At 34.9% G+C, this 140,909-nt stretch overlaps 13 protein-coding genes and 1 long non-coding RNA gene across 36 annotated transcripts; 9 read left to right on the top strand and 5 right to left on the bottom strand.

Moving 5' to 3' along the window:
• The first annotated feature begins 14,848 nt into the window (after window positions 1–14,848).
• On the top strand, window positions 14,849–17,630 carry LOC112295075 (very-long-chain (3R)-3-hydroxyacyl-CoA dehydratase PASTICCINO 2A). Its single transcript, XM_024546230.3, has 10 exons — window positions 14,849–14,983; window positions 15,428–15,539; window positions 15,760–15,778; window positions 15,918–16,006; window positions 16,199–16,252; window positions 16,355–16,425; window positions 16,647–16,728; window positions 16,881–16,977; window positions 17,114–17,188; window positions 17,374–17,630. Exons 1-10 carry the CDS (start codon window positions 14,928–14,930, stop codon window positions 17,379–17,381), a joined length of 663 nt encoding a protein of 220 aa, XP_024401998.1. The 5' UTR covers window positions 14,849–14,927; the 3' UTR covers window positions 17,382–17,630.
• A 2,654-nt stretch (window positions 17,631–20,284) lies between these two features.
• Window positions 20,285–24,128, bottom strand: LOC112293746 (uncharacterized). The gene is made up of 7 exons (XM_024543545.3): window positions 23,950–24,128; window positions 22,468–23,345; window positions 22,179–22,253; window positions 21,815–21,880; window positions 21,608–21,656; window positions 21,155–21,264; window positions 20,285–20,664 (listed from the first exon to the last, which is right to left on the bottom strand). Exons 1-6 carry the CDS (start codon window positions 24,009–24,011, stop codon window positions 21,258–21,260), a joined length of 1,137 nt encoding a protein of 378 aa, XP_024399313.1. The 5' UTR covers window positions 24,012–24,128; the 3' UTR covers window positions 20,285–20,664; window positions 21,155–21,257.
• A 1,073-nt stretch (window positions 24,129–25,201) lies between these two features.
• On the bottom strand, window positions 25,202–30,931 carry LOC112294559 (uncharacterized). The gene is made up of 16 exons (XM_024545152.3): window positions 30,710–30,931; window positions 29,722–30,416; window positions 29,314–29,397; window positions 28,984–29,057; window positions 28,753–28,786; window positions 28,451–28,509; window positions 28,105–28,219; window positions 27,954–27,991; window positions 27,622–27,731; window positions 27,346–27,401; window positions 26,904–27,033; window positions 26,600–26,712; window positions 26,346–26,408; window positions 26,003–26,068; window positions 25,717–25,791; window positions 25,202–25,476 (listed from the first exon to the last, which is right to left on the bottom strand). Exons 2-16 carry the CDS (start codon window positions 29,860–29,862, stop codon window positions 25,429–25,431), a joined length of 1,206 nt encoding a protein of 401 aa, XP_024400920.1. The 5' UTR covers window positions 29,863–30,416; window positions 30,710–30,931; the 3' UTR covers window positions 25,202–25,428.
• A 7,023-nt stretch (window positions 30,932–37,954) lies between these two features.
• LOC112294891 (uncharacterized) lies at window positions 37,955–39,910 on the top strand. Of its 2 annotated transcripts, XM_073540216.2 has the most exons (5): window positions 37,955–38,114; window positions 38,393–38,481; window positions 38,705–38,780; window positions 39,093–39,151; window positions 39,289–39,910. In XM_073540216.2, exons 4-5 carry the CDS (start codon window positions 39,138–39,140, stop codon window positions 39,641–39,643), a joined length of 369 nt encoding a protein of 122 aa, XP_073396317.1. In that variant the 5' UTR covers window positions 37,955–38,114; window positions 38,393–38,481; window positions 38,705–38,780; window positions 39,093–39,137; the 3' UTR covers window positions 39,644–39,910. The 2 variants fall into 2 exon arrangements, with proteins under 2 accessions (XP_073396317.1, XP_024401642.1); XM_024545874.2 differs by lacking the exon at window positions 38,393–38,481.
• Window positions 39,911–59,706: 19,796 nt separating this feature from the next.
• Window positions 59,707–65,635, bottom strand: LOC112276250 (putative cellulose synthase A catalytic subunit 3 [UDP-forming]). The gene is made up of 7 exons (XM_024507389.3): window positions 64,502–65,635; window positions 63,700–63,895; window positions 63,356–63,561; window positions 62,914–63,188; window positions 61,229–62,786; window positions 60,760–61,110; window positions 59,707–60,634 (listed from the first exon to the last, which is right to left on the bottom strand). The coding sequence occupies exons 1-7, from the start codon at window positions 64,577–64,579 to the stop codon at window positions 60,053–60,055; spliced, it is 3,246 nt and encodes a 1,081-aa protein (XP_024363157.1). The 5' UTR covers window positions 64,580–65,635; the 3' UTR covers window positions 59,707–60,052.
• On the top strand, window positions 65,189–67,313 carry LOC112276516 (uncharacterized). The gene is made up of 4 exons (XM_024507910.3): window positions 65,189–65,312; window positions 65,556–66,073; window positions 66,428–66,729; window positions 67,000–67,313. The coding sequence occupies exons 1-4, from the start codon at window positions 65,189–65,191 to the stop codon at window positions 67,064–67,066; spliced, it is 1,011 nt and encodes a 336-aa protein (XP_024363678.1). The 3' UTR covers window positions 67,067–67,313.
• Window positions 67,314–75,611: 8,298 nt separating this feature from the next.
• On the bottom strand, window positions 75,612–77,404 carry LOC112279213 (large ribosomal subunit protein eL6). The gene is made up of 4 exons (XM_024513430.3): window positions 77,046–77,404; window positions 76,448–76,554; window positions 76,022–76,200; window positions 75,612–75,868 (listed from the first exon to the last, which is right to left on the bottom strand). Exons 1-4 carry the CDS (start codon window positions 77,294–77,296, stop codon window positions 75,710–75,712), a joined length of 696 nt encoding a protein of 231 aa, XP_024369198.1. The 5' UTR covers window positions 77,297–77,404; the 3' UTR covers window positions 75,612–75,709.
• Window positions 77,405–79,954: 2,550 nt separating this feature from the next.
• LOC112279067 (DEAD-box ATP-dependent RNA helicase 47, mitochondrial) lies at window positions 79,955–83,265 on the top strand. The gene is made up of 4 exons (XM_024513161.3): window positions 79,955–80,974; window positions 81,325–81,923; window positions 82,112–82,488; window positions 82,697–83,265. The coding sequence occupies exons 1-4, from the start codon at window positions 80,573–80,575 to the stop codon at window positions 83,083–83,085; spliced, it is 1,767 nt and encodes a 588-aa protein (XP_024368929.1). The 5' UTR covers window positions 79,955–80,572; the 3' UTR covers window positions 83,086–83,265.
• A 1,760-nt stretch (window positions 83,266–85,025) lies between these two features.
• Window positions 85,026–87,747, top strand: LOC112292830 (uncharacterized). Its single transcript, XM_024541687.3, has 6 exons — window positions 85,026–85,615; window positions 85,787–85,936; window positions 86,059–86,314; window positions 86,545–86,763; window positions 86,916–87,058; window positions 87,261–87,747. The coding sequence occupies exons 1-6, from the start codon at window positions 85,181–85,183 to the stop codon at window positions 87,561–87,563; spliced, it is 1,506 nt and encodes a 501-aa protein (XP_024397455.1). The 5' UTR covers window positions 85,026–85,180; the 3' UTR covers window positions 87,564–87,747.
• A 3,474-nt stretch (window positions 87,748–91,221) lies between these two features.
• On the bottom strand, window positions 91,222–94,222 carry LOC112274966 (psbP-like protein 1, chloroplastic). Of its 2 annotated transcripts, none has more exons than XM_024504859.3 (9): window positions 94,115–94,222; window positions 93,440–93,526; window positions 93,153–93,249; window positions 92,890–92,982; window positions 92,321–92,394; window positions 92,074–92,196; window positions 91,835–91,906; window positions 91,630–91,726; window positions 91,222–91,418 (listed from the first exon to the last, which is right to left on the bottom strand). In XM_024504859.3, the coding sequence occupies exons 2-9, from the start codon at window positions 93,515–93,517 to the stop codon at window positions 91,318–91,320; spliced, it is 735 nt and encodes a 244-aa protein (XP_024360627.1). In that variant the 5' UTR covers window positions 93,518–93,526; window positions 94,115–94,222; the 3' UTR covers window positions 91,222–91,317. The 2 variants fall into 2 exon arrangements, with proteins under 2 accessions (XP_024360627.1, XP_090101676.1); XM_090245550.1 differs by having other exon boundaries at window positions 93,940–94,172.
• A 296-nt stretch (window positions 94,223–94,518) lies between these two features.
• Window positions 94,519–96,046, top strand: LOC112274960 (dephospho-CoA kinase). The gene is made up of 3 exons (XM_024504850.3): window positions 94,519–94,693; window positions 95,129–95,274; window positions 95,449–96,046. The coding sequence occupies exons 1-3, from the start codon at window positions 94,586–94,588 to the stop codon at window positions 95,873–95,875; spliced, it is 681 nt and encodes a 226-aa protein (XP_024360618.1). The 5' UTR covers window positions 94,519–94,585; the 3' UTR covers window positions 95,876–96,046.
• A 609-nt stretch (window positions 96,047–96,655) lies between these two features.
• LOC112274866 (F-box/kelch-repeat protein At1g55270) lies at window positions 96,656–100,820 on the top strand. 21 transcript variants are annotated; one of them, XM_024504764.2, is made up of 8 exons: window positions 96,863–97,004; window positions 97,675–97,721; window positions 97,856–97,904; window positions 98,149–98,303; window positions 98,725–98,979; window positions 99,196–99,448; window positions 99,642–99,902; window positions 100,079–100,820. In XM_024504764.2, exons 4-8 carry the CDS (start codon window positions 98,271–98,273, stop codon window positions 100,462–100,464), a joined length of 1,188 nt encoding a protein of 395 aa, XP_024360532.1. In that variant the 5' UTR covers window positions 96,863–97,004; window positions 97,675–97,721; window positions 97,856–97,904; window positions 98,149–98,270; the 3' UTR covers window positions 100,465–100,820. The 21 variants fall into 21 exon arrangements, with proteins under 21 accessions (XP_024360546.1, XP_024360598.1, XP_024360532.1 ...); XM_024504700.2 differs by having other exon boundaries at window positions 98,144–98,303; XM_024504786.3 differs by having other exon boundaries at window positions 96,900–97,092.
• Window positions 100,821–105,607: 4,787 nt separating this feature from the next.
• LOC149989727 (uncharacterized) lies at window positions 105,608–107,789 on the top strand. The gene is made up of 2 exons (XR_016499498.1): window positions 105,608–107,192; window positions 107,318–107,789. It is a non-coding gene; the product is annotated as an uncharacterized LOC149989727 (long non-coding RNA).
• Window positions 107,790–115,732: 7,943 nt separating this feature from the next.
• LOC112295875 (lysine-specific demethylase JMJ32) lies at window positions 115,733–118,199 on the top strand. Its single transcript, XM_024547900.3, has 4 exons — window positions 115,733–116,629; window positions 117,222–117,397; window positions 117,577–117,647; window positions 117,808–118,199. The coding sequence occupies exons 1-4, from the start codon at window positions 115,892–115,894 to the stop codon at window positions 117,912–117,914; spliced, it is 1,092 nt and encodes a 363-aa protein (XP_024403668.1). The 5' UTR covers window positions 115,733–115,891; the 3' UTR covers window positions 117,915–118,199.
• Window positions 118,200–140,909: the final 22,710 nt, after the last annotated feature.

Genomic DNA, 140,909 nt, shown 5'->3' with positions numbered 1-140,909 from the left:
CATTGGTTAATGTATCATCTTTTAGTTCATGTCCTTCACATATTGACAAAAGTACACTTACAATATGAGAGCTTTGTCTTATCTTGATTAAGAGTGGATTACCTCTTTCTCATGATAAGAAGTAAGCTTATTAGAAATTACAGATTACCTTCTTCTAAACTGATAATATTCTTAATATTTTCTTTGTTCTAAAGCCCTTTCTTCTATTTATCTTGAGTAGTATTAGATATTTTTTTGAGTGTTATTATGGAAGAACTTCTTGAAATGAAGAGTGCAATGGCACAAATGCAAGAGCAATTGAGAGAATTGATGTTTGCGATGCATCAACTTAGCTTACTACCACAATGATCAAGAAGAATGGTAAGAAGTGAGGATATAGAGTTGATTAGAAGTGCTTCAACATCTGTACCAAATCATATCCTTTAAGTGTTAGAAAACCAAGAGTTGCTTTGGTTGAAAAGTTTGATGGTATAAGATCCAAATTTTGAGGATTTATCAATCAAGTACAACTTGTGATTGAACTTCAATCTTAAAGCTAATCAACTCTACGATCACAAGTTAGATTCATTGATATACTTCTTTCAAGTTCAGCACTATTATAGTTTTCATCTTTTCTTGAATGACGAGATCCAATATTAGATAATCTGGAGGTATTTTTGGCAAAATTTTAGTCCATGTATGGAGAATGATGCAACTTGTGTTACAACCAACAAGCTCCATATTTTGCGACAAAGCAATTGATGTATAACATTATATGCTTCACAATTTTTACAACTTGCAACTGATATCAAGTGGGATGATGCTGTACTTATTAGCCAATTTCTCTATTGATTACAATATGAGGTAAAAAAATTGATGCTCAACCTACCTGATCCTCAAACATTGAGTCAAGCAATTGACTTTTCTGTGAAATGTAATAATCTACTTTTTGAATTTTGATATGAGAGTCGCACAAATAGACCTCAATATTACTACAATTTAATAGCACTACCAACATCCCATCCGCACATATATTAAAAAATAGAAGATATATAAATTGATGCAATACATTTTAAACCTCTTATTGAGCAAAAAAAGACTCATTGTCATCAAGAAGGATTATACTTATATTGTAGAGAACCTAAATACACTACTCAATATTATTCAAAGAAGCAACAAAATCACAAAATGAAGAGCACATCTGTCAAAGAAGATAAGTGTTGGAAAACAAATTTGTCAAACTACAATAAGGACCGTGCGGTTAGAATCTTATACAATTTCTAATGAAGGTCCTATCCTCTCCTCAAAACCCTCTCCTTGTTTTATAATAAATGTTCATTTAGGACCTAATAATTTAAAAGCCTCTGCCTTGATAGATTCAGGAGCTTCAATTTATTTCTTAGACGTAGAATTTGTCAAAAGTCATAAAATATCATCAGTATAGAAAATCAAAGCTATTTATGTAGAAGTCATAGATGGTCATCCGTTGTCTTTTAAAGATGTTACTCATGAAACACTTCCTATATATGTAGCAATAAATAGTCATAGTAGTTGCATAATCTTTAATACAATTAGATCTCCCTCTAATCTAGTCATTTTAGGTTTATCATGGTCAGAAAAGTATAATCCTTACATAGATTGGATTTCTTCTATCTTTAACTTCTCTAAAAGCATAATTAAGAGTGAAATTAATTCAATAGAAAGTTATAAGTCTATTGTAATTAAACCTATATTTGTAGGTGTAAGAGCTTTCTTGCATGTTGCAAAAGAAGGGTCACCTTGTGTCATTTATGCCACACCTGTTTCTAATGATGCAAAGACTTCAAGTGGCATTTCCAACCAATATCAAGAATTTCAAGATGTATTTGAGAAGAAGAATGCGGATACTCTTCCAGAACATCGTCTCTATAACTACTCAATTGATCTTCAAGAAGGAGCACAATCGCCATTTGAACAAATCTATAGTTTATCACAAAATAAATTGATTGAATTCAAAGAATATATTGAAGAGAATTTGGCCAAGAATTTCATATGCCATTCCAAATCACCAACAGGAGCTCCTATCTTATTTGTAAAGAAAAAAGATGGATCATTGCGGATGTGTGTTGATTATTGAGGACTCAATAAGATCACCATCAAGAATAGATATCCTCTATCTTTGATATCTAGACTTCTCAATCAACTAAATCAAGGTAAGATCTATACAAAAATAGATCTATGGGGAGCATATAATCTAGTACGTATTAAAAAAGGAGATGAATGGAAGACTACATTTCGAAGTAGGTATGGATATTTTGAATACAAAGTCATGCCTTTTGGACTTACAAATGCACTGACAGCCTTTCAACATCTAATGAATGATGTTTTTTGAGAGTTTTTAGATGAATTTGTTATTTGTTATCTAGATGATATCTTCATCTATTTTAAGAATATAGATGAATATGAACTTCATATTCATTGTGTGTTACAAAAATTAAGAGATAAAGGATTCTTTGTCAAGATAGAAAAGTGTACTTTCTACACTACTCTAGTTAACTTCTTAGGATACATCATCTCAAATGATAGACTTATGATGGATTCTAAGAAAGTTCAAATGATTATGGATTGGAAGATTTCAAAAATAATAAGAGATGTCCAATATTTTTTGGACTTTGCCAACTATTATCGGATCTTCATCAAAGACTTCTCTTGAATTGCAGCCCCACTTATATATTTGACTTGCAAAGATAAACTTGAGTGGAGCAAAGAAGTTGAATCATCTTTTGAAACTTTGAAGTCGGCCTTTATTTTTATACCAATTTTGTATTGCGTCAACTTTTTTAAGGTATTTTTTATGGAAATAAACTCATCAAATTTTTCTTTGGATGCCGTATTATTACAAATAGAAATAGATGATAAACTTCATCCAATAGCTTTTCATTTCAGAAAATTTTTAGCAATTGAAATTAACTATAAAATCTACGATAAAGAGCTTCTTACAATCTTGGATTAATTTTAAGAATGACATCATTATCTAGAAGGTGCTTTCAATCCAGTCACCATATATATGGACCACAAGAATCTCAAATACTTTATGTCAGCTCATATTTTAAATCTTTGCCAAGCCCGTTCGAGCATATTTTTATCAAGATTTGATTTCAAGATCACATATTAACTTAGAAAATAATAAGGTTTATCAAACGTCTTTTCTATATGCTCTTATCTTGCATCAAAAGAAAGAAATGCATCTTTTGATGAACAAAGAATAATTTTCTTGAAGCCCGAGTATTTTCATCTTCGAGTAATGAAATCAACATTGATTATTGATTTAATCCTTGTGAAATAAATCCAATCAATTATGTCTTCTGATTCTCTTGTTCACAATATCAAGAATCTTTCTTCTAAGCCAAGATACTTCTAAGTTTGAATTCAAAAACAACCTACTCTATTTTGAAGGTCGATTATATGTTCCAAAAGGAGAAGCATGATTACATATTCTTCAAGCACATCATGACTTTCCAGCAGTAGGACTTTTTCAATACAATAAGACTTTGGAACTTATATCCAGAGATTTTTAGTGGCCACAAATGTGGAACGGTGCGAAAAACTTTGTTCAGTTATACGACATTTGTTTAAGATGAAAAACTCCTTGCTATTGACCTTATAGACTTCTACAACCATGGTCTTCTGTTTCTATGGATTTCATCATGGATCTTCTAATTTTAGGTTCTTATGACTCTATATTCGTGATAGTAGATCGTTTTATCAAGATGGCATATTTTATACCATGTACAAAATCTATCATATGTGAAGAAACAACCAAGCTCTTTCTTAACAATATCTATTGCTATCATGGATTATCCAACGATATTATATCAGATAGGAGAACTCAGCTTGTATTAAGATTTTGGTGGACTCTTTTTAAGATTCTAAAAGTGGATATAAAACTATCTTTGGTATTCCATCGTCAAATTTATAGACAACGGAGCGTGTTAATCAAGTTTTGGAATAGTATTTAAGATGTACCATCAACTACCAACAAGATGATTGGATAATTCTTTTACGATTGGCAGAGTTTGCTTATAATAACATGGTACATTCTTCTATAAATCAAACACCTTTCTTTACCAATTATGGTTATCATCCATGACTTGATACTTTTGACTTTTCAAAAGTTGATAATTTTGTAGCAAAAGATTTGGCAAATCACTTGTCAGAGCTATATGCAACAATGAAGGCATAGTTAAAAGAAGCTCAAGAACAACAAAAATTCAATGTGGATGTCTATCAAAAGGAACAACCACCATTCTACATGAATAAAAAGGTATGGTTACTTTGTCACAATATCAAGACCACTCATCCTTAAAAACACGTTGGACTATCAAAGGCTTGAACCATTTTTTATTTCTGCACAAATCAATCTAATTGTAAATTGTTTACACCTACCGAAGTAAATAAAAATCCATCCAGTATTTCACGTGTCTCTTCTTGAACCATACAAGACAATAGATATACTAAGAAGAAGACAAGCTCCACCTCCTCTTATAAAAGTAGATAATAATGAAGAGTTCAAAACAGAAGAAGTCCTAGACCAGAAGGCGGTACCAAAATAAATTGGAATATCTTATCGATTGGAGTAGATATGATATTAGTGAATGTACATGGGAGCCACTAAAGAATCTTGTAAATGCATCAATGGCGGTAGAGGCTTTTCATTGACGACATCTATCAAAATCAAGATGAAAACCTTTCTTATAAAAGAAATAAGATCTAGGCAAGATAACATTTTACTTTCAATCCATGTTTGTAGCTTCTTTGTAGTTGTGACGTTGAGGAGATGGAGAACCAATAACTAGTGGATTCGATTGAAGAGCCTTCATTTCTTGATCTTCCAGATGAAACATTGTGATTGTCACAACCTTTAAGAAGATGCAATTGAAATGAAGATCCTCAAGAATAACATGTATTTCCTTGAATAGATGACAAGATACAACGCGTTTGGTATCACAACCTTGGAAGAGACTTCCAATGTTTGATAACTTTATTAGAGGTAGGAACAACTCTTGACATTGTTCCAAATATTTTATTTGAACGAAGTTATGAAGGCCTAAACAATGATCAGATAACACGGTGGTCTTCCCACCCTGGTATGAAACACTATCAATGATTGAGAGGTCCTATCAACCATCTTCAAAGAGAATAATGATCTAAGTATGTGACGAATATAATTTTTTGCATCGTAGATTTTCTCAACATATGATGACCGCTCCACATGGAACTCATCTTTAGAAGGAGGGATAATGTCACGAACATATACATGTAAGCCAGTAATTATTTATATAAATAAGTAGAAGTAAATAGAAGTCAAAAAAGTAAGTTAATTCTATAATATCTTTTATAGAAGCTTCCTAGTAGCTTCATAGATACTACTTTGACTTTATAGGTATCTTTAATTGACTTTTTGGATTAAAAACGTACTTAATAACTTGGCCATGTGCCACACATGTTGTTAGCTTGAAGACCAAGCTAACTATATGGCCCATATGTAAAAAAAACTTGCCTTGTATGGCAAGGCATGTGTCTTATAAAGTCAATATACATTGGAGGTCCTATAGAACATCACCACGTAGCCCCTAATTAGATAGTATATATAGGGACAAGAATGAAGCCCTCTTCACTCTTGTCAACTCTTTTCATGCTTCTAGTCTAGTTTCAAGAGTCTCAAGTTTTTTTTGTCTTTTGGCAATAAGCCTTTCCAGTTTCTTTTAATATATATACTTCCTTATTTTTATTTTGTCACTCTTTCTTTGACATGGATTTCATTGGTTTATGCATCAACTTTTAGTTCATGTCTTTGATACATGTCATACATATTGGTAGCTTGTATTATAAGCTAATTATATAGTCTACATATAAGAAACTAGTTTTGTAAGTTAGACACATATTTGAGGTCCTATAGAAAGTTGCTACTTAGCTCGTAGTTAGATAGTATATATGGAGACAAGAGTAAAGCCTTCTTCACTCTTATTAAATCCTTTTCAATCCTTAGTCTTGTTTTAAGACATTTTAGTCTTCTTGTCTTCAAAAATAGCTATTACAATTTAATATTATTCTATCTTTAAATGATTTTTTAGTCTTTTTGAGTGGCATAAGAGGATATGAATCTTTTAATTCTTTGAGATTCATGTTCTTAACAATTTGATAAGAATGATAATTTATTATTCTTATTTTGTTTTAAAAGTGACTGAATTATTTTACTTCTATTATTATATTTTAAAGATTGTAGACTATCTATTTTTAAAATAATTTTTAATTTTCTAATAATGATTTTTTTTCTTAAAAAGAAAGAACTATATTTTTTTTAGAAATTTTCATTTAATATTAGAGGTTTCAAATTATTCTCTTCTAATTTGACTTATAGATTTATTTGAGTTGTCTATAGAAAGAAAAATTATAGATTCTACTTTCTACAAAAATAAGAACATATTTGAAACTATTGTAGATTATCATGTATATATATATATATATATATATATATATATATATAATTTAATAATTATCTAAATATTATAATTAAATAAAATAGATAAAAATTAATTAATTTGATATTACATTATAAAAAAGCTTCTTAGAAGCTTCATAGATGCAAGTTTATTTTTATATGTGTCTATAAGTGATTGATAGGTTGAACACTTGGTCAATAAATTAGCCAAGTGTCACACATATTAATAGCTTGTATTACAAGCTAACCATATAGCATACATACAGGAAACTTGTCTTGCAAATTAAGACACATGTCTTGCAAAGTAGACATGTGTTGGAAGTCCTATAGAATGTCACTACATAGCTCTTAGTCAGATAGTATATATGGACGTAAGAATGAAGCCTTCTTCACTCTTGTCAATGCCTTTCTAGTCTTTAGACTTGTTTCAAGACTTTCTAGTCTTTTTATCTTTGACAATAGCTATTTTAGTTTAATATTATATCATCTTTGAATAATTATCTATTATTTTTGAGTGACACAAGATTGTCTTCATCTTTTGGTACTTTGAAATTCATATTCTTAACACAAATCTTCACATGTTTGTCAACTTCTTTAGGATAAAAACCTCACTTATCTTTAAGATCAATTATAGAGGTAGTATTTTGACACATATAGAAAGAATTAATAACCAAGTTTAAATTATACACCAAAAAGTTGTGCAATTCAGATAAGCATGTAGATCAAGTTTATAACTATTTTTAAGAAGTCTTGCTATTACAAGTATGAAAGAAGCAATGATAAGTATATTAAAAAAATATAATAGAACAAAATCAAAATTTTAAAGATTCTTATAATAAATAAAGTTTTATTTAAGATTTCATCTTTTTTAATATCCTCATGGATTTACTCAAGTTAGATTCGTAAGTACACTTTTCTTTGGGAATGTTCTTTCTTAATTTGTACCTTTGATGGAAAAAAAATTTACTTCTTTTTTATAATTTAAATTCATTTTTAGAGATATTTATGGCTACATTATAAAAAAATAATTAAGAAAAGTTAGTAGAGACTAAATTTGTATCTTTACAATAAAGATTATATTTAATTACCATATATATATATTGCTAAATTCTAAAATCTTATCTATAACATAGATTAGATTGACAAAGCCCTTATCAATCAATTTCAATATAGATTGAATGAAAATACCAAAGATTTATTCTTAATAATAGATAGAGCAAATTCATTGGAGCAATTTATTGCTTAAGTCATTATATGTGACAATCAACTCTTTGAAAGTTGTCAATAACAAAGATTTGATTGAAGAGGTATAAGTCAAGCCATGATAATACCTTCTAAAGTTTTGAAAATTTATTCATTTAAATAATAGCCTATGAAAATTAACACAATATATTTTAAATCATTTATTGAATAAGAAAAGACTTGATGTTGTTAAGAAGGTTTATGTCTATATTATATAGAATCCAAGTATACTATTCAACATTGTTTAAAGAAGTAATGTAATCACAAAATGATGAGTATGGTTTCCAAAGAAGACCATGTGTTGGAAAATAAGTTTCTTTAGCTACAATAAAAATCATATGGTTGAAATCTTAAGTAATACTTAATAAAGATCATTTGATCTATGACCTTATTTTACAATAGAAGTTTTTTTAGGACCAAAAAATCACAAAGTACTTGTCTTATTAGATTCAAGAGTCTCAAATTATTTTATAAATAAAGACTTTGTCAAAAAATAAAATAAAATAAAATAAAATATACATATCTCAATCAAAAAAATCAAATCTGTGCATGTAAAAATAATAGATGGTCATTTTTTTTTCTTCTAAAGATTTTATTTATGAAATTATTCCTATAGATGTAACATCTAATATTAATAATAGATTAATAATATTTAATAAGATTAGATCTCTTTTCAATCTAGTTATTTTAGGATTATTGTGACTAGATAAGTATAACTTTCAAATAAATCGGATTTTTCATAGCCTTAATTTTTTCCATAGTTTAATATAAGATTTTGTTAGTCAAATAGAAACCTATAAGTTTAATACAATCAAACTTTTATTGGTAGGTGCAAAAACTTTCATATATGCTGCAAAACAAAGATCAATTTTTGCCATATATGCCACATTCATTTTTGATGGTAGAAGGATTACAAGGTGCATTCTAAGTAAATAATAAACTTATCAAGATTTTTTTAAGAAGGAGAATGGAAATATTCTTTTAGAGCATTTTCTATATAATTGTTCAATTGATCTTTAAGAAGAAACTCAAGCACCATTTGAACCAATTTATAGCTTATTATAAAATAAATTGACTATACTGAAGGAATATATGGATAAGAATTTAGCTAAAAACTTCATATGCCATTTGAAATCTCCTATAGGAGCTCCTATCTTATTTATAAAGAAGAAAGACATATCATTACAAATGAGTGTGGATTATTGAAGGCTCAACAAGATCACCATTAAGAATTGATATCTTTTACCTTTGATTTCAAGATTTTTTCATCAACTCAATTAAGCAAAGATCTATATCAAAATAGATCTACAAGGAGCATACAACCTAGTACACATTAAAAAAAAAAGCCGAATGAAAGATTGTATTTTAAACTAGGTATAAGCATTTAAAATATAATATCATGCTTTTTGGACTTATACATGTATTAATTATTTTTTAACATCTAATAATTTTTTTTAATAGTTTCTTAATGATTTTTTTATTTTTATCTAAATAAAATTCTAATCTACTCATAAAAATAGAAGAACATGAATTTCATGTTTATTGTGTATTATAAAAACTTAGAGATGTAAGTCTATACATCAAGATAAAAAAGTACATATTTTATATTAATTAGATTGACTTTTTATGATATATTGTTTCAAATGATGACCTTATAATAGATCTTAAGAAGGTCCGGACTATCATGAATTAAAAAGTCTCCAAAATAATAAGAGATGTGTAATATTTTTTAAAATTTGCTAATTACTATCAGATTTTTATCAAGAAATTTTCTTAAATTGTGGCTCTTTTTCCATGTCTAATATATAAAAGAAAAACTTGGATAGAATAAAAAAGCTAAAATAGCTTTTGAAGCCTTAATATATATATATATATATATATATATATATATATTTGGACCAATCTTACATTGCATCAACTTTTTTAAAGCATTCTTTATGAAAATAGACACATCGAATTTTACAATCGATGAAGTGTTGTCACAAATAAGAATAGATGATAAGCTCCATCCAATAGCTTTCTATTCTAAGAAATTTTTAGCAATCAAGATCAACTTTAAGATCCACAATAAAAATCTTCTTATAATTATGGATTCATTTGAAGAATGGTGTCAATACCTAAAAGGTACTTCTAATCTAGTCACCATATATATCAATTATATGAATCTTAAATATTTCATAGGAATAGATGTTTTGAATTTTTGCCAAACTTGTTAAATTATATCTTTATTAAGATTTGTTTTTAAGATTATTTATCAACCATAAAAACAAAAAAGTTTATCAATTATTCTTTTTAAATATTCTATTTTAATTAAAAGAAAGAAATATATTTTTTAATCAATAAATAATGATTCTCTTGAAGCTATAGCATTTTCATCTTTGAGTAATGAAATCAATATTAATTATTAATTTAATATTTTTGAAACAAATTCAATTGAATATGTTCTTTGATTTTGTTGTTTATGATATTAAGAATAATTATTTAAACTCAAGCATCAATGAATACTTGATGCTTGAGTTTAAATATTCTTACTATTAAGTCAAGACAATCCTCAAGCCTTTGTTTTAGAAGAAGTACACTTGAGATCTCTAGCCATTGCGGATTTGTAATCATTGTACTAAATATATCTAAATATTAAAAATATCTAACAATGACCATAGAATCTTTAAAAATCTCAAATAGTTTTCTTATACTTCTAATAAGAGAGAATAGAAGAATTATCCTTTGTTCTAAATTTTGCATGTTAACTTCTTAATTTTGCACATTTCCAAAAATATTTGTCACTCCTTGATATTCATTTGTATGTAACATATTCTCATTCATACTAACATATTTTAATTGATTTTTCTTTGCTGTTGTTGAAGCACCTACAATAAATTCTTATAGCAACTTTCCACCTTGTAAGATAGTTAAATATTAATAATACCACAAAAACAATTGATATAAATAAAATTTCATTTGAGTAATACATGGACTCCATATATTTTCACTCCTATCTTTATTGGTATTCATGTTTCTATATGTCGTTTAGTCATATCATCTAAGTTTTTTATATGGAAAAAAAATAATAATATAGTGGAGTTGCAAGTATGTGAGATGTCCTTCATGAATTTGTTGCAATGCACCTTCTTTCTATAAAACGAGTATATTTCTAATTTCTTCTACCTTTATTCCATTACCCAACGCAACTATTGCAATTTCATTAGAAGTTCAAAGATTATAACATCTTCTTTTGACATCATTATTAAAATGAATATATATGTGTATATTATCACCACTCACTCTTCTTTCTCTTGCTTTGGATAAAATTTCATGAGCTTATCAACAAAGTGAAAAAAATATGTGATGTTCTCTTAACTATTCTTGAAGCTCTTGCACTATTTGAAATGATAAATTGCTATTACTTGCCATCCTTGCTTCATATACAATATTAGAGTCATAAATATAAAGTTGCATAAAACTTGCTTCTACACCTTCTTCTAATAAAAAAAATATTTATTTGATATTGAAGCTCTTTAAGTATACAAAAATTATATAGATTAAATCCTTGTAAGATAGTATTATCAATTTTGCACGAAGAAATGTAAATGTCTGTGCAACATTATATTATCAAATAGTCTTTCAAAACTCCTTATTTTATTCATCTTGTCCATCAAGTAGTTATTTTGATTAATGATGGGGGATCTTAAAAAAGTAGAAATTGAACCTTTCCATAAAAACAAGATGTACGAAATTGTGGATTTAATATTGTTGATGGAATGGTTTGTTCATCCATCCAATGGAGTGCCTTGCAATGTGAGCATTAAATGTCCATATTTCCAATGTCATGATGACCTTCCAATCTTTTTCTTTTATTTTGATATTCATGAAAAAGTTGCTCCACTTGTTCAACAATTTCTTTTGTTCTATTATATTTTCTTGCTTCTTCTTCCCGTTTTGTATATAAGATTGTTTCTTTCCATGTCCTTTGCCTAGTTTGCACCCTCTTATAGTTCCAATGATTAATATCATCTCTCACTACTTAATGTCTTTCATGATCTCTTCTACATTGTTCACCAATTTTTTTCCAATTAGGATTAACATTATCATCTACAATGCTTACACCCTCACTCTAAGCTCTCTCCCAATTTCTTTGATATTGAGAAAGTCTTCTAAGATAATCTGTTTTAACTTCTCTTTATGCTCTCTCACATTCTCTATGATATTGTTGAACATTTTCTTTCCAATTACTTTCTATTATTGTCAAAGCTAGACCACTAACAATGGCATAGGTTCAACCAATCAATCAAACTGAATTTATTTTAAAAATTAAAAAAAACAAACTTGCAACCTTCAAAATTGTATGCCAATAGAATTCCAACAAAACTACATTGCTTAAGTACTTAAGTAAGATTACATAATGCATGTAAAATAAAAAATTAAAGCATACAACTTAATTATTCAAATAATAATGCCACTATGTTTTGACAATATGTTATAGCAATACAAAAATAAAGAGCTTACATCTATATATTTCTACTGATCATAAAATATGCACAAAATATCCACCTCAAAATCCTACAGACAATCCAGTTTCACGCACACACACAACCCAACAGTGCACAGATAGATTATGTTAATATAGAACATGTCATAGAAGCGTGGAATTCTTTTACAAATGTAGCTTGAGCACCACGCTTTCTCAATTGGGTTTGATTGTTTGCTTTAGTAAAGCTCAGGAAACGGGCTACAATCACTAAACTACATATCAATTTCACCTGTTATCGTACAGAATGTGCTTACAAAAACCGGGTTTAGTTTTTTTGCTACTCACCGCAGCATTCAGCATTTTAGCATTTCACCACATCATAAAATATTCTTGGGATGTATCCCACGGATATAAAATATCACGCTTAACACAACGCTCTTTCAGTCCATCACGAATCCAAGCGTTAATAACATAAAATATCATAAAATATTCGTTGGTTTGTTGGATGGAATTGGAACTCCAGCCTCCTCGAAGAAATATGCTCGAACACGTCAACGAACAAATCTTATGCTCTGCTATGAGTGTGAGCTTCTTCCTGCCTCAATCAAATGGTAACGATATCCACAAAAAGTTAGAAGAAGTCTACATTGCCAAGTACTCAAAATTTGGTACTAATTCTCAAAAAAATTAAGTACATCGAAGGCAAAACTCAAGTACCTGCGAGACACTCTTGTCTACTGAGGCAGGTAATGGAAATAGCCGCTTCTTCCCAGCCGATAAACCGAGAACTTCCTATGAGAGTTAAATCCACATCTGAGTATGTTCACAAAAACAATGGTCGGTATCAGGTTTTCAGTGTCGAGGAGGTGGCAAGTCGTACTCCAGGACCGTGTGAGCACAATGCGATGAAGCGATGAATTAAAATAATAATTAATTATTCTATAGCACTAAACTATTCCAAAAATATCTTATGTGACAGAAATCTTAATTTTAAAGTATTAAAAAACACTAGTTTAAAAATCTTTAATCTAATTTCAAATTTTTAAATTGTATAATATATATACAAATCATTTTATAACAAAAAATAGAAAAAGTTTCCATGGTATTTTTTGAAAAAGATATTTTATCGGTATCTACATTTTCGAAATTAATTAATGTTTTAATTATAAAGAATATCAATGAAAAAAGAGATATTACAATATAGATTAAAACATTTAGAACTTATTAATATTAGTTGTCATCCAATTGATTCAATAAAAATAGGATACAATTTTTTGAAAAGTTTATTTAAATTCTTGTTTATATATAGAACTTTATATTATTTAAAATAATTTAGCATCTCAAAATAACATTTTGAACGAGTAAAATTAAAGTTTATGCTCTGATTACTAAATATGAAAAACACCAAAGAATAATTTTACGCTTGTGTAAATTCTTAAGACATATTTGATGAAATTTATACATAATCCACATTTACTACTATATTTATACATATTGGAAAACTTATAATCAATGTTAAAATATTTATAATTTATTGAAGTTGGTAATTTTATTTAATTGTCAATTTTTTAGATCAATCCAATATAATTTGAAGCTTTGATTTTATTTAATTTAATAAAAAAAGACTCAATCTACATGTGGTTGATACATCTTCACAACTACAAATTATACTTCAAAACAGGTTTGGACCAAAACTCTTTTATGATTTTTCTACAAAAAAAATGTCTACATTTCTATATGAACTAATTGTCACAAAGTCTTTTTATCCATTATATCTTATTAGCAACCAAGACATATATTATATCAATGTAATAATTAAAAACATGATTGATTTATCTAATTTTTCTTACAGCTTGCAAATCCAATACCATATTACATGCAAGAAGTAGTCAAACAAAAACCTCCAACAAAATTTTGGTAATAATGCTCTAAAAATATACTTTGACCAAACAAACGAACAAAAATAACATTAATGCGCACCATTTTACACAAAGATTGTAAACAAAATGCACTAAACCTCCACTATTCCAATCAGTTCCAAAAACAATGGCACTTAATTCCAACACAACAAGCAAACTCTATACATGTCAAAAATAAACACAAACAAACAATAACACTATCGCTTATTCAACACAAAGTTGCAACAACCAAATTCATAATATATCAACATCACTGCATCTTCCCAAGACCTTGCCAGCCCACGTAACATACAATACACCAAAGTTGAAGTGAATAAATAAATAAATAAATAAATGTATGCATTGATTGACAAAGATGAGTTGAAAAAGAACAGCATAAAACCCACATGGCAAATGTAATGTCACAGGCAAGGCATGGCATGGCAGGGTGGGGAGGGGCTTTGATAGAGAGGAAGCATGATGATGCAGGAGAGGGGAAGAGTGAATGCACTCAGTGAGTGCGTGAGAGGTTCTTACAAACACAACACAACATAAATCAGTAAATCAATCAGAAAATCAATGAAGGAAGGAAGAACGAAAAGGGGAGAAGGAGAGAGGCCACCCACTCGCACACTCACTGCCAGACCCCAGTGCCCCTTTTCACACCGGTTGCCCTCTTCCCTCGTCCCTCTCCCTTGTCGCACTTCCTCTCAGGGAGTAGGGGAGGCCCCTGTTCCCAAAATACCTTGTTCCTCAGTTTATTTGTTTGTTAGTGTGTTAGTTTGTACTGTATTGTAGTGCAGTGCTGGGCTCCTCTGCTTCCTTGCTGGTGAGATAGATAGCTTCGGAGGGGTCCGCCATGGGGCTTGCGCGTGCCTACCTCGCCGTCTACAACTGGGTATTGTTCGCTGGATGGTAATACCTTTGCGCTTTTGTGCTTGCATTGATCGTTTCCTTGGGCGAGATGGGGTTTTTTCGAATGTTGTTGCATCGGTTTTTTGTTCCTTTGGGTGTAGGAGAGAGAGCGAGAGAGAGAGAGTGAGCAGGCGAGGGTGTGCGGTTGTGCAGCTGGGTAGAGCGAGGGGAGTTCTCTTGTGTTCGTTTTTTTTTTTTTTTTTTTTTTTTTTTGATGTTTGTAGTTTATTTCGCCTTCCTCTGAGGGATGGGATGGTCGAGGACGAAATTTTCTGGGTGATGGGTTGTTCTCCTGCATTGTCTTTTTAGAAGCGAATGGTGCTGCCATAGCTGTGAAATCGCCATAGGTTTGATCGATGATGAGAGAATGTTGTTGTGACTGGAGGAGGAAAACACTTCGGCATTTCAGAATAAAATGTTTATTTTCTTTCTCGGACTGTGCAGGTCGCAGATTCTGTACTCTGCAGTCTTTGCGTTGTACACACGAGGCCCTCCTGCCGTGTACGAAGCTGTGGAGAAGCCTCTCCAAATATGGCAGACAGCTGCCCTGCTTGAGGTTCTCTTCCACCTCCCGTAGTATCCTGAATCCGCCATGGTAGTTTATTTTGCATGCAGGATTTGATTTTTTTACCATTTTGAGAATCCATTCAAGGACTAGTTTTCAATTTAGGCTGGTTGGGAATGTAATTGTCTTGAAGAGTTGCCAAGTTTATTATTGATGAGCTGCTTTGCTGTGTGTTAAATGTGGATTTCAATCTGTGAATCTGGGTCTCTAGATATTCAACAGTATTGTAGGTACGCACTTCGCCCCTACCTTCTCTGTCTCATGCGGTGCCCCGAAGTACGTGCATTTGATCTTATGTTCAAAACAACACGACACTTTTACTTGCGGTGCTATTTGAGCATTTCATCAACCTCTACAATTTTGGCTCAGGGATCACAAGCTCTCCGGTCACAGCCACGCTGCCACAGATTTCATCGCGTGTTTTCATCACATGGGGTGTTCTGTTCAGTTTCCCCCAAGTAAGAGACATGTACATGGCCTCTTTATATTTGTGGATCTTAATCCCTCAACAAAGTCTTCACACACACACACACACATACATATATATTGATAATTTGAGGATATTGCATAGGGTGTACAGTTGCCGAGAGCAATCCCTGTTCACCTGTTTTTGAACTTCTAATCGTAAAGAGTTGGAGGATAAATTGCAGGTGAGGGATCACTGGTTGGTGACGTCGTTGATCCTCAGTTGGGCTGTTACAGAGGTGAGAATTTGACAAGGTTAAACAAAACACTAATTCACTCACAATTATGCTTTATGCAAGAGATGTTGCTCACTTTCTTTACTTCATTTTATTTGTTACTAGGTCATCCGATACTCATTCTTCGGTCTGAAAGAGGTGTTCGGATCACCACCCCGCTTTCTTCTCTGGCTAAGGTTTGACACACTCCATTAAATGTGCGCATTGATTTCTTCCACATTATTGTTCTCCGTTTTTAATAATCAATCCCTCCGACAGTTACAGAATGTTAGCTCTTATTTATCATTGTAAATGGCGCATTCATTTGGTTGGATTCTTCACGTTTCACTATTTAGAAAATAATATTCTATCCATGGAATCATTTCCAGATATCCATAGCTAATTACTACTCTTACAGGTACACTACTTTCTACGTCTTATACCCCACTGGCATCTGCAGTGAGGCCGGTCTGATCTTCGTTGCTTTGCCGTTCATGAAGGTAGGCACCATGCTCTCCTATTCCTTCGTTCTTTAACTTGGACTTCTAATAAACTTTCTTTGCAGAATGTGTTCTTGAGATCATGACGATTAACAGGTCTCCTTATTCATACTACAGCGCTAATAATTGCAGCTTGTGCTCCTTGTCGACAGGAAACCGGTCTTTACTCTCTGCGCATGCCAAACAAGATGAACTTTGGCTTCGATTATTATTACGCATCGATCTTGGCTATCCTTGCTTATATCCCAGGTTCACCGTCTAGCTTAAATCTTCATAAGAGAGTTTCTTTTTTGTTTTTTTTTGTTTTATTTTTAATCTCTGGCTACATTACAGCGAAGAGAGCTGTGGTTTTTAACATGATAAGGGTACATGTATGTGCCTGCAGGAAGCCCGGGGATGTACTCGCATATGATTCGTCAACGAAAGAAGGCTTTGGGTGCAAAGCCGAAGTCTGTAAAAGGTAGGCAGCTTAAATGTCGTAATTTACATGCTTTAAATACTATCTATTAAGCAATTTTAGTTTCGATGAGCGTTTTCTTGACTCTCCTTTTTCAGTGATGATCGTTTTATATGCTCTGTTTTTGTTCTTTTCGTGAAAATCTTATGTGTGGTCGTCTGATTGTCAAGTACTTATAATCTGTGCAGAGACATAGGCATGTAGAAAGATTCATGGAATGCTTCTACTACTGGATAGCAATGTTGGTTTATCTAGCACAGAATTCCGTGGTAGTTTTTGGATTACTACCTATACGAGGTGGTTATTTATCAGGATCATAAGCAACGCGACTGTGAGTTGCTTGTGTCAGCTGTGTCAGAATGATTTACTAATTGTCAGAATTTGGTATATTTCAATTGACCACATTATTCGCACCAACTGCAATAAATGATTTCTTGCACCCGCAGTCCCACTCCCTGTACTGCATTAGGTCACTTGTATTGCCTCCAATGACCAAGTTTTCTCGCTACTTTCTGACCAAGTGCTAAATGTACTGCAATTTCCGACAATTATTATACCCAATACACCACTAGAGACCCTGCCTGATCGTTTGGTGAATGGCTGTGTTGCACTGAAGCTCGCTACAACCATAGGACCTTCGGAGCGGCTTCAAGTTTGTCATGACAGTGAATTTCAAACTGGTATCGATGCCTAGCACTTGGAATATGGCTGCTTTGGTTTAACTGTATTCGGAATGGAAGCATGGCCCGCTCATTGTGTTCCTGGAGGACTTTTTGCAGTCGATAGATTAGTGCAGGGTATTGTTAACGCCACCACATTTTTTGTTATTGCCACCACAATCTGCTATCCACTACAGTCCACTAATTTTTAATTTTTTGCGAGTGTCATCATAATCTGTCATCCAGAACACGTTAACTACACCTTTTTTCAATACTAAATAAATAATAGTCTTTTTCAAATTATTTAGTAACGCTTATATGTTTTCAATATTCTGTTAAAAAAATTAAAAATTACTTTTTCTGAAATTTTCAATTATCGAGAAAGTAATAATTTTATTCTGTTTAACCTTGACCTGGAGGTTACTGTGAGGAAGTTGAACGCAAACATTTACCTTTTTGAACAGACATTTTGAAGTCCGGAGAAGTCATTTGCTGAGAATTCGCCACTCAAATGTCAAAATCTATTTGCTGTCACACGAGAACCTGGTTCTGAGAAGAACCACGATTATGGGGCTCATAGATTGTGATCTCGGTTTTTCCACTACGAGAGTTCACAATGGAGCCGATTTGCCGTTGTGTTAGGAGGGATCTTCTAACTGGTTTTGCAAATTGCAGCAGGCATGAATCTCTGTGCACCAACTAGGATGTCATCGAGACCACATACCGCAAACTTTGCCGATGAAAAAGTCAGACACTGGTTTTATCACAAGCTATCGTCAGAAATTTTAGCTTTTTGGAGTTCATGGGTGATTCACCTTCCGATCGAGGTGCTCAACTGAACATTTGAATCTCAAAGCAGAGTTGTCACTAGATGTTCACGGCTTCGCAGTGGTGTGGTTAAAGATTATTGACAGGGAAAGAACCGTGCAGTGATCAAGCTAATAGGACGATAACTGAGAAACCATGTCCGCACAGATGCTCAATAAATAAGTTCTTATCAGAAATAGTCAGAAGATGTTGCGGCGCTCGTCAGGAAAGCCTTAAAGCTTAATGCAGCTGCAACGTCGGATACCCCAAAAAAGCTTGTGATAAGTTGGATCCTTATTCGAACGAGGGATCGTAGCACCCAGCATCAGAGAATGGAAGTGGGTTCCGATCGAGAGTGAACGTGATCTTTCCAAGTGATTTTGTTACTTCATTTCATTAATATTAAGGACCATTTTGGTGTGTCACAAGATGGGGCGGGCTAGTGATTCCATGGCTCGTGAAGTCGGGCGGTGAGGCTGCTGGGTATTGCTGGTCGCAGCGTGCCTGACAAGAAAAGTACTTCAGAATTGACAACTTGAGTCAACTAGAGAGAGCCATATGAGAGATCCATCGACTTCTGAAAGGGGAGGAAACCATATGGTGATCAATCCAGCTGGTACATTATGAACGGAGATTGCGAAGGCGGTTAGATGTTTTGAAAGGCACGGATCCCCAGCATTGAGATTAGCACTGCGCCAACTCTCGTGGTTTCTTGTAAGTGGCGCTTTGTTTATTAGTTCTGAAGAGCGACCTCACCCAACCACAGCCGCATGACAATTCTGCGTCCAGGCTGGTTCCTAGTCAAGCAAGTTTTTGCCATGTAGCTCAATGGCGGAGTCCGAGTAAAATGAACCGCCACTTTCAGTAAGATCTTGCTCCGACTTGCCATTATTCTAGTTCAGCTCAATGATTTTAAAAGATATCCTTCTACATGTGATTAAAATTGTGAAATGCTTCCCATGAATTGGTTTGCCCCGGAATCTCCATTTTCTCGTTTATAGAAAATGGAGTATTTGTGTTTTTGTAGTGCTTTATTATCAGTTGAATTTCTAGATGAATTCCCAAAAGAAATAGTGATGCAAATATCACTCAAGGATAGAAAACCATTAGTTTGTAAAGGGGCATGCGTGTTGGAGTTCTAAAATATGTTGATTGTTGAGGGCCTTAATGTGAAGAGTTTTGCCATGTATTGTTGAAAACGATTACTTCAGACGTGTTTTCTACAGTGTGGTCCATCAATGTGAATGAATGGGGGAATAGGCAATGAGTCTAAATTATTTAGGCTGCAAAGCTTCCAAATGCTGGGCATCGATCGAGTACCAATAGTAGCGCTATGCCAATTTTATATTTCTGGAAAATGTTGGTGAGCCAAATACAAAAAGGTATATACAGACCATTTGATGTAGCTGCGTTCATAATATGTTCACTCCAATCAACTTGAAGGATTGAGCACCAAGAGATATTGGAGAGGACCCTACATTAACTACTCTCATGCGTTACAGTAACATGTACCTATTAATAGAATCAACCTTAGGAGCTCTATTGTGCTACAAGAGCTCCTGTTAAGAGACAAAACTTAGGATTTGAACTCCTCACATTGTAGACTGCTTTCAGATTACTGTGCCATCAACCATAACGAAGTGATGTAAATCTTTATTGTCCATGGTTGCAATAGCGTTTCACAATCTTTATGCTATTGATGCAGCTGATGTACTTAACTATTGTTTTTTGTTACACAAGAAGAGTACACTATAAAACCTTCAGGAAGTTCATGCTTCTCACTGCAGTACTGTATACACCAACTCTACCAAGCAGTATTTTTTATCATGACTAGCTGAAGTAGAAATGTCCAAACCTCAACACAGAAACGTGGCGAAGTTCACCAAGTGAGGTCTTCACAAGGCGGGTTAGACTAACCACTCACGAGCTGATACACTTTGAGGACTGGTGCTGAAATGTGAAATGTGCTCTTCAAGAGATCAGAGAAAAGCCATTATTGAGAGGGTCTTACACCTGAAATATTTGCAGTAAAATCTACATGTTAGTGAACAAAAATTCTCAACCAATGGTATTCTCTAGTGTTAGCTTGTTCATGTACCTTCTTTTGACCATCTGCATTTGATGACTGATATCAAATAACAAGCGACTTTCAATAAATGTTAATAGAATAGGATAACTACACACTTCAAATGACGCAATATTTGTGATGCCGAAGACTAGATTGGTACAAGCATGAGGGAAAATTGGTAATGATGCAACTTACCGAATGCAAAGCCCCAATATGAAATTTGTAACCTATTTGGTGTTTTTGAAATTCTAACAGAGGCAATTTGCATGACTACTTCACCAAAGCAATATAGCTTGTGGGAGCTGTAGTTGATACAACATCCCCTTGGCGAAAATTAGGACTCCACAATTATTAATAATCTTGAATTAATCCTCATTAAGAGTGTACAAATCATCACCATGATACTCAGTAATAAGCTTTAGGAAATCTCATTACCTTGAAGAACTGAATCCAGCATTCAATCTTTGCGAGGTGTCCACTACTCACGACCTCGGTAATGGCGTTGATCATAACTACTGTCGACGCATGCTCAGCTTCACTAACACCTGTGAATGCATTCAGAACTTCAGTTCTTTCATACTTACTCCCTAGAGCCAAAGCTATAGTTGAAATTTTCCAAAATATTGATATTTTGTAATCGAACACCTACTAAACGCTACTAAATTGATCTAAAACATTCGAAGAAAATCTCGACCCTTGTTAGCTCTGTAGCTTGGACAACACCTAACAAAGACAAAATTCCAGAAAATTAGCATTTATATTGAGCGGCATTCTGTGAATTATCATGTAATGTTCTGGAAAAGAGAAGGGAACTGAGCAGATGAAGCCAATTTAACTTGGGATCAATCAACTAGTACTAGAAGTTAAAGTTGTGCAAGTCAGACATACCGAGAGATTAATCTGTAAATGTCTGATTTCATTTCCAGAATGAAATTTACTGCACCAATGGCAGCAGCATCCCCCCAAAAACCTTCACTTCACAAATAGTAGATCGCTAGGCTGCAACTGGGAATACATGACATTGAACCAAAAAACAGCAGTTGTGCAAGGAACTCTCAAAGTTTGTTCAAATTGAAAGTTTCCTTTTAGTCTTACTATTTTTGGCTGTAGGCATGAAAAACTGTAGATCTGGTGTTGCCCGCCTTTTGAGCGAAATCACATCTGCGGGGGACAAAAATGTCCTGTTATAAGTTGATTTATGTGCAAAGAGATTTCAATTACTCAATAGAATGTGACCCGAACACAATACACGGTACAACACATTACGAAAGTTGATACTACCCTTGCAAGAAAAATAAAGAATAAAGAACCAGCAGAAGAAGTAGAAGAAGAAGAGATCCTGTGTGCCAAATCAAATTTCTCAGATACATCCATTTCAGTGATGTCATCAACAAGAATCTTACCATAAAAGAAGCACTCATAAAATATCAACTTAGGCACCTGAAAGAGAAATCCGCACCTGCTATGATTTCCTCAAGTCGGCGCTGAATATCAGTGGCTACTGCAAAATCCATTTGAATAACTCCTGGGGTACCTGCAATATTCAATCATAAGAAGAACAAAAACTAGAACACAGAGCTTCTACTTCTAGAAGATTCTGTAAAAGTTTTAGAAATTGCTGAAATCTTGAACTCATGGAAGAATAAGTTGATGAAAAAAAACCCATCAAATAACCAAATGCCAGACATTTGAACGGGGCAAACCACATAAAGATTGTTCAAAACTACGTAGTTGAACAAAAGACTTACAAGGACTGTGATAGACTGGTTTATACATCCCAGAAAGACGAAAAGAACCTGGAGGGTGAACGGAAGCTCTTTCCACCAGCAACTTCAAGCAATGGCTAACCTCCTCAAAATCACCCACAAAATACTCTAACCTCTCCTCCTCTTTTTTTTCCAGCAGCACAGTCCGAGCCTTGCCCCGCTCTTCAGCGGACAAAGGCAGATCTTGCAAGACTTTCTTAGCCTCTTTCCAGCTTCCTACAAGCCTCCGATTATGATCTTCCTCAGTAACTATATTCTCCCCGGCCGCAATTCGAAACTTATCGGCAGTAAATCTCATATCAATTAGTTCAGGACCGAACAAAACGCCTTGGTGCTTGACATGGTCACCAAACATGCCATCCATTTTATCAAACCACACCCAGCTGCACGTCTCTGCTCCCGTACTTGCCTTTCTGCCCCTCTCCAACTTATGGCGCTTCTTCAAAGAGTCCAACTTATCTCGGCACTGCTTCACCGTCTTCCCACCTTCCCCTTCCATGTTGAAACGCTCCACTAGGTGCTCCCAGTCCTTGAATCGGAAGCTTCCCCTGTCCATTTCGAAGTACTTTTCTTCGTACAGGTCGAGGAAGAGGGCAACCGCGCGAGCTGACCATTCCTCCCTTTTTTCTTCACCATTTCTAACCGTGGGCTTCCTCTCCGTCTCTGCAGGCTGTAACGATGCTGTAGAGAGCATGCTCATGGGAGGTGGAGGTGGAGGTAGAGGCACAGACACAGGTAGAGGTGACTTGCTTCTGTCATCTTCCATCGCAACCCAATCGAGAGCTCCGATCGTCTTATAGCTCAATTGCGACCCAGAACTTCCCAAGAACAGGCCGTGAAAGCTCCCTCCCAACCAACCACTGGTGTGCATATGACACAAGTTTTAGATCACCATCAACACAAGGATGAGACTTAAATCCTAGATTCCTCTTCTGTATAAGAACAATGCATAGAAAAATATAACGCGTGGAGGAGGGCGCCAACGCAAGCACGATACTCACCGAACTTCTATCATCCCACACGAAGTCGTTGACACGAAACTCAGAATTACTACACTTGTTATTCATAGCCAAAACCCACCCCCTACTGCCAACATGCTCATACTAACGATCAAGAGAAACGGATACAAAACACGGTTGTCTGAAAGCTAAAGAGACGTCTCAAATAAGAGACTCTAACATATCAATATCCCTGCCAATTCAGATGAAAATCCCATCTCAGGGACTCGCGTGGAGAAAGAGACTAATCCGGTAAAATGCTCAAACAAGACTTGTGAAGGCAAATATCCATTCCAATGCTTTGCAATTGGCAAAAGAGGAACATCGCCAAACAGCTCCTCATCTGAAAAGAAACCGAGCACATTGAACACAGAAACGTACTATGATTAGTACATTCCATGATATAAGCATGGAGAATCTTTCCTAGCTGCAGTAAAAAGAAAAAAACCTGCGCAATTACACTTACATGGCGACTAAGCGAGGCAGTAAAATTCGATATTTTCTCTCCCAGTGTTCGGTGGCATGCATCCGATTCTCGTGATAGTGAATCGGTTGCCAGACCCAAGTCAGGAGATCCGGCAAACAACAGGAGCAGCGATGGTCGTGGAAGCGGTGAAGGAGAAGGGTTCGGCCGGCTTCGAGAGATTCGGCCGGTAGCTCCCCCCCCCCCCCCCCCCATGGATGAATGAACGTCTGTCTCCTTTTCTTAGGATGGCTGTAGAATCGTATATGGGTACTTGGCTTTTTCATGTGCCTTGCCGCACTCCACCTTTCGCTCACCGACGAAACAATTCCTTTGCCACGTTTAGCTTGTCTTCATCCTCATTTCTTGTCACGCAGCCGTCATCTTGAAACAAGCAGAACATGTGGGTTCTGCATTGGAAGCCACCGACCAAGAATTTTCTGCAATAATCGTTTGCTTAGGATCCTGTGTCGACATGTGCACTGAATTGCTGCATATATATTCTCTGAGTGCGTGCTGAAACAATGCTTGTATTCACTCCATGTAAGTCTCGAGAGTTTGTGCTTCATACCATCCAAAATTTCCTGGAGAACAAGTCCGTCTGGCCTGAAAAAAACTTGACAAATTGGGTAGGACGAAACGCATGCCATTACAGCTTGTGGTGGTTTTTCGGGAAGATGATAAGTCGGCAGAATTTATACTGGGGAAAAGTAGGAGACAGATGGTGAATACGGCCGGGTGGGTAGTGTACATCCTCATCGCGGTTTAAACCAATGCGACAGCACATGTAATAAGGCTTGCTAAAACAGCTTCAACTATTCAACAACTCTGCGGATCATGCAGTTTTTGCGTCTCGAGCATTCGTGTTAGGATGTCATCAGGTGATTCTTCCAAACCTGGAATTTGGGGAGGCGTTATACGCGATTGTAGCACTTCCCCTTTCGCATTGTTCTTGCACAGATTGAGCTGCTCAACAGAGTGTGAATTAGCCCGTCTTGTTAAATTGTGTGGTGTCTACACAGCATCCAGAAAGGCCTACTCTACTTACATTGAATCTTCATCACCGGCGCTGGCCAGAGTACTGGAAGAGATTGGATCTTTCTTTAGTTTGGTATAGTGGTATATGGAATCTATAGCAGAGATGTTGTTGTTGTTGGTAAGTAACTACTCCTGTGATAATCTGATTGCTTAAGGTCTCATAAATAAACCTGCTTCGATGGTTTTCTCTCTCGATAATTACAGTCACACTCCCTGATGGTAGAGCAACAATTAGGTCTATTTCTCATTAAGGAAATCATTACATCTTCTAAGATTTTTGTTTTGCTTTTTATGAGATACAATCGTCTTCTACAGAACCCTACAGAAAATAAACTACAAAGCTCAATCTGGTGGAAAAGAATATCGTGATCTGGTGCACAACAGTTTCTGGTCAAATCTGAACTGACGGAAATAAATAGAGGTATCACAACATCCGCTCCTCAATTAAGACCCAGCAGCTGGGCCAGGTGACGTAGATCCTTGATCGATACACTAACAGAAGAAACAAAAACGTCGGGGATTAGAATGTTTACTTATAATACGAGGTTGATAAAACCAAGAATTCCAAGCGAGGTAATCGAATCCCACAGTAGCAAGCGCACAGCAAGGCAGGTTTCAATACGAGTCTTTTCAACAAAGCAAGATATAATGCAAATATTGGACCTGATCCAAAACCAAACTTGTCATCCATGTATGGTACTTGAAATCACTCAAAGATAGTGATATAAGTACCTTCAAGAGATAGCTGTGCATCCAGTCGAGTGTTTGAGGGAAAGTTGTAGCAGATAGATTCACCACAGTCATACCCTGATGAGTTATAGAAGTACTTATAGCAAAACGTTAGCAAACTCTCAGGCGAAAAACTCGTCCCGATTAATACCATTCCTAGAGCATTGTAAATCCCTTTTCTCATTTTCGAGTTCTTGGAAAACAGTTGAGAAAAGAATTTTGCAACATAATGAAACTAGCTTTCTCCAAGAACACAAACGTATGTATAGCAGGTATCTGATATTTATACCTGCGACTCAAATGAAGTGAGGTAATCCTGAATAATTTGAAGTCTTCTTATTAAAGCATCTTTGTCCTGCACGGAATGGAGAACAAACAGGCAATATTGAGCGCAACTTTTTTCATTAAAAAAAAGAAAGAAACACATTTTGTTTCTCAAGTTATGATTATTACCCCTTCGTAAACTCATGACGAACCAACACTCCCACGAGCAAGTTCACCCCATTCATACGGGAAAATATACGCAGAACCCAAATTTGTACTCATCATAGAAATGAAAAGGAGAAAATTGCGAAACTTGTTATGGTTTTCAGAAGATATAAGGCCCTCCAAGGAAACAGCAAGTAAACTACCTCTTGTGAGACACTTTTCCCGGTCTCTGCTGTGCGGCTGGCTGTCCATTCCTGGAGTAGAGTCTGGATATGACACAAAACACATCTTAATGATGTTTACAAGATGACAGCAACCATCTCCTTCAAAGTCAGAAAATTTCCTGTCCTACAGGATGCACTATGGCCAAGTGCAAAACCCCGGATTGCAGATCACATGATGGATCGAAAAGAGCCCTACAAACAACCACTAAAACGTTTCTTTCACATACACATACCTGGTGATCAACATCAGCCATTTTCAGCACAACTGGTACAATTATGCATTTCGGTGGAGTCCATTTCACTGGTAATTTTTCATCTTTACTCACCACAGATTCTCCAGATGCTCCTGCATTTTCACGAAAAGTGGACTCAAGGCTTATGTGAAGGTAATAACGTCTTCTTTATTTAGTCTTAAACGATACACCTCATTATACCCCAAAAAAAAAGCACATAAAAGATTCGTCAACATATAACAGTTGCATGGATAAAATTGTGTTAACACTCTCTAGATGGATAGGTTGCTGGAAAGAGTTTTACCGTTATTTGTGCCTTCTGCGACTGCTGCACTGTCCGGCCTTGAAGGTGAGGCCTTCATTTGTACTGCACCACTTCCAAACCCTCCACTTTCCTCATTCATAAGATAGATAGCTGGATCCAAGTGAAGACCCTATTTGCAAAGCAATCCCACATCACTTAAATAATCATTCAAAAGACGTAGGCCACATTAGTAAAACTAAAGTATCAGCATGACCTCAATATGATCTAGGACTCAGGGCAGCATTATGAATTAGACATGATTTTCTATGGTATTCAACTGCGTTGCATTTACGCAAAGCAGAAATAGTGCAACGAGTTCCGAGTCACTTCTCACAGTCTAAAATCAGATAAGACAGCTACGAAGAACCTTGAAATTTAATTATCCTCCATGGAATCAGATTGATCCATCAATCAATCTCAATATCAGGTTATGAATACAAACCTCAATAATGACTGGCTTTCCATCTTTCATAGCCTTCTTCAGATCACCATCTAGCCCTAGTATCCAAAAAAAACTAACCTGTCAGGTATAGTCTATAGTAAAGTTGGAAATTGTCTCAGAAACAACGGAATAGGCAGTTTAAATGTTGTTTAATGAACTCCGTCCCCACGTGAACAAGGTAGCGAATGGTGGAAAAATGGAGGGAAGACAACCAGAAACAAAATGCATATGCAGAAGAAACTCCACATAATGCAAGAGGGAATGGTAGCAGCAGACCTTTACGGACAACACGACATTCGCGGCAAAACTCAGTGATCAGCTCCTCAGACGAAGCGAAATCTCGGGCCCACACAGGCGTTGATGCAAGAGGAGCGCTATTCACATGGCTGTAGAGACAAATAGACACAGAATCTTAATAGACATAAACAGATCCTTTTCACACACACACACACACACACACACATATATATATATATATATATGTATATATATATCGAGAGAGAGAGAGAGAGAGAGAGAGAGAGAGAGAGAGAGAGAGAATCATAAAATTCGGAGGAATAATGGAAATACGACTTGCAATGAAAACCTTAAGGGAGGTGTGGGATTACTCTGTAGTGGTGCGAAGTAACTCGTACACCATGTCTGTCTGTGAGCATTGAACCATTTTGCAGAATAAGAAACTATTCACAAATTACAAACAAATAAGCGTCATCCTCACAAAAGACAATGATGGTGCAACTCTCAGTGAGCTATACAAACCTGCAGAACGTTCGGTAGATTGAGGCGCTGAGCGAGTTGAGTGGCGAGTGTAGACTTTCCAACACAAGCGGTGCCACATACGAGAATTATCAAAGGCATTCGTTGGTGATGGAACCTGTTCCACACAAGACAATGATCCTCAGCGACAGCTATCAGCACTAGTCTCCTGCTATGGTGCTGATCATTCATTACTACTTCTACTACTACTCTCGAATTTTTAGAGTGTCGAGCGATTGACACTTATGTTGAGGTGAAGAGTATACCAGAAGATTAAACCAATGTGTACAATCAAGACATTTTGGTATACGCGTTCATGGACACAGCAATATTGAGGCTGAACGGTAACCTGGTCATCATTTTATAGCGCTCAATATATTCCGCACCATAGCCTCGTCGCTCCATCAGCTGCATTTACAAAATCTTTAAAATGAGAATTTGCCATACTGAAAAGTCGGATCTGCAATACGTGAGACCAGAAATGTACGATGGCCGAAAGACAAATCAAGCACTGTTGCATGGTTGCGGTGATACAATTTATACGCTTCATTTATGTAGGAAGTCGTTATAAAAACCACGACAACATTAACTTCGCGTTCTAAGTCTTGGATGAACTGTTACACTGTAACATTATAGACCGGCACATTTTACCTTGAATAAATTCGCCTCCAGATCCGACTGCGAACTGTCAATACACAATATTTATACAAGTTAGGGGAAGATCCACATGAGAGGTCAACATGAGAGGTCCTACAATCAAACGTCATACAAATGAGCCAGAATAGTGGAAGCAAAGAACGAAAATGATAAAGCAGAGATGATTGAAATGATCTTTTGATTGAGAAGTTCTATTAATCTTTGTGATACAAGTAGAGGGCTTACACATCAAGCAAGCTGTTGTCAATGAGAAGTTTCTTGAGCTCCAAGGAGATTTTTATTGCTACATGATTTGGGATCTACCAGACACTCATGGTAATGTCAGCACACGACAAATTCCTTGAACGCCGACACATTATTCTTCAAGCTCAAGCTCATCAAGCAAAATGAGAAAGATGGGATGCATAACACTAGCAACTATGGCGCCCAGATTTTGTTACAAAAGCGGAGTACAGACTCATGAAAAAAATGCTCTTTCTCTCCAAGTTTGGAGTAAAACAATCCCATCTTTCGAATGTTCATCACTTAATTCGTGTTGCGAGGTGCGCGAAGTACCTTGGTGACAAGCAGCATGCGACTGATCAGAAAGCGCGACAAAATGTAATAGTGATCCGAATTGGCCCCCAACCATACCTTCACCTGTATTCAGATCCATTTAGAGGTGAACCTCCACTTTAGTAGCGAGGAATACCAGGAGCACTCAAGATCAATGTCAACCAAAAAAGAACTATCCTTGGATAATTGATCACAACGTCGGTAAAACTAACAAACAAGCAGAATTGCGCTCCAGGGATTCGTCGTCAGTTCAAAGGGCTCTTATTGTGCTACTAAATAAAGAAAAGAGCAACCTCCCGCTTCAGAACTATGTCAACACGCAAGAACTAGACTCCTCTGCCAAAATTCACTTCGACACTCAACTCACGAATTAATCGGAAATGTTGCGGAAGGGAAGAATAAATAAACCTTGACAAAATCGTACTTCGAAGCCGTCCCTCGGGCCGTCTGAGGTCCACTCCCTGGGGTTGTCTGAGGAGCTCCATGGCCACTCCCACCTGCTGCAGTTGCTTCTTCCACCTGCACCGTGCCATTGGAGCCAGACGCCATGGCGGATCGTTGCAAGTGATCCCAAGTCCAGAATAATAAAAAGCAAACAAACAAACAATGCACACGATGTCCCCACCAGCGCAAAACCTTCACTTTTCGGCTCTCTCTCAAGAAGACTGATGAATCGCCAGGTTGCTCTCGACTACCAACTCCTGAGTTGGGCGTGTGCAGCCTTCCAAGACACGCGGAGATGATTTCTGCGCCGCTGAAAGTTACAGAGCTGTTAGGTAGTAGCTACCTAGGAGGGTAGCAGCTGAGCCTATCCCATAGCCCAGGGCACCCCGAGCAGGCGACTCAGAGCGGAGGGATTGACCCTCCTTAGCCGTCGGTTCCGATGCGGGTATCTCAAGGCTCGTGCAGGCGGACGCCTACCTTCTACGAAATTGTTGTTACCGCAAATCCAAGCGTGAGAATCAGCAGAGGTGAAAACCGTACCGAGATTCTAGCAATTCATGCATGAGAGGAAAAGAAATGGATATCTCAGCTCTTTCTCTTCCAAACACCTCCGCCGTGAAAAGCTGAACCTATATTGGTGAGAACGCAAGTCTTGGTATCTGGAAGGAACAGGAAAGGAGTTGATGACTCGGGACCGTATTTCAATGTGATGGAAGTTGTTCACTCGCTGACAGAGAAATGGTCCTGAGAGGAGATAAACAAAAACAAAACGAAAAGAAACAAAAAGCAAAGCAGAGATTAATATGCAAAGGAAATGTTCTTCCAGAACCCCCGGACTTCGAATGCTGAAACAAAAGTAAAGAGGGATAAGTTAACGTGCACCAACTCAAGTCAAAAGAACTCATCCAGGTCATTCCAGGGACACGGCGGAAAAGCCAGCGCTGGTCTGTACCCACAAGACGTTGCTAAACGTGGCAACAAACGTGCGCCCCGTGAAATACTGCATAATGATGTTGTTGCAGCATGCAATTGGCATTACTCCGCCGCTGCTGCTGGTGGTTATAGGCAATGCAATGCTTCAAGGGTGAGCGGGAAGAATCCCACACAGCCCAGCGCTGCGCACAGTTGGTCGAAGATGCAACCCCGCGATCAGTCGAACAACGAAGAAGAACCGGGGCCACACCGCATCCACGACGCCGAGCTCTCAAGATTCAGAGGTGCTGAAACCGGATCCGGGCAGACGGGCAGCAAGGCTTAGGGCAGGTGCGGGCAGGTCAAAGAAGTCATGAGTGCATGAGGGAGGGCAGGAGTGTTCCCGGGGGCGGGGGGGACAACACCGTGTTCCCGGCGCCCCTGTAAAGATGCCGCGGGGGGTGTTGACATGGATGGGTGCCGGAAGCCCCGGACACCGCGTTACTACTTCCACGAATGGAGGGCCGGGGCGGTAGTTGCCGGGCCCGGCTGGGCTGTCCCCGGCACGGGATCTCCATGGAACCTCCCCCCCTCTCCCGCCGTGTGAATACGGAATTCTATGGTAGTTGGTGAAAGAACCTGGTTGTTGGAATTTATTTATTTATTTATTTTAGAATGTGCGTGTATGAGAGAAATGATGAAAGGTTCAATTTTTGTGATTTTTTAGAATTTTGATATAAATTTAGAGTTTTTATTTATGAATAACTCTTCTTATTAAATTTTTATATCCATTAGATTAGTTAAGCAAAAAGAATTCATACAATATGTTGACTATGTAGGTGTTCAATCAATCCTAAACTCTAAACATCTAATAATGCTTATAGATCCACACTATGTCTTAGAAGCTTCTTTGTTCTTTTGCAAGAAAATAAATTTTATTTATTTATACTTGTGTTTAATTAAAGAATATGAATAGTGAAAGTATCAATATATTTAAAAATTTTAAAATACAAAAAATACCTTTTTAAACCTGAATTATATATAATATAAAATACCTTTTTAAACCTGAATTATATATAATTTTATATTTTATTTACAATAAAGGAATTTTATTTCTATATATATATATATATAGAGAGAGAGAGAGAGAGAGAGAGAGAGAGAGAGAGAGAGATTTTATTAAAGTATTGTGATTAGATTTTAAAAAGACTCTAAGATGGGTGATATTTTATTTGTGATTAAACTTATAAATGTATTGCTTATATTGTCACAAAGTCTTATACAAGAAAAAACAAGATATTTTCTTATAGCCAATATTTTATTCTAATAGATTCAGAATAATTGTTTTTAAATTTTATTTCATAAATCATATCAATACAACTTATATTGTTTCTTAATTGTAAAATGTTTAAGTAATATAAATTGTGACTTTATAATACATGTTAAAATGCATAGAAGTAATAAATAAAAACAAAAAAAACAAAAAAACAAAAACAAATACATACATACATTCAACTACAATAATATTGCTAATTGATGCAAATTTAATCTATAAACAAAAGTAGCAAGAAATATACAATATATACATCTTTAGTAAAATCTTAAGAAAAACATCCATAAAAGTGCATAAATAAAAATTAAAAATATGAATCTATATGCATATAATAATCCACACTGTTTTCTTTGATGTTCATATTCAACATGTGTTGTGTTTATGGTTGGAACTATTGTTCTTTTAATAACAATATATTGATTTTTTTAAAAGAATATTCTTTTCAAAATATTTTATAAAATAGGTGTATATTACAGATTAACTTTCTTACAATTATTAAATTTTTGAAACTACCAATTCTAATTTAATTGTAGGAAAAAATTTAAATTTTTTATTAAAAATGAGTGATTTTTGAAGCATTGGTATTTTTATTATTTATTTATTTCATCAACTATATTATTGAGGAAGATTTTTTTGTAACTTCAAAACCAATTTAATAATAAAAATTATAAATATGAAAAAATTTAAATTTCAAGCTAAATAAACACTCTTCTAAAATCATATATTATGTGTTTTGTTTTGTACAAAACAACATACTTTGTCATTATGTTTTTTCTACGTAATTTTTATAATAATTCTCAATTCTATGAATATAAAATACATTTAATCAATCTAAGAAATTTGAGTTAGTGTATAGAAGAAAATTTTGAATTTATTAAAATAGGTATAACTAAAAATTAATTTAATAAAGTATACAACAATTGATACAAGATCAAATTAAGCTTTTATACTTTGTTAGAAACTTTAGAATAATGCATGAAAATTTTATTATCAAAATAAATAAATAAAAAACATAGCAATAGCTATTTTATTTTAAATTTATGATATTCAAACTAATTTGTGAATGGCATAAAAATTAAAATTTATGCAAAGCCATCGGTAAATAGTTTGGTCTTTAGTAGAAAGATTGTGCTTCTTATAAATTAAAAATTCTAAAAGATTGACCATGGATGTAGGTTATAAGAGCTAAATTTTTATGGTATAACTTATTTATATTCTATTATTATTATTATTATTATTATTATTATTATTATTTAATTATATTTTAATTTAAAATACTTAAAATAATATTTTAAAAAAACTTTAAATCAGGTATTTTGACTTTGAATGTTATAAAAGTGGCATCAAAATTTTAAAATTTTAAGGTCAAAAATAATAAACTATTGTTTAAAAGTTTTTATCTTAAAATAAAAATTAAAAACAAATTAGTGAATATGAAGAAGTCAATGTATTATAGATGTGAAGTGGCAATTATTGTAAAATTTATCTTTAGCTAAATTGGTGCATATTTAAGACTATGATCATTACAAATAGTTAATATATTTTTTTTTTTAAATAAAAATAAAAATAAAAATAATTTCAATATATCTTTTAGTCAAAGTAATTCATTATTAGAATAAGAATGTGATTTTTTTATAAATATTAATATGAGATGAAACATGTGTGTTTTTTTCTTATTTTATAGTATAGTTTATGTATTGTTAGCATTAATGCCAAGAAGTGTACCAAGTTGCAAAAAGTATAGATATTTTTAGGAGAATGTTTAGTTCTAATTTGCACACAAAGATTTTATACTAATTGTATAAAGATGAGACTTGATATATTGTCCCAAAGTGCCAAAAATGATATTTGTATATATCTTATAACAATTGAATAGTAATTTGGTATCAAAACAATTCTACACTTATATAATAATGTTGATTTGACAAGTTATTGTAGATAGAAACAAAACTCTTCCTTGATTCTAACTTATTTAATATATAAAGAATTTTTTGATTAAATCTTATCTAAGCACCAATTCAAACCTTCTTGGTAGTCTTCAGATTTTTTTACATTCAACATTAATCATATCTATTTAAAAAAAGAATATAATTTTTTTTAGTAGTAAACATTGTAAGAGAATTAATTACACATCAAATTGTTATAATATATGTTAATTTAATATTTTGGTGTAATTTCACATAATAAGTCTTAAGAATTTAAATTTTATAAGAATAGCAAGTTTTATATCTAAAAGTTTGCACAATGAGATATATTTTGTAAAATTTTATAAAAAATAAATAAATAATATTTTAGCCTTTGTTATTAAATCATAGACAAGCACATATATAATTTTAAATATAAATAAGTATTATAAAAATGAATATTTTTATTAATATGGAATTATTTAGTTGCATTGAAAATTAAAAATGTAAGATGGTACACCATAAATTGTATTTTCTAAAATAAAAGAAAAAATTAAAAGAATATTATACTTCAAGCAATTATACATTGATACTTATATCCTGAAAACCATTGTAGTTAGGTATTAAAAGCATAATAAATACTATTAAATTTAATTTCAAAGTTCTTACACATATTTAGAAAAAAAAAATTATTATAGACTCTAGATAATAAACAAAACCACATCAATAGCTATGAAATCAGCCATTGGTTTGTTGAAAATTTTATATGCATTAGATAATAACTATAAGAATCTTTACAATATAAAATACAAACTTATTCAACCAAATTTTGTTTTATGAATATATATATATATATATATATATATATATACTCAAATAGAAAATTTTTGAGTTTATGACACATTAATAAAGAAGATTTAGTATATTAATTTTAGTATTAATAAAAAATAAAAAATAGATAAAAAAATAGTTAAAATTAAACTAAATAAATAAAAAGAAGTGATGGAATTATAGAAGAAGAAAATAGTATCCACAAGCATAATGATTAAGTCTAAGAAAAATACTAGGATTAATGCAAAATAAGATCTATAAAGGTTAATAAGATAAGAAATTACATCAACAAGTAAATTAATACTATTAATAGAAATAATAATATGATAGAATTTGAAGGCATTAATCTTATTAGTATAGTAATAGGACTCCTTTACTCTCTTTAAGTTTTTTAAATAAACAAAGAAGTAAAAGAAAAGTTGGGTTTTTTTTTTTTTTTTTTTTAAATCACAATAACAATAAAATAATAAATATGTGTGCATAATAATCCAGAAGATAAAGATAGACAACAAAATAAATTAAGAAATAGAAACAAAAAGAAAATTTCTTGGCTCTTGTGTACGGTTAAAGAAAATAATAGAACTTAAATCCAAGAGCTTTTTTGTCAAAATTTTCTTTAAAGATGTGAATCTTATGAAGATTATAACTAGGAAGTAAATGGTCTAATTTTAGATTGAATTTCATATTAGATCTTATTGATATAAAGAAGACAATTATTAATAATAAAAAATCAAAGAAGCAAAATTCAACGTTTTCTTATTAAATTTAAGTAGGAGATTCTTCACAAAGTTTTCCAAGAAGTTATTAGAAAAAATACCAAGAGTCATATTTATTTTTTAAAAAGAATTATGTAAATATAAAGCATATTTTAAAAATTTCAAATCCATTAAATATCTACTTAGAAAATATTTTTATTTTATAAATACCAAAAACATGTTGAATTGATTATTATTAATTATTTAATAATAAATTCTTAAACTCTTTTCTAAATATTTATTTCATAATCTTATTGAATTAGTTCTATTAAAGATTATATTATTCAATAAAAAATATTTAAAGAAAGAAGAAATGAAAAAAGAAAAAAAAAAAGAAAAAAAAGAAAAAAAGAAAACAAAATAACAAACAAACAACAATAAACAATAACAATAATAAATAAATTTGGTCTCTAACAAGTTATTATTGAGGTGTTGAAGACTTTTTAGGATTTTTTTAGGATCATGGTTTAGGATTTGACTTTGCTAGATATAAGGTAGCTGTGATTTATTAGAATGTTCTTTGGATTAGAATTTAGAATTAGATTTTTTAAAAAATAGAAAAATTACACTTTTTTAAGAAAATCTCAAAATTAATATTTGTTATGAATTAAGCTCAGGATTTAGAAATTTCTTAAGTTTGAAATTAGATTTGATCAAGTGTTGGACGTAAAATGGTTTTTAGATTTTTTTAAATACTGGATGTAAATCCTTTATTAAATTTATGGCTGACATTTTAATTTTAAAAATATAGAAAATAATTGTCTTGAGATTTAAAAGACAAAAATATTAAAAATAACTAATAGTAATAATTTATATGCAATTATATTTACAATCCACAAAGTGATACTTGGAAATTTTCTTTTAAAGTCAAATAATACCATAGATATGTGTTAATTCTATTTTGTAGATTTATAAAGACTAACTTATAAAAGATTATAAATAAAATTTTATTTGTATACTTTGATTACTTTAATAAATATATATAAAAATGTGTTTATATATATATATATATATATATATATATTACTTGATCAAAGGTATATTATTAAGAGAACCACCAAGTATACATTCTATTTTTATAGTATAAACACCTCTTTTTTATTGCGTAAATACTTTATAAGCCACATCTATACTACTGCTACAAGTTTTTCATCAAGCTTGGTACTAATGAGTGTGAAAGATATTAAAACATCAACATAAAAACAACAACCTACAAGACAAGAATATCAACAATACAAAAACTAATCAAATTAAACTAAACAAATAGTAAAAAGGAGGAGCCTACCTAGTAGAATTGTTATGTTGGTACTCCTTTTTATTTGTTTGAATTGCTTAGCCTCTATATCACCAATGTTCATGTATTGTATGTTGTTGTTTTTATACTTTTTAGTGCCATTAATGTCCAACATGTAGAGAAACTTTGTAGCAATGGTGTATTGTTGGTGTGATAGGAAAAGTGTCAATACAATAAAAGAGGTGTGTCTACTTAATGGTTTCTATCATTAAATTAAAAAAATAAATTATTTTTTATCAATTAATTAGAAGAATCATAAAAAATTAGTCCTATTTGTTCATTTGATTATATATATATATATATATATATATATATACAAATATATTTGTTTCAATCTATATGGTGGCATAATTAGTGGTGAATAGAATATGATCAAATATAATACATGGAGTACATACAAAATAATCTACAGAGTAAAATTCAATTTCTAGGATGAATTTCTTAGTAACACAAGTATAAATTTGAATACTACCAATTAGATAACAAACTCATACATTAACTAATGTCTTCATTACGAAAAAAAAAAAAAATCAAATGTTCTTAGGCAATAGCACACAAAGAATGATTTTTTAAAGTGCAACATCCAAGAAACAAATTCCACTTGCACTATCTTTTAAATTTTTTTTAATCTTTTTTTTTTAATATTAGGTAGAAATATATTGATCTGAAGATAAGCTACAGCAAGGTGGATCTTACATCGTTGAATGTTAAACAAGCTAACATTTCAAAGGATATCCTAAATTTATTAGTACCCATGTTATCTAACTGAAAGGCACGACATCACATGATAATCAACACACATTGGTACAAAAATTTAAGTGTAGAAGAACAATAATCAACACACATGGGTGGAAAAATTTGGGGTAGAAGAGCAAGAGAACATTGGATAAGGGTTCTAATTAGGGTTTGAATTAGGATTAAGAAACGGAAGGGTGAAGAGTGTGGTCGGGCCCACAAACGGGTTGCGGTGTCGAGGCGTTGGCGACGGCGATGGCCCCGATGACGACGACGACGACGACGATGACGATGATGCGGAAACGGAGTTGACTGGCGGAATTCGGATGAGACCAGACATGTAGACAGTGCTCTGGGTGCGGATTCCCTGCGAAGCTGGGCGGCTACCGTAGATTGCTACCTTCGGTTTTCTGATGCCTTTGTGTCAGTCGCCTTCAGCCTCTGCTGCGCTGCTGCGAGAGCAAGACCGTGCTTGCGCATCCTGGCCCCAAGAATTTTGCAGGTGAAACCCATGCTGTGATTCTGGGGATCGTAACAAATGTGGTGATATTCAATTGGGAAACCATGTCTGGGCGGCCATTTACCATACTCAGGTACGGATTTGCACACCTCCTCAACGGGAACTCGACGAAACCAGCAATAGTTTTTTCTCCCTTGCTGGATGCAATTATTCTACTGGCCGGTGGCATAATGTTGTTGTTGCCATTCGATGCGCGCGTGTTCCTTTCGTGATAGGTTGTCTTGTTACGGCACTTGTGTCACTCTTTGTCTCGTTAGCGAATTCCTGCTGGAGTAGCAATTTCTGCCGAAGCCCCGACTAGGGTTATTCAGCCTCCTGGATTTCCTTCTGACTGGTGATGGCATAATCCAGAATTGTTAGGAGCTTGCCTTTTTTTCAACGAGAAGTTAGTTTGCTGTTACATCGAGTGAATCTGGATTTGTTCATTTCAGTGCTTCAAGGCGAGTAATCCGACTTCACCATAAAGCATGGATTGCTTGCAGTAACTTTTTTTCGATTCGCAGTAGGTCTTCAGTAGCAGGGAAATTCGCGCAAGTTTTCTTTGCACTATGCAGCTGAATTATTCGACTGTTCAAATGAAGAACCAAGTCATTCTCTGCAGCACTATTTCTTTGTAATGGTGACCAGGGTTTGTGGTTTGAGATGTGGGTTTTGTGGATGCAGAATTCCATTTCTAGATGCTAGTCGATGTCGGTGACTGTTTGGGCTGAAGCTTAACTCCGAGCAAGTCTATACTCAGGTGAGACAGTACCTTCGTGATTAATAGCATGTTAAGTATGCGTTCGTGATCGCTAATAACATCAATATGTTGCTTCTTACAAAGTAGATTGAACTGTTTGTCGTGTTTGGTTGTTTTATTATTTTCGCAATCCACGATATAGTTGGAATTCGTTTTTGTAAACACTATGGGGACATGCCAAGCTTTGAACGACTTCTTACACTATTTTTGCGGCGCTCACAGTGTTGTTTCCATATGCGCATCTGATTAAGTTTCAGAATTTTGTTGTCTGCTCTAATCCTCAACTAAAGCGTTCTTTTTATGTATGTCCAGGGCCATATTCAGGTGATCCTTTTTGAGAACGGGCATTATTCAAGAATGGCAATTTATTAGTCAGTATCTCACCTGCTCTTCTTCCACTCTTTTTTTTCTTCTCTTGCTTACAGTTTGACATACCATACCAGAATCTGCAAAGCTGAATACCTCAAAACATGTTCTGACCCCTCTGCTGGCTCTTGTGACTTGGCAGCTGCAGAGGATGCAACCGATGTCTAAACCTTAGCGACGAGTTCCTGTATCCACCGAAGACATACTTCGAAGCCGGCAACAAAGGCACAGTGTCCTTCTCGGCAGTGGATAAGACCGACTTCCGCCAAAAGGAGCAGAACAAATGCTTCCCATTCTTTGAGACTTTGGATTACTGGGGCTTTCGAAGACGGCGCACAAAGCTGACTTGCGGAGCATGTGGGAAGCACTTGGGTTATATCTACTACGACGTGCCTGCTGAGCCTGAAATCGGTCAGGGCGGATTTGGGCACTCTCAAATGGTTCCTCGCCATCCGCGTTACCGCATGAAGCGAGAAGCCATTCGGATTTCTGGTTAATGTGGCTTTGCATGTGTTTTAAGCTCACGTTTTCACCCAGTTAGTTGTAATTATCATAACCATTCTTTCTGAATGCGTGATGTATGCTGTTCTGTTATCTTAAACTAGATTAGTATCAGAAAATTTGCCCCTAGCCTGTATGTACAAGCCAGCTGATAGCTTTGCTTATTCTTGTTAAGCGTGCATATTCGAAACCTTCTTTGAATCTTGTATCCTTGGATATTTTGTAAGTTCAATCTTTTGGGTGCGTTGAGGTTTTTTCACTGATATTAGTGTCGACTCAACTCAAACTGAGAAAAAGGATGGACCAAATAAATATGTTAAGAGACTTAAAACAATAAAGTCTTTCAATAGTAGATCAAATAGAACAAGTGAGTCCTCAGTTTTGAAAAAAATTGAAGGTCAATTTTTATGACTTGAAATTATCACTATATTGTAAATTAAATATCCACATTACATTTTATCTTCATTACATTCATTTAATAAATTTACTATCACAAACAATGCTTACATCACTTCATTGCTGGATATGCTTTGATTTTAACAAAACTATTTGTATTTAAATATATGAAATTACCTCAAAATCATGAATAAACATGACTGGTAATGAAATATGTATATCAAGATTAAACAATAGTAGCAAAAAATAAGTATATTTAAAATCTCAAAACACTTGAATAGCAATGTTGCAATTTAAGAAAATTCCCAAGTTACAACATAAGCAAGTTGAAAATAGATACCAGTATAGACGATTATTTATTTTTATTTTTCTTTTTCTTTTTTATTTATTTTTAATCGAAAACAATCAATTTTTTTTTTTTTTTTTTTTTTTTGTTATATATATATATATATATATATATATATGTGTGTGTGTGTGTGTGTGTGTGTGTGTGTTGATAGTATCATTCAAACACTCACATTTAAAACTCATAAATTATTTTGTTCATGAGTTGAAAGTATACAATAAATCCATAATCAATTTTTTCTATTTTGTATTTTCAAATAATATAAATTTAATTTATTTAATTTTCTAATAAAATTTTCTAAAAGTTTTTTTTTTTTTTTTTTTTTTTTTTTTTCTCTCCATAGGTTAGAACATCAACCAATTGTAGAGTACTCTATAAAAGTAGAAAAGCCAACAAATTATTTTTTTGATGTTTTTGATTGAATTTGGAAGTTACTTTCTCTTATTTATGAAATAATCCATTTTACTTTTATTTTTTTACGAAGAGATTTAATTTTAAATACTACTGATAGAAATATATTAAAATAATAAAATAAACCAATTATAAGATTCTAAAGAATATCAAAATATTTCTCAATCATGTTTCTATCAAAATTTTAATATTTATTACAAGACAAACTATCTATTTCCATGACCTTCTATACAAGGATGTTAGAACTATAGGCATTATTCTAAAATCTCTTTCCATCTAAAATGTTATTTATAAAGAGTTTATAATCCTTATCTTTGCTAAATTAAATAAGTAAATAATATTCTTTGCTATTATAGTAGTTTCAAATGTTTAAAAAAACCAAACAAATAAACTATATATATATATATATATATATATATATATATATATATATATATATATATATATATATATATAATGTAAAATATGCATTAAAAAACTTATTTAAGTCCTTAAGTTTTTAATTTTTAATATTTTCTTGGTATTTATAAAACTTGTAATTACTAGTTTAATCTAAAGATACTTATTAAAATTCTTTTTGATAGTCTATTTTATTTGGTATTTGTCATACTTAGAAACAAAATAATATTATCTACTTGTATAGCTTTAATATTAGATTATAAATTATTCCTTAAAATTTTAATAAATAGTCTAAATTATATTCTTAAACTTATATTCTATTATTTTAAAAATACATCTAACTAAAAAAGAATCATATTAAATTATTTATTTAAAATAGCTTTTAATTTTTATAAAACATATATTATTTTCAAATCATAATTTCTATTATTTAGTCTTTTAAATTTAATTTTATACATCTATTCATCTTCTTCTTTTAACTTGGTCCAATTTATATTAGTGCCTTACAACTATTTTATATAAGAATCTAATTTGAATATTTTAAAAATGCATGTTTTATTGTTGATTTTTACAAATCTTAGGTACTTTTGCTTCTACTCTAAGAAGAAGTTGTCTTTGTTATCATTATTATAGTTTTTTCTAAACACTTTATTTTAATAAATTTAGAAAATTTTCTTATATCTATTTTTTCTTAAATAAAAATAAAATTATCTTTGTTTCATAGTATGCTTGATTTTTTGTTACATTTTGCACAACAATATTTTGAATTTTAACTATTTCAATTATAAATATGTTTTAGCAACATATTTTTTTGAAACAAGATTAGAATAAGACTTGATAAGTAATAGATAATTTACAATCTCTTACTACTTAAGTACTTTCAAGGTGATTGGTGTGTAGGTTTATATATTTATATATATATATATATATATATATATATATATATATACACATACACAAATATAAATCCATGTGGTTGGACACAAAAAAGCTATAACTATTTAATTTACTAAATCTAAAATCAAAAACTCTTAAATAAATTGAAAGCTTGTCTTCTTGTCTCTCCACCCTACCCTAAATATGATTTATTTTATTTTTTTTAATTTTTAGAATCTATGCAAATCAAAAAACAACACACTTCTAAATCAAATAAAATAAAATAACAACACATGTTTTTTATCCAAACAAAAATTAAATAAATCTATGTTTATATGTGAAAAAAAAAAGATATGATTTCGTAGAGGATTATGATTTATGTAAACCAAAAAATAATCTTAAAAATACAATGATTTATATTTAAAATTGAATTCAATATTTGTAGACTAAATTATCTTGTATTATTAGATTATTTAATAAATAAGTAACTTTTAAATAAATTACTCAATTTATGTTTGAAATCATTGTATTATTTTGAGAAAAATAATCTCCAATTCCTATATGAACAAAATAAGCAATAATATGATCACTCTCCTATATCAAAAGTAGTCAAAGAAGTGAAGTTATATATTTCATTTGGCAATATTATTAAGCTTGAACACTTGTTTATTTTTAAGGTAGTTAAAGATGAAAGATTGTCTAATTCATTTGGCAATGATGTTAAACTAGAGCATCTTTTTGTATATAAATTATTCAAAGATGTGATGTTGCTAAATTCATTTTGCAATAATACTAAGTTTGAGGACTCACTTATATCAGAGGTAGTCAAAGATATGAGATTGCCCAATTCATTTGGCAATAATATCAAGCTTGAGAACTTCTTTATATCAAAGGTAGTCAAAGATGTAAGGTTGCTTCATTTATTTAGCAATGATGCTAAGTTTACACACTAGCTTATTTTTAACATAATCTAAGGGTGATATTGCCAAATTCATTTAGCGATGATATCAACCTTAAGAACGAACTCTTATTTAATGAAGTCAAAGATACAAGGTTACCTAATTTATTTGGCAATAATGACAAGCTTTTGCATGCACTACTATCAAAGGTAGTCAAATTTGCAAGGTTGTGTAATTTGTTGGGTAATGATATAAAGCTTTTGTATTTAACTTAGATTACAAGTGGTCAAAGATGTGAGGTTGCATAATTTATTTGGCAATGATGTCAAGCTTAAGTATTGAAGCTAATCAAAGATGTAAAGTTTTTTAATAAATAATTCTTGTCATTCTTAAGCTAATCAAAGATGAGAGGTTGTTTAATTTATTTAGTAATATTGTTAAGCTTGAGCACTTACTTCTATTCAAAGTAGTGAAAGATGTGATATTGCCTAAATTATTTAGCATTAATGTAAGCTTTTGTGCTTACTTATATCAAAGGTAATGAAAGATATAAGATTTTAATTTTATAAAAAAAACTAATTTCAAGCTTTTTCTTTGATTTATATCAAAGGTAATTAAAGTTGTAAAATTGTCTAATTTGATTAACAATCATATCAAGCTCTTATATTTATTTACAAAAAATATAGTTAAAGAAGTAAAGTTGTATAATTTATTTGTCAATGATGTTAAGCATCAATACCTTTTATGTTAAAAGAAGTAAAAGACAAGAAATTTTTGAATTCATTTAAAAATGATATCAAGTTATTGCACTATTTATATCAAAGGTAATCAAAGATGTGAGGTTGTTTAATTTATTTGGCAATGTTTTCAAGCTTAAGAATTTGCTTATTTTAAAGTAATCAAAGATGTAAAGTTGACTAATCCATTTGAAAATAATGCCAAATTTGATCATCCTTCCATATTAAAGATAGTCAATTTCAATCTTTGACATACCAAAATCAATCATTTTTAGACTAGAATGTCAAACTATCTTATTCATAATCTTTATTTCTATAATATTAATCAAAATATTATTAAGCTTTGTATCACAATGTATTAAATACATATCATAAAAATAACATATTTATTTTTTAATTTGATGCATAATAATAAAAATAAAAATATTTTTTTTCTTAATATATTATTCTATTTTTTTTTGTTTTTTTTGTATCAATTTTATTTTTATGTATAAATATTGAAGAACAAGCACTTTGAAGTCACAACACTTAGCATCAACAAGGTTGCACACAAAAAGGAGTATGGAGTCAGATAACTCTTACTTCATACACTTGTTACTTATAGGTGGTAGTTGCCAACCAACAAGGCAACTTCTATCAATGTTACATCTATTTCTACTTCTTCCAACTAAACCTTAGGTTCTTTCTTAATCTGGCCACCACCTACAAACCCTAACTGCCACCTACAAATCTTAGAAGCCACCATAGTAACTTCTTTATATTCTTTGCTGCCTTTTGACTACTAGCAACTTATCTAAGGTAATACCTTTTACTAAGTGACTTACTTCAACTTTCCCACTTTGCGATTGGTCAAAGGGCTTTCAATCCTAATGCCTTTGTCAACATGTGGTGTTTATTCTTTACTAATGCCTTTGTCAACAAATTAGCAAGCATGTCTTTCGTTGCATAATACTTCACATCAATCACTCCCATTTCAATCTTCTTTTTTATGAAGTGATGTTGAATGTCAATATGTTTTGTCCTTGAATGATGCTTGGGATTCTTTGCAAATGCAAGACATCCTTGATTGTCACATTTTATTGGAGTTGCTTCCATTTGCACATCTCCAATGTCCTCCAAAAGTTGTCTTAGCCATATTACTTCTATTACACCATGGCTTGCTGCCATGTACTCTGCCTCCATTATTGACCTTGCAATTATTGGTTGTCTCTTGCAGTTCCATGATATAGCTCCTACTCTAACAAAAAATACATATCCCATTGTTGATCTTCTATCATTTGCATTTCCAACCCAATCTGCATCATAATAACCATGCAAAGTAATGTTATAACCTCCAAAATAGAATTTGAAGTTTAAAGTGCCTTTTAAGTACCTCATGATCCTTTTGATGGTTGTCTAATAGATTGGTCCAGCCTTTGACATGTGTTGGCTCACAACATTGCAAGATCCACCCTTGTGCCAACCATTGCATATATTAGTGAATCCACTGCTACTTTGTATGGAATTCCTTGCATTTGACCTTCAACTTTAGCAAATTCTTCATCCGTGAGCTTCATCAACTTCAAATTGGCTTCCAAAGGTGTTCTAATAGGCTTACATTCCTCAATGTTGAATCGTTTCAACACCTCTTCAATGTAGTTGCTTTGGTTCATTGTAATGGTCTTCTTAGTACGATCTCTTAAAAACTCCACTCCTAAACAATAGTGAAGCTCTTCCAAATCACTCATCTTATACTCTCTTTCTAACTTTGTCTTCAACTAATCCATCATCTTCATAGTATTGGTTAAGATAATTAGATCATCAATATATAAGATGACAATCAATATGAACTCATTTGATTGCATCACATACAAGGAATGATCAGCCTCAATCCTTATAAATCCTTCAGTTACAAAGAATGTATCAATGCATTGGTACCATACCCTTGGAGATTGCTTTAGTCCATACAAAGATTTTTTCAACTTACAAATAATATGCTGATTGTCTTCTTGTACAAAACCTTGAGTTTGATCGATATACATGTCTTCTTTCAAACTTCCTTTCAAGAATGCCATCTTTACATCTATTTAATGCATCTCCAAATCCGTTGCTGCCTCAATTGCCACAATGGTTCTAATGGTGGTGAATTTGGCCATAAGGGAAAATGTTTCATTGAAATCAACTCCAGCAACTTGTGAATATCCTTTGGCAACCAATCCAGCCTTGTATCTCACAATATTGCCTATTGCATCTTTTTTGGTTCTAAACACCCACTTATAATCAATTAAAGATTGATTTTATTGAAGTTGAGTCAATTTCCATGTTATATTATCTATGAGTGATTTGTATTCTTCTTCCATAGCATTCTCCTACTTCATAGCATCCGCGGACTTTAATGCATCACAAAAACTCAATGGATCAGCAAGAAGAGCAATATTAACATGTTTTTCACTTACTTGAAGAAAAATATGGTCCTTCTATTATTCACCAAGTGGTTTTCTTTCTCTCAAAGGATATCTTCTTTCATTTGGAGAGGCTTCATCTTCTTGCACTTCATACTCTCTTCCAAGCTTCTTCTTCTTTAAAGCTTGTCTTTTCTCACTTAAAGATTGATATTCCTCATCATCATCATTATTATCGATATCTTTATTGTATTCATTACTAGTTCTAACAATTGAAGGCATATTATGGTCTACTTTCTTTGGTACTTCACCTTGATTTGCATTTTTTTTATCTTCATTGTTACCATCATCTTCTTCTTCTTTCTTTGCTAAAATTGATGATGTGTCCACAAACACACCATTATTTCAACTTGGATACATCTTCAAGTGCTCAAAAGCACTCTTATGTTCCAAAAACTCAACATCATGATTTTTGATGATCTTCTTGGTTTCTAAACACATAAGCCTGTATGCCTTTGTACCTTCACAATATTCAACAAATACATATTTTGTACTCTTTGCATCAAGTTTGGACTTCATGCAATCTGGAATCTTTGCATAAGCAATATATCCAAAGATTCTCATGTATGAAATACAAGATTTCTTGCCAATTCAAGCTTCTTGTGGAGTCATTGATGTGAGTGCACTTACAAGGCATCTATTCTTTGTATACACTGAAATAATTACGGCTTCAGCCCAATACTCATGCCTAAGGTGTTGTGCATGAAGCATAATCCTTGCCATCTCCACAATGGTGCGATTTGTTCTTTCAGCAACTCCATTTTATTGTGGAGTGTAAGGAGTAGAGGTTTGTCTTGCAATACTTTGAATCTTTAAGAATTCATCAAAATGATTTGACATGTATTCACATCCATTGTTTGTGCATAATACTTTGATCTTGCACTCGCATTGTTTCTCTATAAGACCTTTAAACTACTTAAACCTTGAAAAACACTCACTCTTAGCTTTAATGATGTAAATCCACATTTTTCTTGAAAAATCATCAATGAATGTGACAAAATACCTTGCTCCTCCAATTGATGGTGTCTTCATTGGTCTACAAATATCAGAATGGATAATCTCCAATAATTTGGTTGCATGTGTTGCAACTCCATTTGGAAATGAACTCTTTTGTTTTTTGCCTTGTATACAACCTTTACATGCAAGTGTCATGGCATTGTGGCTGAAATGACAAAGATCCAAGCCACTTACCATGGATTGAAGCTCCTTCATGCATTTGGAATTTAAATGACTAAGTCGTTGATGCAAGATTCGAAGCTTGTCTTGGTCTTGTGAAAAATCAGCAAATACAGCCACTTCAACTCCATTCACCTTCTTACAATTGATGAATTAGAGATTTCCATCTCTAAAGCCTTTGGCAACATGTTGTCTATCCATTGTCTTCACAAAGCATCCATTCATGTCAAATTGAACCTTACAACTATATGATATAAGTTTGCTCACCGAAAAGAGCTTCTTTTTCATCTTTGGCACATGTAAGACTTCTTTTAATCTGATCCTCTTGATTAGGTCCTTTACAATGATTTCTACAACAATTGAGCCAATTCCAATGGCTTATACCATGCCATTGTCTCTCAACCAAACTTTGGTTACTAGAATTTCTTCATAAGTGTCAAATGAACACTTATATGATATCATGTGCTTAGTAGCATGTGAATCTATAATCCACTTAGACATCACAATCATAGAGGCTCTTTCACTTGCCATGAAAGCATAGTCATCTTCACCAAAGTTATCACAAGCATTGTTTGCATTCTCTTTATCTCCTTTCTTAGCTTTGTAGCAATTCCTAGCAAAGTGACCTAATTTTCCACAAATATAGTAATTTTTCATGTTGCTCTTTGAACTATCATGTTGGTGAGAATAACTACCTTTGCCTTATCTTGATAATAGAGCCAAATCTTCACTTTGATTTTTTTTTTTTTTTTTTTTTTTTTTTTTTTTTTTCTTGGTTACTTCATTGGCAATTTTTGATGTGACATAGTTCATAGTAAGCTCCTTCATGTTGATGAAATCCAATGCCACAATGAAGTAGTTTTAGGAGTCAGGAAGGTTCATGAGTAATGTCAACACAATTTTTCTATCATCAACTGGTGTGTCAACAACTACTAGTTGATTTGCAAGTGCTTTTTTCTTGTTGACATGAACCATGAGGTCATCTCTTTCTTCCATCTTTATTGTTAAGAACTTCCTTCTTTTTTATAGAATGTTGGCAAGGTTTCTACTCTTATAGATGTTACAAAGAGTCTTTCATGCTTCCATTGGTCGAGTGCAAGCAATTACATGTGAAAAGTTGGCATCATCAAGATTTGTTGCAATCATGCCAAAAGCCTTCCTTTCACGTCATTTGTACTCTTCCTTCACCTTCACATAAGCATCATCACTTGGAGGGTCTTCACTTTCATCAACAATGTCCCAAAGATCAAATGAAGCCAACAAGAGCTCTATTTTTTTCTTCCAATGGTAGAAATTATCATTCCTAAACTTCTCAATTACTCTCAAACCTTCACCTTCATTTACAGCCATGTCTAAAAAAAAGGTGTATCAAAGAAAATCAAGAAAAGAGAAGAATGAACTCTAAAAATCAAGAAGAAGATGTTACTGCCTTAGAAACCTAGAATGCCCTTTTAATGTTTACACTCTTCAATCACTCTCAACTTTACTTATAAGACTTTTCATAAGTCTCACAACCTCTTGAATAAGCTTTGCCTCTCTTTAATCACCTCTCTTCTTTCACAAAACACTTCTAACCTCACAAAGCACCTCTTATCACAATAAGTGGATTTTTTAAGGAGATTAATACATAAAAGCACAAAGTTAGAGCACCAATGATGAAACTTAGAAAGGAAATAGAACATAAGTGCCTTTAAACATCAATCTAAGGTATCTAATAACCTCCAAGATTATAAATATACTTAACAACAAGCAAGAGCATAACTACATCAACAACTAGATGCAAAAGGAGATTTAGAAGATATCAAACCCTAACATCAGCAACAACCATAAGATCTACTCTTAAAACCAACAAAGACTTCAAAGAACTTCAAAACTCAGAACTAAAGGTGTGTGGATCCATAACCTATTGAAGAACAAGCACTTTGAAGTTACAACACTTAGCATCAGCAAGGTTGCACACAAAAGGAGGTATGGAGTAAGATAACTCTTACTTCATACATTTGTTACTTATAGGTAGTGGTTGCCAACCAATAAGGCAACTTCCATCAACATTACATCTATTTCTACTTCTTTCAACTGAATCCTAGGTTCTTTCTTAACCTAGCCGCTACCTACAAACCCTAGTTGCCATCTACAAACCCTAGAAGCCACCATAGTAACTTCCTTATATTCTTTGTTGCCTTTTGACCACTAACAACTTACCTAAGGTAATACCTTTTACTAAATGACTTACTTCAATAATAAATAGATTTTTTTTCTTTTGTTAATTTTTAGATATGAATCAATTCTTTCTAATAGAAGTAATCATTAGATTATTATATATTACTTTAAAATATTTGCTTTTAAATATATTATAAACTTTTTAATAAAATAACTTTATCAATTCTAAAAGAAATGTCATGATGACTTTGTTGTAAGTATCCTAACTTCACCCTATCACCGCACATTCTTCATTACAGGTCAAATTTATGATTTTTATATATTATTTATTTTATATTCTCTTATAAACCTTAATAAATCAAACATAAGCTTTTATATCATTCATATTATATATTTTATCTTAAAAATATACCTTTAATTCTAAATAATCTTAAAAAAAATACTTTATATTTGTATATATTCTAATTATATTATTTTAATTCAAAAAAATAATATAAAAATTATAATTATTATATATTTAAGCTTTTTTCTAATTCATCCAGCCTCAATAATTACAAAGTAATAACCTTATATCCTATCAAACCATGAATAAATCCTAGCACTAATAACCTCAATTATTTCAATATTCAAGCCTCAACAACCTTTATCTTGTGATAAGACTTTTTTAGACAAATTTAGCAAAATATAAATTCACAAGAATACAAAAATGTAGTTCCAAGAACCACTTCTCTAAAGTTATATGATGTACATTACCTAAGTGAATAACCAATCATCACTTGATTTTTTTGATTTTTTTGATTTTTATCTTCATTCCTATTTCAATGAGTATAAGCTTTCTAAGAATATAACATCAATTAATATCTCTCTTTTTAAAAAAATCCCACAATTCATTAATCCAACAAACTATTCAATTTTTTTATAGAATTAATAACTTGCATTATTTTTAGTTTATATTTTACTAATGCTTATTTATATTTTACTAATGCTTATTTATATTTTACTAATGCTTATTTATATTTTATAAATATAATCAAAATATCAACATAATTTTTAGAAATTACTCAATCAAAATTTATCACAGTAATAAATTAAAATTCTAAAATTGATAATACAATTGAGCTTAATAATTATAATTCTTAGTATTTTTCACCAAATTGTCTTTAAATTCTTACTTCACTACAATCCTTTTAATATATTGATGTAGTTATTATTTTTAATTGAAATAAAATAAATATAAAAAATTCAAGAAAATTTAATAAAAGATGAGTAAATAAAACCTTAAATCTAAATCAATTCTTTATATCAACTTAGACTTATGTATAAAATTCATTGATTCTACTTGTTTATGGCAATTTTTTTTAATTTTTCTATATTCTAATATTTAATATTAGTTTATTTTTGTTATTCAATCAACAAAAATAGTATGTCATTTTTCTTCTTCAAGTAAATAAAGAAGAGAATTGTTACCACAAAAATTGGATAAAAATAAAAATAAAAAAAATCATTCATTGAATTGCTCAATGAATATAGGGCTCAATGTCCATTTGATTGAATAGACGTAGAATTGGCACTTTTGTAGTTTTTTTTTTATTTTATTTTTTTTCTTCTTCATTATCATCTTGATTCTTGGAGATTTTATTCTAATGCTAAATTTGATAGTTAATTCAAAATATAAATGACATTCCAAAGCTTTTTTTTTATGATTGTTCAAATATTGATTTCTACTATTTATTTTATATTTTTTTTATGCATTGTACTAACAATTTTGTTCAATTTTAATAATTCTAACATCCTCCTTGAAATTAAATAAATAAAATAGAGTTACAGACATAATATAGAAAGATTTATTTTTTCTTTTGATTCCAATTCATATCTTTGGTTTTTTTTTTTTTTTTTTTTTTTTTATAGTTTTGAAAGAAATGACTTTTGAAAAAATGACAGATCGATTGAGGAGCAATCAAAGGAATTTGTTATAGACAGAACATCTATTGCTTTAAAGTTTCTAAAGAGAAGTTTAGTATTTTGAAGTATAGCCAAGAATGGCTTGTCTTCTCAAAGTAGAAAAACGTATTTTGTGGCAATGGGATCTTGTCTTGGAATATATCATAACGTGCATTGATGCAACTTAATAAGTAGAGGATTATTTGAGGCATATCTATAAGTTGTTTAAAATTTTGGCTAAAAATAAATAAATAAATAAATATTTTAATTAGTTTCAAACAAGGTTATGAAAATGAATGCCAAATTTTATCAAAAAAGTTTCTATTTTTTTTTAAGACATTTGTTCCATTCCAAGTTTGTGTCTTACATAATCTCATTTATCTAATAATTTAATGAGAATGTTGACTATTTAATTGGATGAACTTACATAGAAAATTTTGATATTGTCTTTAATTACTCTTTTTTGAATGTAATGGTGGTGAATCTCTATATGTTTACATCAAGCATAAAATATTTAATTCTTTGCCAACTTAATGGCATTGATATTGTTACATTTCAAATATATATTGAGTTTTGTAGATAATGAAGTATCTTTTGTATTTATCATTTTTTTCTTATTTAAGCAGATTATTAGGATATTTTTTTGTTGTGAGTTGGTTAAATTGTAGCTAATGTAGTATGCATATGATATGAGCAATTTCTTTTGCGCCCTCTACTAATACTCTATATTCAGCTTTTGTTGTTGAAAAAAATACAATGGATTTTTTTTGGCCTATGATATGACTCTACTTGCAAAGAAGAAGCAAAATCTTCTAGTGGTTTCTTAAAAATCTTTACAAAATATTTAATTAATAATAATAAAGCTTTAGAATTTTTAAATAGATTCATTCTTTGAGTATCTATTGAGGTGTCAAATAAAGCCCTTTTTGTAAAGAATGCTAAAGTTTGAAGTAGCTTAAAGATACCAAAGAATGTGTTTAACAACCAACCAATAGGCGTCTTGAAGTTTAGACATAAACCTGCTTACAAAGTTGAATGAATTTGATACATTAGAATGTATATTTATAAGGTAGAAGAATTGATTAATTATATGACAATATATAGATTGATAAAATTTGGGAGTATTAGAATTAATAATAAATAAGAGCCTCTTTGAAAGTAGAGGTTTTTATAGTTTGCAAACTAGCATATGAGCATTAGTTGAAATTTGAGTTACAAAGATGTTTTGGTAGATCATGATCCTTTGTTTCAAGAAGAGAAATTTGAAGCAAAGATATTGTTTGATTGGACTAAGGTCTTTTATTCCATATTGTAGGTAAAAGTAAGAATTGACTTTGTTTAATTTTTAAAAAAACACTCTTGGTAAGCAAAAGGTCATTAATATAGAAGACAATGATAATAATGGTAGTATCTTTTTTTAGAATAAAATTGTGATTATCTGATCTTCAATACCAATAATAAACTAAGAGGCATGAATTTATTTCTTTATACTATGCTAAAGAACCATGTTTTAGCTTGTAAATAACCATTTTAGACAGTACATTAGATGATTTTGTTTAATTATAGAAAAGCCTTGAAGTTAATGCATATAGATTTATTTTTGCAACTTATTGTTCAAAAAAGACTATAGTGACATCCAAATAGATAAAGATTTAGCCAAAACATGCAGCCAATAGAAATAATGGTGAGTAAGAGGAACCATTTGACTACAAAAGTAAAAAATTTAAAGTAATAAATGTTAAAATTCTGTTCATATTATTTTGTAATAATACAAGCTTTGAATTTGTTATAAAGTGAGTAAGTGATAGACTTAATACAAAGTATTTACTTATAATATAATATCTTTTTATCAACAAGAAGTTCTACAAGCTTTTAAGTATAATTTGTTTTATGGTTGTTTACTATGTGGAATATATGAGAATTTCTATGATATCAAAATTTTGTCTAATGTTTTAAGAAAAACTTTGGTGCATTTTAAAGGATCCTAAGAAGTTAGGTAGAGAAATTAGTCTTTATATCTATAAGGACTCAAGGATTTCTTTGAAGTTGTAAAAATAGAATTTGAATAAGTAGAACTAAAATAAAAGGTTTTAATCCTATAAAAGAAGCATGTATTCAAAAGATTTAAGCAAAGATAGTAAAGAAGACTTTGTTGGTGTTATATGTAGCTATGTGTAATAGTTCAAATTAAAGTTTGTTTACCAAAACATCCTATAAAATTAGAATCTTGTTTTGAAGAAGATTTAAATGTCTAAAAGTCTTTAATTAAATATCATAGCCTACCAAGATGCATGGAATAGATTTTTCCTTTAATTTTTGTCAATTTTATTTTGGAATATATATATATATTCTTAAAATCTAAGAACAAATCAACATGATTGTCATATTATAACATGATTAAAAAATAAAAGAAAAAAATGATTATATTATAAAAGAGCTTATTTGAATATATAGTAGTGAGGTATATTAGAAAATATGGATAAAAATTATAGAGGTGGTAAAAGAAATAAATTATATTTATGTTATCATTTTGTGAATCAAATCTTTTTTTAACTTTATAACACTATAACTTATTCAAAATAAATTAGATTAAAAATATATTTTATAAATATCTTTAAATAAAAATTAAAAATAGATTATAGCAAAAATTACCAATAAAAGACCTTAGAATGATACCATGCAAAGATTGGTTGTGAATTAGGGTCAAAACTAGACCTCAAGACACAAAAACATGCATTCACAATAAATATGGTTTTCTTTTGTTAATTGAAGAGTGGAATTAGAGAGTAGACTTGATAGAATTTCTTTGAGCATTGGTTTTAAGAAGATAAATTTATAAAAACTTTACAAAGTCAAGTTTTCTTTGGATGAGTTTGTTTTTTTGGACAAGCAAATGAAATTAGATTTTGGAATTTTTATGAATTTTGAAGAATATCTATGAGTGAAAATTTTCAGATTTGTAAAAATATTTATATTGAATATGTATTATAAATTTAAACTTAAATGAATAATTAAATCAAAGATCAATAAAACTTAAGTAGATTAGGATCTCAAAAATTAGGTATTTTGAGCACTAATGAGGATTTCTATGATTTTGAGTAGTTTGAAAATTAGATTGATATAATTTTTTGTGAGTTGATAGTTTAATTAGTTTTAAATATAAATAAGAATTATTAAAGAAATTAAATTATGCAAAAAAAAGCTATTAATGCTAAAAAAAAATTGACATCAAGGTTGAAGAGAGAAGAAGTCCAATATCCATACAAATTTGGAGTTTTTTTTCAAATCTATAAATAATATTTTTCTTAAGTTTTTTATGTGTATTTTTTAAATTGGTATAATTAATAATTTTAAATTTTAAAATTAATAAAAAATATTAAATTAATAATTAATAAGGTTTTTAATTTACAGTAGATGTTGATTAAGATTATTTAGTATTAGTTAGGTTTTGATTAGATTTCAATCAAAGTTGATTATAGTTTTTTAAGTTTCAACCAAATTTTAATTCAAATTTGATTAGAATTTATTTAAGATATCTTTAGTATTTTATTAATATTTATTTAATATTTAATAATAATTTATTAGTATTTTATTAATCTTTGGTTAGGATTTATTTAAGATTTGAAAAAAAAATTAAAAATTTTATGAATTTTTATTAAAAAAAAATAGATTTAATTGAGGTCTTTTTAAAATTTCTTTAGAATTTACTTAGGATTTTTTATGGTTTTTTATGATTTTTTTAGAGTTTCTTTAGAATGTCTTTAAAGTTTCTTTAAGATATCTTTATAATTAATTTAGATTTTTTAAGAATTTTTCTTGATTTTTATTTTTATAATTATTTTAGAATTAATTAGAATTTTTAAGTATTTTTTAGGTTTATTTCGAAATGATTAGAGTGTAATGAGATATTTCTAAAAAAATTTAAGATTGACAAGGTGTACTTAGCACAATTGGAAGTTTACTTATGTTATTGAAGATTGCTAAAAAGGCATTATTGAATGCCTTATGCATTGTTTCTAGATTGTAAATTCAACTTTAATGTAAGATCAAATCTTTCCACATCCAGATGCTTAATGTATTTTTAGGCTGATTTTATATAATATCACAATATAAGTTTGATTGTCAATGATAAAAATATTCATTAGGTATTAATAAATGAAGGATCTTAGAAACAGTTTAATTTTGTCAGTAATTTGATGCATAGATAATTTCCTTTCAAAGATAGGTAGATAATTATTGTTTGCAGCTATACACCTAGTAGTTTTGACTAAGGTTCTATTTTTTTCTTTTTCACTATGTTGTTTTGGTAGAAACTATAGGTATTAGTTGATTGTTAGTTTATTCGAAATTAAATTTTTTGTAGATAAATATTTACTTCTCCTATCAAAACATATGTATAATACTTTAGCCTTTAATTCAACATCAATGTGTTGCTTGATGTCTTAAAAGTTTTAGAAATTCATCTACATAATAGAATGAGAAAGACACTAAGAACGAAGTTGATAAAACAAAATCTAAGAAGAAGAATTTCAAATTTACAAGAGTAGGATTCTACTTGGAACATTTTCTTTACCAAAAAGAGAAAACCAAATATATCGAAAGTATGAAATGAAAATTTCTATTAGTGGCTCTACCTCCAAAAATCCCTGCAAAGAGTGTTGCCCCTTGATCCTACCCATTGACCACCCAATAGAGTTGCCATAGGAGGGATTTGTGCCCCCTCCCGTCTAATCTCCTTGCATTTGTTGCAAGTATGAATTCGGCTCCACACAATAACATATAGTAGTTGAGCATTTATAACATCTTATTTTAAAATTAAAATAGATAGAGGGATATTAAATAGAATTTTTTATAGAATTTTGGCTTTGAATAGCTTTTCTTTGGCACAAGAGTCATAGAATAAACAATTACTTGTAAAATTAGAAAGATAGGAGTATAAATTATTTTCACTCTAGAAGAAAGACATAGAATGTTAGCATGATCTATTTATCAATACCAAAGTAAGGCAAGATTAATTATTTTTGTTTGTAAAGATGTTAGTTCAAAATTATCTACAGTACATGCAAAAAGGTGGATGATGCATGTAGCATGTTGGGAGTTTAATTTATAGAAAAGATGAGATGGATCTCAGTTGATCCTAAGTATAGGCTTTATCAATGGTCAAACATAAAAACAACAATATTTACTTTATCATTTAATTTGTCTAGATAATAGATTGCTGTTGATAGTTAGAACATAATAAATATTAGAAACTTTTTGGATTGCTATTGTGATTTCATACTATCTATGTCTATTATGCCAAAGCTTATTTCCAAAGCCTACTTTGGAAGATTTTGTGTTGCCAAGTTGCAAACAGCTCTCACAGAGCTTGATGCAAGAAGAATTGATTAAATTTTTGTAATGATCTTGATGTGTGTAGGCCTTGAAATTGAGAAATGAAGGCATATTCATGGATTTGTGGAGCCTGTAGCAATGTAACTGTACAATGAAACTACCTTTAACTCCAACAAAAAAACAATAAAACTACCATTCAAAATCAAATGAATTTACTACAGCAACTACAAAACTCAATAATATGTATTAAATTTTTTTTTATTATGTCCTTTGGGTATAACTTCTGGGTATTGTAGCAATTTTGTGAGTTATATCTTATAATATTAGTATACAAAATACTTATGGATTTAAGATGAAGCAATTTGTAGGCTAAATGAAGAGCTTCAGCACATGTATAGTTTTCTTATAATATTATTGTCAAAAGAAATAGTCCCTACATTCTTAAAAAGATAGTTTTAAAATAGGTTTAAAATCAATAAACACTACATTCATAAGTTAGTGTGAAATATAAAAGCAAGCCTAAATAAGATATATTTTAAATAAAATAGTACAAAAAGGATAGTAATTCAAAAAGATTATATTTAGATTATATCAAAGAAACCTCAAAAAAATTAATTACAAGAAAATTCTTAATTATCTAAGAAGTTCAATTTTTAAAGTTAGTTAAAGATTTTAAATTTAAATTTTATGATTTATAGGTTGGAATTGTATAGGCACTTTTTTTTTTTACATCTTTATTTTTAATTATAACTTAATATACCTTCCTATTTTTAAGGTTTTAATAGTAAAAATACTTTGTTATACAATATCCTAGTTTGGAAGATGTAACTGCTTTGACTTTGATTTCAAGACTTTGACTTTTGGTATAAGAAGACTAAGAGTTTAAGAATTTAGAAGCTTACGATTTAAGGTTATATAGGTGTGCTCAAAAGTTTTGATATCTTTATTTTTTAATTTTAACTTAATCTGTTATGTATCTTATCAATGCATCTAAATTATTGGAATTATTAAAAATAAAGTTTTAATATTGTTTGGATATAAAAATATTAATATTAGAGAGTTTATTTGATGACCTAAGCATTTAATAGGATTTAGAAGGTTTTGTAAGTTAGAAGAGTTTGATTAAACCAAAAGTCATTAAATTAGAATCTTACTAAGTCTTAGATAGAATTACTTTATATGATTAAGTATATTTCTCTTAAATATGATAATTTGTATTTATTTATTAAAAGTAATATTTTATATGGTCTAATATTTATTTATATTACCTATTAAAATCTTATAAATGTTAGCTAATAGATAGAAGAAGCATGAAAAAGAAACTTCATGACTTTTTAGTAATTTATTTAGAAAACAAGATTATTTTAGTTAATTGAAATTAATTTTATTGCTATAAATTAGCACCAAGGTAAGATAAAAGCGACCTTAATTTTATATTAGCATCTTAAAAAATTATGAGACTTTTTAGGATTATTTTAGGATATTTTAAGAGTTTTTAGAGCATATATTTAAGACTTTGGTAAAAGTAATTTTACCACCTTCATGGGCCGTTATAAAGAATTGGAATAAGATTTAAAAGCTCATTAAGGCTCCTCAACTAATTGAGTGATTTTGAATACCATAGTAAAGTGAAAAATGCCAAAAGAAATATGTTTTACTTGTAAAAATAATAATAATTAACAACTAGTGTATTAGTTGTAAAAAGAAAGGTACAATATGTCTTATATGGATTGTAGCATCTTAAATGTAGATAGGAGGATAAGAATAAAGCCTCATGGCCCTTCTAGGACATCCTATACACCATTTGTGAGCCTTAGTGAAGCTCAAACTTATTTATCCTTAAGGTAAGATCTATTTATTTAATTTTTATTTTTTTATTTTCTATAGCAATAAAATTAATTTAAATTAACTAAAATTATAAAAGTTTATAATTTACTAAAAGTAACTTGAAATCACATTTTAAAAAAACCTTTATAAGCAATTGTTTCTTTTCTCTTTTATTTTTTATTAAGTAAAAAGTTTGTGAGCAAACTAAGACATGTTTATGGAGTATAAATTTATTTAACTATACTTCTTTCACTTGTTTTGAGTTTCTTCTTTCCTTATTCTTAACAATTGTACCTCTCACTTCATACCACCAATTGCGAACAATTCTTATGTGACTTCATCTTGTAATTTGAGTAGATGGGTGCATTTTATCTTCACACCTATTCTTGTATTTTTAGAACCTAGGATTCTAATGGTGTAAATAATGTCTAAAAGTTCTTATTTTGGAAGATACAACAACTTTGGCTTTGACTTTAGGATTTAAACTTCAGTCATATACAATATTTTGCAAGTTGTGAACTGACCATTGTCTATTATTTTCTATTCACTTAGTGATAACTAACCCACATGCAGAAAACCACGTTACTAATCCATATGCACAGTTAGTCAAATTTCTACTTCCACATCATTTGTTTTACAATTCTCTTACTTAATCCTTGTGCTTCATAGTCAAACAAGGTCCTCTAAGCTACATCATGCAACTGAAACAGATGTCCAGAAAGCCTATTAAACATGAAGCCCTGAAAAGGTATGCTAAAACTTTCTTTCTAAAGATTTGAAAGCCAGTTGTAGGGCAAGTGATGTGCAGTCTCTCCTTAAGAAGTCACTCCAAATTGCAATTGGAAGGCAAGATGATGCAGAGCTCACGACGGAGCTTGGTTGCGAGAATCTAGGCGTGCAGGAGGAAGGATTATCATGCAACAAATTCGGTGATGAGGGGCGATGATAGGGCTTGTCGGTGAGGACCGCGCCTGAACGGGATTCATGCAGACGCCGCACACGTTGGAAGCAGCTGAAACTGGGACAGTGAAGTTCTTAGTGTAGATGAATAATAAAATGAAGAACAACAACAATAATAATAATAATAATAATAATAATAATAGAAAAGGAAAGAAAAACTATAAATCATGAGAAAAATTTATAAAAATGTGACCTGCTCCTACTACATGACCGTGTCTGTCTACGTCTCTCTCTCGCTCTCTTTCTCTCGCTGGTTATTCTCTCTACATATGTGCGTGTACTCGCAACATCGCCGCATCATGCACTTCGCACAACACTTTGAGAAACGGGAACACTGCCGCCGCCACCCTGCCCGCCTGCCTAACCTGCCTGCCTGCGTAAAATCTTTACAAAGGGGCTTGGCGGTAATGGAAAAGAATTCCAATCCATAGATACCCTTCCGCCAATGGACCTGCTGCTGCTGCTCCTAATCTAGGTTGAATTCTGTGTAAGGACAATGGATCTAACAGCTAAGCCCGCACTCGACCAGGTTGGGTCCATTGGACCGAGACAAAAACGGGTTGATCCGCACCCACAGGAGAGAGAAGATGGAGGCGAGCAGAATGGACCACACGATCACAATGGTAGGCGTTCGGTTCTGCCGACCCATCAGACCTTTCAAAAACGGGTACAAGTGCACGATCACCCAGAAGGCGAAGAACAGCTTCCCGAACAACGGACCCCAGGACTGGTAGCCGTTGTTTATTGCATCGGAGATGCCGGCCACGACGCCCACGAGGTTGAGGATCAGGATCGTGGTCGGGGGGATCAGAAGCGACGTCCACTTCAGCATGTACAGCTCCCCGAAATCTTCGTCGTCTGCTTGTTTGGAAGTGACGGTGAAATTCGTGTCCACTCCGGCGAATACCTTCAGCAGGCCTTGGAAGAGGGCGAAGAGATGCGCGGAGACTCCTCCGATCACCCAGAACTGCTCGTTCCTCCACCATTCGTCGATTCCGACTCCAGACCACCGCATTTCAAGTATGCCGGTCACGAAAATCGAGAGAAAGAGGGAGATGAAGTACAAACTATCCAGGTTGCTAATCTGCACACGAAGAAAAAAGGAGCACACCGATGGTAAGAAAGTGCACAACCAAGTCCACGGAGTTGTTCAAAGGAATTGTACAACGACGAATTCAACTTCCTTAAGGGCATTGGATTCGTGCTTACAGTAGGAATGATGAAATTCCCGGTGAGCAAGCACACAGCCGGAAGCACGCAGTACGCAACAAGAGGCAAAGACGTCAACGGATAGATTGTGGTGTTGATGTACGCCAGTCTCTCCAGGCACTTCAACCGTCCGCCATAACCGTACCACAACGGACAATGCCTGCTGAGAGAAATTTCTACGGAACCCAAAGCCCACCGGAGGACTTGATTCAAGCGGTCGGACAGATTGATGGGAGCTGAGCCCTTAAACGCAGGCCGAGTTGGCATACAGTAGATTGAGCGCCATCCACGGCAATGCATCTTAAATCCCGTCAGAATATCCTCGGTGACAGACCCGTAGATCCACCCAATCTGTACAGAACATCCCGCAAACACAAATTGTTAGCCAACTCCTACATAAAAGAAGAGCAACAGCTCCCATAATGCATTTTTCTTTTCTTTTCGCCATATCCTCCACGGTGTGATATACCTCTTTGCCCCAATCAGTCTTGTCCTCGTAGCCGCAACTGATGACGTGAATTGCCTCCTTGAGAAGAGATCCCGGGCTGGCAGAGTGATGCACGCCGCCGTGTTCCAGAAGCGTGGAGGCAACAAACACCGGCGACTGGCCAAACCGTTTCTCGTAGTTGATCGTGTTCACGAGCGAGGACTTCTCCTCATCACCTTCTTCGATCTCCTCCAAGCTGAAGATAGGGATATTGGAGTCAGAGCGTGTGGGCGCGGTTTTCTTCCGGGAAAACTTCGACTTCTTGTTTTTCTTCTTGTCTTTTTTGCGTTTGCCACAACACAAGGTCGAACAGGCCGCGCCACAGCCCGTGCCCTTGCTCTCCTTCTCCTTCAACACGGGCTCGTATCCATAGAGCGCCTTCCTGTTGAACACAGTTCCCGTGCCTACATATACAGGTCCTTGAATTCCGTCCAGGCCCTTCAAATTGATGTCGAAGAACACAGTGTTGTGGTTGGCGTAACGATCGTTGCGGTCTATGCCGTCGAACCGCTGCGGGAACTGCACGTAGCAAACTTTTTTCCCCACGCTGGGGTCCATGAAGAAACACATGGCCTCTCGCAGCGCCTTGCTGTTGTTGATGTAGTGGTCACAATCGAGATTCAGGAAGTAGGGAGCGTTCGTGAGGACGGCCGACACTCTCACCAGGGCGTTCATAGCACCGGCCTTCTTGTGGTGGTTGAATCCAGGACGCTTCTCTCTCGAGACGTACACTAGCCTGGGGAGCTCGTTGCCATCAGTGTCATGACCGCCGCTGTGGCCCAAAAACACCTGAATCATTCCCGGATGATCTCTGCTGTTGTTCCCTGGCCATGGCGTGCCATCCTGCATTGTCCATCCCTCTTCCGGAACTTTCTGCGCCTTCGCCACCAACGCATTCACCCGCACCTTGAACTCTTCATACTCTCGCTTCATAGCACGGCGCTCCTTCACAAATGTGGGTTGCACCTTGTCCTTCAAGTAGTCGATCTTCTGAGCGAAGTACATCTCAGGAGCGCGCGGCTCAATGCTGAACTTCTTACAGAACGGCACCCATTTACGAGCAAATTCAGAAGTCTCGGAGATGCACTCAAATGTTAGCATGGCAGCTCCATCGTCTGAGAGGTAGCAGGACACTTTATCCACCGGGTAGTCCACAGCCAAAATGGACAGGATCGTGTTTGCCGTCACGAGTGGCGGCTCCTTCATGGGATCCACGGTACTGACGAAGATATCAACGTGCTCTAGCTGTGACGGTTCTCCCTCTTTCTCATATCGTAAGGAGAGCCTGTCCAAGTATGTCTCGCGGTTGATAGGTAACCACTTCGGGAACTGATCCAAAATCCATGAGATAGCGAACCAAATCTCACAAATGACGGATGTAAGCCACATGCCGTAAGCGCCCTCCACGGGGTTGAGAATCCGGTAGCGGAAGAAGAAGGCGAGCACAACGAGACGGATTACGATAAGCATGCGGTAGGGGTTGATTCTCGCAGACGAAATGGGCACCTTCCGTGAGAGGGGCTGTCGTGCTTCATCCATGCTGCTCAACGATGCACACAGAAAAATCGCACAAAATCAATCAAGGTCCAGTTTCAAGCGACGAACAATCTGCTGCTAATAATGACGAGACATGTATATGAAAATTGATGTTAGGAGTGAAGGCGTACATCGGGAGGTCAGGGCCATTATCACCATCCATGTCGCCACCTTTGTGGTGATGACTGCCTTCAGTCATCATCTTCTCTTGCCGCATCTTCCAGCTTTCGACTCTATCTTTCCAAGCGACGCTGCCGTACCCATAAGCGGCCAAATCCTTGGTAGGATCCATGGGGCGCGCTTGCACAGGGAGATTCGATTCTATGTAGGGGAGCGGGTGGACACGCTTGCCACCATTCATGGGGGGCGGCAACACAATTGCGTGAGAGTCATCGTCCAAATCCCCCTGAAACAGTGACATCAACAGTCTGCGTAATTATAACGTAATCGAATGTTACACCGCAGAAACAGTGACATATACTTTTGCAGTACATGTAGTTTTTGCAAGAGCCTGCAACACACATGTCCATGTTTCCCTGAAGGATGAGAGGAATCTGAGGGTCGACAGTGTACCATTTTGCCATCAGTAAGTAAGGGGAACTGCGGCGTCTGATGTAAATTAGGAAGATTGTGGTCGTAATTGCCACCATAGCTCATGTGCCCGTGAAGCATAGCGTCCGTGACATTCTGCTCGTCGAGCTGGCCCATTTCGAGGGCGAACTCGTTCTCCAAGTCATCGGTGTCGTCTTCCTCTTCGTCGCCAGGCACACGAGGACTCCCTGCATCCAAAATTGATGAGTTTTTTGGAAAACAGACAAGAAACTCCAAGTAGCCCTTTTCGAAAGCGGAACACAACACTGCTTCCCGTGAACACAATCGTAATTACTTTTGGAAGGGAGGTCGAGAAAGAGAGTTACCTTTTTGACGATTGTAGCGGGATTTGCATTGAGGACATGACTGATTCCCTTCCTTGCGTTCATACTCGAAACACGGTCGACACACGGGGAATCCACACTCGAAGCAAGCAACAAAGAGCTCCCCGTCAACCGTGACTCCCACATCGTCACCACAGATTTGGCAAAATTGACTATTCACCTGACTCAGAGGCTTCGGCTACACACATCAAACGAAACACAACACAACGCAACACAACACAGAAGCTATAAGTAAAAACCGAAAAAGCCAAAAGGCAAGTTCTTAGTTTTCAGTCAACCAAGGCGAACGGTGGGAGGAGCCTATGCAGAGAAGTGACACTGGAGTTCACAAGCTGGCCTAAGACAAGGGCCCATGACCTTCTTCCCCAAACGTAACACGCTTACGCATGTTCCACGACTCGTCCCTAATGTCTCATAAGTCGAAGCGCTCAAATAGGCTTTTAGTTAAGCTCTTCGCAGAGGAGCAACCGAAGCACTTCTCACATAGCGATCACTCACGTGCTAATGGTCAGAGTGGTTGACAGCGTTTTAGAGACCAGTGAACAATATACACTAAGGATCACATTGCACCGACGCATACATACACATGGTAACTCGCACAACATTCACAGAGCCCGGGCGTGATAGCACAGATGCAGAGGCTGCAGAGACGCATACAAGGGGGAGAGAATACGCAAGTCTCTAGATGGCTCGATCGCAATCTACAGGCAGCAGTCCGCGAGGTGTGGGATCAGCCACCGAAGTCTAAATTTAGCACCGATGGTGATGGAAGTAGGAGTCCTACCCCTTCGTGATCGGGTCGAAGAACGACCAGCTCGTTACGATTGTGTGAGCCTGCAATAAGGCCTGCATTAGCCTCCATCGCTCACCGGCGCTGCAACAACAACCTTCAAGTTTCTCGCCCTACTCCTGCCACTTCCCTAACACCTCGGTCAACAGAGGTTTGACTTGCGGCAGCAGTGCTGCCACTCTGTCGCCATGCACGCCTTCGAAAACTCGCCGCCCCTCGTCCTCCTCCTCCTCCTCTTCCTCGTCGTCGTCTCCTCCACTACCGTCTCCTCAGAACACCACACACACACTCACACTCACACTCACACATACTCTTCCCCACACACGAACTCACTCACAACATCCAAGCTCGCTACGAAGGAAACACCAACCGATCCCTCGAAAGGCTTGAGCTTCAAACCTACACCCCGGAACCCCTTCACGACCTCTGCCACTCTTCTCGCACTCACCACTCATCAAAAAACTCGAGCCCTACAGTGAAATAAAAACTACCCTCCACCAGACACACGACAGTCCGTCGTCTGCACTACTCAAAGAGCAAAACCATACAATCCGAAGCTCTATCTCGGTTCCTTCACACTGACAACAGCTCGACCTCAGCCTCTATCAACTGAGACTCTCTCTCGAACGCTGTCGACTCTACAACCCCTTCCGAGCTGTACAAACGCTGTCAGGCTACACCATGCAGAGACGCGGCATCGGGAGAGGGGGACTGATCGATCTCATCGGAAACAGGACAGCAAGCACACACACTCACACACACCAGAGGCTATTCACTGAGTGCTCATCAAGTTACCCACGCAGGGGTTATTCTTCTATTCTGATGCCAAGTTCCCGCGGCTGCTGATGCAACAAACAGCGTGAGGAAAACCTGAAAGAGTCGGGTTTCTGGTACCCTGTGCTGCTGCTACCAAAGGTGGCGAGGCGTCAGAGAAGCAGTGGCATTGTGCCTCAAAGGAGTGGGAAAGGGGGGAGAGGGTAGGGGCTGGCTGTTTGGCCTTGCCTCGCTCTCTTGCTCTCTTGCCTTGCCTGTGCCTGGCTGGACCCAGCTCTGGCAGCGTCGTCGTCTACCCAGGTCTTCGAATTTCGTGGGCAGATCGTCGACTGCGAGGCAGCACAGAGATGGTGTCAGGCAGTGCAGGCAGGGAGGGCAGTACAGACACATCGACCCCGGCAGTTTACTGTCAAGTGGCGCCAAAGCCCAAAGCCTGTTTCTCGTCGTCGTCGTCCCCGTGCAGCGCATCGTACACACACGTCGTCGACGTCGTCGTCGTCTTCCCCGCACTCCCATTCCTCACCTACTATATCTGTCTGCTCCCCTACTCCAGCTGGATCCCATCCCCTTCCTTCCCCTCCTTCCTTCGTCTTCTTCTTCTTCATCCCCGTCTTCGTCTTCGTCTTCGTCGTCTTCTGTTGCTCTTCTTCTTCTACCGTGATTGTAACTTCTGGTGGGCTGTTGACCCTCTCCGTCGCTAACAATCCCCTTCGCCGAAACTCTCACCCCCTCCCCTTGTGCTCGCTTTTGTTGCCTTCAGGTCCCTGTCGCTCTCGAGAGCATGCATTCCAGGTTATGAGGATACTCTCCCCTCCACTCTCTTTCCAATCATGACATTTCATTTCCTCTCTTGTTTTTCTGTTTTTGTTTTCCTTCTTTTTTCTTATTTTGATTTTATTATGAATATTGTATTGTTGTTGCCTGTTGTTGCCGGTTTTTCCTGTTCATGGCTGCACGGCAGCATCTGTGTTGGCAGCCTGAGTCGCTGCTTCCGATTGTTTCTGCTGCGTGTTGATGAATCAGAGGCACTGGTAGTCAAAAAAAATTATATGAAATTATGAAATTATTTTTCGACCCGCATCTTACTTGAATAAAATTATCTTTAACTCTAACCAAACCCATTGACAAAAACTTGCGAAAGTCCAGTGTGGAAAAATAAAAATAGGAGTGAGCAGTGATGCGCTTCGGAAACCACACCCTTCAACTCAGAACTTCGAGGCAGTCGATAAGACAACGCAGAACACAATCTCAGTTAAAGTGTTAATTTTAATGTGCCCCTATTCGTGGAGGTGGAGGACCATGAGAGCATCTGGCCCGAAAGTTTTGTATGATCCTGATTGGGGAGGATTAGTGGGATCCCAGTATCAGCATCTGCGACGATGTTTTACCGTGCGGTCTTTTCCATGTAGGTCGCCGAAGCCGGTGCCCGAATTTACGGATAAATATGTGTGGGTTTTCTTTTTCTCTATCCTGTTTATTCCGTACTTAATTCACTTTACTGAATCTACCGCACAAAAGCCACCTTTGCGAGGGGAACGGAAGGACCACGTAAGCTGCGACTTAGCGCATGCTCATGTGTAGCCTGCCGTTGGTGAGGCGTGACTTTGCTATATTCCACTCGGATCCACCGTTGCGAGAAGAGAACCTGATGCCGTTTCTTTAGTTATCCGTTAAATGCTGATGCTGTTGTTGTAGTTGTTGTTGTGATTGCGCTGCAGGAATTGGGCCAGCGCGTGTGCCGCCTTGCTGCTGCCACATGGATCATGCTTCCACGCTTCTGCATAAAACCCCGGAGTCTTAATTGCGTGAATTCGTCGGCACCCATTCCTCGCCGAGGCACAATCAACAGTGGGTCATGGTGAAATTTGATGCTGCTGTTGCGAGCCAACCAGTTGCCCCTCTTCGATAGCTGCACCCCGCACAGCCAGAAACGCGACCCCATTGTAGGGTTTCGTTTCAGGATCCATTTCCCATGCATCAAATAACTCATTTTTTTAAATAAAATTAAATAAAACAAGAATCCTCCCCCGTATGAATGAGGTTGTGGGTATTAGTTTGTGAGTGTTGTAAAGGAGGGGCAAAGGGAAAATTCTGAAGCGTGGCAGTCATAAATGAGTTTTTAAGAACTGATATTTTATTCTCTCTTTATTATTACTACTTACTACTTTTATTACGTTAATTTCCTCCTCCTCAAATTGCCTGCAGAGAGGATACAAAAGTCATCCAGGGTAAGGGGGTGTGTGTGTGCATGTCAGCGTTCATGGGCACCACCTGAAATAAATAATAGGGTGAATAAAGCGACATGAATAAACAAAAACAAAAATGATAGTTAACCTATTCAATTCAATGCTGAGAAAATTTTACTGCACCTCCGCCTCCATGTCTGACCGTCTGCCCGTCTGCGTATATGTATATATGTGGGTGCGTATGTGTTTGTTCATTTATTTTAGTTTTAGTGTTTATTTTTTCACTTATATGTTTATGTTTATTTCTACTGGGTTTTTAATTTTGCTTTGTTATTGTTATGAATATTTCACAAGGATTTTTGTCCGGTTTGCACTGTCTAGTCCTGCAGGAGTGAGTGAGCATGACAATGTGGATGTGTGTATCCATTGTGGGTATTTGTATGCTGGGTCAGCACCAGGGTGGCAGTGCCTGAGCAACTCCAGCCCATGTCCAACTAGGACCCATTTCTATATATACATATATAATAAACAAACAAACAAATAAAAGAGTGAAGAATAACATGAAAAAAGAAGAGAAGGGAAGACAAAGTTTTCATTTTTATTTTTATTGATTTAATCAGTAAGAATACAATGCAATGATATGAAGGTTGATAGGGAAGATTGTATTTGAAGGATAAAGGGAATTGATGAGAGAGTATACCATGTGTGTTTTCTTTGTTGATAATATAACATCTTGCAACAGGGATGGTGAAGTTGTCATCCTTTTTGGAAGAATTTGAATGTCAAAAAGTTTATTTGAACCAAGGTAAGCATTTATTTTATTTTATTTTTGCTTCTGTTGCTAGCCATAGTAAATCACATTCTTTTAAGTTCACTAAGATTGGGTTCATTCAAATCAAGTGTTCCATCTTCTTATTTTACCATCCATTCCTCCCACTCTACAGCCCCCTAGAGAAGAGGTTGTTGGTGTAGTTTGTTATGAAACACATGTAACATATGCTTTCCATCAACTTTTGTAATAATATGTTTAATAGTAATGCTTGAGAGATTTTATCAAAAAGGTTGGCAACATGCAATATAATTGGCAATTAGAAACATATATATATGTATGTATATATATATATATATATATGTGTGTGTGTGTGTGTGTGTGTATACAACCTTTTGTATACGAGGATGAAACAATTTAACCTTCATAACATGTAAATGCCATTGTCAATATATTTGTGTTACTCTCATCTGGATTATTAGTGAATAAATGATTGATAATAATAACGAAGCATATGGGATATTTTGTCCTCTACATTCTTTTCATCCCATCCTGTTTTCATTCACAATATCTATTTATTTTTCTTGAAATGAAGCAAAAATAATAATAATAATAATACTGTTTACCATCACTTAGTAACTGTTTTCTTTTTTCTTTTTCTTTTTTTTTTAAATTGTTATTATCTCTTTACTAAGCTTCAGTATTTAAAATTCAGCATTTGATGTGTATGTCTATATGAATCTACATATTAAAACCATCCAGTTAAAAACACTTTGATCAACAACAAAGTTAGGTTGTAAGATCTAAATAATGTTGTTCGAATTGTAGCAAGTATTATGCCATTGGATGCACTTTTTTGACATGTCTTACTTCTAGTCATGTATGATTCTGTATATTTTTGTATTGACTAATAATTTCAACTGCACATTAGTCAATAAAAAATGCAAAACAAGGAGAAGTATTTTTCGTTGTGAACTAATGCTACTTACAGACCATAGTTTGGTGAAATACACATCACACTGCTTCCATATCTTTGAGAATTAATGGATGCATGTTTTTGGACATAATTTTTACTATAGCATATCCTGTCAAGCCCTTTCAGAAGTTTCACTAAATGCTTTGAATACCTTGTGGAAAATGATACTTGTTGGTCAATTTCCAATTATATGCATGCTTGAAGTACAATGATATATTTATTAATTCTAAGAAATTCATGACAACATGATTCTCTGTTTTTTTATGTTCATAATACATTTATTTCTTGTGAAGCATTCTCATAAAAAATAAAATGTTGTATAAAATAATCCTCCTGTTTTGACAATTGAAATCAAATTTATGGGTTTATTATTAAGTACAAAAAAAAAAAAAAAAAAACAAAACAAAAACAAAAACAAAACAAAAACAAAAACAAAACAAAACTAATCATATGTTGACTGGTCGATTGTTTTGTGGTTGTGAAACCCCTGGTATCAAACAAAATTAAAACTTGATTGTTTTTATAGTTCAATAAAAGATATATCGTTACATTTTTAGAGTTTACAAGGTTTATTGTAAATATTGATATAAATGAAGTCGAGGACAAGAGATTAAATAAATAAATTTAATGTCCAAAACCTTATAAACTGCTCTTTCCAACATATTGACTATTTGAAAACACTATATATATGCCCTAGTCTTCAATCACAAAGATTGCACTTTGAAGAAAAGCATCTTATCATTTTCTAAGTATGACAAACACTAAGAATTGTTCACTTCTTGCATAGAATATTTTTTGAGGTTGACCAAGAAAAAACAATTGTTGTAAAATTCCTACTGCAATAATTTAGTCATACCTATTTCAGACTTTGCATTGATTAAATATTTTATTCAATAGAGGGTTATATCTATCACTCACAGCTTATGTTAAAAAATACATAATCTGGAAAATATCAAATTTATGTTTATATATATATATATATATATATATATATATAACATGTGTTATTGTTCTCTTTTTTTTCTGCTAAAATTTCATAATAATTATATATTAATAATTTTATAAAATTGATTCACATTTAAAGTTTGTATGGAGATTATGATGTTCATGTGAAAATATTGACAAAATTTATTTTTTAAACTTTCTTATATACACACTATAAAAATAAATAAAAGGGTTGTGACAAAAGTAGATATAATATCAACTTCATTTTGTACAACTTTAGGTTAGAGGGATATTAAGTGGACCCACCTTACTCTTGTGATTCAATCTTTGTGACTATGTCTTTGATTTGGAGATAGAAAATCTCCAAACATATTCATTTAATTCTACCTTGATTTCTTGACAAATCTAAAGGTGTAACAACCATTTTTGATGGCACAACAGAAGATGGTATCTAGTGAGGTAGTTACAAACATTAATGAATAGAGCAAAGATCAATAATCAATAACAAAATACAAAAAGTGTACATACTAAAACTATAGCATGTATGCAACTTTGTTTCTAAGTGTTTGTGTACATAAATAGTTGTAGTTCACAATGTCTAAATCACACCACCTAATATATTGCACCATATATAACATTTTAAAATCTTGATATCAAAATCGACTATTTCCATTCAAAAAACCTCATTTATGGTGGATGAAGCTATGGCTTTGTCCTTCCCATAGACAAAGACTTTTTGCATGCAAAACATGCCCCCAAGTTGAGACAACCATTGCCAAAAATGCCAACACCTGGTCTCCACAACTTGAGCAATGCTTGGGCATTTTGGAGTTTATATATCCAATTTTTGTAAGGCATGAGCTTCAATCCAACAACATAATCTCAAAACCCTAAAGTAATATTAAAAAAAAACAACACAGACGTTGTCATGCCCTAAAACTGGGATTGTGGGCATTCTAAGCCATAAACCATGACAAACCCGGTTTCCAAGGGCGCTTTTTATCATCTTTGGACAAAAGTTGCCAGCTTGGCTGAGCCCCCTTAAGAAAAGGGATTATGACACTACAGCAAAGCCATGGCTCCCTAATCCCCATTCTCGGTCCTCACCCTAAATAATGCAACCAGAAGGACCTGTTCACACATAGCAAGTTGGGATGGCATCTATCAAGTTTATCAATAAATAAAATAAAATAAAATAAAAAATAAAACACACAAGTGTACCTTGAATGAGCTCTTTTTGTCCCCCTCTGCTGAACCATGTGTTCCACAGCAAGGTATGACTTGAACCAAGTTTTAGGGTTAGGGTTAGGGTTCTCGTGAGTGCTGGTGAACCCACATGGAGAAAGAGGGAGAAACAAATGATGTGACAGTTTTCTTGTACAGTGCGGCTCCCACTCTGCAATTACCAATTTTGTGTATTAGGATCAGGTATGATTTGTGCTATGTTGGGCATGGCATTTTTCTTTAAAAAGCACACCATGTAATATATTTAAGTACTATTTTTTCTTCTACTGTTGATTCTATTACACCAGATGCATATCTGGAAAGTGTCTAGGGAATCGAGGAATTGCAAACAGAACTCTGTGGTTTGATTTCTTTATTAATGAATTGTTGCAGCAGCTCCAGTGATAATAATAATAGTAATGGCATTAACAAGTGTTCCACTTATGAAGATAAATGTTATTTTATACCACAATTTTCTAGTTTTATTGAATAGACAATGAGAAATATTTCAGTTTTTTTTAAGGTTGAGCTTAAACTGTCACTGAATGGCACATAGTAGCATTGAGTATCCTGTAAATAGAATGGGGTTGTTGTTATGTTGGGATTCCCAACAAGTGCCATTTGATTCTGAATAGATGAGTCATTTTACAACATTTTTTTTTCTTCTCTTTTTTCACCTCATAACCAAAAACCCAACATGTGTTGTTGTAGTTAATTTTACAAAATGTTTTGAAAGTGACATTAACTACTCATGTGTGCAATTTCAGAAGTGATCTTTGAAGGTACAATTAACAACTAATACTTTGCATAACAAAATGAATGGTTGATCACATCAAAGAAACAGATATTTGCAAAAAAGCAGAGCCTTGTTTTATTGTCACAAAGAAAACTATCAAGACTCAGAACCTTAATTAAGGTTCATACTAGTGTGAAAAACATGTTTCAAAACAACATGAGTATCTACAAGTCAGCATGAAAGTTGTTTCAGTCCCAGTCCCACACATTGAATGATGTTTTTTTTTTCCGGTTTTGTTACAAAAAAAATAATCATTCAAATAAAAAAACGAGAAACATGCCACGTTGGACACTTCCCATTAGGACCACAGCAATTGGAAATTGCTGAGCTGGAATAGAATATTCCACATCAGCTACAAAAATGTCCCTCAAAATCGAGGTCCATTTCGTGCATCAGCAAATAAAAAGCTACAGCCCCTTGTTTATTGCACTTCTACTCTATTCCCAGTTGCTGCCATTGTAAGTCATCCATTTTCCCCCACCATTATTATGCACAAATATGGCATCTAATTGTTGCCCCACAAACGAGTTATCTTAAGAGCCTACTGTTTTGGAAATGGAAGCCTCTGGAATGGACACAGTTTCCTAATTTTTGATGTCCCAGAACCAATTTTAACATGTGGCTGATGTGCTTTGTTTGTTTGTTTTTTTTTTTTTTTGAAAAGAATGATGGTCTCTTTGTGCATGTGAGAGGATATTGTTCATTATTGTGCTGGTAGCAAGGTTCTACAAAAATCAAAGGATGACGAGTGACACCATTAACGTTTGCAAATTTGTAAATTTAAAAAGAAAGAAGACCCAATGTTAAACTTCTCAGTTTTTCATATTGAAACTGGTAGAAAGCCACCTTTATGATTTTGAACAAAAACATGTACAGCATATAATCAATGCGTGCCATATATATATATATATATATATATGTATGTATGTATTTTAAAGCACATTAGAATGTATTTTAAAAGGGAAACTTATTGGGGCTTGATTAATTTACTTCCTCAAAAGAGCAACAATATGTGAATGGAGGTTGGAAAATATGTAACCATGCCTCGAAATATCAAATAGAAGTTGAAGATCAGCTGGACGAGATAGAAAAAAGAAAACTGGATAAAGAAAGAGACAAAGAGAGAGAGAGAGAGAGAGAGAAAAAGAAAATACGATTTCATAAAAGCACGTGGGGGAGGGATGGCAAGGTTTGTGAATAAAGGTTTGTTTTGCATTTTTAGAATAGAAGCACACTATTCCAAACTTTATTCCAAAAATGTAACAAAACAAAAAGGATGAATAATTAAAGTGAATAAATGATAAAATATGCACAATTATTTTTCCTTTTGATTTTTGACTGCAGTGCAATTTAAAGATAAACCCACAAAAGAAGAATGTTTTTAGAAAATATGTTTGTCATAAAAGTGATGATTTATAATAATAATAATAATAATCGTAATAATATATAGACACACACACAATCACATGTATAATGTCTTTAAAAACTTGATGACCTCAAGTTCAGAAGTAACATTTTTTATTTTTTTATTTTTTTATTTTATTTTAATACTTGATGAAATGGATACCTATGATTGGTCATACATATTTACAATATTTGCTTTAAATCTTAATTTTTGGAATGAAAAGGAAGTGTTTGAACAAGAATAAATGTTGAAATATGTTTTTAGCTGATAGTTTCATTTTTTCATTAAAGTATAACAGTTGGATATAGCCTAATGTCACTTTTATACATTTTATATACGTGAATTATAATTAAAGCCAGATTTTTGTATTTCAAATGCATATCTATATTGAAAAATATTGAGCACATCAAATCTAATGTCGTATAAATATCTTTGCTAGTAATAATATTTACAATAACAACAACAAGAATAAACTTGAAATTCAAAAAGAAAAAGAAACTTAAGCATTGATATGAATGTTTCAAAGTTGTTATGTAAAATTCTGCATGACTAAGTGAAAGTTTCCAAATACTGTTGAATTGATTTTTTTTTTATCACTTGCGGAAGTTAATAATTTTGATAGTGTGGAATCCAACATGAAAGCATCACTTTCTCATTACTAACACCATTTTAGGGCATCACTAGGAAAGATGAAACAACAAGGACACATATTTTCACTATGTAGTGAATGTATATTTAGGATATTGTTAATGCCACCATAATTTTTGTTCTTACCACCACAATCTGCCTTTCATTTGACATATTTATTTGTTTTTTCCAATTCCAATAAAAAATAAATTAAAATAAAATCTATACATTTTATTGAGTTTGTTAGATCTGTCAATTTGAATAAAAAATGACAATTTAAAAAGAGTATATTTTTGTTAAAAAATTATTTGTTTTTATTTAAATTAAATTTAATATATATATGTATATATATAACCCTTGATTTCAATTTGTCATACTGCATGTTTCACTCACGCTTTGAGAGGAAGAGTTCTTATTACTGAAATTATTTACTGATAAATACCTCACAGTTTCAAAGCTCCCACTCCTGTTGGAATCCTACACAGTTTCCTACATGCACATAGGAGTCAAATTAGCAAATTCTTGCATGGGTTAACTACATTTGAAGATTAATCCCCAGAAGCTCCCAATCTCTTGAAATGTAGCAAAAAGAACCCCCCGTGGCCACAAAGGGAATCAACTGTCAAATAGCAGGACTCACTATGATAGCGTAGTAAACATGATACAAATTCTGAATAACAATTCAACTAATAATAAATTAAGGTATGATATGTCGATTGATACAAACATAGGTATATCGTTCGTTTCATGTAATATTGTTTATTTTTCTTCCTTACAATTTGTCAGTTTTGAGTTGCATGTGCTGAAATGGTTTGGTCTTGTACTATTTGCTCCATTACTTTGAAGGCCTGAAAAGATTTATCAAGTTAGTTGTGTCTTCTTGTTTGCAGGTAATATTCACGCATGCTAATAATTATGCCTCTAATAAACGGCATTCACTGCACCTATCGACACAATCACACTCACCGTTTCCAGTGCGGAACCACGGTTATCGATAGAGCTACACATTTAGAAAATCCATGGTACATACCTTCGCACACATCTGATACATTGGAGCATAAAATTCGGACGTTCAATGAGGTGCACCGGTATCATTACACTAGCTCTTCGCCTTCATTTGCTTAGTCGGTTAATCTGTGTGCATATCTTATTCATGAGTGTTATATTCTGCAACAGTACTGTCATTTGTGTTGATAGGTGCCTGAAAGGCCAGCTATACTTATGTCCCGGTAAAACCTTAAACCCTTAATGTCTGGTTCTGGATGAAAAAGATATCAGGGAACTACTGCAGATTTTCAACTACTCCCGATGAATCATGGTCATACATAGATCAGATCGAACGCAATCACCATTCACCCAGACGGAAAGTCACTGCGATCCACAGACGGTTGACTACAATTGGTAGACATCAAACCACACAGGAGTGGTAATATAACAAACTTATATGGATTATGAGACATCAGCCATTTGTCGCTGCACTAAACCGAGAATTGTGGTTTCTTAAAACACAAGCTCATGTGGCTTGACACCAGACTTCAAGCTAAACCTGGCAGCTAAGTAAGCTTTCAATTCTGGGACTGCTTCAATAATAGGGATGAGCTTGGCATCAATTGCCTTCTGATCCTCCTTCTTTTCCTCTGGTAAGGTGTTTCCTTCATTCTACATTCAAATAGATCAACATATGGATTTAATATTCAACATAATACACAATAAACAGCTGCACATACATTCATCTTCAACCGCAACACCAAATTAAGCCACTCAAATCAAAGGTTTTAACAATCGAGATTAGACAAGCAGATGGGTACGCACCTCTTTTTCAGCTTCAAAAAATTCAGTCTCTCCCTTCTTCTTCTTGGTGACTTCCCTTTTGAAGTAAGCGTCGGAAAACTTGGTAACATCAACAGATGACACATCCAACTTAGTTGAGGTGGCAATAACGTAGGCCTGGTTCACTCTTCTCAACGGGACACCGTTCACCTTAAATGGTCCTGAATAACACAAAACAATTTATCATACCGCAAAAAATATTTACGATAAATGACCTTAAAACTCGATTCTAGGATTGGTTGAAATGAATCGGAACACAATAGAGGTTGCTCGTGTCCACTACTCTTCTTCCGTTGTGCTGCGATTTAGTTTTTTCATGGATGAGAAAGGGGTGCGTCACCATCACTTAATGGCCTGAAACCAAGGATACAACCAGAATGTTAACGCTGAATGAATAGAATTACACACCCGTAACCAATAGGAGCCCGGATTCCAACTGCTTCAAGAACACAACTCTCTTGCCCTTGAATTGGCCAGCCAACAAAATCAGAACGGTCCCTGGAGTGATGCTTGACCTGCACATCCAAACAAGAAATGAATCTCAAATTAACGTACACAATGTGGAAAAAAGTCACCTTATGTACTCTCATCGCCCGTAGTAAAAGAAGAACACTGCTATGCATCTTGTTTTCAATCTGCAGGTAAGAGAACTTGACTCCCCACCCTGATTACTGAGACAAGCATCCCCATCCTCATTCAGCTCGGTCTTAGCTACATCCGAGTGAATGACATGAAACTGAACTCCCCTCAGTGATACACTAACTCAACTTAATGATACACCAACTCAAACCCTCGTGGAAATCTGGAATCAATAAATATAACTATAATGTGATCGCATATCCGAAAAAAGACACTGACTTCCTTCCAGAACCCAAAACCCCAATGAAAAGCCCTGAGGGTCGGCGTTTAACCAAATTCTTAGACTGCGGTCCTCCAAACCTTAACACTGACAGAAAATAACTAACAGCACGAACAAAATGAAAACCCAAAACCTTACAGGACTTACCTCAACTTGGGAGGGTTGATGACCTTGTTCTTGTGCAGGGGCTTGGCTACATCGTCAGCGGGGTAGAACTTGGGAGCACGAACAGCGGGAGTTTCAGCAACCGCCTTCTTCTCATGAATGGGAAACTTGCCACCGTTCTTGGCCTTGATGGCCCACAGACCACGCTTGTGGTAGGTCTTGGATCTGCCGTTGCGGCCGATGCCCCGCACAAGCTCTGTTTTGCGACTCGCTCGAACCGGCTTGGGCGCCATAGCGACTCACGTCGTCAAATTACAAGTAAATCCTTTTAGAAAGAAAATAAAAACCCCCCACAACTACTCTGGTGCAGCTAATCGGCACGACCCGACAACAGAAGCGTCGAAATCCTAAAGACCTTCAAGCTTGAGCTCCCGCAGCCTTCATGGAGTGGGCTCCAAACCCTAATCAGCCCAATGAACGAACATCGTCCGTTGTAAAGTTGTCATCTTCATCCACTTAGATCATTCATCCCTACCTCCCTGAGGTGCGCATGAGGATGACAAATTTCGCATCTCTCATTCATCTATCAAGCACTTCAACATTCGTTCATGATGTGGATGGATGCTCTTCGTGAAATGGACATGAATGATAAATTACTCAAACACATAAGGAATATCATGATACCAATATCATAGGAGCAATTAGTAAACTATAATTATCAAATATATAAAAAAATCAGAAAATCAGAAAATCATATTGTGCTGTTTTCATAGTGGGTTGTTAAAGTTTTGTTCTTTTCCTCACTCCTATGAGTATATATTAGGTTACTTGCAAGTTGAATTTAGGGAACACTAGATACATCCGTTGAGAATATATATGTATATTTGGGAGTACATATATACATACATGTACATGTAAAGAAATAAAGTACATAATGTAGTTCAAAAATTCAATGCATACATTAATACGCATGGAGTCAATTTATGAAATATATATATGTTAGTACCTTCTATTAATCAGATGTCGAATAAGTACATACATGTATTCCTGTGTAATTACTGTTGAATGAATTACATGGAAGTATTTCGTGTCTAAACATTTCAGCTACAAAAAACCTATGCAACTTGAATTAATGTTGCTTTTATACTGATGAATGAAAAGGATTGCAAACTCTTCAAATTGTAAAACAAAAACCAAAAAGCTGAGAAGACATGTTATACACCCCTTTTTTATGCTAGATTTTTTACGACTCGTATTTGAATTGAGTAAAAACAAGTACACAACAATGCGTAAAAATTGTACACACATTTTACATTTTAAAAAGGAATAATATACAAAACAACTCTCTTGAATAATTCTAACATGTAGTATACTCAATGATAAAAGTCCTTATCATATCCGACATTTATGTTTTGATTGTAATAGTCACAATGTTAATTGTATAGTATATATATCTTTTAAATATTGCATAATTTAAGTAAGATTAAACACCATGAATTAATATACACAGTAGGTTAGAGAGTTTTTTACATCACATCATAAAATTCGTCGGTATAAACGATGCATATATTGAAGAGTTATAAATTTGCAAGGAACATAAACTTAAAGAAAGACCCCCCCCCTTTCTATAGCCAATTACAAAGACTTCAATAAAAATAAAAATAAACCAATTTTAGCACCATCTTGTGCATTTTTATTTTAACCATTTAACCTCCAAGGTAGTCCAGCGGTAAGTTCTAACCCTATCACATAGTCCTGCTTTTGAGCAACCGGACCAACGAAGCCGCCAGTTTCGTTCGTTCAACTTGTGTTACAACAATCGTTGATATAGCAGGGGCATGGACGGAGAAAATTCCATATTCATCCATTTCGTTGATGCTTTGGAGGGAAGTGTGTAGATCCATCACGTGAAGATGCGACGAAGACGGCAAACGTCCACGTCCATGAAACCGACGGATTGGAGCCGGACCGGAAGACATCCATCGCTTCCGTCGGTGTCAACGACGATTGCTCAGCTGCGTGAGGCGCCGCCGACGACGAGAAGTGTCTTGTGTGGCCATGGCATTGCCGCAGTCAGCTCGCATTGCGAGATCCTGCGTTTGCATGCCTCAATTACGATTGCGAGAGTTGGTTTTTCCTCGATCTGTGGTTTATGGATCAATTTTCTGGCCCAGGGTGAAATTATTCACTACGTTGCGGCAAAATTTAATGAGATGTGTCGAAATGGTGGTGTTCGGGATCTCGAAAGGGGAGATGAGATGTTTGCATGATTGAGTGATTGGTTTACTGTTTTTTCGTTTGTAGTGGAGGTTGCTGGATACGGGATCAAGGAACAACTAATGGTGATCCTACTGCTTCGACAAGGGGAGGTATCTGGCTGGAATACTGATCCTTCGATGGAGATTTATGAAATTTATCATGTCGGATTGACGCCGACCTTCATTAACCACGTCTTGGCAGTCAGGTCGTTTGTAACATGCAGATGATGTATTTATCCATAAATTTCGCATGGATAAATTGACAAAAGTGACATGAAGTGTGGTGATGTCTTGAAGCCACCGATGGTCCAAGAGATCTGTACACCATGGCGGTTGCAAGACACATAAATTGGTTTGGCTGCGGCAAAACACATGAGAATTTGGAGGTCAAACTCTAATCATTCGCAGGGTGTAGGCCAATTTCTTGCAAACCTTGCTCAAATTGTGGGGACATTTAAGCATGTACAAGTTGAAGTTGCACAATTTGCATCGCACAGTCGTCTGGAAAATTACTTCACTGCGGGATACAAGGCCGCCAGCCACCTCAATTAAGGCGAATGGAAACAATGTGAGCTTGCGAGGTAGATCGAGGTACATAATATGAAATGAGAAGAGATGAAGAATGGAGGGAGTTGAGTTGACTTGCTCTTGTGATCACAAACTCGCGCTTCTGCTCGGTTTACAGATGGTTCTAATTTGTACTGTTGCTCTCCGTGACTTCGTGAACTCTGTCCCAAGTTTATTGAAACCTGATGATTCAAGTTAAGATTTCGCGTGAGCGAAGCAGCACCATAACTCACCAGTTACATCGAAAGACTCACCGGAAACATCACAATCCAGTGACATAAGCGGCTGGAAGTGGAATTTGTGCTTCTTGAGTGGTAATTGTAATTGTATGGAAAGCCTCGGGAAAGGGATGTTGCCAGAATATTCGCGCTCTTCATTGGGTCTACGAAATTAACTTAGGTAATGAAGATACCATGATAGACATCCTATATGTACATTTTCTTTCGTTGTGCAGGTAAGTAAGGATAGCCCTCGGAAAGGAACAGGTCTTGGTTACGATGCAGATTGTGTTGAGCTTGTTTTGGTGGGAGGTTTATACGATATGCATGCTGCATACCAGTTGTGACTTGTTGCTACGTACGTAGTGATGGTGGGAGAAGAGTACTCAACGAGACCAAGGCTACAATTCGCACTGTTTTGTTATAATCGCGTTTTCGTCACTGAGTGGGTGGGAGGGGGCGTTGATTCGCAGAGCTGAAGATGCTTGTCAGGGTTTTTTCTTGGTAGGTGAAAGCATAGTTAACAATGGCGTTGTCCATTTCGATGCGCGCCACCGCAGGACCGCTTTCATCACTTCACGCTGGTGTACACCGAGCTCTCGCCCGCCTTCACCCCACGCGGCTCCATTCTCCACATTTCGCTCGTATTACGACGGCCCGATATGGTTCCTCTGTTAATGATCCTTCTACCAGTTCTTCCAAGAGCGATTTCTACGACGGCGGCCTTTCTCTTACCAGGCTTGACAGTGTGGTGGATAGGGCTGCCAAGCGAAAGGCGAGTGTGAAGGCTAAGGTTGTTGCAAGAGCACCTCCTGTCGATATTCGCTCCTTTCCTTTTGCGGAGAAAGAATTCTCTGCTCTGAATCTCTCGAGGCGTGTGCTGCAGAGGTTGAAGCAGGAGAGGGTGGAACTCCCTACTGACGTGCAGGTACGTTCTTTATTTTGCTCCTAGTTATGGTTCGATTGGTTTGTGGTCTTCCAACGTATCGGTTCGTAGAATCTACTAGCACAAAATAACTCATCTCTTTTTCTTCATCGTAAACGCATTGGAGAATTGTCTTGAGCGAGTTATTTAGGTTTTAAGATCAGATGCCGAAAGTTATCTAAATTAGGTACTATGCATGGGGTTTAGGGTTTAGACTCATCCCACTTACTTGAAACTAGAAACGTAGAAGCCTGTTGACTAATTGTAATATGGTAGAAATGTGGAAGTCTGAAATCTGGATATTAAACTGTAGATTCTTTTGCACTCGCTTACTCCATCCTTTTGCTAAGCAGGTAGCAGCAATTCCCACAATTTTGGATGGGCATGATGCAGCACTCCAGTCATACACAGGGTCGGGTAAAACTCTAGCTTATTTGCTTCCCATTCTCTCTCGAGTTGGGCCTCTGAGGGAGCTATCTGAAGGGGGTAAGGCTATCACAGATGAAACCATCAACAGGGGTGGTATTGAGGCTGTTATTGTGGTCCCTTCACGAGAATTAGCTATGCAGATTGTAAGGGAGGCTGAACGCATCTTAGGCTCTGAGTACAAAAAAGTTGTCCAGCAGTTGATTGGGGGTGCAAATCAGAGTCGGCAAGAGGAAGCCTTAAAGAAGAACAAACCTTGCATAGTAGTGGGAACACCAGGAAGAATTTCCGAGATCAGCAAGGCTGGAAAACTCCACACGCATGGATGCCGGTTTTTAGTCCTCGATGAGGCTGACCAATTGCTTTCAATCAAGTTTCGCAGCGACATGCGCAGAATACTGGAACACGTGGGCCAACGCCGAAGTGTTTCTACTGCTATGCCCAATTCTTTCGAAACTCCATCAGTATCTGAGTCCAGTACAGCAACTCAAACCAGCGAAGAAGCACCAGCAAAACCAGCGAAGAAGTATGACGAATTCTCTTCATGTTAAGATGTAGTCATCTAATTTATGCTAGTAGGTTCTTGGGTAATTTCTAACACATCGAGCGAATGATGCTGCATTAGTCTTGCAGAACTTATGACTGGGCTAGTTAGTCTCACCTTCATATCACAGTTCCTTCAATGATGGATGTCGTATTCGTCTGTTTGTACAGGAGGGTGGAGCGCCAGACTCTTTTGGTCTCTGCAACAATGCCCCAAGCAGTTTTAAGAGCGGCAGCCGTATGGGGCCACCGGCCTCTTCTTGTTCGAGCTCAATCCATCATACGGGTCGAAGATTTTAGAGTGGAACCTTCTTCCATTGACTCGGAGACCAAAGAATCTACTGTTTCTCCAGATTTACAAGGAGCGAAGGAAAGTTTACCCCCCAATCTAGAACATTTCTATGTGGTGGCATCATTAAGACATCATGTTGATATTTTGAGGAAGAGCATTCACGCTTTGGAAGCACGATCTGTTATTGTATTTCTGAATCATTCTCGTCGTTTGAAAGACGTTCAGTTCAAGCTGGAAGCAAGAGGCCTTACTGCAGGTACATGCTCCTACTCTACATCCTTGTACCCAGCCCATTTTACTAGGTTTCATGGCGTTTTGGTTTTGCATAAGTTTTCAGGCTACAAATATTTGATCCACCTAGTGATGCACTTGGATGGTCATCCGTAGCCCTGATGTTGTGGATGTGATTATTCACCGTTTATTTTTCGTTGAAATGCGTAACAAACATTTACTTTCTGGTGCAGGCGCGCTTCATGGCGAATTGAGTAAAATGGAGAGGTCCAATATCTTGAACTCCTTTCGTAATGGAAAGTTGCGAGTCCTGGTAACTAGTGAAGTTGGTGCAAGAGGCTTAGATATTCCCACCTGCGACCTTGTTGTCAACTTAGAGCTGCCAACAGATGGATCCCACTATGCACACAGGGGTGGTCGAACAGGTCGACTGGGTCGCAAAGGAACAGTTATATCAGTATGTGAAGCAAGGGAAGAATTTGTTTTGAGCAAATTTGAACGCCAGCTTGATATATCTATCACAAGACAGGAGATTGTCAACGGACAAATTGTCAAGTATGCGAAGCTAGCAAATCCAACCTCGAATCCAAGCCGGAGAAGCCCTGAACTTGCTGCTCCATAATTTGAAATTTTGTAGTTCGCAGCCACAGAACACCAGACAAGCCCGATGCGAAAGCACGTATCTGCCTCAGGGAGGTCACATACCAATCGTCTTATAGTTGTGTACGTGTAACCGCTGAATCTTTATACTCCAATTCATGATGTTTTCTCAAAAAATTATGAAACACCAACATTTCTTTCAGTTCCGATTCTTTGCCAGATATATCATGACAAGCCTACCATATCCTGCGCTAGCTAGAAATCTTCAGTGTCAATGATTTTTTTTAAACGACCGTAATACAACATTTTTACTTCATTGATTGTAGCAGCCAAAAATGATGTCAATGTGATTCAATGACTGGAAGAAACAATTCCATTCTTCAGCATTCTTGATTGAATAGTTTTCAACTTACCACACACACTATGAGGTCGTAAAAGTGCTTACATTTCGTGAATTTGCAAGTACACAATTTAATGTAATATGATCACTGTTACAAAACTAATAATCTAGTCCTATGTTTAGCATTTATGCGACAAGAGACTAATTCTTGTCTACAATTGCAAATTTTTTTCAATATATTTTTTACATATTTTTTTCAAATGAAATAGAATGTGTATGTGCTTGTCTTAATCTTAAACTACACAAACTTATTTCAAAACATAAAATAATGTAACATGTATTTGTATGATATTAATTTAAAAAAGGAAAAATATTAAACTTTTAAAAATCTTCTCCTTCTAAATATTGCTATAATTTGTTTTACTAATATATATATAATTTAATAATTTAATGTGTTTTTATTTGTTTACTAAAATTTGATTAATTTTTGTATATATGTTTATGTAAAATATTTTAAAATGTGATCTTATTATGTTTTTATACCAAAAATATTGTCAACAATGGCTAGTATATCAACAATCTTACATTAGAAAATACAAAAATAAAAATAAAAAATTTAAATAAAATATAATAATATTATATAGCATGTATGTATGTATATATGTAATTTTAAAATTATATATATATATATATATATATACATACACATACATACCCAAAGACTAAAAAACCAAAACTATTATATATATATATATATATATATATATATACATATTTTACCAAAATAGGTCCAAAACACCTCAAAAACATAATAAAATCAAATGATTATATTGGATTAATTTACAATTGAAATCCTCACAATAAAACCTTAACCTTTGCCAAAAAAAACACAATACAAGAGCACTCCTATTTATTATGTAAAACACATCAAGAGGGATATAAACCGAAGAATAAATCTAGGAGATAAATTGGCCTTTTGATTGGTTGTCTTATCAAACTTGTCCCAAATAAACTTCATGCACAATGCACTATAATAGCTGTTGCTATAAGGGGTGTCCTTTGATATAGTACTTATATCAAAGCCGTCTCCCTCTCGTCCGTCCGTTCGTCCGTTCTCGTCTTCTTTTCGTTCGTCGCTTCGACGGTAACACTACCACACATACACGCACATCTCCGTCGCAGAATGGAACCAAGGCTGGCTAGTGTAGATCGCCGCGTTGCTGAGAGATGGAGGAATCTCAATTTACTGTTCCAAGCTCTTTTACCATGAATGTGGGTCAAGAAGAAACTTCTCGTTTTGTTGAAAGATCTCCCCCCCCACACACACGAAAAAAACAGAAAAAAAAAGAAAAAAGAAAACCAATTCAGGCAGTGCATGAGAGCGAGAGGAGGAGGAATGCGGCACGAAGTAAGGCAAAAAGTGGGTGGTCTCCCATCTTCGACGTGGAAGCATCGGAGCTGCAATTCATCTAATGCCGCACTCCGCATTGCGCCCCATTCACTTCCCCATTTGCTTCCAACGATTCCAGGATGATGTCATCCCACCTGCTCTCGACAAACTTGTGGCTGGGGCTGCAGCAACATTGTTGTTTTCGCTTCACGGAGGTTCTGTTTCCTTGCATAGATAGATACACTTGGAACGATGTCTGTGCTGCGCGCAGCTCGCGATACGATGCCTGCTTAAGCTTGCGGGGGTGGGGGCCGAGTTGGAGTGGTAGTTCGGGAGAGTGAGTGTTGTTGGCATGCAGGTGTTGTGAATTGAGGAATTGGATACTGCATGAGTGCAGCCATGGCCGGTGTGCGTCTCGGCACGGCTCTACAGGTGGAAGCTCATGTTTTACCGTCTGGGTCTTGTGCTTCCTGTGAGTTGCATCAAGGCTCTGAATCCAAGCTTAGAGTGTCGTCGCAGTTTTCAGCAGCGCCCATCTCGGTGCAGAGCTCGTCTTCATGGGGGATGTCTCAAAAATCCTCTTCCTGCCTGAGCTACGCATCGTCGGAATTCTGGGGCGCAGATAATGTGCAGCTATCCTCACAAACAGGGAATTCTACGAGCTGTTCTGACATGGCCGGGGAAAATAGAAGGAGGGCGAGCTCCATTCGTGTCATGTCTGTTGTAGAAAAGAAGGGTACTCCTGGTCGATTCTACTTCAACGTCACTGGCTTCCCCTTCCCCTTGGGCCCCTTCCTGCAGAGACGCACCATCAGGAAAGAGGTAATATTAGGGTTTCCAATTCATTTCAATCCAGAGTTAGTGTATTGTCTTGTCCTAATTTCGACGTAATGCTTATTCAATCCGAGCATCACCAAGACATATTCAACGTGAGAACGTCTATTGCCCTCGTATCATCCTGTTTTTGTCTAAATCTTTAAGGATTCCTTGTAGGTAGAGAAAGGCAGAATATGGACGTTTGAGCAGGAGCAGGCATTGGGCTTCAGCAGTGTGGCTACCAATACTCGCATGACGGTAATCATGCTGAAATCTGGAGGGTTGTGGGTTCACGCTCCGATTGCACCCACGGAAGAATGCATCCAGGTACTTCTATGGGGCCGAAACTATATACTCAATCTGCAGTTTCGAACTATTGAATGCACCATTGGTTCCTTGTTGTAAATCTGAGGCTGGTGGGAATGATTTCATGTGTTGGAGGGTGACAGCTTCTGAAAGAGTTGGAAGCGCCAGTGGAGTACATTGTCCTGCCGACTTTCGCGTATGAGCACAAGATATTCGTCGGACCTTTCTCGCGCAAATTTCCTAAAGCTCAGGTCTGGGTGGCACCCCGACAATGGAGCTGGCCTATCAACCTCCCAGTGCAGCTCTTTGGCATTTTTAAGCCCAAGACCCTACGTGATGACGACTTCTCTGCTCCATGGGCCGACGAAATCGATCAGAAAGTCCTCAGTTGCCCAGTCGGTAAGTCGCAAGGACTTTGAAGACTCGCAAAGACTGCTCATGTCTTTGTTGATTTCAAACTTGACTACCCTTTATTTACTTGTTTATTATCATTTTTATTTTCATTTTTAAAAATATTTATCAATAAAATGGAATTTGCACAATGACCTTGACATTTGTCGTTGAGCCGTGGTGGCCCTGGAATTGTTATGATGCAATTTTATAAAACTCTCAGTGCTCCCTTGTGTCAGGTATTGGTCCATATGTGGAGGTGGCATTTTTCCACAAAAAGTCCAAAACATTGCTGGTGACAGATGCGGTCATTTATGTTCCAGAAAAACCCCCGGAAGTGGTTGGTAAGCAATCGCTTCTGGATGCTGCAAAAAATGGGCTGGCAGTGAGAATCTTGAGTGCTGGCAAGGAAATTCCCGACGATCCAATTGTTGATGATGAAGCCACCAGACAAAGAGGTACACATTGTGTTACATTTATGACAAGCTACAAAGGTGACTAGCTGCTGCGTATGCAAAGTTTGTGTCTTTGGTTATGTAGGATTTTGATTGCCTCCATTCGACGCGAGGAATTTCTCTCTCTTTTGAACCAGGGTCTTTTCTGGTGTCAGGTTGGGAAAGAATGGTATTGCAGATTTTGTTCCTCGGTCCGGCGGACTTGCTAGAGCCGCAGCAGAGCTTTGCAACCATGTCGAAGAAGCTCATCGTCTCTCCTATAGTTAAAACACTTGTATTTAGCAAAGAACCTGAGCGGGTACGATAATCTCAACTTGATTATGCTTTTGTTTGAAACGTGTACATTAATGTTTTTCCTGGTTCGCCAAGGGGTAAATTAGGAATTCTTAGACAACAGGCTTGCATAATCTAGTTCTTCTAATTAGAATACTTAAAGCATTTTCGGTCGAACTCGGAATGCCGTGGTCTTAGACTTACTCACCCTGTGTTCTGTATTGCAGGTCAAGGACTGGGTAAACCGTATTATAAAAGACTGGAAATTCAAGTCCATCATTCCTTGCCATTTCTCAGCTCCAATACCTGCAGATGGACGTGACTTGAGGATTGCCTTCAACTTCCTTGATGAACTTTTACCAGAGGTGGAGAACAAGTCACCCGCGTTTGGCTTTTCTCTCGCCACAATTTTCAGCAAAGCATCATCTTTTTTCCCTGACGCTGACATGAAAACCCTCTTTTCTCTTGACGAGTTTTTAGTTTCTGTTGGAGCAGTTCGAAAAACCGTGTCAGGAAAGGCTAGGCGATAGAAACAGACGCTGTCACATTCAGGCCCACAGTTCACGGATTTATTTGTATTCCAGTATTGTTTCTTTTTCTTTTTTCTTATCCTCTCTCCTCTGTGAAGGGGGAGCGAAGTGACCTTGTTTAGTAGATACACTGATTGCCCATACTTATTCCCTCTTCAGAAATGGCTTTGAATTTTTGCTGCAACGAGGTCTGGATTCAAGGATGCAACTAGCACACCATTCGCAAAAGCAAAACGAAGTCTAAAACTGTATCAAGTTTGAATATCTCGGTACACTTTCGAGTGTTAAATCATGAAATTTATGAGAGGTAGTGTCCAAAATGGTAGTACAGAGAATGTAATGAGGCCGGGTCTTGCCAACTCAAAAACGAAAGGCCACTCTAAATAGTGCAGAAAGGTTTTAGAGCACAGGAGAAAGTTGAATTCAATGGTTGTACACTTCAAAAAAGTTGCATGAATGAATGAATTTTACTATGAATGGTAAAAGACATGTTGGGGTTTGGATTATTATCTACACGCACTAGCAATAAATGATAATAGTGAAAATTGTCCAGTTTTGTATATTAGGACTTTTTATAGAGTTCAAAAGATTAAATGATGTCCATCTGGATTCGTATGATAAGTATTATTGCATTGCAGAATGTGATATACCATTATTTAAATCATGTGTAATGACTCAAACATGCTCCTTTAATAATGCTTGATATGTCTTGTTTCACCACTGGTAAATGCAAATTGCACTTGTGTAATTCTTGCTGTACAATAATAATCAATAGTATTTCTTTTTTGTGTGAGCTGCAAAAGATTTCTAAAAAACATGTGTATATGTGTAAAAGGTGTAAGCACCTGTCCAATATATAATCTCAAAAATTCATAGACAGTCACAATGGCATCAAAAATTTGTAAAAAAACATAAACTTGAAAAATTAAAACTAAAACACTCAATTTTAAAATGATGTAAAAAAAATCAGAAATCAAATAAAAACATTAAAAATAATAATGATAAAAGGACAAAAATAAAGTATGAAAAAATGAGATTGCTCAAATATATAAGGTTTTAGAACCATGTTGGTTGGTTTTTATGCTTTAGAAAGACATTAGAATACATGCAATGTTCTATGTTATGAAGGATTTTGTAATGTGATCCAAGGACATCCACAATTATATTTGTAAATATTTGTAATTTAACCTGATTTGTTTATGACTTGTCTAAGCTATAACTTTGGTCTGTAATTGAGAGTTGTGGCCAAAGTTTGCACTGGAACGCTGCAAATTCCTAGCTTCCAAAGCTCCACATCCTTGCCGAACACCCAAAGGACTCCCTCAATCAAAGTTTTTTTTTTTTTTTTTTTTTTTTTTTTTCACAATTGTTTTATACTTAAAAACTTTATTTATATGATTTGTTTATTTATATATATATATTTTTTACAAAAATAAAGGAAAAGGGGACAAAAATTCTAGATTTAAATATAACAAAAAATTAACATTTTCTTTAAATGCATATATATATATATATATATATATTAATTTGTCCTATGCCTTTGGAGCCATATAATTTATACTTTCATATGTTTATTTATTTTCTTTTAAAAGTGAATTTTCTTTAATATTAGAGATGCTAAAATTAAAAAAATTCATATAAATTATTAGAAGTTATATTTCTCATTTCATCTACATCTATAATTTTAAAAATTTTAAAAAATAATTTCATGTTATTTTTATATTTTAAACAAAATATTATCACATAAATTTACATTCTAAATTTAAGCCTTGGCTACCATAGGTGCTAAATTGATAAGTCAGATATATTATTATTTAGAAAATATCAAATAAAATGGTGAATTTTGGAAGAAAAGAAAAGTCATTTGTATACATGTATATGTATAAATTTAGATATAGCTAATAGGAAAATAAAAAAATAAAAAACAGAATTTAAAAGAATAAAATATAAGTATGAAATTTTATAATATAATAATAGAACAAAATTAAAAAGAAGGATATTAATTTCTATTTGGAATTATTTTAAATGGTCATTATTTTCGAATTATTTTGTGATTATCTAAATCTTATCTTAAAAAATAAAATACTATTATTATTATTATTATTATTATTATTTATAAATATCAAGATTATTATCCTTAAAATAATTGAAAAAATATATTTTTGATTATATATAATATTCTTGCAAAGGTTTTTATTTCAACAATTTTTTTTATTAAAAAGATTAGGACTTTCTAATTATTTATATGTTTGGTAGCAAGTTTGGTAGCAAGTTCTCTTAAGTAACCAAGGTTGAATACAATTGTTTATGCATTAGAATTGTTGCTATTGTCTTTAGAATTTGTATATGTAAAGTTGGATATATAAAGTTGGATAAAATTTTAATTTTAATAAGTACGTAACTCACTTCACATCAAAAATAATTTGATTCAAATTGAAACGCTGCAAAATTGATTTTAATTTGTAGGAGACACAAAAATTGTTATCAAATGCTTTCTAGAAACTAACTGTAATAAATCAAAAGATATTTCAAATAATCAATGTTTAATAATCAAATAAATAAATAAATAAACTAACGTTCTATCTAGAGCACAAGCAAAGTAGCAGAAAAGTACTGATTTTAGTCTGTGCAGAAGTTCCATTATTGCTCAAGGTTGATGGACAAATTAAGTACTTAAGTATATATTTTTTAACTATGCACATACAATTCTATACACAACATATTTGCTAGAAGGGAGGAGCGGAAGGGGAAGAGGGGATTTAACGTGGTAGAAGGAAACTGTGGAGGATGCTCTTCGGTTATCAGATGAAAACCCACTTGCCGACATACTACATATTCTCATGTATTAACCAGCAATTACCTGCAAATTTTGCACATTCATCGTAATTCTAGCGTTGTTAGGATACCCTTTATTCAATGATCACGCAATGGGCTCACACACGAGGCCAGGTTACCTGCTGTGAGTTCTCTCCTGCTGAAGGGCTGACCAAATTTATCAGTGGTTGATGAATTATTGCAGTGCCATCTAAAACGATCGGCTTCCTGTTAGTCGGCAGTTACACAATTTCACACAGAATCATTACAACTCGAAATACCTTTCTTAGGCTTTGTTCGATTCTGGTCCATCTGAGTGATTAGAATAATAGGAAGGTGGTTGATGTGTTACAGACTTGAAACCCACAGAAGGTATGAACTGGAACTTTTAGAACTCATCACCATTTTCTCTACAACGGAGTGTGTCGGGCACTGAGGTACAGCTGCTGGCTTTACTTTCCAAGTGAGCATACTTCAAAGTACGAGTCATACGGGACTGGTTTTAATCATCGAAGGCCAGGCATTTTTTGCCATGCAACTATGGAGGTGCCGTTGCTGCTGTTTTTTGACAACCTTTACACGACTCATTGCACACACATGATGCCAAGTGGGAGCGAACGTAATTGGTTGGTTTCATTTATCCACAGCGTTTTTAAACGAAAGTAGTAGCAGCTACAAAAAAGGACTGAGTCAATTCCTTAAACTCTTTCATGAGAGGCTTTCGTAGGGAGCTTTTACATAGCATTCCGCAGTACGACATAAAACTGAAACAATCCTGGCTGGTTGTTTCTCAATTGCAAAATTATGACGATTCTTTCATACAAGACTAAATATAAGCCATATAAAGAGGGGAAAAAGAATAGAGAAATTCATTTGGAATCGCAAAAGATAATACAATACCGACTGTTCACGTCTAGGTCTCGGAGACTTGAACTGCTTTCTACACCAGCAGCTCGAAAGAGTTGACAATCATCTTCAGTTTGTCCGACATTTTGTTCCATCGCCTCTCGTTTGCACCGGTAGTAAGTGTGTAGAATTTTCCTGTGAATAACAGATTCGGAATAGTGATTTATATGTCAAGATATATAATAAATATCTTTTTCTCGAATACGAGGCGCAACACAACAATGTAATAAAAGACGATCCCAAGTCATGCTGATGTCCGGACGTTGGAATATTGAAAGCTGTCAACTGTGGGGACTGCAGCAAGGCATAGAAAAGCTTAATTCATAAGAAGAGAGCCGAAGTGTACCATCTTTAATGGCCACAGTCCCAAGGCCATGACGTGTAAAGTTCGAAGCCTTCGTCATAAACTCGAAAGTGTAGTAAGAAATACCGTCGTTGACGCGCTGCACAAAGCGAACAACATTCAGTGAGTGTAATTAGCCACCCTATCCTCACTTCAGACGAAGAAAAAAAAGTGCTTTTGGCAGTGATTATTTGAATTAGAAGCATACCTCTTTAGCTTCGACAAGTTTAGTCTTCTGAGTTGGTGAAGCCAACACCCTCTCCACTAGTGCCTTAGCAACCTGCATATGAAGAAGTCAAAAGGAAAAAAAGACGAATCAGTGTGAAGGGAGAGAACCTTCACATTCGTCACACACTTGTAAATTTAAAGCATATGAACCTGACTGACAATAGCATACTTGAAAAGCTTCATTTCAAGATGGGAAGAAAGATTTGTAGAGGAATTGACCTCATCTGCAGACCCCAATTCTGATAAGTTCGACTTGTCGGTCTTGATAATGCTCACGCTCACGCTCTCTAAAGGCTCAATCACATCCTTAAAAGCTACATCCTGACCTTTCACTGCAACTTCCTGGAGTAGTCCACATTATCACTTCGATGCAATCAATCTCTATCAAAGCTAGTGATTACATAAGACACCGAAAGAGACGAGAGAAATCAATGTGCTAGTGAAGGATGGGCGGTTAAATCCACACCTGCCAGCCGAAGGGGTAGAAGAACTTGTAACCATCAGCATTGTCCAGAACAGCGGTATAACCTTTGGGAGCGTCTGCACCATGGAATGAGTGCCCAAAAATCCACTAAGTTATCATACTTCGTCTGGGCAGGGATGAGAGCAGCCTGTGTATACTGCAGCGCACCATCGCCTTGCATTAACTACTATCCTGCTGCTTACATCTATCTCATGGTTGTGGTAGAACATTCTATAGTGCATGGAATGAGTCCTTCACAGGATCAATAACATCCATGTCGGTGTCACTAGTATTGATACCAGTATGGAATGCTATACGAAGTGTTATTGATGATGAGATTCTAATCAACCCATGGATCCTGAGGCTCATCTACTGGTTTAACTCACATAATGCTTCACAAACACGCTGTGCCCATATGAAACCAAGGGGAGATAGGTGTCTGTTGAGGACTCGCCTAAAGGTTCGAAGTTGATTCTGTTTAATTTCTTCTCCAAATCGTCTTGACACAAATAATGTAGAAACCTATTGGAAAGCAAGCAGTATTGGAAAAAACAAAGGGTTGCAGAACATACTTAAAGCAAGTGCTGGACCGCCGAAGGTAGCTATGGTGGCCGCTACAGCAGCAGCACCTCCCAAGACATGTCTACGGGTCATGCCCTCAGACTCTTTTGACCGCACCATCAAGTGTGTTAGTGCAAGTTGAACTCATGTCATTTTTTAGATTCAACACAAATCATTCCAAGGCTAGGAGAATATTAGGTTCGAAGCAATGATAAGAAAGTATTCTTAATAATAACAAAACAGAATTTAATTCGGCAAAATTCGTTATCCTCACCACTGCAGGATTCTGACGTCGAAGCCCTAATGCAAGAAACTGCAGCTCGGCTTCGAGAATTGCCAACCACACCATTCACCCTAGCTGGTGCAACTGTCTGCCAACTCCAAAATCAACTTCAGTGGCTTCCCAGTGGAATAGAGCTACTACAATCATAGCTTTACATGTATCTACAATTCCAGCCCGCAAATCATAACGCAGGAATGTCAATAGACAATACAATCTACCAACTAAGGAACGAACTAAAGTCTACAGCTGGTGAGTCAAACCTATCAGAGTTACTGTACCTCGTGGGAAAGAACGCTTGTTGTGCATCCCCTGCCCAACGAAGAATAGAGGGAGCTCGAAATCTGTAGCGCGGCCATACCTCCCCCCTACGCAAACACATAAAACGATTACAGTTATGCCACTTTCATGTGACCCAAGAAGCAAAGATCAATCACTAACAAAGATAAAAGCCTTTCATACGAATGACATATGCAGAGAAACCAGGATTTTAGAAGTGGCAAACCAGCGCACCCCACAATTCTCTTCTCCAAACACCACAAATAATGCACATCTTTATGTCCAAGACTGTGTCTACACGCAGGCAGGAGCAATTAAAGAAGAAATTGCTCACTGCGTACTCACGGCATTCTTCCTAGGTACCATTGAGTTGAATTTAAGTTCAAAAAATAGTGCAGAGGTGACCAGGTTCTAGGAAACATTTGATTGAGCCAATGGTAGCAATGTTGAAAAATTCTCTACAAGTAGAGTTTCCTAGCTCTCTAAACCTCACATTACATACCGGAAGTAAGAATCCGGCAGTGTCATCCAAAACGGGAGCAACCCACAATGCCTAGCAATGCAAGTACCAAATCTAACAACTACAATGCAAGTCTGAATCGATTTAATTCGTCGTTTTTATAATCACAAACACAGAGAGGACGAGAAACATGAACCTACACTGCGTGTTTACCCACCTGTAAGTACGATACCGTGCAACTGAAAGTCGAAGCAAGAGGAACTACAGGGTACGGGAAGGAGAGAGAGATGACTAGTTAGGCTCTTGAAGCGTACTCCAAGTGTTTTAGCAAACTCTGCTAACGATAGCACCCAATGCCGCCCAATTGTGGTTGCCACAAGATCGTCAACAGTGGATCGATTGCAAGAAAGCGAGACTGTAAAGGCGAAATCCAGAGAGCGTCTCTCCTGGCCTTCCACGTCGCTCCTAGATAAGAACTCTCGTCTCAAATTGGACGATAAACTCCGGCTTTCGTCATCAGGAAATGCGCCAACTGTCTTTTCCTTTCACTGTAAAGAAATCGCCGAGGAGCAGCGCATGTGGAGGAGCGTCGTATCCAGTTGAGAATTGCGGAATTGCCCACCCAAGTTTTGAGTCACAACGGGAAAACAATCCTGAGGTTGGAGCAGCAAACCCGGGAGTTGTGCAGATGAGGTTGATAGGCCTTACAGGTGGGATTGCATCTGGCAAGAGTACTGTCTCTCGCCACTTGGAGAGTGAGGGACTGCCAGTCGTGGATGCGGACAAGGTTGCAAGGGTATTTTTCGTACCCAACTGCCTTTCTGCAACCATTGCGAAGCACTTTGTGTGGATTTGTTATCAGGTTTAGGGTTTCGATCTGCTTAGTGGTCTATCGAACTTAACCTTACCAAGTACTTGAATTCTCATCTTTTCATACAAACCCTTTGAATGCTTCATAAAATTAGGTCTTATCCGAGAAAGCTGTGTTTTTCCAATTATCGGGAGTGAGCCGTTTCTTTTATGTGACTTTGTCCAGCACAATGCAACTACAACGAGATTTTCAATGTTTCAGCAGAATTTCGTTTCAAAGGGGTTTAAATCAATTTCATCCCCGAGTACATCTACACCTAGTTTCTTTACTCTCTTACATTAGGAGCTAAGATTAGCAATATTAGCCTCAAGGGCAGAACTTAAGGCACTGAGATTGAATTCGCTGGCCATGTCTCTTCAGGTGGCATTGGACAAGAACACATGGGGTTGGAAGAGAGTAGTGGCCGCTTTTGGGGAAGGCATACTACGACAGGATGGGGAAGTGGACCGTGCGAAGCTGGGTGAAATAATCTTTAACGATCCTGCCAAGAGGGGCATGCTCAATCGGTACTGCTACGTTACCCTGAATCAATCAATTATTGAAGTGAAGTTGACGACGTTGATTGTCTTGTTATTCAATTCAAATGAACGCCGTCATAGGTGACGGGAATACCTCCTCCTCCGTCAATTAGTTTAAAATCATGATAGCTCAAGGTCTAAATGGTGGTCTATCTTTTACAGGGCATTGCAACCATGTATTTCTCTCGGTCTCTTGTACGAGGTTTTCAAACATTGGATACGGGGTACTTCAGTGGTGATAATGGACATTCCGCTACTTTTTGAGATGAAAATGAATTATCTCACCAACCCAGTGGTGGTGGTGTGGGTGGATCGCACCACGCAGGAAGCGCGGCTGACAAAGCGCGACAACAGCACTATTGAGCAAGCGCGAGCACGGATTGATTCCCAGCTTCCGTTGGACATGAAGCGTGAGATGGCCGACTATGTCATTGATAACTCCGGCACCCTCGAGGATACAAAAATGCATGTCGACAAGCTGAAAGCCATCATCACTGGTCCACAAACATGGAAAGAGATTGCCTTATCACGGTTTGGAGTTGCTGCCATTGTGGCCGTAGCTGTTGCATTTGTATTGCGTTTAAGGTAAACAGAGGCATTGTATATAGAAATGATCGTATTCTATACCAACTTCTCATTTTCCAGTGGCCTAAGTTTCCGGCGATGTGACACGAAAAGATGATCACCTCAGTTACATGACATCTTTTGCTATGCGTTCCAGCCCTTACTCTCAATAAAGGCATGAAGAAGCTTCTCAAAATTGTCACTTTGCATTTCCTAATGACAACGAGCCATCTTCAATGTTCCTGTGCCAACAATTCCAAATAGTTGATTGCGCAGTATGCCAGATTTGAGGCTTTCTGTAGAAATCTGCATCCTTCGCCCTCCGAGAATATCACCCATTTCGATTAATCCTTCTGTTATATCTCTTGGGGCACTTTATTTAAACTTATGTCGTAACTTCTTGCTTCACTCCAAGTTTAGCTGTTTATGGAATCATACCTTTTGTGGAGTTCGCCAAACCTCCTCCTTTGGGACCCGATTTCGAGGGGCCTTATTCTCAATTACGTGCCCACATCAACACCATCTCTGCGAATCCTCGGCACCATTTATAGGAAGACAAGTCATCATGATTTCTACGCGAGTGCGTGAGCCCTCACAAGCAAACGCATTGCAACTATCTGAAGAGATGACGTTAGGAAAAGCCGGAGGGAAGAAGTGCTGGCTTTCTTTTGCTGGTATCCTCAACCATATGGAAGTTAGAGGCATATGACCACATCGAAGGATTTTCTCACGGTGGGTGTTGCATCGGAAAGTGAGGGATGGACAGGGGGAACGGGGGCGGGGATGGGGGACGAGAAAACTGCAGAGAGTTTGGTCAATTTGTGAACTGGGTCTGAAAGAAACGACAAGAAGCCCAATCGGGGCCGTCGAAGGAGCCATTCTCCAGGCTCTATGACGACCAGCAGTCAGTGGGTGTTACTAGACGACGGTGTGTGTTACCCATGGGGATCACGAGTTACCGGTGGTAAAGGCACTCAGCGGGTAACGGGGGCCTGATGCACTGATGATGAGAGCCTTGTGCAGCACTGCTGGTGATCCAAGCACTCGTCGTTCTACGCAATCCTTGGCCAATTGCGAGTGCTCATTATTGGGTTTGCGTTGAGGGATCGTGGGGAGGATCGTAGCGGAAGGGCAGAGCGAGAGTAAGATACATGGTGAGGGGAAGAGGTCACAGGAAAGTGGAGACGGTCGTGGGTGTGTTGCGTGCGGAGTACTTTCTTGGTTGAATTGCAGCTTGAATAGGTGGTTATCAATTGGAGTCTGTATGTGTGCACCCAGAGGCGGAGAAAAAGTCGGTGGTGTTTTGGCATGTTGTGGGTGGATGTGTTGGTATGTTTGGTATCTGGATCGCCCTCTGGGTTTCATCGCCAATTTGTTTTTGTTACGAAGGCTTCTATGTGGATGGGTGAGAATGGGGTGAGAGGGCTTGAGACTTTTAACGCTTTGGAAGATTATTGATGTATCAAGCATAGTTGAGAATGTTGTGCACGAGACGAAGGTGAGGTGCGGCTCATTGGTATATTTCTTCTCTTAATTATAAGGGTAGGAATGTTTGGATGTCCTTTAGATGTTTCTAGCTGGGGATCGGTAGCGTATGAGAGAATTACGATGTCGCCAATTTGTTGTTGCTCTTATAGAGCGGGCACTCTTGATTGTGTCATGGTTGATGCAATTGACCATGCTATGGTGTGAATTGTGTCCTGGCTTTACTTCTGTGGGATTTTTTACTGTAGCTTTCTCTGACGTAATCGCAATTTTGTTCTTAGGGACAGCCATGAATACTGAGGACTTGATTCGTCTTGATGTTGCTTTTGGATGGTACAGAATGATGCGCAGAACACGGGAGAATATGGTTGTGAACGTGAATGGAGGTGAGGGTCTCACAGATGCTAATTACAACCTTTCCTTACTATTAGGATTTGTATGTTTTGTGAAGTTCGCGCGCAAGCAGCCATTTTTCGAAACAGTGTTTCTGAATTGCGTTCCGTGTACATTATATGCTCAGAGTGACGATGTCTGCGCAATGGACAGTGGGCGAGTTGTGTGACTAGCGTGTAAGGTTCCTACTCACGCAGCCAAGATAGGATCTCCGTAGTTTCTACGATGTGATTTTTAGGGTCGGACTGTACATCCAGGATCAACGATAGAGCAACATTGTAAGCGGCTCGAGAATAGTAATTTGCGAATTATGGCCTCTATTTGTGACTTGTGTACGCGCTTGTTCCAGTTTTAGGCTATTTCTGTAGATATGTACGTATATAATGTGTGATCGACATGAGTCTTTGTTTTCCAGAACAGGTCTTGCTTGGAGAATTACATTTCATGGCTCACGCGCGGTTTAGAAGATACGTGTAAATTTGCAAAGGCTCTGGATGAGGCTTTCCACCTGAGAGAGAAAATTAATAAGCTTGTAGGAACTGATGTCGTCCAGACAGAAGGGGATGAAAGTCCAGGTGGGTACATTGTGCCCTATTCTAGGCACAGAACATCGTCATGCTTGATAATTTACCATTCAGAAGGAGGCATTAATGTTCCTTTCTAACTTCAATTCCTTAGAGCATCAACTGTAGCATGGTCTTTATTTTAAACTCTGGTTTGGAGGCTACATGAATAATTTTAGTGGTTCTGTTTCAGAGTTTGTATTCCTATATTATTTCTTCACGTAAAAAGCCATTGGATTCAAAGTCACGTTCGACATTCAAATATTTCTCCCTCTCATTTCTTTAACTGGTTTAATAAGCACGTTCTCAACAATGTACTTCACCTCTCGCACATTTTTCTCTTTTTTAAAAAAGCCTTCTCCTTGAACTGGTTTAGGGTAATGCATATTCGAGAAAGAAAAATTACTGATTTTTCTTTCTTTAAACTGGTTAGACACGATCAACAATGGCATCCGAGGGCGGTTCTAGAAGGCGTAGAGGATCAAAACAGGAAGAACCATACCGGGGTCTGATACCTTCACTTCCAGACGAGCTTGCTCTTCTTTGCTTGGCACGAGTACCACGAGCTCAACATGCAGTTCTTAGTGCAGTTTGTCGAAGTTGGCGACGCCTCTTACAAACTGGTGTTTTTTATGACATCCGACAAGAGCTGTCTCTAACTGAAGAATGGCTCTTTTTGTGGACTCAGGTATCTCTTTCTGCATAGCACCCCAGTGTGAGCACCAGTTCCTTTGTCCTCTCTTCGTCAATTATGCTTTAGAAGTGAAGGACAATCACTTCTACTAGTTTGTTGAACCCGTACGGTTCCAGCTTGAGTTTTCGGATTGAAGAGAGTGAAATTTCTTAGAAGAATGGAGTAATGGCCTCAACACTGCCTGTTCGCATGTTTTTTTCTTTTTATTAGGATTCCTCAAGAGCCAACGTGTGGCATGGGTATGACCCGCAATCGAATCGATGGTTTACGCTTCCACCTTTGCCCAATGAACAGTGCACTGCTGGGAACTCCGCTTCTGCGGTGGTGGATGGGAAACTGTTTGTGGTAGGTGGGCAGCTGGACAATGGCAATGCATGTAGCTGTGTTTCATACTTTGACATGCAACACTTCTCCTGGAAATCTGCAGCCCCTCTGACCATTGCACGGGCCAAATGCATGGCAGGTCGATCATATTCAGGAACCCTGGCCTTTCTATTATTACTAAGTTGTTCACATCTAATTAGCAAGTTTAATTTCCTTAAATTCATAGCCTAAAACGGGTACTATCTTGATGATGTCGATGTCAATGTTTAAGGTGTGCCCTGTTATGTTCTCCACGATGTTGTGATCACATATACAATGGTCTTCATCAGCAGGTGTTATCAACAACCAGCTGTATGTCGTAGGAGGGTTCACAGAACGTGACCAGGACGCAGGACCAACTGCCGAAGCTTACAACCCGGTTAAGAACGAATGGCGCCTCATCTCATCAATGAAGATCTCCATGGAGCTTTATGACTCTGCCGTTCTTGGCAACAAATTTTACGTGGTGAACTCTTCTAGCGAGAATTTGGTTGGGCTTGTTTACGACCCAAAGCAAGATGAATGGGTGTACATGGCCCATGGTCTTAACACAGGTGAATGCACCAACTCTGGAACGTTTTTTCATGTAATATTTGAAACATGAGATTTCAATTGTCGAGTGAGTTAGATATATCTAGAGAATACATTGGTAACCATAAAATGTTGGACACTGAACTGTATCTTTTGCATTAGCAGTCTCATATTTAACTAATATTTGTGATTTGAATAGGTTGGCAATCCAAAACTGCTGCTATGAATGGTAGGTTGTACGCTGTTGGGGATTCACACTCACTTGAAGGCAAGAATGAAATCTCTGTATATAATGAGAGGAAGGACGCTTGGGAAACCATCAAGGGGGTTTTGGAGGATTCTGCGCCTGTTCTGGCATGGGGCCCGGAGCTTGTGAGTCTTGGTGGGAAGCTTTGTATTGTTGGAACAGGTTTGCAGCCTCGGATAGGAGCAACCCGAGCAGCTGTAGCTGTCGTGGAGGTGAGCGATTCCAAGACCGAACCTGCAAAACCGTCTGCCTCCCTGAAGTTTTACGAAGATATTACCCTCAAAATTCGGTTCTCTGATCCACTACCACGGGGTGCATGCCAAGTCTTGGCACTGTGAGATAGTACGTCTTGTATAGTTGAAGTGGAAATGTTTACTGCCGTTTATCGGTAAATAGATCGACCTCAGGCCCTATTTCAATCATGCCATGAATCATTTCGTGGACTTCGATTTCTTTCTATTTTTAGAACTGTCAATATCTGGAGTTTTGACTTGCCAAGCTCGAGTAGATGTGTTCAGAGCAGGCTATGAAAAATCTCCACATTAGCTCCTGAAGTTTGTTCAGAAACTTTCATGTATTTAAAATCGCCTTTCCCCTAGGATTGTGGCCTATGTGGTCCAACTGGATCAACGCACTTTTGTTTTTTCTGTCCTAGCTGGGATCAATTTACTAATTCAAGGAAAATCGTACATCACACTCTTTCACAATCAAACAGTTAGGTGTTGATCATTTTGTTTTGAGGTGGAACGTTACATCCCACAACCGTTTAGGTGCGTTCTCTTTCTCTTTCTTCACAACACCTATTGAAGGGATTTCAGAGGCAACAGTTATGTACAAATAATTATTTCAGAGTTACTCAGATAGGGCATTGTTATGACCACAGCAAAGTCGTAAGAGTTAGAGCAGGGACACCAGCAGTGACCGTAGCATGAAGTGGGATCACAGGAGGTCCACCTACCATGGCAGTCCTCTCGCGTGGCATTATCCTTGGTCGAACTCCTATTGACCTACGTCCCATTTGGACTCGGTCCTTGTGCTTGCAACATGAACCTTGTGCTAATTGACCTCATCTTTGCATCTAAAATCTTGCATGATATGCCAGGTGAGGTATATTCATATCTTTCAAAGATTTTAATATGCAACGGTGCCAATATTTTTTCCTAGAATCTATCATATCAGCAGGAATAACTTAAATAATCCTAAGCAGGAACTTCCAAATCAGTCTTCGTTTGCTAACCACTGCGACCTAAGTCGACGTTGGAATTTCATTGAGTAGAGCATTCTAACGCCTATTCAAACGTCAATACTATTGGTATGTTAACACAACTGGAAGAGAATCATGAAGTTTGTTAGAGAGTCGTGTTGATGAATCAAGGTCTGTATCATATTGAAGAGTTACAACATGGGACGACCCTTGTTTTCACTTCGGAGGTTCTTCCTTACCTTCCCTCCCCTCCCTCGCAGGGGAAGGGAAAGGGGGGGGGGGGTTTCAGAACTTGTGGGGGATAAAAGCGAACAAAATGGAGCATGATGTGAATGTGCAGTAACGAAATCTCAACAGCACCTTAAAGACCTGACAATATGATAATATGAAGACGACCTGGGACCATCCTAGACGAATGACCTGTGATGCATACGCGACAGTCTGAGGGAGGAGCTTAATCACGCAATGGAGTGTGAGTCTTCAAAGTCGATGCGACCCAAAGCTCTGGTGAAGATACTGAATCATCTTCAACCATCTCACAGTTGCGGTGGCAGTGAATATTTAAGGGTCTTTTTTCTAGTTATGACAAAATGGGTTCTTCATCAACTTGATGCCGCTTTTGTTGTCAAAAAAACAGGAACCCAGTAGTTGAAGAAACGAGAATCCCAAGGTCCATGAGCAGATTCTGAAGCGCCGCCAACAGCGAACAAGCATCCTTCGGTGGATCTACAACTGCGGTTCTTCATGCAGCAATCTGGAATGAGCACAAGTATTCTGATTACAATCAGCCCTGAAGGAACGTGATATCACAACTCAGGTTAGTTTTGTTTCATTTCAATAATCATAGTTTATGTGTGTATATATATATATGTGTATATATATATATATATATATATATATTTGTGAAAACAATGGATGCATAAAAGATTGTATGACTTGCTGCATATGAAAGCATTATCACACTTGAAAGTAAATAGTATCTCAATCACATTCTTAATCGAAATGATATATTAAGTTCAAATATATATTTTTTATGATGTTACTATGTATGTGATGTTCTTTTTTATTTATTTATATTTTTGTGCAAGTGAACTATTTTTAGGTTTTGAAATTTAAATTCAATAATAGATTCTTATTTAATAGATGTTACAAATTTCAGACAACTTTCAATAAAGAATTTCACCTGTTGACACTTAAAAGAAAAAGTGTCAAGAGGTGAAACTTTCTAATGAAATTGACCATTTTAAAATGTCACTTGTATGTAAATTATTGCTCACTTAATACTTTATTTATATTGATTGTTATTAAACATATTTTGGGATTTTAATTTTATAATGTATTTGGTTTATTTCTTAAAAATTTGGCATAGAATTCTACAAATATGTAAGATCTTAAGATAATATTACTCAAATTGATGATTTAGCTATTCTTGGTGATACAGTGTTTTGATTTAGGTACTACATAAAAAAATAGATTTAAATTATTAAATAATAAGTTGTCATATCTTATAATAGTTACCATACATATCTTGATTATTTATTCTAATAATTGGTACAAATAAATTTTACTTAATTGACTAGTAGAGATTCATATAACCAGTTTTATACTTTTTTTAATCTATTTATTCTTATAGCTTTGAACTTTTATTTTTTATTTGTAAAAGAATAAGTAATATTTTTTAAAAAAGTGTTTATGATTGTATATGTTTTGTTATATTAACATATCAAATAAAAATAGATGTTATAAATATAATGTTTGGTTTTAGATTTTTTTCTATTATAATTTATATTAAATTCTTATGTGATTATTGTATTTTTTTATGGAAGAAATTTCCTATATTTTAATGAATATGATTATGTTTGATGTGTTAAAATATATATATATATAAATATATATATATATATATATATATAAATATATATATATATATATATATATATATATATTCACTTAGAGTTTAGAATTTTGTATTTTAATCTATAAAAATATATATAATAGTTATGAATTTATTATATTGAATTCTAACTGTTATTTTTACAAACCTCTTCTTTATATTTAGTCTTTAAAATTCAATACTTTTTTGTTTAACTATTTTAATAAAATATATACTTAAGTTTTATTTCTAATTAAAATTAATTGTAGTTCTATTATTTGCATTATTAGATGTAAAAGAAGAAAAGATAATCTGTTTCTAGTTTTTTTAAAACTATAAAGATTATTATATAAAATTAAATTTAATCAATAAAAAATAGATAACTATATAAATCTTTTATTATTACATGTAACAAAAAAAATCTTACATTAGTTTAAATTTAATTAATTATCAAAAATACTTTTAGAAACATAAATATTACTAAACATATATAATATTTTGAAAATTTCAAAATAAAAGAAAAGAAGAAAAAAAAAAGTTTATACAAGAAGAATATTTTATACTGCTCAAAAATTGAGATCAAAATGTAATAGCATCTATAAGATTGTGTATATATATATATATATATATATATATATGATAAAAAGTTAATTCATGTTAAGATAATCTTGTCACTCAATATCTTGTTGAACAATATTATATTACAAAAAATATCTTATTAAAAAAACTATATATATATATATATATATATATATATAAATTATTATTTATTATTTGAACCAGTTATTTTTAAACTTTAATTCAAAAGAGATTTCAATATATTTGAAGTGTGCTTATTTAAAGTTTTTACAAATATATTATTTAAATTAAATTAAATTTAATGTTTATTAGAAGAACTAAAAAAGAAAAGAACATAAACTAAACAAATTAGAAAAACCTATACTATCTACACTTTTAAGTCATGATTTTATCAATTATTTTTATAGAACCAAATTCTATTTTATTCGTAGATGTTTTGTTGCAAAAAATTGTATAGCTAAAATTGTAATAAAGTCATAATTTAATAGATTTTAGATTTTTCTTATATTATTTACTTATCATAAATTAACTCATTAATTTTTTTTACAATAGACAATATATTATATAATATTGTGAAATTGTACTTATAAGTTTTATATAATATTTACAATAAATCAATTGAAATGGCCATTTTTCATAATTTTTGGTGGTATGTCATATTTTAAAGTTAAATAAATTTTAAAATTTATTTTATCAATATGAGGTTTATGGCAAAAAATTTAAAAATTATTTTATTTTTTATTATTTCATTTATATTTTGATATTTTTTATTTAAATTTTATATCATACATTGGAATTATCTATTTAGATAAATTATTTATATTTCATGGTTTACTAGACCATTGCATAATTTTTTTATTGTAAGCATAACTAATTGATATTTTATTTTGTTTTATTTAAATCCTTTAAATTTAAAATGCTTCAAAAATAAATATTATATTTTTATATTTTTAATAAAATCTAGAAATCTAAAATCAATACTATTGATAAAATTTTCAGCAAAGTTAAAATTCACTTCTTTAGTAATTTTTTACTTTTTATTTGTTAATCTTGTTTAAAAAAACTACATTCTATAAAAATCTTTTAAAACCTCATATATATATATATATATATATATATATATATGTTTAATTAAATAATTTAAAGATAAAAGCTTTATATAATATTCATAAAATTTTTAGTTTAATTTAAATTATATTAATATTTATTCTATTTTTTATTATTTTTTATTATTCTATCATTTTTATTTTTATTTTTTAAAATTATAGAAGAAAAAAATTATAAATAAAATTTTAATTTTAATTTTAAATAATTATATAAGTCATTTAAAAGCTATAAATTTGATACTCACTTGCTTAGATACTAAATTTTATAACTATAAATAATTTTACTACCAACTGTCACTCATCACTAATCTTATACATGCTATATATGTTGATGTAATTTTTGTTTTTTTATTTCTAAAATATAAAAATTATTACCTATAAAATCTATACAAGTTATTTTATTTATTAATTATTATTTTTATATATTAATTATTTTATTAAATTTATGCAAAGCTACTACTAAATTATTGTATAGTTTTATTTTATTTTATCTTTTTGTTGTATTTTTAACAATATATATATATATATATATATATATATATATATATATATTTAAATATATATTTTTTTCGTCTTAGCATTCTTTTAATACTTTTTTTTTTATAATAAATAGCTACTAAAGAGATTATTTTTAAGGATTGATTATGTAAATTTTTTAAAAATATCCACGTAGAGGTTTTTATTGCTCTAATTCCTTTAACTATCTTTGGATTCTATACAACTTTTGGATCAAAGTTAGAATTATGAGTTTCAAGGGTAGAAATTCTTAATATGGTGTAATATAAAAAAAGACTAAATTTTTTCCTTTATAATTTCACTATCTACTTTGATTTATTTAAAAAGAGCAGGTATTAAAAAACCAAAGTAATTTTGTGCATATCTTTTTAGTAATATTTTTTCCAATGTAGCCTCAGTGGGTTGTGGTTTGCTTTCTTTGTGGACCAAGTCCAAAAAGGTACCATGGTAATTTTTCTTCTTCCTCCATGAATGGAATTTGGGCAATTTTAGCTACACTTGCACCTTCCTGCTAAGATCAAAACTTAGGACTAAAGAGAACAAATGGCAAGGGAGTCTTAAATAAAACTGGGGGAGGGCTAAGGCAAAGGATTAAAAAGAAACAATTTATTATTACAAAGAAGAGCCAAAATATGATATTGGTGTAAATAGTTTTATGCACAAGTGACTAGAATTAATTTCAGCAGTAGCTCAATGCCATTACAACTGACTATCACGAAATTCCATTGCCACTAACACCAACCTTTTCAACTCTTAACTTTGATATATAATGATAGAGCAACATAAGAAGAGCAAGTTGTGCAACTTGGAAAGAAGGTAAGGAGGAAATTGTCTATACCACGTGGTCGCAGAATGTTGCCTCTCACTGTTGTTGAGAGATTATATGTAGAATCCCTGAGAAAAGTTCACGTGCTTCGTGCTTTCTCTCTTTCTTTCACCTCGGTCACACCCTTTGTCGAAACCGCAGTGTCAGTAACAAATCAACTTTGCTACAAAATTTAAACTTTGACCGATGCTACGACATGGTGCAAGTCCTGTACCAAACTTTTGTAGGATGCAGGATGCGTTACATGCACTCTAAATCAGGGCCAAGCATCAACTGCCATGACAATCAAGATGGAAAGGAATATATGATTCAGTCGATTGTCCGAGCAGGGGTAGATGATTCTTCTCCTCAAGCCGTGCCGCGTAGTCCTATGAAGCTTCATCAATGCAAATATACCTTGTCCTTTGGAGCCTAATCTCTTCGGTTGTAGCAACACGAGTTCGACCAAAGTGTGATCCAAGTATGGCGTTTCATATTGATTAATTACGGTGGTGTGGATGCTGACATGGACTTGATGCGTGACAAATGGAACAAGGAAAATGTTGGAATATTGACATAAAACCACTTAGTGAACAGTGACTCTGTAACTCTGATATTAGGATTGTGCATAACACTATGAACACACATACATACATACAAGCAATGTATCAAGCTTAACCCGTAGTTCTAATAACAAGAATAACAGTTGTATTTATCAATGCACCAAAGTGCGGTACATATACTGTGGATAATTCATCATTTGTTTGTTTGTAGAGCCTAAATGTTCTGGGATGGATAAATTAACAACAAAGCTCTAAGTGGTCTTTCATGTAATCTTCCAACATTTCCTTGCTCTTGGAGTCTCTAATAATTGAAGTTCCTAGTGGTGTGTATTTTGTTGCCTCAAGGTATGGTGAGGATCTGGGTTCGAGATCGAAGGAATTATAAAGGTGACATTTCATGATGTGGGGAGAATGTCTCTGGTGGGTTCTTGATCCAGTCTAATAGTAAGTCGATTATTTTTTTTTTATGTTGTGAGATTTAGTTGGATAGAAGTGAAGGCTTGATGTGTTTAACTAATTTGTTTTGTTTTGAGCTTCAAGCGCAGATGCTGCTTCTGAGCTTGTAGTTGTTTTTGGCGACGTTGCATCAATTCTGAGCTTGACTTTTGGATGAATCCTTTCTGTGGTTGAATATTTCAATGAAGAGCGAGAGTTTTGAGGTGCCTCGGTCGAAGAGGATGTCTTCTCCAGAAGAAGATACAGAGGGTGTTGTGTCTTCTTGTTTGGAGCAGAAATTCTATGAGGTTTAGCATGGTCGTCGGCTATAGTTGAGAGCACCAAGTTTTGTTGTTGAGTTGAAATTTTTTTGTTCGTAAATTATAGATATAGGTGGAGGTGCAAGACTACAGGTTGGTTTTGAGCGGTCTGCTGCGTCATTGATCAGTGGTTGAGTTATGGCCACCGAGTCCAAAGCACAATGTAATTGTTAGTAAGCTGATGGTATGCGGATCAGTATGTTGTTTTTGTCAAACCAAACGTTTCGAGATATAATAAGCTTGTGATCCTCTCACATTTATATCCGGAAGCCCTTAGTCTCGTCGTAATATCCAACAAAGACGTTGGTTTTTGTTTTTGGCTCCAATTTGTTTCGGTGATCCCGCTCTACTCAAACATAAATATTTGAACCAAAGATTTGCAAGAAAGAAAGGTCTGGCGATTTGTCAATTTTTTTTTGGAAGAGAATTACCTGGTTAAGCGCTTTTGTTGGTAGCCGGTTAAGTAGGAAGACGATTGTTTTGATTGCCTCGGACCATAAGTTGTTCGGCATTCAGGCTTGTATGATCATGCTTTGTGCCATCTTCAATAGTTTTCAATTTGTCCTTTCCACAATGCCGTTTTGTTTGGGAGTCGCTGCATTTGTTAGCTGCCGTTGATTCCCAATACTGTAGTAGAGGTGAGTGAATTCATGGAAGAGATACTCACCCCCGTGGTCACTTCATATTGTTCGAATCTGTTAGTTTAGCTGGAGTTTGATCATGGATTTGAATTGTTTGAACTTTTTAAACGTTTGTGATTTGTATCGGAGGAAACAGACTCATGTGTACCTGGTACAATCATCAACAATTACTGAGATGTAATTCGATCTGCCTAAAGATGAAATCGGAAGTGGACCGCACAAATCTATGTGAAGTAGTTTAAGCGGTTTGATTGCTTGATGGTTGTTGGATTTTGGAAAACGCTCTCGGATTTGCTTTCCTGCTTGGCAATGGCCGCACATGGTGTTGAGAAGTGGGATATATGGCATCCCGGATGCCATATTGCAAATTGTGACGTCATGTAGCCGAGAAGAACTGGGATGTCCAAGCCTACAGTGCCAATGGCGCACGGTGTAAAGATCCAATTCCATAAGATTGGCCGAGGGTTGAGTGGCATGAAATGAGTTTATACAACCCATTTTTGTGATTTTGGACTTTTTCCGCAACCAGTCTGCTGTGTCCCATGTTATATAGAGAGCGTTTTCTGATTATTGAAATATGCAACTATCCTATTATTAGGAAAGGATATGATGGAGAGCAAATTTTTTGTCAGGCCTAGAACGTATAAAATATCGAATATTTCCTTATTTCACTAAATGGAAGATTGAACTGAACAATATCTCGGCCTGTAATCAGATGATTATGGCCGCTTGTAGTTTTCATGTTGCCTCTTAAGACCTCTAAACTATCAAAGTAATCCGGATTTCCGTTATGGTAAGTGGCCTTACAGTCGAGATACCACCCAGAATTGGATTTGTTAATATCCAAGGATGAGATGGCAGCTTCAAATAGTGCGTCATTGCCTTCGTCCGCGGCAAATGCGGTGCCAATGGCACAGTCATCTGAATCCGATGACTGCTTTTTAGATCAAGTTTCCTTTTTAAAAGAAGTTTTCAAAAAGTCCCATAACCGTTTTGGTTCTGAAAACTCAATAGGCATAGCATGTAGACTTGGTTTAATTGACATTGAGAGGATGTATATAAGGTATTCAAGTTTCTCTTCTTGGGCTTCCTCATCTTTAGAAGGAGGTGGTGGTGGCAATAATTTTGGCACTAGAAACTCATGATATTTTAGTTCATTTTGAAATACAGATTTTATTAGATTTAGACTCAAGGCTCTTTTATTTGTGGCATTGTACACTTAGTCATGTAAGTTTACAAACATTGATCAATATGGCAATAGAAGGTTGTCATTAGGGGATACCAAAATTCATAATAAAACGTGTAGTCTACTAATACTATACTATAGTAAAACAAACAAGAGAATCCATTCCCAAAAAATCACATACAAGAAGTATTCAGATTTTGGAGTTGATTCATGCTGATATTTGTGGCCCTCTCTTAGTTCTATTGATAGGAAGAAATAGATATATTTTACTTTTGATTGACAATTGTAGTAGAAAAGTGTGGATATATTTTTTGCAGCAAAAGAGCCAAGTTCTTCAAAAAGAATTTGAATTTAAAAATATGGCTGAAAAAAAAAATTAGACAATGTTGTAGTACATGTGTTCTTGCTTGAAAATGCATTAAACACCTAGTTGTGGAAGGTAAGTAGAAATGCAACAACAATCCTATCAAGTCTAATAAAATCTTAAATATACTTTAAATAAACCTTAATAATCCTAATCAAATTTTGACTAATCTAAAATAATTTTTTTTAAAGAAACAACAAAGAATCCTAAAGAAATAATAAAGATAAAAATATTAAATAAATTCTAATTAAATCCTAATTTAATCCTAACTAAAATCTTAATGAATCTTAATCAAATTCTAGATCAAATCCTAATTGAAATCTTAATTGAATCTTAACCAAATCCTAGATTAAACCCTAATTGAAATCCTAATTGAATTGTAACCAAATCTTAGGTCAAATCCTAATGAAATTCTAATGAAACCCTAAACCTTAGATAAATCCTAAACCAAATCTTAAGCAAATCTTAATCAAATTCTAAATCTTAAGCAAGCTCTCAATAAACCCTATAGCAAATTAAAACCTCAATAATTAATGATGAAATAATTAATATCAACTCAAATTTTGTACACTTTTTAATAACTTAGTTAGAAACAAGCACAAGAAAAATAAAATTGATTACACTTACTAATTGAGAGAAATGAAAGATAAGCCAATTGGATGTTGGACGGACTTCTATTCCAACCTTAATGCTAACCTTCTAGCACCAATATCTCCTTTTTAAACCATTTTTTTTTTTTCAAATTTTATATAAATATTAAAAATTAAATCTATTATCCATATGAATAATTTTCATTCTAATCCAATTGACAAATTATTGAAGATCTTAGAAACACTTATTGGCCCTCAAACTCCAATTTATGAGACATCAATCCATAAAAATCCTCATATACTTCAATCTAACCATTCAATTGATATCAAATTTTGCATACACATTTACAATAATTACACCAACAAACTACATGAATTCTACCCATACACATGTCACAAAACTCAAGAAACCTTTAAATTTATAAATATATTTTTATTTTTCAAAACCTAAATCCATCAAGAATATTATTAATTTTGAAAATCCATCAAAATCTCAATATTGGTTCAAATGATATAAAACCAATGCTTAAAAATCTCTCTTCAAGTCTTCTCTCAAATCTTACTCTTTAATCTTCAAAAGAACCCCAAAGTCACCATATCAGTGTAGTTTTGTACCTCGGGATCTGATTTCAACCTAAGTTGACAACGAGTCCTCTCTAGGTATCAATTTTTAATAATTTTAGGCCATTTTTACTTTAACTTATTTTTAATTCTTTCCTAAATATGCCTATATCAATTTCTTATCTCATTTATTTTGATTTGGCTCATTATTGCTTTTGCAAAGTAAATAGAAGTCTCTTCTATAAAAGGCAATATTAAGACTAAATTTTTTACTACCTTTCTATCATTTATTCTCATTTTTCTACTACATCTTTTTAATAGGTTCTTCTATAATAATATCTATATTTTATTTTTTACTATATAATTGTATTACCACATGACAACATTACATCAAATTGTTGTGAACAAATAGGAATAAGAAGTTTTTTTCTACAACATTTTTAGATTATTTGTGATTTCATGGGATTCTGCAAGGACTAATACAAGACCATACTCTATACCAAAACACTATTGTCAAAATACAAAATCAAATGATTCTAGAAAGAATCAAAACTATACTAGTGTCAAGATATCTTTCAATTCAACTTTGCTCAGAAGTTGTTAAAACAATCATTTATTTTCTCAATTGAATCCCAACTAAGATAAATGATTCATTCTTTTCTCTAGAAGAAAGATTTTCTAGCAAACAACCTTCTTTAAATCACTTCAAGAGAATCAAAGCTCTTTCACATGTGCACATTGGTACTCACATTAGGTACAAATGAGAACCTCAATCTATTACAAGCTATCTAATAGGCTATGATGATTGTTCTAAAGCCTACATAATTTACTTACCTTTGACCAACAAGATCATTGTGTCAAAAGATGTTATCTTTGATGAAACAAGGTTTTATCATACTAAACTTTCATAATCTATTATAAGCTTTAATTTCTACCTTCCAACAACTAAAATAGAAGAAAGAGATTTAGATTTCTTGTCTGTCTTCAATTCAGATGTGAAGTCTTCAATATCATCTGTTGGATCTATCTATATGTCAAGTATCACATCTTTATTCTCAATAGAAAGAGTAGTTTAGAAGCAGCTCTCGTGTCTATTGGTAGCTACAAACCAAAGCTCTTTTATTAGATTCCTACAATTGCCGCTTTTATCAAATTATGTCAATCAGTTCAGAGGTCATATGTGACAATTTTTGACAACACTACCAAATTCTTTGATATCACCTATTGAACAAGAGCTAGATCAATCTCCATTTGAAAACTTGACGACCACTTGAACCAAAGAATCTATAAACTTACAAACAAAAGACAACTATTCATCCCCACAATGTCCAAATGTTGAAACAAAATCACTTTCACAGAGAGACAATCTTGATCACTCATGGCCAATAGACATCAAAAAACTAGATCTAAAATGGACAATGCAAAAAACCACTAGATCAAGCTACACCACTCGTTTTCTTAGTTGGCTCAAGGATCACTATACAAAGGTAGAATCAATAAACATGGAATCAAACTCTTTTACCAAATCATGGAATTGTCTTCTTTGGAGAGAATCCATCAAAGAAGAATACAATTCCATTATTAAAAACAAAGTTTGGTATCTTATCAAGCTTCCTTTAGGTAAAACTACCACCTCTACACAATGGATCTTCAAAGCAAAAATCAATCATTGATGGTGATCTTCAAAAGTAAAAATCAAGGCTTGTTGTGCTCAATTTTTAACAACAAGATGGAGTGGATATAGACGAAACATTGACACCAATAGTTGCATGGAAAACCATTAGATCATTGCTTACTATAGCATCCCAAAATAGCTGAACCAAGTCACCCATGGACATCATTACTACATTCTTCTATGGTCTATACAAAGAAGAAGTCTATATTATGCAACCAGAAGGTTTTTAAATTCCAGCAAGAGAACATTTAGTTTATAGGCTTAAAAAAGCACTCTATTGATTAAGACAAGCTCCCAGGTCCTAGTACGAAGAAATTGACAAGTTGCTCAAAACCATTGGTTTTAAATCAAGCATGGGCAAACATAATCTTTATAACAAAGCCGACTATAAAAATATCACTCTTATAACACTTTTTATCAATGATCTACTGATGGTAAGCAACTTATGCTCTGAGATAACAGGTCTTAAGGTAAGATTATACTCTAAGTTTCCCATGACTAACCTCTTTGGAGGTGATATCATGATTTATTTGAAGGTAGAGTGTATTCAAGTTCACAGTGGAATTTTCCCAACTCAAAGGAGTTATGCTAAGCCAATTCTCATAACATATGATGTAGCATAGTGTAAATCAACAGCTACTCCTATGGATGAACACTACAAACTAGTAATGACTGTGGATGAATGCTACAAAATAGTAATGAATATGGAAGAAGATTGAAATCCAACAATCTATCAAGGGCTGATAGGATCGCTTCTTCATTTCACAATGGCTAGTCTAGATTTAAATATTCAATAGGAGTATGTAGCAGATTCATGCAGAAACCTCAACAACCACATCTTCTAGCAACAAAGTGGATTCTTAGGTACATCAAAGGCACCGAGGACTTTGGAGTCATCTCCACAAATCAAAGAGTAATACACTATAAGGCTACATCGACTCCGACTAGGCGGGAGATGCACAAGATGCTAGGTCAACCACAAGCTTCATTTTCAGATTAGGAAAGTCACCAATCACATGGCATTCAAAGAAGCAGCCTACCGTAGCTTTGTCATCCTCTGAAGCAGAGTACCGAGCCCTTACAAAAGCATCCAAAATAGCATCCTGGTTGCAAATGTTATTTCAGGATTTACACTTCAAAATCGAACTCTCAATTTGTATTTTTTGCAATAACATTGGCAACATTCGGATGACAGTCAATCTTGGGACAAATCCCCAAACACGTGATGTGTCTGCCCACTATCACTTCACTCAAGAAATGATCAAAGGAGAATTAGAAATCCATTATATTCCTTCTCTTGAGCAACTAGTGGATATTTTCACAAAGCCACTAGGGTGCTCCCTGTTCGAGAAGTTCAGAAACGAACTCAACATAGTAAGTAGCAAGAGTGTTGTTCCACGATCTCTGATCCTCTACTAGACATCCTTATTGATTCTTGGAGCAAAATACAGAGGATTCAGGATGCTACAAGATGCCGAGAACTTCTTCTTCAACTAAGAACACCTCATCTTTTTTTTTATTTCTAGTTCAGTTTTTTTTTTTTTTTTTTTTTTTTTTTTTGTGATAATAGCTGCCTTGAACATAGAACACACGGGGTGAAGGAGGGTGTTGGATGAACACCCCTAGGTATATAATCCAGTTCTCATCTCAGGGAACCCACGAATGTAACTGTATTTAAACAGCTCTTTCTGCTGTTCTCCTCATCGGTAATCTAAGTCTGTATTGGCTAGGTTCTTGTTCCTTGGTTCTGTATTGAACAATGTGGATACGTGTCTGTGTTCTCAGTATTTACACAAGTGAAAATTGGATGATCATGCAAGCTTGATTTTCTTCTGGAACGAGAATATCTTTTGCCAATATATAATTACTTTGGATGTTTTATATGGAATGAGAACTAAGCAAGTTCGATAGAAGGCGAAGTGAGGAATTCAGTCCCGCTCTGATACCATGTTGAAATATTGACGTAAAACCACTTAGTGAACAGTGACTCTGTAACTTTGCTATCAGGATCGTGCACAACACTATGAGCACACATACATACATACATACATACAAGCAACGCATCAAACTACTACACAGTAGTTCTAATAACAAGAATAACAACTGTGTTTATAAGTGTACCGAAGTGCAGTACATATATTGTGGAAAGTTTGTCATTAGTTCATTTGTTGAGACTAAATGTTCTGATATGGATGAATCACCAACAAAGCCCTAAGTGGTCCTTTATGAAGACTTTCAACAGGAAATTCTGATTTGAGTCAGCCCCATGTGAACTCTAGCAAGTGGGAATTGAGTTTGGATAAAGACATGAGAAAAGTTTCATTTTCCAATCCACATGGGCTGGTTAGAATTTAGTGTTTCCTTATGCATTATTTTTGTTGTATTGTAGAGGGATAAGAGGAGGTGAATGATGTTAAGGTTTTTGTCCAAGGTTGTTGTAGGTGGACCACTAGGATTTTTGGAGCTGATTTTAAACAGTAGTTTGTTCTATAATACAAATGCTTGTGAGAGTAGGGTGAGGAGGAAATGAGATCGTAGTGACTGTACTGGTGGTGATTGCATGTGGATTGAAAAATATAAATTGTTCATTGTACAAGACAAAAAGGGCACTTAAGAATTAGAGGCCGTCGTTTAGGAGCAACATGTAAGATACAACTTAATTGGTCACACTTAGATAACGGTATTCTAGACCACATTATATGGATTCTCATAATTTAATTTTTATTTAAGCTATTTTTCTTTTACTTTTTATTAACTAAAAGACCACAGTATATGGATTCTCAATATTTAATTGTCATCTCAAGTATCAATGTATCAAATGCAAGACTATGAAGAATCTCACATATTTTTGTCCATGCTTTGAAAACACTAAATTGTTCATTCATTCAAAAAGCTTTCTCTTATAGGAAGAAAAAAAACGTGTATATATATATATATACAAATAGATTTTACTTGATTGAAAACATTCCACATTTTGATATATACCTATATGTATAGAGAGAATGATTCATCGAGAAACATCAACTGACATTTGAAAAGGGTATTAGTTCCAATTCCCTGCTTATTTAATTTTCAATTTTTTTCCTCCATTGTGTGTGTGTGTGGTGGAAATTAGGGCTTAGTGAAGTGTGTCGGCGATGGATGTGACTGTGCTTCGGGGCTTGCAGAGAGTTGTCGGGGTTGCGGGGGTTTTAGTGTCCGACAGTGGAAGGTCCTCGAGAAGAAAAAACGAAGAAGGCGTTGTCGTGACGAATCTGAACGCGAATTGGGTTTTCCGTTGCGAGCAAATGAGTGTGAAGAATTTGAACCTGGATAGATTTAGGGTTTAGAAGAGGGGAAGTAGATTCATGGCTGTCGCTGCAGCGGGAGAGTTGCTGGATCTGCTGTCGCGCGAGGTGCGAGAGCTGTCCCTGGGTTGCACGCCCGAGGTTGTCAGGATCGATGGCCCTCCCGATCCTGTGCAGTTCCTGCGCGACTTCGTCATGCCCAATCGTCCCTGCATCATCACCAACGCCATTGCACATTGGCCCGCCCTTCGCCTCTGGTCCAACTCCTACTTGCAATCCCAACTTGCCCACCGTAGCGTCTCTTGCCATTTCACCCCCGACGGGCGAGCCGATGCCCTTGTGCAGGCTCCTCAGTCTGCAGACGTGGGGTCAAAGTCTAGCCACAGCGATGGAGGTGATTTGGAAGGAGAAGGACCTGCCAATGAAATAGTCTTCGCAAGTTCACTTGTGGAGGTACTGCCCTTCCCCACGGCGCTGGAGTGTGTTCTGAGTTCGAGTTGTGAAGACCGTAGTGTGGCATATCTACAGCAGCAGAACAATTGCTTCCCGTTGGAGTTTTCTGCGCTTTCTGAAGATGTAGACAGCGATATCGCATGGGCAAGCGAGGCTTTGGGCTGCAAGCCCGAGGCGGTGAATTTGTGGATTGGTACTCAAGAGTCGGTGACATCATTCCATAAGGACCACTATGAGAATCTTTATGCTGTAGTCTCTGGGGAGAAGCATTTCACCTTACTTCCCCCAACAGATGTGCATCGGATGTATGTGAAGAAGTACCCCGCTGCTCATTATGAACGAACGGTCAGTTTTCTTGCTCTCTCTCTCTCTCTCTCTCTCTCTCTCTCTCTTTCTCTCTCTCCCTCTTTCTGGTCCCGAATTGCAAGGTAGTTTTGCATTTTCATGCGCAAGCTGTGCTCAATTTATTGTAATCAATTTGCTTGAGTGTACAGCGTCTCTTTTCTGGTTGCTTCCTCAGTTTGATAATTCAATTAAATTGCCCCCGGTTCTCAAACACAAGGGCTTATGGATGCTTGAATAAACATTGTGAATTGGTATCAGCATTTGGACCTTTTATGCTACTTCGATAAGAGAACGTCATTCCAGTCTGCATTTGTTTTACTGCATTTTTAGGTTGATGTGCTCGTAACCTGTAGTTGATGGTTACAAGATGAACTTCACATTGCAATTCTTTTGTATAAGGCAATTTTTATTGCTTCTGAAACTTACATCTACTATCCCTTAGCTGCTTTTGTGAACTTCACTCCCATAATTTGATAAACCAATCCTTTAGCGTTCTACGATTACAGTACTCGCATCTATTTGTCGTGAAAGAAGATTCCCCTTGGCTACATGGAATGATGAGTTTCTGTCTGCAGCTTCTTTATTTCTGCAGGACAGTGGGAGCTTGGTGCTTAAACGCGATAGTCCAACCGCCTGGGTGCCGTGGTCCAGTGTAGATCCCTTTCCAAAGAATGCTGAGCGACAAACAGCCGAGTCCCAGCATCCGCGTTATTTCGGAGGCCCACTGGCATTTGAGTGTACAGTCAGAGCAGGAGAACTACTTTATCTGTAAGTAGAAGTCTACAACCTGTGCCTCACCATGTATCCCACAGTCCTCAAACCCCAAACTCTATACAACGTCTCTTAATCTCAATGTGCTCTAGCTCAATCTTGCTTCACAACTTGTTGGTTTCTTGTTTTAAGTTCCAATCGTATTTCCTGGCATTGATTTATCAATGTGCCTGTAGGCCGAGTTTGTGGTTTCATCATGTACGCCAGTCACCGGATTCAGAGGGGCGCACCGTCGCCATTAATTATTGTAAGTTCGGTGCTCTCTGCCAAAGATTTTATCATATAAATGATTTATTAAAAGTGTCAAGCTTTGCTGTCGCTTGAAAGGTTGATGTTGCCACTGCATGTGTCTAATGGTTATTGATTGTTCTTAATCTGCATTGATGGCCCAAATCATGGATGTGTAGGGTATGACATGCAATTTGATATGAAGTATGCGTATTTCAACTTCGTGGAATGTTTGGCTGCATCGTCATCGACATTGGAGACTATTTCTATACGTTCGAGCTCGTGACTTACTCGGGTTGGGCTGACTACAAGGCGAGGAAACAGTTTGGGCTTACTAGCATTGATCTTAGTCATGACTCCAACCACTAAGGATTAAAGGAGAAAACTTTATTAGAGTAATGCACATGATTTCCCATATTACCAAAGAGTGATCGACATGCTGGTCGCCTGCCAATTTGATTGGGTCACATGACCTCCACATGGAGTTTGTAATGTATGTGGACCCACATCAGCGTTTCTTACTCTTTATAGTAAATACAATGGAAGAGCTCTTCATCAGAATTGAACACTATCTGGTACGGAGTGAATGTATCATCAGACCAATGTTGCAAATCTCTTGGTACCGTGAAACACTGGTGCATGAATTCGAAGCGTTTCAAGTTGATTCTCGAGGAATTCCTGGTTATTCTTTATACGAGTCTTCCTCCAGTTGCAATGTTTGACAGATGCTGCAAGAGCTTTATGGATGCAGTCATTCATAAGACTACTCGTGAAATTGTCCTTTATTTACAACCAGTTAGGATGGAAATCCAATCCCCAGTAAAACTCTTTTTCATTGCCTATTTCATCAGTAGTTATACACCATTATCAGCATTGGAAGAAAGATCCCATGGGCTACAAACAAAAGTGAGCGATTTGTCGTAACTACAAAAACTCTTAGGAAATTGTTTTATATTTGTAAAATCAACTAAACTTAGCAGCCAAGAAGATTGTGTCCTTAATTTCGGGAGACAAAATTTAGGAGACCCTTTCATCTCTAAGAAATAGATTTTGTAATTTGATCTTATTGCAAAATAAAAAAGTTTAATTCTTTTTTATCCAAAACCTACATTGTTGCACAGGCTTTTTAAGAATGTCTTTAAAGAATTTAATATTTAATATTAGATAGTCATTAATTAAAATAATTATTGATTAAAATATTTACTCATGAAAAGAAAATACAACTAATTTTGAAGACATAGACTTGTGATGTTACATAGATATAGACATCAAGAATATTTTAAAATATTTTGTTATAATGATCCACTAACCAACGCATAATATTGTATATTAATTTATTTTAATTTTTTACTTATTAGAAAGCAGTTCAATAAAAAAAATTGCACATTATGCTAATAATGGTTATATTTTTTTTGATAGAAAAATATCATAAAATTTCTAAAATATTGTTAATAAGGAAATATTACAATGGCTATTGTTAAGTATTAGTCATTTAGAGAGCATTGAATTAAAATTGAAACACAAAAAAATGTTGATAAGACTAATCATAGATTTATATTTACTTTTCTATATACTAACTTAAAAGACAACTATGTCGAAGTTTTTAAAGAACTATAAGGCTTGCTATGTGTTGAGAATGTTTAGAAAGACACAAGAGTAATAGTAAGTAATACACACACAAGAGTAGTAGTAAGTGATACACACAAGAGGGTTTCTAAGGAGAGAGAGCTTCACACATAATAATTCTGTTGATCTGGTTGTGTCTCGTATACAAGAAGAGAAAAGGTGAGAGGATAAACAATACTTCTCCACTAGACTCTAAATACTGTAGCTATGGTATTTACTGTAGTCTACAGTAAATATTATGGAGAGCGCCGACTACATTTAATGATTTCGACACTCCTCCTTGCTCATTATAATATTTACATAATATAAAATTTATATAGAATTATGATCTATACTTTTCTGTTATCTTGTATGATCAACAATTGTTGCTTCATTAAAACCTTATCTAGGAAAATCTTATTGTATTTAAGGACAAAACCATAGATTAAAGAAAAAGAGTACAACATCATTTTTTTTAATTATTTAAAAGACTCATTAACTTTCTTTTTTCAGAAAAGCAAGTCACTGCATACCAATGCCATAAGTAAGTCGACGATGGTTGCACAATAGGAGAGCTTTGGTGAAGAGATCAGCAAGGTTATTTGTAGATTCAATTTTCTTAATTATAAGTACTTGATCAGTAATCAAGTCATAGATATAACTAAAATATTTTGGATGAATATGCTTTGTCCTGTCGCCTTTAATGAAACCAACTTACATTTGTGCAATACAAGCACTATTATCTTCATGCAAGATAGTTGGAGAATCATCATATGAAAATCCACAGGTTGTTTGAATGAATTTATCAATTGTTTGCAACCAAATACATTCTCGAGATGCTTCATGTAAGGCAATAATTTCTGCATGGTTGGATGAAGTTGCAGTTATTCTTTGTTTCACTGATTTCCATGATATTGCAGCTCCATGTCTTAAAAATACATATCCTATTTGAGATTTAGCTGTTACAGTAACACATTTATATCCTGCATCACAATATTCAACCAATTTTGGATCTACGGACACTGTGTAGTATAATCTCAAGTCTTCAGTACCTTTTAAATAATGTAATAAATATTTGATGCCATTTCAATGTCGTAGTATTGAACGTGTACTATGTCTTGCAAGAACACTAACTACAAATGTAATATCTGGTGTTGTAGATATACCTAAATACAAAAGTGCTCCGACCACTGCGAGGTATGGATATTGATCTCTTAATATTTCCTCCTCCTCCTTGCATGGACGGTATAGATCATGACCATCACGATCACGTCCAACCATTGGTGTGGACAATGAATAAGCATCAATCATATTGAATCTTCCCAAGATTTGTCTAATATACATTAGTTGGTAGAGAAAAATGCTACCATCTGTTAGATGCATAATTTGAAGACCAATGTAGAAAGTTATTTTTCCTAGCATTTTCATCTCAAATTTATGTATAAGTAGGTTAGTAGTTGTAACACATGTAGATGTAGTACCCACTAGGTTAAAATCATCAACATATACAGCAATGATCACAAAACCAGTTTTATCTTGTTTGATAAACAAACAAGGGATTAATGGATCACTTATAATTTTATTTGTAATTAAATAATCTTAAAGACGTTGGTACCACATACATCCCGATTGTTTTAAACCATAGAAGGCCTTACATAATTTAATACTACAATATTATACTAGAGCGGGTCGATTTGGAGTTCATGTTTCTAAGCCAGATAGAACTTTCATATAAATATTTGTATCAAGAGAACCATATAGATATGCAGTTACTACATCCATCAGATGCATCTCAAGGGTGGCATAAACTGTCATTCCAATAATATATCATAATGTAATTGTATCCATGATTGGAGAATATGTAGATTCATAATCAATGCCAAATTGTTGAGTAAATCCTTGAGCAATAAGATGAGCTTTATAGTGGATTATTTGGCCTTAAGCATCTCGCTTGCATATTAATACCATCTTATATCCCACAGAGCAAGATGTAAGAGTGCCTACAATTGGACCAAAGACTTTCCTCTGACGCAAAGAGGCATACTCTTCCTCAATAGCAGTTTTCTATTTTGACCAATCAGAGCAACAAATTGCTTCCTTGATGGTTTGAGGTTCAAGATTATCTTCCTCACAAGAAAGGGCTTTTATAATCATATATGCAAATGATTCATGTACCATAATAGATGATCTGTCCCAAATATCATCTATAGCACAATACAAAATAGATAATTCTTTACTCAACTTGTTCTTATTCCTTCCAATTCCAAGATTGTTTTTCATAAGAATTGAAGGTACATTATGTATGGATATATCATCATGAATTGGTAGTCCCACAAGATGAGTGATAATTTCTTGAGAAATAATACCAGGATTAGTCAATTTTATAGCTTTTTTCTTACATGGTTGCTTATCTAGTCTACGAATTCTTTTAGTTGTTGTTGTTATAACATGAGGTATTGTAGTCAATGGCACTGCAATCTGAGTAGGTGCATTATGAGCCTCACTAATAGGAACTCTTATAATTCTAGGTGCATCATTGAAGCCATGAGGTGTTTCATGTGCGATCCGTTTTAGATGCAAAATCTTAACAACTTCAATTTCTATCAAAGATGTCCTAGGATCGGGATTCATTGTAAATGTTTCTGGTGCTTCAAATATGAGTACTTTATTTCTTTGTTGATTGGATACTCCTCCTTGAAGAGATGGGAATACATTTTCTTCAAAACGGCAATTTTATAAACATGCACATAATAATGTGTCAGTTGATGGATCAACAATACGAATAATGCTTGGTGAATCAAAACCAACATATATACCTTCTTGTCAATGAGCTCCAATGGTACGTCATTGAGGTTCTAGTACTGGAATCCAAGCATGGCAATCAAATACTCGTAAGTGAGATACATTTCGAACACGATCCGAAATGAGCTCATATGGTGAAACAATTTCAAGAGAAGAAGGGCAGAGGCGTTGTCATATAACATGCTATCTTGCTTGAGAATGCACCGGGCGTTTGCTTGTGGAAGATAAAATAATGTTTTGTAAGTATCCATGTAGGCTAGTGGGTTTCAACCATCTAAATACAACTATTTTGGATTTCAATGTAAAAGCTTAATCTCAATACAAAATACTTAGAAATACTATTTTTAATAACTTCAAGATATTATAAGTACAAGTCTTTTGTTATTTATTAGTTTTATTTTATTTATTTTATTTTATTTTAATTCATTTTATTTATTTTATTTTTATTTTTATTTTTATGTTTTTAAATCCTAACCCTAGAGAGCGAGCTTCAGTAAGCTGTAATTCTCAATCTAATCGTCCAATTGTTGTAAACTTCTACTACTAGTGTCTTTGCAAGCCATCTAAATATTTAAGAAGTTTCAATCCAATCTAACTTACAGATTGTAAGAAAATGTCGTAAATCCACACTGATGTATCTTAACCACCCCCTAGAAGTCCTAGACTTACCATGCCAAAAGTCACCTTATTCCAATGGATAGATCTCTCGATATTACAGAAACCCTAAACAATCCCAATCTGCTAACTTTTGATACCTCTTTATGCTAATGGTCAAATAACCTCTATCTGTTCTATCAGATTAACACAAACTTTTGCATGCACTCGGCATACTCAATCCTCTAGACACCTCTAAATTTCAACTATAGAAGTTTCTCCAATTTCACAAAACAGTCAAGAATACTAGCCGTTATTTTATTGCAAAAAAAACCAATTCACCAATACAAACAATGACTTTCAGCAACGATTGCCAAAGTCCTCCCAAATCCTATGAACCCAATTCTACACCTTTCAAAGGAGCTTGAAGCTAGCTCTTCGACCCCAAAATCTTGATCTCCGAATGCTCCTTTTCTTATCCTCTCCTCTTTTTTAACTCCGTGTGGTCCCCTTTTCTTCCACTATGGACTCTGATTTGGAACAGCCGACAACGCTTCCTCGGAATTCCTATCTCTAAGAGAATCTTTCTATGGAAAGGATGTTTTCTCCAAAACAGCATAAATAATGAAACAGTTTGAAATGGAATTGAAGCCTCCATATTCGAGACCTCATTAGGTTGTCCAACCAAGTCAGGTCTCATACTAGATAAGAGGCCCATACCAAGACCTAGATTAGATGTCCCCGTAATTGGGTCAAATTGGCCCTTCACATTAGACTCACCCGAATATTGAATTGATCCTTTCTCCTTTTGCTGACTCTTGGTAAGAATGGCTTGGATTCATTCCATTCGATTTATCGAAGAATCTTGAGGACCTTGATTTATTTCTTCAATTTTTCCTTGGCTTTGGATTTGCTAATCTCGTTTATTGAAATTGGATGGAGCATTACATTGCAGATACGTATGCCTCGGCTGCTTATAATTCCTACATACTGACGCGTAATTATCATTGGCTTTGGGATTAGAACATTCACTGGCATAATGATCAACCTGTCTACAACGAAAACGAGGAAGTGGTCTTTCTGTACCCCTATCATGCATAATAGATGTCTCCACCGGTATATACCTACTAAGCTTGTTCCATGTAGGGTTAGAAAATGATCTTGGTTGTCTTGTTGGTATAGAGGGTACTTGGTTCGATGACGTCAATGGGGTGACATTAACTGACCCTGAATATTGGCACTGAAATTGACCACTGTTTCTAACATCCAAGATGACTAAATATTAATAATATCTTTTTCATTTATATTTTTAGTATATAGTCATGTTACAACACGACATCCACTTCTTCTAAACCTGTGCATCCTCTGGTATACACCAAATAATCCAGTTGTTGTTTGATTCATAATACATTCTCTAAGTCTTCGTCCAAATTTTCTTCATCATTTTTGCTATCTATGTCAAATTCATCTTCTTATTGAGGAATATCTATATCTTCACTAAGGTCTTCTATATTTATTTTTGTATATCTTTGTTTGAATATTTTTACTCGCTTCCCTGCAATTGGTATTTTTAACCTTCTCCATCCAACTTCCACAATGAGTAAGTTGCATTATCATGAATAGTTGTTACCACATACGGTCCAAACCATCGTTTAGAAAACTTCCTTAAAGCATTATGTTGATTGTCCAAGCTACTATCATAGACCAAAACCCAATGACATTCTTCAGTTACTTTAGGCCTCAATCAATGCTGCTTATCAAATTGTGTCTTATTTTGTAATCTTGCTCTTTTTAACCTTTCTAATGCTACTTGCACATCTTTTGATCTTTGCTCTAATTTTTAAATTTTAATAGCTAAAAATTCTTCTCTTGTCAATCCATCTTCCCATGATAGCACATTCCAAGTAGGTACTTTTTCTTCAATTGGCATAATTGATTTTTGGCCTGTCATAAGCTCAATAGACATAAATCTCGTTACTGAGCTATGAGTTGTTTGATCAACCCATAATGCAAATGACAAAAGTCGGGGCCATTGTCTAATCTTTCCATTACAAGCTTTAACTAATGCTTTCACAATCGGTGGGTGACCACGTTCACTTTTTGCATTTCTTTCAGGATTATAAGAAGTAGTCAGTGATAGTTTGATTCCACATCTTTCAAAAATTCACGAGCTTCTTGTGCAATTAATTCTCCACGATTTGCAATGATTTTTCTTATACATCCATAGTGGCAAATAACATCTTCAAGCAAAAATCTACAAATTCCTTTTGTAGTTTTTGTTCTCAATACTCTTCCTTCTACTTGATTTGCTAAATCTTCTTGAGCTAAGACCAAAAATCTCATTTGCCATAATTTGATTGGCATATTAACCAAATCAACAACCCATTTAAAATGAATAATTAGATGATATGTAGGATGAAGACCATCTCAATGTCATATATTAGAATACGCTTGACAAATTTTACATCATTCTACAAATAAGAGCACATCTTAATACATATTTCTCTACCAATATTGTTCCTTAAGTTAAGCAAAAGTAGCCCAAATTCCTCTATGTCCTGCCCATAAACTATCATGAAATCTCTTTAATAATTTTTGTTTCTCTTCCTTATTGTCTATCACTCTTTGTGGCATTCCAATTCCTTTCTTTGGTCTCTTCCATAAGAATCCTTCTTGAAGCAAAAATCCATATGCTTTTTTTTCTTATTTTTTTAAATTTTTCTGTAGACCAATTTTCTTGTTTAGTCAAGGTATTCAAGTAATGATCAATATCCAGTAATTCTCCTTCATAAAATTCTTCAAGAAATAGCTTGTCTTCTTTGTTAAGATTTGATACTGAATAGAATTTTGATCCAACATCATCAATGTCTTCAACCATTTCGTCTTCTCTTTTATATCTTACTCTAAATAGTATGTCTGCTACTAAATTATCTTTTTTAGCAACATGCTTAAATTTTGGATTTAATGACTTAATATAAGCAATCCATCTTAACATTGCAATATCCGGCGTTGAATAATTAGTAATCATTTTAAGTAATGGCAAGCAATCCGTTTCAATTATTACTGTTGCACCAATCAAATAATTCTTTTCAGCTTTCATAGCCGAAACAACTCCCCAAAGTTCGCTTTTGTTTTGCAAATATGCACGTTGACGAGTACTTAAAACTTTAGCTCTAAATCGAACTGCAAATCTATTTCCATTGAAATCATCTTGATCCACAGCCCATCCAATAGCAATAAGACTGGTATCCATAGTAAGAATTACTTGTCTATTACAGTCATAATCAATTTTTTTTAAAATTGGAGGTGTCACCAATAACACCTTTAGCTTCTGCATTACTTTAGTATGCTTTCTTTCTCATTTAAATCGATAATCCTTACATAATAATTCATACAATGGATCTGCTACATGAACATAATGAAAAATCCATATATGATAAAATATACAAATTCCTAAAAACCTACGTACTTCCATTAAAGAGTCACATGAATCTTTCATTCTTCTAATTGCATCAACTTTGCTTGGATCTAGCTTTCTCTCATAAAATCCATTCAAATGCCCAACAATAAGAACTTTCTATATTCCAAATATAGATTTTACTCCTGAAAGTCGAGTAAAAATCTTTTTACAATCTTGTATATGATCAACAACATATTTGTGACACCCCCTCTCATCGAAAGTTTCATCTTTTTCTCCTTTTTTACATCCTTTGATAGGAACATCATCTAAAAAGGACATAGTTTTTTCAGGAATGAAGTGTCTTAATACCTTGTTCATCTCATTCTTCATATGTACAACTGAGTTAGTAGCACCATGAGGGAGAGTACACATTTTAAGTAATCCAAGTGGCGTTCTCATTGTTGTTAGATCTCTACTCCCATGTACAAGTTAGAATTGATCATAATCCAAATATAAATCATCCATTGAATAAATTGTCCTTCCTGCAAATGCTTCTGTAAACTCATATACTAAAGGTCCTATACCTACATTTTTTATAGTTACTGCATTCATTGGCTGTATATCTTGAATAAAATATAACGATCCATTTTTTTTAGGCACCATAAACCAACGAGTAGAATATGGAGCAAAAGAAGGCTCCAAAACTTTCATTTGCATCTTTTATTTCAATAATTCCACCAATTTAGGTAAATGTGCCGTCGGCATGGAAATTGGCCTTAAGTTCCAAGGTACATGAGGTATTCTAAAGATAACCATAGGAGCAACAACATTAAGATCTATACATCTTATTTCATGAGACCCAAAGGCAAATGATTTACCTTGTTTCGCAAGCATTTTTTTATTGGAAATATTCAATTTCTATTGGAAATAAGGAACCATCACATTTAATCTTCAATTCTTCAAAAGTCTCTTTTGTAAACTGATGTCCAATCTTCTTTGGATCTCTTAAACTCTCTTCTTTTGATGCTTCTTCCATTTTTTTCTTAGAATCTTCTGGTAAAGATCTGGCAACAGGTTTTATCTTTTTATCTATTGTTTTATATTTTGTCTCTATAATAACTTTTGGTGCTTGAAAAGATTCAAGTATAGAATAAACCTCCCTTGAATGAATTTCTACAATCTTATCATTATTCCCTAATCCAATAGATATAATTAATTCTAAAGAATCCTCCAATCTATTTTCTTCATAAACACCTAAAATCTTTTCATCATCTTCTAATGTCCCTAACTTGCATAATTCCATTTCAATACTATATAATCTTTTTTTTTCTTTTCTTCTAAAATCATCAATTTTTTCATATATAATATTTTCATTCTCAAAAATACCAATAAAACTCGCATCAAAGGCACCTTCATCTTGCGCGAGTACCTCCTCTTTTGTACTTCCATAATCTCGCTTTATAGTGGTACTTCTCCAAAATCCTTAAATCCTTCAACAATCCTTGGCAATGGTTTCTCACTCAACCTATCTTGATTTCGTTCATGATTACAAGGTACTATTAGAAACTGTACAGCTTTCCTTCCATCTTCACTACATATCCTTGTATAAGCAGAACTATTGTCTAGTAATTTTGTTTCCATCCGTGTTGTCGTAATATAAGATTGTCCTAAAATCAATGGATAAGATGTTGTAACTAGAACAAAGAAATGTTGTTCTGTTGCAACATCTCCAATCCAAATTTTGACATCTAGACAAGCTCCATATAATTTGCTTCACATGTTATTAGCTGCTCGTATTGCCCATCCATGTTCCATATCAATTGGCCATTTCCACTTTTTATAAAGATCCTTAGACATAAGATTTATTTCAGAACCATGATCAACTAAAGTAATAATTGGTTCTTCTATATCTCCTACTTTCACCAATACTACAGTAGTTGCCCTTATCCAATGTTTTTGAGTATAATGGCTTCAAGTTCTATTTCCTTATCACTATAATTTTCAAAATGTACTTGTTGATTATATCCATTCTTTTCATTTGTTGATTGTTTGTAACCATTATCAACCTCTTCTTTATCTTTATATAATCCTGTATCAATAGCATGACTCATTCCACCTTCATCCATTAATTACCTCTTTCGCTTAATGTTGTCAATGATATCATGAAACTCCTTCTTTGAAATTCTCAAAATCTCTTTTAATGTGAATTCCACCTTAGCATTTAATATATGTTCTTCCAGTTCCTCTTTTAAATTTATTGCAGCTTCAATATCAAAAAGTAGCTTATAAGCAATTGATTTATCCTTATCTTTTGTTTTCTTTGTTTTTTCTTCTAATGATGCTAAAGTATCTTTTATAGGCAATTTTTGTGAAACCGCCTCACAAGCCCCATTTCCTCAAGTCTGCCTCTTAGAAGAATTTTCTTTTCTTGTATCATCAAAATTTTCTCGTCTCTTTTCTTCTATCAAGGCTTTATGTTGGCTTTTAGCAATATATGCATGAATTGAAAGAGACTCAATAAAATCTTTCCAACCTGTTGCACCTCGTATTACAGCTGCAATCCTCAATAACGCTTCTCAAGATATTTTTCTATTTTGCATTGTGCAAATGGCAGAAGCCCAAAATTCACTAGATTCTATACTTCCGCCAAAGTCATCATCTACTCTAGCACCATAACTTGCACTTTCTCCTATTGCTATTCCATATTATATTAAGTAATCTTGAACCAATGCTCTCATACCTCTTTTGCCAAAATTGGTTTGAAAGAGATCTTTTGTATCCTTTAATGCAATCTTTCCATCTTTCCAGCAAATAGCTCCTTGCTGTATCATATTTTTAAATTCATTGCAATCCTTCCTAGCATGTGAAGCATCATCACACCAAATACATCTTTGTACATACCCTTTTTTTGAAACATTCTTCAATTTTTTTGTAAAAGTATTTTCTTTAAGTCTTGCCAATTTGATTTGAAGATTCTACATTCCATGTATAATTTCTTCAATCTCCATCTCTCCTTTCTTCGATAAAGATGTTGAAGGTTGAACACTAGGCATTGTTTTTCATATTGTATGGACTAGAATTTTTGGTGCTTGTACTGCTTTTGGAATATTACTCCTATCCTTCTGTCACGGCCATAATCATGTAAGCTAATAATTACATATAGAAATAGGTAGAAGTAAGTAAAAGTAGATAAAAGTAAGTTAATTCTATAATATTTAATATAGAAGCTTCCTAGAAACTTCCTAGACGCTGCTTTGACTTCATAAGTGTCTTTAATTGACTTTTTGGATTAGAAACGTGGTCAACAAGTTGGCCATGTGCCACACATGTTGTTAGCTTGAAGATCAAGCTAACTATGTAGCCTACACGTAGAAAAACTTACCTTGTAAGTCAAGGCATGTGTCCTACAAAGTCAACACATATTGGAGGTCCTATAGAACGTCGCCACATAGCCCCTAGTTAGATAGTATATATAGAGACAAGAGTGAAGGCTTCTTCACTCTTGTCAACTCCTTTCTTGCTTCTAGTCCAGGTTCAAGAGTCTTTAGTTTCTTCTCTTGTGGCAATAGCCATTCCAGTTTCCTTTTAATATACCTTCTGTTTATATTTTGACTTATTATATCGAGATAGCCTTTTTGTGTATATTTTCCCTCATCGAGTCCTTGTCCTTGACAGATTGACAAGAGTACACTTACAATATCAGAGCTTTATTTTTCTTGAGTGAGAGTGGATTACCATTTTCTCTTGACAAGACATAAGCATATTAGAAGTTTCCGGATTACCCACTTCTAAACTGATATTGTTCTTAGTATCTTCTTTGTTATCAAGTCTTTCTTTTCTTTTGTCTTGAGCAGTATCAAACAAATTTTTCTTCTTAGAGTCATTATGGCAGAGCTTATTGAAATGAAGAGTGCAATGGCACAAATGCAAGAGCAAATGAGGGAGTTAATGCTTGCGATGCATCAACTCAATTCACCAAAACATGAAAGAACAAGAATAGCAAAAAGTGGGGATATAGAGATGATCGGAGCTACTTCAACATCTACAACAAATCACGTTCCTTCTCCAATTGTACAACATCTTGTAAGCACTAGAGAACCAAGAATTGCCTTACCCGAGAAATTTGATGGTACGAGATCAAAGTTTCGAGGGTTCATCAATCAAGTACAATTGGCAATTGAACTTCAACCGCAAAGCTATCCAGCTCCAGGATCACAAGTCAGGTTTATTGGCACTCTACTTTCTGGTTCTGCATTATCGTGGTTTTCGTCTTTTTTTGAACAACGAAATCCAATATTGGATAATTTGGAAGCTTTTTTGGCGGAGTTTCGATCTATGTATGGTGAACACGATGCAATTCGTGTTGCAACAAATAAGATCCGAATTCTGCGACAAGAAAATCGCTCAGTAACAGTGTATGCTTCACAATTTTGACAACTTGCAATTGACATCAAGTGGGATGATGCTGCACTCATCAGTCAATTTCTTTATGGATTGCAATACAAAGTAAAGAAATTGATGCTCAACTTACCTGATCCTCAAACTTTGAGTCAAGCAATCGATTTTGTGGTAAAATGTGATAATCAACTTTTCAAATTTCGATTCCGAGAATCATTCACGAGAACCTCAACGTTATTACTCAATGGCAACATCAACATCTTTGCCAAACGTACATTCGGAAGTAGAAGACATGCAAATTGATGCTGTACGTTTTAAACCCCTAACTGAGCAAGAAAAGATTCATCGTCGTCAAGAAGGATTATGTTTATATTGCGGAGAACCTAGGCACACTGCTCAACATTGTCCAAAGAAATGACGCAACTATAAAATGAGGGGTACGACGGTCAAAGAAAACAACATGTCGGAAAACAGATTCGTCCAGCTACAATAGGGACCATGCAGCTGGAACCTTGTACAATTCCTAATGAAGGTCCTATCCTCTCCTCAGAACCCTCTCTTTGTTTTATATAGACTTATATTTAGGACCTAAGAATTACAAAGCCTCTGCTTTATTAGATTCGGGAGCCTCAGCATGTTTTTTAGATGAACAATTTGTTAAAAGTCGTAAAATACCCTTTGTACAGAAACCTAAACCAGTACATGTAGAAGTCATAGATGGTCGTCCTTTGTCTTCTGGAGATGTCACTCATGAAACTCATCCTATAAAAGTAACAATAGACGGTCATGATAGCTACATAGCTTTTAACATAATTTAATCCCCGTCCAATCCAGTTATTTTAGGTTTATCCTGGCTAGAAAAATATAACCCTCGAATAGATTGGAATTCACGTAAACTTAACTTTCCCCAGAGCGTTATTAATAGTTCTACCAACCAAGTAAAAAATTATAAGTCTAGTATAGTAAAACCCGTACTGATAGGTGCAAAAGCATTTATACACGCAACAAAAGAAGGATCAACTTTTGCTATTTATGCTGCACCTATTTTTGAAAACGTAAAGACTTCAAGTGGCATTCCAAGTCAATATTAGGAGTATCAAGATGTTTTTGAGAAAAGGAATGCAGATATTCTTCCTGAGCATCGCACATATGATTGTTCAATCGACCTCAAGGAAGGAACTCAGCCACCATTTGGACCAATTTACAGTTTATTGCAAGATGAGATGGCTGAATTCAAGACATATATTGACGAGAATTTAGCGAAGAATTTCATATGCCATTCAAAATCTCCAGCAGGAGCTCCAATTCTATTTGTAAAGAAAAAAGATGGATCTTTACGAATGTGTGTTGATTATCAAGGACTCAACAAGATCACAATCAAGAACAGGTATCCATTACCTTTGATATCAGGACTCCTCGACCAGTTGAATCAAGCTAAGATCTATACAAAAATAGATCTAAGACGAGCATATAATCTAGTACAGATCAAAGAAGGAGATGAATGGAAGACTGCGTTTCGAACCAGGTATGGACATTTCGAATATAATGTCATGCCCTTTGGACTCACGAATGTACCAGCTGCTTTTCAACATCTCATGAATGATGTATTTCGTGAATTCTTAGACAATTTTGTCATCTGCTATCTAGACAATATCTTGATCTATTTTAAGAACGTCAAAGAACATGAAATATATGTTCGTCAAGTATTACAAAAACTTAGAGATGCAGGATTGTATGCTAAAATGGAAAAGTGTGTATTTCACACTACTCAAGTTGACTTTTTAGGATACATCATTTCAAATGATGGTCTCATGATGGATTCTAAGAAAGTCCAAACAATCATGGATTGGAAGATTCCAAGGACAGTAAGAGATGTCCAATGTTTATTGAGATTTGCCAATTACTATCGGATCTTCATCAAAGATTTCTCATGAGTTGCAGCTCCACTTACACGCTTGACTAGTAAAGATAAATCCTAATGAAATCAAGAAGCGGAAGCAGCATTTGAAGCCTTGAAGACATCGTTTGTCTCTGCACCAGTCTTATATAGTGTTGACTTTTCCAAGGCATTTTTTATGGAAACAGATGCATCAAATTTTGCCTTGGGTGCAGTTTTATCACAAATGGAAACAGATGACAAACTTCATCCGATAGCTTTTCATTCAAGAAAATTCTTTGCAGCCGAGATCAATTATGAGATCCACGATAAAGAACTTCTTGCGATCATGGATTCCTTTCAAGAATGGCATCATTATCTAGAAGGCGCTTCTAGTCCAGTCACTGTGTATACAGATCACAAGAACCTCGAGTATTTCATGTCAGCACGCGTGTTGAATCGTCGTCAAGCTCGTTGGAATATGTCTTTGTCAAGATTCGAGTTTATTATCACTTATCGGCCAGGAAAACAACAAGGTTTGTCTGATGCCCTATCTAGACGTTCTTATTTTGCACCAAAAGAAGGAGATGCAGCTTTTGAGCAACAAAGAACGGTCCTCTTGAAATCGGAGCAATTTCATCTCCGAGCAATGAAATCAACATTGACTGTTGATTCAACTTTTCTCAAGCAAATCCAGTCCAGTATGTCCTTAGACCCTCTTATTTATGATATCGAGAATAATTCTTCCAAGTCTCATGATCCTTCTAAGTTCGAGTTCAAGAATAATCTATTATATTTTGAAGGACGCCTATATGTTCCAGAAGGAGAAGCACGTTTACGTGTTCTTCAAGCACGTCATGACTTTCCAACAGCAGGGCACTTTGGATATAATAAGACTTTGGAACTCATATCAAGAGATTTTTGGTGGCCACAAATGTGGAAGTCAGTCAAAGACTTTGTACAATCATGTGATATTTGTTCAAGATCAAAAATTCCTCGTCATCGACCTTACGGACTTCTTCAGCCATTACCTGTATTAGAACAACCATGGTCTTCTGTTTCTATGGATTTCATCACAGATCTTCCAAGCTCAAGATCTTATGATTCTATATTTGTGATAGTAGATCATTTCACCAAGATGGCACATTTTGTGCCATGTACAAAATCTATCACAGGTGAAGAAACAGCTAAGCTTTTCATTGATAATATCTATCGCTATCATGGATTACCTAAAGATATCATATTGGATAGGGGAACTCAATTTGTGTCAAGATTTTGGAGGACCCTTTTCAAGATTTTAAAAGTGGACATAAAGCTATATTCGGCTTTCCATCCTCAAATTGATGGACAAACAGAGCGCGTAAACCAAGTCTTGGAGCAATATTTAAGGTGTACTATCAATTACCAACAAGATGATTGGACAACCCTTCTGCCATTGGCAGAGTTTGCTTATAATAATACGGTACATTCTTCCACACAACAAACACCTTTCTTTGCCAATTATGGCTATCATCCACGACTTGATACTTTTGATTTTTCAAAAGTAGATAATCCTGCAGCAGAAGATATGGCAAATCGGTTGTCAAAGTTACATGCAATAATGAAGACGCAATTGAAGGAAGCTTAAGAACGACAAAAGATAAACGTAGATCTATATCGTAAGGAGCAACCACAACTCAACGTGGATGATAAGGTATGGCTACTTTGTCGCAATATCAAGACTACTCGACCTTGTGACAAGTTGGACTATCGTAGGCTTGGCCTCTTTTCTGTTTCTGAACAGATCAACCCAGTTGCATATCGGTTACATCTACCGGAGTCAATGAAGATCCATCATGTATTCCACGTGTCTCTTCTTGAATCATATAAGATAGTGGATATACAAGGAAGAAGACAAATGCCACCGCCTGCTATAGAAGTAGATAATAATGAAGAATTTGAGGTGGAAGAAATATTAGACTCAAGGCGGCGCCGAAATAAGCTGGAATATCTTGTTCATTGGCGCGGATATGATATTAGTGAACGCACATGGAAGCCATTCAAGAATCTAGCAAATGCATCAGCTAAAGTCAAAGATTTTCATCAACGACATCCATCAAAACCAAGATGAAAATCTCTCTTATAAAAGAGACAAGATTGAGGCAAGATAACATTCAATTTCCTATCCTTGTTTGTAACTTCTTTGCATTTGTGACACTAATTAGATGGAGAGCCAACAACCAGCGGATTCAACTCAAGAACCTTCGTTTGCTGACCTGTTGGATGAGACATTGCGATTGTCACAACCTTCAAGATGACGCAATCAAGATGAAGATCTTCAAGAACGACATGTTCTTCCTCGAATAGATGGTGAGATACAACGCGTTTGGTATCACGATTTGGGAAGGGAGTCCCGATGTTTGGTGATTTTGCTAGAGGTAGGAACAACTCCTGATGGTATTCCAAATATTCTATTCGAAGGAAGTTACGAAGGCCTCAACAATGATCAAATAACTGGATGGTCTTCCTGCCCTGGTATGGGACACTACCGATGGTTGAGAGGCCCTATCAATCATCTTCGAAGAGAACAGAGATCAGAGTATGTGGCGAATATAATTTGTCGCATCATAGATTTCCTCAACATATGATGACTATTCTTCGTAGAACTCATCTCTAGAAGGGAAGGTAATGTCACGGCCATAATCATGTAAGCTAATAATTACATATAGAAATAGGTAGAAATAAGTAAAAGTAGATAAAAGTAAGTTAATTCTATAATATTTAATATAGAAGCTTTGTAGAAACTTCCTTGACGCTGCTTTGACTTCATAAGTGTCTTTAATTGACTTTTTGGATTAGAAACGTGGTCAACAAGTTGGCCATGTGCCACACATGTTGTTAGCTTGAAGATCAAGCTAACTATGTAGCCTACACGTAGAAAAACTTGCCTTGTAAGTCAAGGCATGTGTCCTACAAAGTCAACACATATTGGAGGTCCTATAGAATGTCGCCACGTAGCTCCTAGTTAGATAGTATATATAGAGACAAGAGTGAAGGCTTCTTCACTCTTGTCAACTCCTTTCTTGCTTCTAATCTAGGTTCAAGAGTCTTTAGTTTCTTGTCTTGTGGCAATATCCATCTAGTTTCCTTTTAATATACCTACTTGTTTATATTTTGACTTATTATATCGAGATAGCCTTTTTGTGTATATTTTCCCTCATCGAGTCTTTGTCCTTGACACCTTCCTCCTTTCTCTTTTTGCAAGCAAATCCACTCCATTTTCAATATTTTTCCACTTTGTTGTCAATCCTTCATCTTCTTCTTTGTTTTTAAGATGCAATACCAATTTCCCTTGTTATTCTCCATCAACAGCTTGAAGAAATAATTCAACCTTGTTCGGCTCTAATGTCAATTTTTCTACCTTCGATAATTGAGAATACTGCCTCTCAAATTTCTTTAGTAGCTCTATTGCTTGTAAATTCTTATTAGGCCGCTCAATCCATTCTAGAAATAGTTTTTTAATAATACGATCAATGTCCTTCAAGAAATATTCGTCTTTTAATGCATGTGAAAAAATCTCCCATGAATTTCCATAATGCTCCATAATTGAGGTAATATGTTCTCTTATCTCCGGTATCGTGGCTAGTCCAAATAATTCAACCATCTTCTTTTCAAAAACCTGATTTAATTCTATTTCTCAAACATAACATCTTAAATACTTTGAAATATCCCTTCCATCAAACTGGTCAATTTTATTGACTACTGCTTGCAAAGCTTTGGTTGCTAAAGCTTCTTTGTGATCATTGCTTTGCTGTTGTTGCATAGATAATGATAAGGCTTGAAACATACTAGCAATAGATGGATCCATGTACATACCCTGTCTTTTAGAAGAAACTCTACTAGAAGCTCCACTTCAAGCTCCTCCCAAAGATCCTTCAAAATTTGTATTCTCATTCTCTACAAAATAAAATAAAAATAAACAAAATCCAATATCTTCTACTTCAAGCTTTCACGTCGGGTTCACCACTTATATCATATTACGTGCTTTCTTGCTTGAGAATGCTTACAGTATGTAAAAATTAGTTAAAATATATTCTATGTTAATAAATCTAGAAGTATGTTAGAGTGGCTAGTAGATTAAATTAAAAGAAATTGATATAAGTAACTTTACTTTGTTTCTTTACTTGTTTTGATTTTAATATTAAAAATATATATATATATATATATATATATATATATATATATAAATATATAGGACCTAAATATTTAATATGAAGTCTTGGGAGAAGTTGAAAGCCTAAGGATGAAAATCTAAACTAGTAGGAGGCTATTTGGGAGGGATGAAAGCAAAGTATGGTTGTATGAAGGCAAGGAATGGAAAACTTCATCGCTATTGGTCGAATACCATGCCCAATGGACTTTGAGGAGGCTGCCCACGACCTTAACAAGAGTTTCGGTGACTTCAAAGAAGGCATTCGGAGATTACAAGTAATATTTGTAAATTTTAGGATTTGCGATACAATTTTTATACAAAAATTAGAGGATTCGAAGTTAGGATGAAGAAATTATAGTCGTTTGAAGTTGAGGTATTAATTTAAGCCATACTATTACTCATTTGAGGATATGAGGAGTTTTACACCACATTTCTAAGTTCAAAAGGTGCAATTGGAATGGCGATTCTAAAGCCTACATCTTTCATGAAAGAATTATTGCTTTTGGAGTTCATATGAAGGAGTTATAAGGAATTCAAGGCAGTGCTTCCAAATCAAAAGCAGTAAGTAAGTGGGTTTGTTTGTAGTAATGGTTGGAACCATAACTTGAGTATTCGGACAAATTTTTGGTTCAAACTTTTTGGAGAATATAAAATTTTGTGTTAAAAAGCTATACATACAAATTTCGTAGTATTTAAGCTTATATTTTGTGAGATATGAAAAAAATTGTACGTGGATATATAAAGATAAGGGTTTGAAGCGACTGTTAGGGTTTTCAAGATATCTCAAGTTTTGCAACGAATTTGCAGTTGAAAATTGTTATAAAAGTTAATAAGAATACATCAGTACTTCATGTAAAATTTGAATTTGTTTGGACAGTCAGATTAGGAGATATGAGGTGTTGAAGTTCAAAAAAATCTCCATATAAGAATAAACAACGTTTTAGAGATTTTATCATATTCTGGAAGTTGTAAATTACTTGAGGATTGTGTATTTGGTGTAATTACTCAAAAAGAGAAAAATTATATATAAAATTAGGACTTCTCTTATTTTCAAGCTTGATTGAATAATTAGTGATAGCTAGAAGCCCAACATTTTTTTGAGGCAAACTCTCTCTACCCCAACAACGGAACAGCTTGAAATGGAACCGAAGACTCCATATTCGGAACCTCATTGGGTTGCCCAACCAAGTCAGGTCTCCTATTGGCTAAGAGGGCCATACCAAGTCCTGGATTGGATGTCCCCGTAATTGGATCAAATTGGCCCTTCACATCAGAGTCACCCAAATTTTGAATTGATCCTTTCTCCTTTTGCCGACTCTTGGTAAGAATGGCTCGGACTCATTCCACCCGATTTACCAAAGAATCTTAAGGACCTTGATTTATTTCCTCAATTTTTTCTTGGCTTTGGATTTACTGATCCTGTTTATTGAAATTGGATGGAGCATTACATTGCAGATAAGTATGCCTCGGCTACTTATAATTCCTATACACTAATGCGTAATCATCACTGGCTTTGAGATTAGAACATTCACTGGCATAATGATCAACCTGTCTTCAACAAAAATGACGAAGTGGTCTTCCTGCACCTCCATCATGCATATTGGATGTCTCCATTGGTATATACCTACTAGGCTTGTTCCATTTAGGGTTGAAAAATGATCTTGGTTGTCTCGTTGGTACGGAGGGTACTTGGTTTGATGACGCTGGTGGGATGATATTAACTGACCCTGAATATTGGCACTAGAATTGGCCACTATTTTTAATATCCAAGATGACTAAATATTAATAATATCTTTTTCATTTATATTTTTACCATATAGTCATGTTACAAGTCAACAGCATATTAATGCTACAGCATGTAAAACTGCATGATCCCACATAGATGCAGGTAAATTTGCATGAAGGAACAGTAGCCGAGTAATGAGTTGTATACGCTTTATAAATGACTCTGCAAGTCCATTTTGAGTATGTTCATATGGAATACAATATGTCAACTCAATTCTTGTTGTAGTACAATAGTCTTCAAAAGACTTTGATGCGAATTCTTTTACATTATCCATAGGTAATGTTTTTATAAGATAATCAGGAAAATAAGCTTGAAAATAAATATGCATAGATATAAGATTGGCAAACACTATGTTTTGAGTTGATAATAATGAAATATGTGATTATTTACCTGATGCATCAACAAAGACGAAGAAATAACGAAATAGTCTTAATATTGGATTAATAGGACCTCAAATATCACCATGTAATCTTTCAAGAATTGGTGGTAATTCTTATAGAAGTTTTCAAATTGAAGGCTGAATAATCATTTTACCTTATACGTATGCACAACATAATTTCATAGACTCTATATCCGTAGGCTTTAAATTGTGCCCAGTTATACATGGAATGATCTTTCTAAATAATGTGGATCTTGGATGTCCCAATCGTCCATTCTAGAAAGAAACACGACTCTCTGTGATAGATGATACAAAATTAAATATCACAGAAGGCCGAATCACAATTCGGTATAAACCATTTTCTATAGCATAAGCTTTTTCAATAACTTTATGATTCTTCGCAAGAACCAAAATCTCTTTTCTATTTAAAATAGCAGTTGAGAGGTGATAACCATTAATACGCACATCTCGATAGTTGATCAGACTCCGAGGTGCTGAGGGTACAAACATCACATGCTTATATTTTATGATAGAACTCGCAAGTAATTTTACCATCATTGTGCCTTCTTGGAAACAAAATGCATTTGTTCCAGCCATAGTCATTATATTTTTAGTTTACCAAGTTGAAGATTTTTCAATAAAAAATCATCTATCTCGCAAGATAGTATGTGTTAGTGCAAAATCAATGAGTGCATCATTTGATTCATCATTAGAGATTTTGTCATTCATATAAGCCTCTAAGTCATTAACACCAATTGAATCCATGGACTCATCCATGGTATAAACTTCACGAGCCTCAGCTCGTAGTTTTTTATTTTTTTGGAATATTTTAATAAAATATTCTGAAGTACGGCACACATGTGCTAAATGTCCAATCATTCCACACTTATAGCAAGAATGCATCTCTGATTTTTGTTTTCTACTACAATTAATAGTAGAACGTTAATTCTTTTCATATAGGTAGAAATGGTCATGACTATGACTACCCTAATACTTATAAGCACGTTTTCTATGTTTATATAATTTTTTCTTAGATTTTAAAATATTAAGTGCATGAGATTTTGGAACTGTAGTTCCAATAGGACAAGCTTCCGCATTATGCAAGAATAACTTATTTTACTTCTCTACAAGAAGTATATAGGACATGAGATCAAAATGAGTCTGAAATTTTATATTCCTATATTGTTGTGCAAGCACAACAAATATAGAAAGAAATGTAGAGAGAATTTTTTCAATTATTTCTTCTTTAGAGATGCTTTGTCCACATAATCATAATTCTGAGACAATACAATATATTTCACTATTGAAAGCATTTAAATTTGAAAAATCTAAGACATGTAAATGTGTCCAATTATGATGTGTGTATGGAAGAAAAATGGTCTTTCGATGATCAAACTTGGATTTAAGATTCTTCCAAAGTTCTGCAGGATCTTCCATTTCCCAGTATTGAAGTTATAATGCAGGTACAAGATGATGACAAAGGAGAAGTACTTTTCAACGAATAGAAGAAGAAATAGAAATACTTATTGTAAGAGATTCTTTAAACATAATAGCATCCGAGAGTTGTTTTGCAATTAAATTTGCTTTTGCCATTTTTGCCCATAATAGATAATTGTTTCTATCCACATTCAATGGTAGAAATAAAAAAGCTTGAAAATATTAGGATGCACTAGTAATGGTTGGAACCATAGTACAAGCAATTGAAGATGTTGAAGCATTCATTATAAGTAAATCTATAAATAAAATACAAAATCAAGTAGAAAAGTTGAGTAAAACATACCTTAAAATATAAAGTCAAATAAAATCATAAACTTGAACTTGAAATATATATATATATATATATATATATAAGATTCAGCGGGTAGCAACGGTAGCAACGGCAAGCTGGGCGACAGCGTCAGTGATGGCAGGATAGATTGCAGTGGGAGTGTCAATGTGAGCGGTGGTAGGATGGCAGTGGCAGTAGTTTTGTGGCAGGCGTTGGACGCAGCATGAGCAAGGTGAAGCTGGACTAGATCAAGTATTCTAAGCAAGTAAGTCAAAGAGTAGAACAAGTATTCTAAGCAAGCAGCTAATGTGTGAGGGGCCAGTAAGAAGAGCAACAAGATCATGAGGCAAACACTGAGCAAAAGTAGCAAGAAAAGTCAAGACTAGAGCAAAAAAAATTGTGATAGTGTGTAGAAGAGAGTCATGCTGATAACGTGTTAAGAATGTTTAGAAAGATACAAGAGTAATAGTGAGTAATACAC

The sequence above is a fragment of the Physcomitrium patens genome, chromosome 2, assembly GCF_059467195.1.
Source record: "Physcomitrium patens ecotype Gransden chromosome 2, ASM5946719v1, whole genome shotgun sequence".
Lineage (NCBI taxonomy): Eukaryota > Viridiplantae > Streptophyta > Bryopsida > Funariales > Funariaceae > Physcomitrium > Physcomitrium patens.
The sequence above is the reverse complement of the archived record's forward strand: the minus strand, read 5'-3'. Positions and strand labels throughout refer to the sequence as shown.

Excerpts from the sequence above, each read along its gene's own strand:
- LOC112295075 (XM_024546230.3), top strand. The coding sequence starts at position 14,928 with ATGGGGCTTGCGCGTGCCTACCTCGCCGTCTACAACTGGGTATTGTTC. Across the intron at positions 16,007-16,198 it reads TTCTGTTCAGTTTCCCCCAA|GTGAGGGATCACTGGTTGGT; the intron begins GTAAGAGACATG and ends GATAAATTGCAG. Across the intron at positions 16,978-17,113 it reads TATCCTTGCTTATATCCCAG|GAAGCCCGGGGATGTACTCG; the intron begins GTTCACCGTCTA and ends ATGTGCCTGCAG.
- LOC112293746 (XM_024543545.3), bottom strand. The coding sequence starts at position 24,011 with ATGCATGCCACCGAACACTGGGAGAGAAAATATCGAATTTTACTGCCT. Across the intron at positions 23,346-23,949 it reads CTGCCTCGCTTAGTCGCCAT|TGGTTGGTTGGGAGGGAGCT; the intron begins GTAAGTGTAATT and ends TATGCACACCAG. Across the intron at positions 22,254-22,467 it reads ACCAGTCTATCACAGTCCTT|GTACCCCAGGAGTTATTCAA; the intron begins GTAAGTCTTTTG and ends TGAATATTGCAG.
- LOC112294559 (XM_024545152.3), bottom strand. The coding sequence starts at position 29,862 with ATGGCGTCTGGCTCCAATGGCACGGTGCAGGTGGAAGAAGCAACTGCA. Across the intron at positions 26,409-26,599 it reads TGGCTGATGTTGATCACCAG|ACTCTACTCCAGGAATGGAC; the intron begins GTATGTGTATGT and ends TGTCATATCCAG. Across the intron at positions 25,477-25,716 it reads TGCACAGCTATCTCTTGAAG|TGTATCGATCAAGGATCTAC; the intron begins GTACTTATATCA and ends TTCTTCTGTTAG.
- LOC112276250 (XM_024507389.3), bottom strand. The coding sequence starts at position 64,579 with ATGGAGGCTAATGCAGGCCTTATTGCAGGCTCACACAATCGTAACGAG. Across the intron at positions 63,189-63,355 it reads TACTTACTGATGGCAAAATG|GGGGATTTGGACGATGACTC; the intron begins GTACACTGTCGA and ends TCACTGTTTCAG. Across the intron at positions 60,635-60,759 it reads GGAATTTCATCATTCCTACT|ATTAGCAACCTGGATAGTTT; the intron begins GTAAGCACGAAT and ends CTTCGTGTGCAG.
- LOC112276516 (XM_024507910.3), top strand. The coding sequence starts at position 65,189 with ATGCAGAGACGCGGCATCGGGAGAGGGGGACTGATCGATCTCATCGGA. Across the intron at positions 65,313-65,555 it reads ATCAAGTTACCCACGCAGGG|CTCTGGCAGCGTCGTCGTCT; the intron begins GTTATTCTTCTA and ends GGCTGGACCCAG. Across the intron at positions 66,730-66,999 it reads GAATTTACGGATAAATATGT|GAATTGGGCCAGCGCGTGTG; the intron begins GTGGGTTTTCTT and ends ATTGCGCTGCAG.
- LOC112279213 (XM_024513430.3), bottom strand. The coding sequence starts at position 77,296 with ATGGCGCCCAAGCCGGTTCGAGCGAGTCGCAAAACAGAGCTTGTGCGG. Across the intron at positions 76,201-76,447 it reads CGGGCTCCTATTGGTTACGG|GACCATTTAAGGTGAACGGT; the intron begins GTGTGTAATTCT and ends TGTGTTATTCAG. Across the intron at positions 75,869-76,021 it reads TTTTTGAAGCTGAAAAAGAG|AATGAAGGAAACACCTTACC; the intron begins GTGCGTACCCAT and ends ATTTGAATGTAG.
- LOC112279067 (XM_024513161.3), top strand. The coding sequence starts at position 80,573 with ATGGCGTTGTCCATTTCGATGCGCGCCACCGCAGGACCGCTTTCATCA. Across the intron at positions 81,924-82,111 it reads CCAGCAAAACCAGCGAAGAA|GAGGGTGGAGCGCCAGACTC; the intron begins GTATGACGAATT and ends CTGTTTGTACAG. Across the intron at positions 82,489-82,696 it reads AGCAAGAGGCCTTACTGCAG|GCGCGCTTCATGGCGAATTG; the intron begins GTACATGCTCCT and ends TTTCTGGTGCAG.
- LOC112292830 (XM_024541687.3), top strand. The coding sequence starts at position 85,181 with ATGAGTGCAGCCATGGCCGGTGTGCGTCTCGGCACGGCTCTACAGGTG. Across the intron at positions 85,937-86,058 it reads CCACGGAAGAATGCATCCAG|CTTCTGAAAGAGTTGGAAGC; the intron begins GTACTTCTATGG and ends GGAGGGTGACAG. Across the intron at positions 87,059-87,260 it reads TTAGCAAAGAACCTGAGCGG|GTCAAGGACTGGGTAAACCG; the intron begins GTACGATAATCT and ends TCTGTATTGCAG.
- LOC112274966 (XM_024504859.3), bottom strand. The coding sequence starts at position 93,517 with ATGGCCGCGCTACAGATTTCGAGCTCCCTCTATTCTTCGTTGGGCAGG. Across the intron at positions 93,250-93,439 it reads CAAGCGTTCTTTCCCACGAG|ACAGTTGCACCAGCTAGGGT; the intron begins GTACAGTAACTC and ends TGGAGTTGGCAG. Across the intron at positions 92,197-92,320 it reads TCTACCCCTTCGGCTGGCAG|GAAGTTGCAGTGAAAGGTCA; the intron begins GTGTGGATTTAA and ends GGACTACTCCAG.
- LOC112274960 (XM_024504850.3), top strand. The coding sequence starts at position 94,586 with ATGAGGTTGATAGGCCTTACAGGTGGGATTGCATCTGGCAAGAGTACT. Across the intron at positions 94,694-95,128 it reads ATGCGGACAAGGTTGCAAGG|GTGGCATTGGACAAGAACAC; the intron begins GTATTTTTCGTA and ends ATGTCTCTTCAG. Across the intron at positions 95,275-95,448 it reads AAGAGGGGCATGCTCAATCG|GGCATTGCAACCATGTATTT; the intron begins GTACTGCTACGT and ends TATCTTTTACAG.
- LOC112274866 (XM_024504778.3), top strand. The coding sequence starts at position 98,271 with ATGTCGTCCAGACAGAAGGGGATGAAAGTCCAG. Across the intron at positions 98,304-98,724 it reads AGAAGGGGATGAAAGTCCAG|ACACGATCAACAATGGCATC; the intron begins GTGGGTACATTG and ends TAAACTGGTTAG. Across the intron at positions 99,449-99,641 it reads ACGGGCCAAATGCATGGCAG|GTGTTATCAACAACCAGCTG; the intron begins GTCGATCATATT and ends CTTCATCAGCAG.
- LOC112295875 (XM_024547900.3), top strand. The coding sequence starts at position 115,892 with ATGGCTGTCGCTGCAGCGGGAGAGTTGCTGGATCTGCTGTCGCGCGAG. Across the intron at positions 117,398-117,576 it reads GCAGGAGAACTACTTTATCT|GCCGAGTTTGTGGTTTCATC; the intron begins GTAAGTAGAAGT and ends ATGTGCCTGTAG. Across the intron at positions 117,648-117,807 it reads CACCGTCGCCATTAATTATT|GGTATGACATGCAATTTGAT; the intron begins GTAAGTTCGGTG and ends ATGGATGTGTAG.